Source organism: Cololabis saira, chromosome 23, assembly GCF_033807715.1.
Source record: "Cololabis saira isolate AMF1-May2022 chromosome 23, fColSai1.1, whole genome shotgun sequence".
NCBI classification, from domain to species: Eukaryota; Metazoa; Chordata; class Actinopteri; order Beloniformes; family Belonidae; genus Cololabis; species Cololabis saira.
The window spans coordinates 31,079,504-31,223,682 of NC_084609.1; the positions used below are offsets into that span (position 1 = coordinate 31,079,504).

General features: G+C 43.8%; 4 protein-coding genes across 7 annotated transcripts; 2 read left to right on the top strand and 2 right to left on the bottom strand.

Moving 5' to 3' along the window:
- Positions 1 to 8,153: 8,153 nt before the first annotated feature.
- LOC133424392 (GTPase IMAP family member 8-like) lies at positions 8,154 to 60,082 on the bottom strand. Of its 4 annotated transcripts, none has more exons than XM_061714958.1 (3): positions 59,872 to 60,082; positions 14,438 to 14,510; positions 8,154 to 11,288 (listed from the first exon to the last, which is right to left on the bottom strand). In XM_061714958.1, exons 2-3 carry the CDS (start codon positions 14,463 to 14,465, stop codon positions 8,449 to 8,451), a joined length of 2,868 nt encoding a protein of 955 aa, XP_061570942.1. In that variant the 5' UTR covers positions 14,466 to 14,510; positions 59,872 to 60,082; the 3' UTR covers positions 8,154 to 8,448. The 4 variants fall into 4 exon arrangements, with proteins under 4 accessions (XP_061570942.1, XP_061570941.1, XP_061570943.1 ...); XM_061714957.1 differs by having other exon boundaries at positions 8,154 to 11,291; XM_061714959.1 differs by lacking the exon at positions 59,872 to 60,082 and adding an exon at positions 18,597 to 18,729.
- Positions 34,772 to 50,213, bottom strand: LOC133424275 (NLR family CARD domain-containing protein 3-like). Its single transcript, XM_061714776.1, has 5 exons — positions 48,427 to 50,213; positions 47,957 to 48,130; positions 43,367 to 43,537; positions 42,466 to 42,515; positions 34,772 to 35,364 (listed from the first exon to the last, which is right to left on the bottom strand). Exons 1-5 carry the CDS (start codon positions 50,154 to 50,156, stop codon positions 34,832 to 34,834), a joined length of 2,658 nt encoding a protein of 885 aa, XP_061570760.1. The 5' UTR covers positions 50,157 to 50,213; the 3' UTR covers positions 34,772 to 34,831.
- A 13,667-nt stretch (positions 60,083 to 73,749) lies between the features above and the next one.
- On the top strand, positions 73,750 to 83,886 carry LOC133424210 (uncharacterized). The gene is made up of 5 exons (XM_061714668.1): positions 73,750 to 73,883; positions 73,982 to 74,168; positions 82,674 to 82,897; positions 83,327 to 83,439; positions 83,662 to 83,886. Exons 1-5 carry the CDS (start codon positions 73,844 to 73,846, stop codon positions 83,815 to 83,817), a joined length of 720 nt encoding a protein of 239 aa, XP_061570652.1. The 5' UTR covers positions 73,750 to 73,843; the 3' UTR covers positions 83,818 to 83,886.
- A 14,940-nt stretch (positions 83,887 to 98,826) lies between these two features.
- On the top strand, positions 98,827 to 114,575 carry strap (serine/threonine kinase receptor associated protein). The gene is made up of 9 exons (XM_061714207.1): positions 98,827 to 99,196; positions 102,842 to 102,977; positions 107,415 to 107,496; positions 108,724 to 108,796; positions 110,425 to 110,524; positions 110,626 to 110,763; positions 110,907 to 111,043; positions 111,921 to 112,070; positions 113,899 to 114,575. The coding sequence occupies exons 1-9, from the start codon at positions 99,085 to 99,087 to the stop codon at positions 113,961 to 113,963; spliced, it is 993 nt and encodes a 330-aa protein (XP_061570191.1). The 5' UTR covers positions 98,827 to 99,084; the 3' UTR covers positions 113,964 to 114,575.
- The last annotated feature ends 29,604 nt before the right edge of the window (positions 114,576 to 144,179 follow it).

The window sequence follows — 144,179 nt, forward strand, 5'->3', positions numbered from 1 at the left end:
AAAGGTAGTGGGGGGAACGCGTACAGGAGCCCGTCGGGCCACTCGTGCCCTAGGGCATCCTGACCCAGAGGACTGGTCTCCTCTGTCCAGGAGAACCAGAGGGGGCAGTGAGCCGAGACGCCCGAGGCGAAGAGGTCCACCACCGCTCTGCCGAAGAGGACCCAAATCATCCCCACTACCTCCGGATGAAGCCGCCACTCTCCTGGGGAGGCTTGTGTCGGGACAGGAAGTCTGCCACCTGATTCCTGACCCCTGGCAGGTATATCGCCCGCAGGCTGAGGAGGCGAGGAGCGGCCCACGTCAGAAGGCCCCGGGACACCTGCAGCAGCTGTGCAGACCCGGTGCCCCCCTGGTGGTTGATCTGGGAGACAGTGGACACATTGTCCGACCGAACCAGTACGTGCCTCCCCCATAGGTGAGGTAAAAAGTGCTCGAGTGCTCGGTGTACAGCACGGAGCTCCAGCACATTGATGTGGCGTGTGCGGTCCCGCGCAGACCACTGCCCTTGGGCAGGCCTGCCGCGCCAAACAGCACCCCACCCCGAGAGGGAGGCATCTGCGGTGACAGTCTCCCGGAAGGAGGTGATAGTGCCCAAGGGCACACCCCCCAGCAGGAATGCCCCGTCTTTCCAGGGTGCCAGGGCATGGACACACACCCGCGACACCCTGACTAGCCTGTGCCTGTGCCTTTCGGCATCCAGGCGAAGGCTGTTCAGCCACATCTGCAGGGGGCGTAGCCTCAGCAGGCCCAAAGGCACAACAGCCGAGGCGGCTGTTAATCTGCCCAAAAGCTGCAGGAACTGGAGGTAAGGCAGCCGTCTGCCCCTCCTGAATCGGGGGAGGAGCCGCAGGATGTCGCTCACACGCCGCGGTGAGAGACAGGCCCTCATGGTCACCGAGTCGAGTACCAATCCTAAGTAGGCGACTCGCTGGGAGGGAGCCAGACAGCTCTTCCCTCTGTTCACTGTGAGTCCTAGTTTGGCCACATGCGACAAAAGGAGGGCCGTGTCTGCCACCACTTGTCCTCGGGACGGCGCGCATATCAGCCAGTCGTCCAGGTACGGCAGAACCTTCATACCCTGTGCCTGCAGGGGAGCGAGGGCTGCCGCCACGCACCTGGTGAAAACTCTTGGGGACAGGGAGAGCCCGAACGGGAGCACCCTGAACTGGTAATGGCGGTCCTGATAGGCGAACCTCAGGAACCGCTGGTGCTGTGCCGCAATCGGCACGTGAAAGTAAGCGTCCTGTAGATCTACCGTCGTAAACCACTCCCCCTGACCGACCGCACGCAGAACATCTGCTGTGGTCAGCATCCGGAAGGGCAGGGCCTTCATGTACCCGTTGAGGCCTCTCAGGTCCAAGATGGGACGAAGGCCGCCGTCTTTCTTGCTGACGAGAAAGTAGGTTGAGTAGAACCCCTGGGGCTGCAGCAGGGGGTCTACCGGCACAATGGCGCCCTTGGCCAGCAGGACGGACAACTCCTGAGTCAGAGCCAGAATGTTCGCCGGGTCTCTGATGACGGTCATCTTGACCCGGCCGGAGGTAGGGGGCCGGTGTCGGAACTGCAGTACGTACCCGTGGGTTAAGGTGGAAATTACCCAGGGGTCCGACGAGCAGGCAGCCCAGTGACTGAGCTGCTGCCGGGAAAAGCAGCCGACGACCGGCCCCGTGGCCCTAGCGCCGTCTCCCCCGGCCTCTGGACGTGCCGGGGGGGCGATGGTCGAGGCCAACACCCCGACGCTGCTGGGGCGGTCCGCGCACAGGGGGGCGAAACCCCCCGGCAGGCTGTCCAACGGGCCGTTGGGAGCTGCGCTGGCTCCTGCGGGCAGGAGGCTGGGGGCGACGTCCAGGGGCGGACGAAGGGCCCCTCGGTGTACTGGAAGCGGGCGCCCTCCTGTGAAGGTGCACCAGTCGCTGCCTGGTCTCATCGGCCAGGGCGGTGCGGTTCAGAGCTTCCAGGGCAGTTGCCCCAAACAGCTCCCCCGGTTCTGCCGGTGCCTGACGAAGAACCCTACGAGCAGTCTCTGTCAGGGGTGACTGCGCCAGCCAGACATGACGGCGCGTGTGCACCAGGGTGGACATCAGCCGCCCCAGTTCCCTCGTCTGGGAGGCAAAAGCCTGTAGGGACACATCACACAAGTCCCGTGTGGAATCATCCACCTGTGCATCCTGCAGGGAGGTGGAGAGGGCCAGTAGCAGATGAGAAAGGGTGTTCCCCAGCCGGCCGATGCGCGCCGCTGTTTCATAAGCCCTACAAATATGCCCATCAGTAACCCTACACTGGGTAGAGGGGCACTTGGGATCTGGCTTCAGAGCCTCATCAGGAGCCACTATCAGTGCTGCAATGGAGGGCTCGATGGGGGGCATGTGGTGGAGACCAGCCACTGCAGCGTCCTCCATCGCCGTCAGAGCACGGTCATCAGCTGTTAGCCTGGAGAGGGCTGTGACATCTCTCCAGCATGAGTGCAGCTCCCTCAAAAAATCCGACGAAGGCGGAATGGTGAATTCCACCGGAGAAGGATTGCGCCTGTGGAAGGCGCTAGAGGCCACCTCCGCACGCGGTGCATCCAGCTGCAAGTGTGCCAGGGCAGTGCGGATAATGCTCTGCACGGAGGAACAAACTGTCCCCTCCCGAGAGCTCTGGGCAGATGAGTGCGAGGAGAACCCCGAGCGCTGTGAGGCCGGGTCCCCTGATGACACGTTGAAGTGGCTCGCCGAGGCTGCAATGGAGATTGCGTCCTCTGGCAGCGGCGGTGGCGACCCCAGAGCAAACTCTGGCACGGCAGGTTCCACCTGGCCAGTACCAGGTTGCAGATTGAGGAGGAGCGCCTTCATCTGCTCCATGTCGGCAGCCAAGCGATCTACCTTCGAGGAGAGCTGGCTCGTCATCCGCCGTCGTTTGGGGGCCCCCACCACTCTCTTCGCCGATCGCTTCAGCGAAGACCCCGGCTGGGATGAGGGGAGGCTGGCCGACGGCCCCGGCTGCTCAGGGCCCAGGCATGACACGCAGAGGTCCTGGTCAACCGCAGGATCCAGGGAGGCCATGCACCCTGGGCATGAACGCTCCATCACAGGGACCGGTGGGAGAGGGAGCGGACACGCTGCCGTCACCACGGATGTGCTGGCAGGAGAGAGGAGCGGTCACGCTGCCGTCACCACGGATGTGCCGGTGGGAGAGGGGAGCGGACGCGCTGCAGTCACCACGTAGGTGTCGGTGGGAGAGGGGAGCGGAAACGCTGCCGTCACCACAGCGAGCACGCTGCCGTCACCACCAATATGAAGGCGGGAGAGGGGAGGGCCACGCTACCGTCAGCACGGATGTGTCAGTGGGAGAGGGGAGCGGAAACGCTGCCGTCACCACAGCGAGCACGCTGCCGTCACCACCGATATGCAGGTGGGAGAGGGGAGCAGCCACGCTACCGTCAATACGGGTGTGTCAGTGGGAGAGGGGAGCGGAAACGCTGCCGTCACCACAGCGAGCACGCTGCCGTCACCGCCAATATGCCGGCGGGAGAGGGGAGGGCCACGCTGCCGTCACCACGGCTATGAGAAAAGGCAAAAAAGGCGTCTTCACTCAAAAAGAAGAGAACAATCCTCTCTTGTTTCTTTTCCTTTTTTTTTTTTTTTCAAGAAAAAAATAAAAAATAACTGCAAGGAAAAATAACAATATCACATCAGTAAGTGGGAGAGGGAGCAAATGCTGCCGTCACCCTGAACGAGCCGGTGGGAGAGGGAGCGGAAACGCTGCCGTCACCACGGCCGCAAAACAGGCAAAAAGGCGCTGTTCTTTTCCTTTCTTATATTATTATTTTTTTTTTTTAAAGAAAAAATAATCTGCAAGGAAAAAAATAATGTTGTCACTTCAATAAAGTGGGAGAGGGAGCGAAACGCTGCCGTCACCACAAGTGTGCCGGTGGGAGAGGGGCGTGGCCTTCACCACGGCTGTAAGAAGGACAAAAAAAGGTGTTTTTTTTTTTTTTTTAGAGAAAAAAAAAAAATAATCCCTTTCTGCCTCTTTTTTTTTTTTTTTTTTAATGCAGAAAAAATAACTGCACAGAATATTCAGGTGTCGGGCGCAGCCAACAGCTTACCTTCTGCCAGCTGGCCCAGGGGGGCGGGGCGGGGAGACGCCGCCGCTGCCGCAACGAACACCAATAAATACCGCGTGGCCACAGCCTCTCGGAGGACGACAGAGATCGTTACTCCTACCTTACGGCACGAAGCTGCACAGAGGCCGGCGGTTTTAGGGAGGAAAGGAAGAAGCTTTTAACCAGCCTTCTATTTCCGTCCTGTACTTCAGCGCGATGCGAGAAGAATGAGGAGCCGATCCCATGCTTGACCCCGGAAGATATACCCCTTCCGGGGGTCATGCAGGGGTCACGGGTGACGTGACATTGTTGGTATTGTACTCGACATGCGCATGCGCGAGGGGAGATATCCAGTGCTTACAGCACCGCCTGGCGGTCAGTAGGGACGAAATAGAACTGACTTCCTTGCTAAGTACTGCTTTTCTTAATTTATTTTTGAATCTAGCTTTATTGTTTATCATGGTTAATGTGGTGGAAGCTTATTCCAATATGTTAATGCTCTATACATACTTCTTTGACTGTTAACAACAGAAGTTTTACTGGCTTAAGGGTCATGAAGTGATGAAAACTTCCCTTTGATTCAGTTCTTTGATTCATACACGTTTATTTCCACCTGTAGTTGACCTGCAGTTCCTCTACCGACCACTAGGGTCTGGATCCATTGACCTCCATGTACAAATGTTCCCCTTTACAGCAGAAATAAACGGATCAACAGTCTGGTACAGAACCAGTTTTGGTCTCCAGAGCCGGATCTCACATCCATGACACCTGCACAGGGGTTCTTATGAACCTTGTCAGTTGTATTCAATCAGACTTTTGTGTTTTATAGTTTATATAGTTTATAGTTTTATTTGGATCCCCATTAGCTACAGCAAAACTGCAGCTATTCTTCCTGGGGTCCGACACATAATACACAGTACATTACAACAACAAATTAAAAGCAAACCTAAAGAGGTAGCATATAAAAAAGAAAGGAAAAACAGAAGATAAAGAAAAAATAAAAAGTCATTCCGTTTAACATTTAGATATAAATAAAAACAATACATATTCATACATTTTATAACATCAACAAATTCAAACAATTTATAGTTATCATAGTTTGCACCAATAACCATTTTTAATACAGTAAATATTCATTTATATATATATACATACCCATATGCTGTCTACATTACTTATTTATTTATTTAATAATAATTAAATACGTTTTATATGTATCTATTCAATAGATGTTTCTTTACTAACAATTTGAATTATTTTATGTTAATAGTGTTTGGGAAGTGGGTTCCATGCAGACGTAGCTCTGTACGTCACCGTTCTTTTACCATAGTTTGTCTTTATTTTTGGCAGTGAAAAGTTCCCTCTGAGAGCACGTCTTGTGCTGTAGCTATGATTTTCTGAACTGTAACATAATGTTTTATATAGAACTTGCAAGGTTTTGATATGGATACATTTTATTGTTCAGTGGCTTGATCTTCATGTCAGCTCATGTCTGCACACGTGGACCTCTGAAGTTGCCTGGCCCAGTTCCGTCAGAGGCCTCTCAGGCAAAGGTCTTGGTGTTTATCGAATCCGTCGCTGCAAAATTCCGTCCACAAGAAAAACGGTTGAATATACGGAAGAGTATTAGAGCCATGCAGGAGAAAAAATATTTGAGAGCGGAAGATTTTTTTTTATTGTGCACTTCGAGAAAAAAGTCGAAATGTCGAGAAAAAAGTCGAAATAACGAGATTAATGTTGAAATACAATTTCGAGAATAAAGTCAAAATTTCGTGAATAAAGTTGAAATTTCGAGAATAAAGTTGAAATATTATTTCTTGAAAAAAGTCGAAATGTCGTGAATAAAGTCAAAAATCCTCCATCAAATCCAGTTAGCAGAGCGACTGACAGCTATGCAGCAGCAGCCGTAACTAACTAACTAACTAACTAACTAACATCCTTGGAGTGGAACGTTAAGGGTACGTTTCTGAAGTTATGCAACTGCATTTGTGTGATATGTGTTTCAAATCAATATCGTAAGCAGAGGTGTCAAGTAACGAAGTACAAATACTTTGTTACCTTACTTAAGTAGAAATTTTGGTTATTTATACTTCACTGGAGTAATTATTTTTCAGACGACTTTTTACTTTTACTCCTTACATTTCACGCAATTATCTGTACTTTTTACTCCTTACATTTTAAAAACAGCCTCGTTACTCTATTTCATTTGGGCCTTTAAAAAAAAACTATCCAGTTAAATTGCTCCATCCGGATAGAGTGAATTTGGTTGTGGTTGTTTCAGATGTTCTTGTCCAGTTTTGTTCTTACATCCGTTCCCTCAGATTTCTGCAACTAAACTTGGATGTTCATTCCAATAAAGGTTAGGATAAATGATAACATGCTCTGAAGTTTGACTTTTTGCACCATTACAATACTTATAGGTAACTAGTCATCATATCTCCTGCTCTCTGAAACACATGTTACTGCTCAATAGTGCACATATATGCTTCTTTAATATATTTACATTATACTAAGATGCATTCATTTTCAATGGCTTTTGTCCTTAATGGCTTTTTTCCCCCCTTACATTACTTTTACTTTTATACTTTAAGTAGTTTTGAAACCAGTTCTTTTATACTTTTACTTAAGTAAAAAACTTCAGTTGATACTTCTACCTGAGTAATGAATGTGAATACTTTTGACACCTCTGATTGTAAGGCCAATTCTTGTATTCTGAACCTTGTTGTTCAACTATATTCACGAAATTTTGACTTTTTCTCAACATTTCTACTTTTTTCTCGAAATTGTACTTCAACATTATTCTCGACATTTCGACTTTTTTCTTGACATTTCGACTTTTTCTCGAAATTGTACTTCAAAACTAATCTCGACATTTCGACTTTTTTCTCAAAGTGCTTCATAAAAAAAATCTTCCTCTAAAATATTATTTTTATTTTCTCTCCTGCCTGGCCCTAATACTCTTCCGTACGAATGTGAACCGCTGTTTGAAACTAGAAAATGCTGCAACTGCTGCCAGCCGGTCATTTCTCCAACTGAGCACAACAGTTCTTTTTGATTCGCTTCAGGTTTTTAAAGCCCGGTAGGTTATTGTTGTTTAGCCACAGTTGGTGTGGAACGAATGAGCCTTTCAGCAGAGCGCTGCTTCATATTCACACACTGAGGCCGAACATCTGATGCCACCAGGGGCAAAAAACAAGTTAGTGTCCCAGCCATCAGGCCTCCAATACTTTCAGTTATTATAACGACTAAACCAGCACGCCTTTGTGGCACAACATAAATGGTGCCCTGTGTGAGGCTTTTAATATACCAGCGTTGTGTCAAATCTGTGTAAAATAATCCTTTATTCATTTTGAATAAAAAAAGCACTCAGTCTTCGTGAGAAGTCATTGGACCTCTGTGAGCAGTATGGAATTACAGCTACTTTGAGACTGATTATTCTGTTTAGTTATTATTTCCTGATATGGTCAGGTGGTGCCCCATTTGGATTTATTAATTTTGATCATTCATTTTGATAAGTCATCTTCTTTATTAATTATTAATAACTATCTACCATTTACCATCTTAAGACAATTATTAATAACTCTCAAATAACTGAACCAGCACCTTGTTTGTGGCACAACACCTATAATGTCCTGTAGCTGTTTTTAGTGTCCTTCCTGAATTCTTCTACCTCTAAACTCTTACATTATTATATATTTGTTCACCTTGGCGTTTGGCTGAGTACCCACCCCTACTGGACCTTTCATCCTTCTGATGTTACTGGGGTTCATTTTGTTTTTTTTATTTCGTTTATTTTATTGTTTTGTCTTTATTGTTTCTAATTGTTGATGATGTTTTACTGTAAAGCCCTTTGGTTGGCCAGATGCTTTTTATATATGCTATAAAGCTGACATTGACCCAACTGCTAAGAAAATCAACCGATTGTCTTCATGCATTTACAATCAACATTTCTGTTTATTGATTTTTTTTTTAAAAAAAAGGTACAAATAGAAACAAGATATTGATTCACACTTAACTCAGGTAAATATGACATTTTGAATTTATACTTATACATTTCTGTATGGCTTCATAAATGCCTATTTTCAAAATCAAATCAAAATATGTATATCTCATCTTATTACATATCATTTTTGTATTAATTTACTTTAAAGAAAAACAGTGATTGACTGAATTACCGCAGAATGATTTGGAAGGTCATTAAAAGATATATAAACAGAGTAAAAGTCCCGAAAAGCCTCAGGAAACCACAATCTGAGCCTTGAACCCAGAGCAATATATTTGTCTTAAGTCTTTGAAACCACTTTTTTAAGATGACTGAACCAAAGCCTTGCTGCTGTCGCGTTCAGGTCAACGAGGTTGTCTTATAAGATGGAGCATGAGCCATCGCCTGTATCTCCCAGTGCCTTTTCCTCTATCCAGTCGCTGACCTCTTCGTCATGTTTGATCTGTAGTTGTTTTATTTCTTCCTCTACAGAAACATTGTGTATGAGATCCTCCAGTTCTTCTTGTTGTCTTATCCTCACTTTCTCAAAGTCTTTCCTGTGTGCTTTTTTCTTCAGCATGTGTTCCAGCATGATGTCCTTCTTCCTTTGTTGTTTTACCTTCATGTCTTCCATTTCTTTGTTATGTTTACTCGTCAGAGTTGCAAATTCGCGTGTATATTTCTCTCTAAAGTCATTGAATTGTTCAGCTTGTTTTCTGACCTCTACTTGAGTTCTATTTTGCGTTTCTTCCAGTATTGTCTCATAGATTTCCTGTGTCTCTCTCCGTTCCTTTTCGTCTCGTTCTCTTTTGAGTCGACTTTCTTCTTTTATTTCCTGCTCATATTCTTCTCTCATCTTTTGAAGCCATTTATGTTCATCTTGTCTCAGTTGTTCCTCTGTTTGTCGATTTCCCCACCATTCCTTACGCTCCTCTTCCCAAACCCCTCGTTTTTGTTTCATCTCTTCTCTGTTCATCATGAGATCTCTAGATGCATTTCTTTCACATTCAGATTGTATTTTGTTCTCCAGAACTTTAAGTTTTTCTTCCCACTCGTGCCGCTGATATTCTTCACGTCTTTTTCGATCAATCTCCTCCTTTGCTCTCATATCCTCTTCTCTCTTTCTTTTCCGTTCCTCTTGACGAATGTACTCCTCCTTCTCCTTGAGTGCTTTTTCTCTTTTTGAGCTTTCTTCTTCGATCCTCTTCATCTTTGCTCTGATTTCTTGTTGATGTTTATGAAGTAGTTCTTGCTTCTGCCTCTCCATTTCCTCTTCTTTCTCCTTCAGGATCCTCTTCACTTCTTGTTGAATGGCGGTCTCAGCTTCTTGGAACACGTCTGTAGTGTAGTAGCTGCTGCCGTTGTTCTTTACCATTTGGTCTACTTTCTTCAATAGCTGGGTGACCTGTGTATGATTCCCAAGATCTCTGTTATTCATGACGTGGTATCGACCTCCACAGTCCTCAACCAGCTTTCTGATGAAGTCATCACTGTAGTCGTTCATGTAACTCTCCATGGTCTGATCTTGAAGATCGTCTCCTCTGGTGAAAACAATGATGATGTAGTTTTGTGATCTTTTGCCAAAAAACTGTTTGATGAGCTCCACAGTGTCTTTTTCCTCCTGCGTGAAGCGACCGATCTGAAGCACCAGTAAGAAAACGTGTGGTCCAGGAGCCAAGAGACTGATGCATTTCACAAGCTCCTGCTTGACTTCATCATTGGACAGATTTGTGTCGAACAAGCCAGGCGTGTCCACCACAGCTACTGGCCGTCCAGCAATGTTTCCTGTTTCTTTGTGGCATTTTGTGGTCACTGACTTCATGGAAGCTCTCGAATGAAAGCTACTCTTTCTCAAAATGGTGTTTCCCGTGGCGCTCTTCCCACAGCCAGTCTTCCCAATCATCACCATCCTCAGAGGTTCTCTGGTCTGCTGTTTAGGATCTGCTGACTTCTGGGAAAAGTTCAGTTTCAAGTCCTTTGTCCATCGTGGTTTTTCAGTCATTTGCATTGTTAAGCATCGAGATCCCATATCTGTCATCTTTTCCACGGTATGCAGCAAGTCAGAGACCTGATGTCTGTTGTTGATGTTGAAGATAGTATAACGGCCTCCACACCCCCGACAGAGGTCTTGAACGTTTTTATTTCCTTTCACAAACCTAACATTGTCTGGATCTGTAGGATCAGACTCCACAGGTAACAGAATCATGGTGAAGTCATTGGCTCGGGGGCTGAATGTGTGCTGGATGGCTTGTAACTCCATCTTATCTTTCTCACCTATTGGACCCACTGGTAAAACCAGGATGAAAGCATGGATGCCTTCAGGCTTCCAGCGGGACACACAGTTGTGTATCTCCTTTACTGCTTCTTGGGGTCTTCCAGACAAGACAGGTAGGTCCATCAGGGACACCACACGTCCAAACACTTCTGCCTCAGTCATAAGACACCCTGAGTCTGCAGAAGCATCCAACCTTTGTCTACCCAGAATGGCAGTGGCTGCAGAAGTCTTTGATACTGCATGTCTCCCATACAGCACTAAGTTGAGAGGAGGTTTACAAGTTGCAGGGATGGCATTGGCTGCAGAAGTATTTGATACTCCATGTTTCCCATGCAGCCCTAAGTTGAGAGGAGGTTTAAAAGTTACAGGAGCTGTGGTGGGGTCACCCATTTCTGTAAAGTTTAGATGGCCTCGTTTGTTGTCACTCAGGATTTTGTCCATCTTCTTAATCAGTTCTTGAAGAACACATTGATCTTTCCGCTCAAAGTTGATGGTTTGCTGCCTGTGTCCACAGTCTTGGATGAGTTTGTTGACGGGGGAAGTAATCTCCTCCTCACCATGCGTCAAGATAACAATTGCGTGTTTAAATGATTCTTGACCAAAGAAACTCAGGATGAACCCAAGTCTTTGTCTGTCTTGTTCAGTGAAATCAGAAGGACTCACTAAGAGCAGCAGAACATTCGGTCCAGGGTGGCAGAGAGCCACACACTTCTTCATTTCAAGTTTCACTTTATCATCAGACAGTCTTGAAACAAGTAAGTCTGGTGTGTTTACTACAGTTAATTTCGTTTTATACCATGTTCCATGTTCAACTGTAGATTGTCTTGAGATTTTCCGGAGAAGTAGACCTGCTGTCTCTGTGAGTACGTTTTTCCCCGCTATGAAGTTAGTCAGTAAACATCTTTTGTTCTGGCTCTTTCCAAGCACCACAATGCGGAGTTCTTCTGCTGTTAAAAAAAAGAAAAGAAAACCAAGAGATCTTTTAGTGACTTTTCACACATTCATATACTCTTTCCATTGATATAGAATTCACTATAGATGTCAAATTAGTGAGACCCAGATCTCGCATTGATCATTATCTCTTGAGAGAACGGTCAAGTCAGGCGAATGAAGCCCGGCGGCAGGATTTACCCCACAGTCCACAGAGCATCAGTACCCCAGTGGCTGAAAGTGATTCAAGCACAAATTTGGGGAACCTGGAACCAAGTCACTTGCAACCTACGTTGGAGAAGAACATTCGAGGCTACAGACCTCAGGTGAAATGGCCAAAGTCCAGCAGCAAGGAAGAGTGGGCAACAATCGATGGAGACCTGATCAAGATCCTAGACTGAATCAAAGGAAGTGGAGAAAAAAACTGAAGAAGATGGGAGATCTGATCTACTTCTACAGAGGGGAAAGGTTCGGAACAAAAGAGACAGGAAGGAATGAAATGACACCAACAACTCCATGTCCAGAAGGCAGAAAGAAATCCAGCATATTGTGAAAGAGAGAAGGGTCTTGAGGAGGCAATGGAAGAGAGCCTCAGTGGAGGAAAGAGCGGACATTGACCTCTTCGAAACAGACCTCAGGAGCTGAAAACCTCAGGACTCGACGCAAGAGGAAGGAAAGGGCAAGAACATCCTTCTACAAGGATCCCTTCAAGTTTGGGAAATGACTCAAAGGAAAAGAGCAGCTCACTTAAGGTGCCAAAGAGGGATTTGGAGGATCACCTGAAAGTAACCCACACAGACAGCCAGAGACTGGAAAAAAGGGAGATACTGCCAGACATTCCACCGCTTCCTCAACCAGAACACCAGATGGACGACAGTCACCCAAGATGGAGCGAGGTAGAGGAAGCAGTGGAGGTAGTGGAAGCAGTAGAGGAAGCTCACGTGGAAGGATCTGTGGGAAATGTAAGGAAGCCAAATCAGCTTCATCATCAGAGCTGCCTAAGGCCCAATCCCAATACACCCCCTACTTTCTTTCACTAGCCCTACTTTCTACCACTAGCCCTCCCTAACTATCACTACCCCTAAAAAAGAAGGGACAGATTTTAGGGCACTTGAAATGTTCCCAGGGGCCTGTCCCAATACACCAACCCTAAAATCATGAAGCTGAGAGCCAAAAGCTGTTTTAATTTCAGCTGTAGCGCTGTTTCAGGCGTAAAAGTTAAGATCCCCAACCTGGGCTCAGTTTATCCAAATAACGCCGGTTAAGAAATTTGACCCGATGTTTTCGGAGATGATAAGAGCCGCCGGCTCAGAGCAGCAGCAGCCGGAGTACAGACGTGATCGCCCTGCGCCGTCGTCCCGGGGGAGAAAACTGCAGCTCTGTTGAGAATTACCGCTGGCTGAAATAAATAATTTAGGAAGATAAATGTTGGTTTAATAGATGAAATCTAACAGTTGTAGCTACGCCTGTTAAGAAATTTGCTCCGAAAATTTCGAGATTCCTGCCTACCGGCTCCGGAGCTGATTCATGGGTCCGCGTTAAATTGACGCAGAGCCTACGGCGTAGGGTACGGCGTAGGGTACGGCGTAGGGTACGGCGTAGGGTACGGCGTAGGGTACTGCGTAGGGTACGGCTTAGGGTACGGCTTAGGGTACGGCTTAGGGTACGGCGTAGGGTACGGCGTAGGGTACGGCGTAGGGTACGGCGTAGGGTACGGCGTAGGGTACGGCGTAGGGTACGGCTTAGGGTACGGCTTAGGGTACGGCTTAGGGTACGGCTTAGGGTACGGCTTAGGGTACGGCTTAGGGTACGGCGTAGGGTACGGCGTAGGGTACGGCGTAGGGTACGGCGTAGGGTACGGCGTAGGGTACGGCGTAGGGTACGGCGTAGGGTACGGCGTAGGGTACGGCGCGCGTATCCCTCTTGTGCACTCTGTCAAACCCCTGCGACACATACTTACCGGCTGCAAAACCAGTTTGTCCCAAGGCACCTGGAGACAAAACCAGGTCCTAAGACAACTGGCGATCATTCTGGAAGGAAGGAGAACTACCACCAATGCCCTCCCTCCACCAATGCCCAGACACGACCCGTTTTGTAAGAGCAGGACAGCATGCAACAAAGTCATCTGCAAGAGTCGAAACAACCACCCTAGACTCAGACCGAGACTGGAGGATGCAGGTTGATCTAGACAAGAAACTGGTCTTCCCGCCTGAGATCATCACAACGACCCTCAGGCCAGACCTGGTCTTGTGGTCAACCTCCCAGAAGGCTGTGTGCATTGTTGAACAAACTGTACCATGGGAAGCTGAAGTTGGTGAAGCATGTGAACACAAACAACTGAAGTACTCTGACATAGCAGCTGAGGCAGAACAACGCAGCTGGCGTGCCGAGGTGCTTCCGGTTGAGATCGGGTGTAGAGGTTTTGTAGCTACAGTACGTCCACAACCAAGATTCTGAAGGGGATGGGAGTGCAAGGACAGGCATTCCGCAAAGCCGTCAAGACGCTGTCAGAGGCTGCCGAACGAAGCAGCAGATGGCTATGGATCAGGGGGAAGGATCCCAACTGGGCTCCTAGATGAACATTGAGGGGTGAAAGCCGAGAGGGGCACACCTGGGACGCCAGGTGTTGCTGTTGAGCCCTTTGGAGGTGTCATGGGCCTATCAACGGAACATCTAGGAAGGAGGGTGCCCACCTGATGACCTCAGTGAAGCTTTTAACCCTACCCACTCGGTGACAAATTCCAATTATCTTAGGGATTGTACTATCTAGTCCTATAAGCTCAACTCTGGAATCAAAGGGGACAACTGGGATAAAATATCAGTCAAATGTGTTACTTTAGGCAGCTGGAAGTGCACATTTTTGTTTTCAAATACCAACATTCTAATTTCCATATTGATATGAACCAAGAAGTATTAAAAGTTGGAGTTCCTCTACTGACAACTAGGGACAGGCTCCAATAGAGAATCAATCTGCATTTATCTTCTTGTTAAAATATCCAATTTTATCGCAATTACAGTACGTATTCACTACTTTAGTTCTGAACCGCTCAGCTGCCTCCATGTCAACACCCTCAGCTTGTATAGTAGTTTGTATTAATCCACTGAATTTGTAAAAAAATTAATTCAGTGGAAAAAGCACTCTTTTTCTTGATGCCAGACTCACCAAGTCGGAAAGGTGCCCCTGCTGCCATCACGTTACCGTGGGAAGAACTTCTCACGAATAAATGTGTCAGTTTCTGGGGGATTATTGGAAACAGAAAAAACGTTTAGTATCAAACAGTTGTATCAAGTTTAGAAATAAAAAGCGTAGTCACAATAACAATTAGAATAATAAATCTGTACCCTATCACTGCACTGATAAAGTAGGTAGTGTCATGTTTGGTAAATAAATTATTTAGATATTTGGATAATTTGGTGGCACATTGAAACTAAACGGCAATATTTTATAAAATGTAAATTGTACAAAAGGCCATCTCAGTTAAGATAATATATATATATATATATATGTGTGTGTGTGTACAAATATATATATACAAACAAACATAACAATGTAAATATGCCAGATATAGCCAATGGCTAATTTCCATCAAGAAAAGAAATTAGAAACACAATAGTAACAGACTAATACAAAGATCATCCACGCAACATGGAAGTCAAAACAGAAAAACAAAATTGAAAATAAGTTACCAAACACTGTCAACAGACAAAAACATCAAAAATTGTAAGCACAAGTTGGTACTTGAAACATAAGAAAGGAAGAATTGTCAGGGTCACATGACTGGTTCCTCTTTAGCAAACATTTAGGTTTTGGTTTAAAAGCCATGAAAGTGTCAGAGAATGTAAATATATTCAGATTTATTATTGTCATTGAGTCAGCGGCACAACAGTGAAATTTGTTCCAGTACAGCCTGTCCAAGACAACAAAAAAAAGACTGATCGAGGCCGACCGAAAGTCTCCATGGCCTCACCGAACTCCTTCGAGACCCGAGTTTTTGCCTCCAGGGCTCCCCAAGCCACGGTTTGCCTGGCCTGCCAGTACCTATCTACTGCGTCAGGAGTCCCACAGGCCAACATAGCCCGGTAGGACTCTTCTTCAGTCTGACAGCATCCCTTACTTCCGGTGTCCACCACCGGGTTCTGGGATTGCCGCCATGACAGGCACCAGAAACTTTGGGTACACTTCGAGCCGCCGTGTCGACAATGGAGGCAGAGAACATGGTCCACTCGGACTCAATGGCCCCCGCCTCCCCCGGGATCTGAGAGAAGTTCTCTCGGAGATGAAAGTTGAAGATGTCCCTGACCGAGGGCTCAGCAAGACTTTCCCAACAGACCCTCAAAATAAGTTTGGGTCTGCCCGGTCTGTCCTCTGCCAGCATATCCAACTCACCACCAGGTGGTGACCAGCTGACAGCTCTGCTACTCTCTTTACCCTAGTGTCCAAGACATACGGCCGAAGATCAGATGAAACGACAACAAAGTCGATCATTGACCTCCGGCCTAGGGTGTGCTGGTGCCACGTGCACCGATGGACACCCTTATGTTTGAACATGGTGTTCGTTATGGACAAACTGGGACGGGCACAGAAGTCTAATAACAGAGCACCGCTCTGCTTCAGATCGGGGAGGCCGTTCCTCCCAATCATGCCCCTCAAGGTATCACTGTCATTGCCCACATGAGCGTTGAAGTCCCCCAGTAGAACAATATAGTCCCCAGTTGGAGCACTATCCAGTACTCCTCACAGGGGCTCAAAGAAGGCCGAGTACTCCGCACTGCTGTTCGGCCCGTAGGCGCAAACAGTGAGAGACCTTTTACCGACCCAAAGGCGCAGGGAAGCGACCCTCTCGTTCACCAGGGTGAACTCCAACACATTGCAGCTGAGCTGGGGGGCTATAAACAAGCCCACACCAGCCCGCCGCCTCTCACCCTGGGCAACTCCAGAGTAGTGGAGGGTCCAGCCCCTTTCAAGGAGCTGGGTTCCAGAGCCCAAGCTATATGTGGAGGTGAGTCCGACTATCTCTAGCCGGTATCAACTTGAAGGCGGGCCCACATCGCCGGTTCGAGCTAAGCCCAACCAGGACCAATGGGCAAAGACCCCAACCCCAGGCCTGGCTCCAGGAATGGGCCCCGGTGACACCAATCAGGGCAACCTAACGGTCCTGGATTTTTTCTTAACTATGATTGGCTTGTGAACCGCTCTTAGTATGGCCCGTCACCTATGATCTGGTTGCCATGGGAGACCCTACCAGGGGCGTAATGCCCCCAACAACGTAGCTCCTAGGATCATTCGGGCAACACAGACGCCTCCAAGGTGGCGGTTCAAGGAGGGGTCTGCCAGTGCCAAACAACTTCTTTTGCTCTTGCTGTTCATTCTTGTTTTGAGCTTCTGGTTCCCCAAATTCCTTGTGTGTTCAGCGATTAGTCGCATTTGAGATAATATCGCAATATCATAAATTGGGATTTTGAAATCGCGACGTGAGCAATTTTAGGGTTGTCACATGACACGAGAGTGAACTCTTTATGCTGCGCTTTAATATGTTTTTTTTTTTTTCTTCACACCAGTCAGAGATGCCGTCACTTGTCAGTTTAAGTTCACAGATTAGTATTAAGATGTTGGTAATTAGGGCCCGAGCACTTACAGTGCGAAGGCCCTATTGTATCTGTAGGAATTCTTTCTTTATTAGGGCCCGAGCACTTACAGTTCAAAGGCCTTATTGTATCTGTAGGAATTTTTATTATTAGGGCCCGAGATCCCAAAAAGCGCGCCCCAACTTCATCTATTCAATTCAATTCAATTTTATTTATATAGCGTCTAATACAACAGAGTTGTCTCTAGACGCTTTCCAGAGACCCATACCCAGAACATGACCCCCGAGCAGTTATTACATAAACAATGGCAGGTAAAAACTCCCCTAGTCGGAGAAAAACCTTAAGCCAAACAGTGGCAAGGAAAAACTCCCCTTTAGGAGGGAAGAAACCTTGAGCAGGACCAGGCTCATAAGGGAGGACCCTCCTGCCGAGGGCCAGACTGGTGGGTCAGGGACGGCAACAGCACAGCAGGCAGGTGGAAGCAGCAACGGGATGACCAGGGGTGGGGACCGCAGGCCAGCACGCAGCTCCCGAAGCTCCGGCCCAATCAGCAAGTCCCAGGTTGGGGTGCAGGGTCGGGGAAGGGTTGAAGGGAAGGGGTCAGGGAAAGACTTCTGGTTGGTCCATATTTGATAGTTCCTACTTTCTGCAATAACTTTTGAATGGTGTGATATAAAGAGTCATCGGTGGTGTCATCTGACTCGGTATTGAGTACTTGACCTTCATTGGCATGAATTAGCCCCGCCCCTTCTTCTGATTGGTCAATATTTGGTCAATATTTGATAGTCCCTATTTTCTACTATTTTCTACTATAACTTTTGAATGGTTTGACATACAGAGTCGTGGGTGGTGTCATCGTACTCGGTTTTGAGTCCTTGAACATAATTGCTGCAAATTAGCCCTGCCCCTTCATCTGATTGGTTGATATCTGATAGTTCCTACTTTCTGCCATAACTTTTGAATGGTTTGATATAGAGAACCGTGGGTGGTGTCATCCGCTAAATGTCCAGGCCTGAAGAATCTACATACAAGTCATACAAGCGCTTCCACTGCAGCACGCCTGAACGTGCACAAGGGTGCGAGGGCCCGTTCATCGCTGCTTGCAGCTTTAATTTATGTTTATATTTATATCCTTGAAAAGAGGTCCTTAAACGAGTAACACCAGCTGATCTGTTTCTGAGCCTTTTAGTGAGTTTAACTGTCCCACTTTGAAGAAGAGCAGGAGCATCTCTGCTAACGCGGAAGTTGGTTTCTGAATCACTGCATAACCAAAGACCTGTCCCACCCCATTTTAGAGGAACAAGACCCTAGACCAGTTCAGTAACCAAATTAAACTGCTCAAACTAGTATTAAATCACCTCTGGGACACTTTACTTTACTATTCAGTTTGATCTTAAATTCCAAACATTCATTTAGTATTTACTAAAGGTGGACACCATATTGACAATATTGTGTCAAATTTACAGAAATGATACCAAATTTCTTCAATACTCAAGAACTTATACAATTGATTTAAAGTGGGATATAATCAAGCGACAGTAACATGATCGCTGCATCTTATTATAGTTTCTTTTCTTTCTTCTTGGCATCTTTGAAACCAACTTAAACAGATAATACTCATAATTATAAATACATTTAGGGTTAATATGCATAGCAACAATAATTAACCTATGTTTGGACACATATGACTAGATCCTTTATACTTTTTATATTTATTTCTTGTTGCCTACACTTACCGTCTGGGGCTTTTTCTCGGCTCCTCCTCTTCTAAAATCCTAAATAATATTTAATAGTTGCAGAATGAGTCGCATCGCTTCAGCGCCTGTTTTTATCAGGAGAGCTCAGAGGTGGAGCTCTGTACAGGTATGATGACAATGACTCACTGAGTGGCTCATAATTTGCTCTCTGTACTCTTCATGCTCAGTTGCAGATCGCAAGCCATTCCTCAGACTCACCGAACCAGATTTACTTCATGCTGAAGTCAATTACTGTAAAACTGCAGGATCACCTGGAACTTCTGAGAATAGCTTGGATGTGGCCTACAGTATATGAGTTACCAGTTACTGGAAACGTGGTGAAAGGCGGAAGGCTCGTTGTACGGGATTGTAAACAGATTACGTTGATTTTCTCTTCAAGGAAATGCATGGGAAAAAAATCACTTTTAGTGACTCGTGTACAGATGTAGCCACTTCTTTTAATACCAGATAGTCTTTGTTCAGTATTATTTAAGTACATTTTCAAAGGTCATGGTAGTGTTGTTTTACTGTAATTTTGGAATAGAAGTGTAATTTTAACTGCAAGCAGTCGTGGGCAAGCAGCGCTAAAAACCGAAGACTATGCAGATTTTTTTCTTTTGCACATTGTTGATCCCTTTTCATTTTCTGGGCTTTATTGTTTTCTTTAAGAAAAGAAAACAAAGAAAAAAGAACTCACAATTAGACAAATAAATGTCAAAACTGTTATTCCGAGATGTCTTGTTTGGCTAAATAACTTTCTGTTTTAGAGTTTGTTTTCAAGAAACTAGATTTAAAAAGGAGATAGTCACATTCAGACTCTGTTGATAGATGCACTGTTGAAACGAGTTTTGAAAGGCACTGAAACAAAGGTCAGTGGCAGGGCAAATACGTGCTAGTACTAGATGTACCAGATGCTGATCAAACTGATAGCATCTTTTGGAAGAGACATTCCAACACACCGTAACTGTAACTGTTACCGTAACCTTGATTAGATGAGTAGCTGATGGCAGTTCCTTGAACCGCCACCTTACTTTGGTGGAGGGGTTTGTGTGCCCGAGTGATCCTAGGAGCTATGTTGTCGGGGGCACTTACGCCCCTGGTAGGGTCTCCCATGGCAAACAGGTCCTAGGTGACGGGCCAGACTAAGAGCGGTTCACAACGCCTATCATGGAGGAGAAAAACCAAAGGACCATTACGTAGCCCGGATCGGCGTCACCGGGGCCCCTCCCTGGAGCCAGGCCTGGGGTTGGGGCTCGTTGGCGAGCGCCTGGTGGCCGAGTCTTTGCCCGTGGGACCCGGCCGGGCTCAGCCCCAAACGGCAACGTGGGCCCGCCTTCCTGTAGGGAACAGTTTATGTTTATGAGCCAAGGTTGTCCATGCAACAAGTTATGGCCACCGTGAGCAAGCTTAAGTTTTTGTTAATTCTATGTGTGAGTGTCAGGGAAGAACAGAGCGCAGCCTCATTCATTTATTATTGACGTATCCTTTTCTTTTTAAAAACGAGGCTTGTGCAGAGAGAGCAGTGTGGAGGAGGTTTAAAACGCCCTGCAGGTTAGGTGGCAGGGACAGCCCCCATTTTTATTTTTTTTTTTGTTTTGTTTTGTTTTGTTTTGTTTTGTTCTGGGTTTTTTTGTACAATAGTTCCTGTTCAGATTTGTTTTTCTCCCAGCTCAGTGACTGTTTTTATTGTAATATGCTGTTTCAGATTTTTGCTTTTGGTGAGTCATACATCTATATAGAGGGTTTGCTTAAACTGTATGACAGGTAACAGACTACGCTTGTGTACATGGAATGTGAGAGGAGTTCATAGTCCCGTTAAAAGAAGGAAAATTCTCACATTTCTGAAAAAAGAACACATTGATATTGCACTCCTACAAGAAACACATTTGGATGATGTAGAACATCTGAAATTGCAGCAAGGTGGGATTGAGCAGGTATTTTTCTCCTCAGATATTTCCATAGTGGGTGGTGATTTTAATTGCATACTGAATCCTCTTATTGACAGACTCCCCCACAGAGCTTCGCCTCTTTCTTCACAAGCTAAATCACTCAATTATATATGTGAATATTTAGGTTTTTGTTGATGTATGGAGGACAATTCATCCTGTGGATAAAGAGTATACTTTTTTCTTTGCGCCCCATCGGTGTCATACTAGGATCGACTACTTTTTTTTACCCGGGCTCTCCTTACACTCTGTTTTATCTTGTGTAATAGGCAGCATTGTCATTTCAGACCATTCCAATGTGGTGCTGGATCTCTCTCTTAAGGGTATAGGAAACCGAGTAAGATACTGGAGACGGAATACAACTATTTTAAAGGACCATACCTTTGTGTCTTATTTTAATGCTGAGTTTAGATATTTTCTGTCTGTTAACTCTCAGCCAAAGGATAACCCTGCCCTCCTATGGGAAACCATTAAGGTGTATACTAGAGGGGTTATTATTTAATTTTCAGCCAGCAAGCAGCGAGAAAAAATGAGGAAGCAAAATTTGTTAATGACTGAACTTAAAACAAAAGAAAGATCCTATGTTGATTCTCCGACTCCTGCTTTACTGCGAGAAATATCTGCAGTCAGGTCAACCTTAGATAACTTCCTTACACAAGATGAGGAGACCAAACTTAAATTTACTAAACAAAGATTTTATGAACATGGGAATAAATCTGGTAAATATTTAGCATACCTTACAAAAAAAAGATCTGAATCACAGTCTATTGCAGCCATCTGTGATGCTCAGAATAATCGCATATATGACAATAAGTCCATAAATGACCCCTTCAAGGAATTTTATTGCAGACTGTATGCATCGTAACAACCATGTGACGGATTTGACTTAATGGAAAATGTCTTTTCTCAGCTTATCTTGCCTACTATATCAATGGAATAACAAACCAGTCTTAACGCTCCCATTTCCAGAGAGGAAGTATTGAATGCTATAAAAACCTTACAAAACGGAAAAGCCCCTGAACCTGACGGCTTTGGTAGCGAATTCTATAAAGAATTTTGTGATTTGTTCGCAGGCCCATTACTTGACATGTTTAATTATTCGTTTTTGCATAATAGGTTACCTCAGACTTTAAAGGTATTGTGACATCATTTTTAACATGCTTTTAACACTATTAAAAGTCTTGGCCAACATCCCTCAAATGTGTCTAAAAGAGTGTAACAAGAAAAACTTCACTCTAGTACTCTATTCCTGGCTTTTTATTACAGTGTTTTTTTGCCCCGTGAAAAATGCTTCCTTTCCCCCCTTTCCTGTCAATCATTGCCCCGCTCCTCCTCCAAACCTCCTCCAACCCAACCATACGCTCACAGCGGCGTCGGAGAGTTAAGCGACAGGCGAAGCACGAAAAAGCAGCAGGGAGAACCACAGCAAACAATCATAAAAATAAAGGCATGCAAGCAGCACTGTCCCCTTATCTTAAGTCCAGTCAGTGGCCGCGGGTCTTCTTAGCAGTTTTCCTCCGGTGATTAGAACAAAAGAGGCTCTAAACAGCCGAGCGCGTCGCCGCGTAACCCTACGCCGTAGGCTCTGCGTCGGTGTAACGCGGAACCATAAATCAGCCTTTATGGTGCGCTGGAGAGGAGAGGAGGCAGGGAGCTGGGTGGAGGGGGCGGTGATTTAGCGGGCCGTTACGTAACGGCCCGCCACCAAACCAGGTGCGCCGTTTTTGCATAGTTATGCGGAAAATCCCAGAAAGCACACAATACACTGAATGTTAAAAGTTCGTTGTTTTTTGGGTGTAATTGATGTCAAGACACCCAACAAAACACAAAAAATCAAGAAAAATGTGTTTTTCATGTCACAATACCTTTAAGAGATGCAAATATTTCTCTCATACTGAAAAAGGGGAAATGCGCAGAGTCTTGTTCCTCATATAGACCGATAGCTCTTCTCAATGTGGACCGGAAATACTCTCAAAAATCCTAGCTACCTCCTAACTACTACTACCTATCCCATTTAAGTGGTCTCCTGCAGGTTTTGTGTACTTAGGCATATTCATAACTCCTATATTTAAACAAATCTATAAAGCCAACTTTGTTCCTTTGTTCGAGAAAGTGAGGCAAGATTTGGAGCGATGGAACTCTTTGCCTGTCTCCTGGCTAGGGCGTATATCCTTAGTTAAAATGAATATACTACCTCAATTGCTATATCCCGTCCAAATGATTCCGGTCATATTTTCAAATAGGGTGGTAAAAGACCTTAATGAATGGCTAAGTGCTTTCATATGGAGTAAGCACAGACCAAGACTTAACATGGCTACATTGCAGTTGCCAGGTTCTGTAGGGGGTCTAGACTTACCAAATATCAGAACATATCAGCTATGTACTCATATGAGATATATTTATGACTGGGTCGTAAATAACTCAAACTCTATTTGGTTAGGTGTTGAAGCTTCCCTCTCAAAGTATCCACTAAGGGGTTCACTGTTTTTTAAGAACATTAAAAACATCAGACTGAGTTGCAATAACCCGGTTACACTTAATACACTTAAGGCCTGGCAATTAGTGTGTCGACTTGAAGGAAAGTCAAAGCTAACATCTGTTTTCACCCCTATTGTGAATAATCCTGATTTCCAGCCTGGGGTAGTGGATGTTGGTTTTAAACAGTGGGGTGATAATGGTGTTCATAGACTGAGGGACTTACTCTCTGATAATATGCTTATGACATTTGAACAAATGATAGAGAGATATTCTATCCCCAGACATGACCTCTTTCATTATTTACAGATAAGGCACTATATCTATATATATATATATATATATATATATATATATATATATATATATATATATATATATATATATATATATATATCACTATATCACAGTACTACCTTGATTGAAAATCATGAAAGCTCTCCTATTGAGAAATTATTATTTTTAACAGGAAGAGAGGTATCTGTAAGCTTATTTTATAAAGCTCTGTGTTTCACACCCCCGTTGGGCTGGACAAGCTTAAAGGTACATGGGAGAAGGAGCTAAACATCATAATTGATGATGAAGAATGGAATGATGTATGGAGACATGCTAAATCAATTTCAGTTTGCAATCGCGCCCAAGCAATACAGTTCAAAATTATACACAGAATGCACATATCCCCCAACCGTAGACATCACCTCAATCCTACTCTCTCACCCATGTGCCTTAAATGCAAGATAGAAATTGGTACCTAACTCATTGTTTTTGGTCATGTCGTAAACTGCAGGTGTATTGGTCTGATGTGCTATCTGAAATAGAAAGGATATTGGGTTTAACACTGTAGATGGACCAACACTTAGTATCCAAATATAATCGGAGGCTGTATTGTATTCTGACTTACGCAGCGAGGAAGAATATTTTATTGCAGTGGATCAATGAAAAAGTACCATCTGTTAAAGGCTGGCAAAGACTGGTGTTGGATCTGGTGCCATTAGAGCACCTTACATGTATATTACATTCTAAAACAGACCATTTCTATGAAGTTTGGGAGCCCTACTTGAACTCTGTGGAGCCGGGTGTAACTAATATCATGTTGCAGGGATTTTCTTGATTGGTCATACTGTACAATTTTATTGTAACCCAGGGTATTATTTATATGGATCTGAGCTGGTGTTTTTTTTTTTTTTGTTCTGTTTATTTGTTTGCCTGTTTTGGTTGTTATTTCTGTGGATCATACTACGTATACATTCTTTACTTGTAAAAGTGAAAAATTAATAAAAATATTGTTAAAAAAAAATTCCTCCTAGGTCATTTACTTGTGTTTAAACAGGGATGAATGATGTGATCTGACACTGAAGTAACTTGTCATTGGAGTTTACTGTGAGTCTCTGGAAGTTCTTTGGTGTAAACTCTGTCATCAAGTTCATAGCGACCTTGAATGGCTTGAAACAAGGCCAGTGGACTTCCTGTTCTTTTGTTCTTTAAGGCATTTCACCTTTTATCCTAAAGGTTTCCTCAGTTCAAATTGATGAAACCTTTAAAAGTACATACCAAACACATACCTCTGAAAACCTCTGAATCTGTAATGCCAAGAATCGTTAGTAAAAGGTCGGAGTTTACCAGCCTTTACAGTTGTCAGGGTTTGAAAAATATTGTCCCCATATTTTAAAATTTTAAGTTTGTGAGGCAATGAGGTCAAGACCAGATCATCACCATAATAGCTACTGACATACCCAATAATAAAGTAAAAAAATAAGTAGCCCCATCCCTCCTTCTGATTTGTTTCTCTGAAGAAGTGGATATGACAATCTTGAAAGAAGTCCATAGCGCCACCTTTTGGTCAGGTATACATTTTTCATCACATTATGTGCTCTATTTCCTGTTTTCATTCATCCAATCACAATGAAATCTGCACGTATTATTGTCATACGGATCTTTATTGACTGTGTCATGTAACATGGTCATAAGTTGAACGTAGCTGCAATCATTCACCATTGAATGGGAACTCGTTGTTTGTCCTAGGACAGTGAAATTGCAGGATCAGATGCCTTTCAACAACAGAAAAATTCCACACATTCTAACAAATAGTGTATGAAGAAGTCTGTCACTGTTTATTTTTCAAAATATGAAATCATAACCAAATCAATGACAACGTTGTCAAGTCTAATTCACTTCAATCTTTGCACAGATGTTGTCGACTGCAATTAACGTGCTAATTTGACAACCCTAGCCAATGTGTTATATATTGGCTAAAATTTGTAGTTACAGAATAGCAGTGAAGGAAGGAGACCGAGCACAGACTTTTGCAAACAGAAGCTGGGACAAATATGTATAAAATAAACACAAACAACTTCTCTCATTCAAATGAATCGGAATTTATTTACACAAGTGTTAAAAGATGATGAAACAACACTTGGGAAAAATTCTGATGCTAAACTACACATCACATGAACAACAACTAAATAAACATTAAACACAAACCTCAGATCATCTAGGTGTGTGTGTGTGTGTGTGTGTGTGTGTGTGTGTGTGTGTGTGTGTGTGTGTGTGTGTGTGTGTGTGTGTGTGTGTGTGTGTGTGTGTGTGTGTGTGTGTGTGCGTGCGTGCGTGCGTGCGTGCGTGCGTGTGTGTGTGTGTGTGTGTGTGAGATCAGTCCGCTGATCCTCCTATTTGTGATTTTAATGTTATGGTGTCATTTTGAGCTGTATCTCCCAGGAATATTACAATATAATCTAAAGGATTTACATCATGAGACGTGTGGCATTTACTGTACTACAGGTAAAATGTTGTTTTAACTCATAAAACCTCCAATTTTAAAAATGATGAATGTCCTTTTACAGAATCAACATTAAAGAATGAAGTGAAACAGAATTATTTGTCCTGAGAAAGCTCACTCTTTCTGTGTCCGACACATCAGCAGATAACGTTGTAAAATAAATGTAATTATCAAGCTGCAAATCAAGAGCATTCTGATCTGAAACACTGACGAGGAAAAGCTCACATTACTACCTCTAAAAGCTTCTCATCTTTTCAGAGGGACACTAAATAAATCCAATCCAACAAGCACAGTGAACTGATGTTTTTGTACATGAATGTTTATTTTGGCAGACGGGCTTCAAGCAGGAAAATGTTCTTTTAAAATTTTGTTGTTGGCTCCCTCTGATGGTTTTCTATGAACACTGCAAACATAGAGATCTGACACATGATCCTCAATCCTGGAATCAGAATAAAGACGTTTCCAGAGGAGTCAGGGCTCCGTGGTCCAAAGAGATTAAAGTCAGGAGGTGTTGGCTTTCTTTTGTGGACACTTCGTTCAGGTTTTATTGTAAAAAATGGTGGAAACAGTTGAGAACAGCTGTTATTTTGTTCTGGTCCCCTGCTCAGCAAGATTATATTTCACCACAATCCTGCCCTTGTAATTATTTTCTGAAACATTCGTTATGTTGTAGAAAGGCTGGTTCAGGAAGGTGCAGAAATCAAGAGTCCGGCTCTCAAATTTAGTGTTTGGCCTGATTTCAATTAGGGACCACAAAATTATCTTCCATAAGAGAAGATGTACGTTTGTGTGACGCTGAGCTGTGGAATCACTATAGTTTACTGTATGTTGTGCCACAAAGGGGATGCTGGTTCAGTTATCAAAGAGTTATTAATGATTGTCCTTCTGCAATTATTAATAATTAATAAAGTAGATTATTTATCATATTGAATTATAAAAATGAATTAATCAAAACGGCGCACCACCTGATATAATCAGGAAAATGATAACTAAACAGCCAAATCAGTCTCAAGGTAAGTTATTCCTCAGAATAATAATGAAGGAGGAGTCTGAGCACAGACCTTTGCAACCAGCAGTTGTGACAAATATGTGTAAAATAAGCACAAACAACTTCGCTCATTCAAATTAATCAGAATTTATTTACAAAAGTGTTAAAAGATGAAAAAACAACACTTAGGATCAATTCTGATGGCTAAACTACACAAAAACTACTAACTAACAGTAAGCACAAACTTCAGATTATATGTGTGTGTGTGTGTGTGTGTGTGTGTGTGTGTGTGTGTGTGTGTGTGTGTGTGTGTGTGTGTGTGTGTGTGTGTGTGTGTGTGTGTGTGTGTGTGTGTGTGTGTGTGTGTGTGTGTGTGTCTCCAGCCATCCATCCATTTTCCGGCGCTTATCCGGAACCGGGTCGCGTGGGCAGCAGTCTCAGCAGAGATGCCCAGACTTCCTTCACCCCAGACACTTCCTCCAGCTCTTCCTCCAGCTCTTCCGAGGGGAGTCCGAGACGTTCCCAGGCCAGCCGAGAGACATAGGGCCAATCCCAATACACCCCCTACTTTCTACCACTAACCCCTAAAAATGAAGTCACAAACCTTAGGGCCCTTGTAATCTTCCCTAGGGATTGGGACACCACTTGCTACGTCACTGCGTGGTTTACGTTCGGGTATGTAAGCGACTGCGTAGTTACGTTTGCACATACGTCACACCATATCAGGGCCAAAAGCTGTTTTAATTTCCACTGTAGTGCTGTTAATATGCCACTTTATTAAGTTTTAATATTTTTTCAGGCGTAAAAGTAACCGTTAAGATCCCCAACCTGGGCTCAGTTTATCCAAATAACCCTGTTAAGAAATTTGCTCCGACGTTTTCGGGAGGATATCTAGAGCCGTCGGCTCGGGAACTGATTTATGGTTCCGTGTTAAATCGACGTTGGTGTAACGCGGAACCATAAATCAGCCTTTATTCTGGCGTGATCTTCGCAACAACGGGCAAACGAGTGATTATGTACATTCACTGAATGAATATTATGAAAGTAAAATATATATTTCTCGCTACAAATGTAATCAAAACACATTTTTAACTAACTCAAAATATTGATTTTATTCACTAAAAAATAAGAAATGTCCGCCATGTTGTTTTTTTTTGATTGTCTGCAAATGATGACGTAAAGCATTCTGGGAAATTTTTCTGGCCCTCGGTCAGCGAGTCAGCATCTGAAATCCCTCGCTGTGAAGGGCTAGATTCATACATCCTAGCCCTCATTATGCCCACTAGCCCTACATGCAAAGAGGAATTGGGACACCACTACCCTCACGGGAACGTGCAAAATTTAGGGGTAGTGCTGAAAAGTAGGACTAGGGGGGGATTGGGACTGGGCCATAGTCTCTCCCAGCGTGTCCTGGGTCTTCCCCGGGGTCTCCTCCCGGTGGGACATTCCTGGAACTCCTCCCTAGGGAGGTGTCCAAGAGGATCCGATACAGATTTTGTCTCATCCAGTGAAAACAAACTCGGAGGCTTTATGGCCAAGATAAGAGTGTGTGTGTGTGAGGGGGGTTAGTAGGAGTGAATGAGAGGGGAAAAGTAAAACCCAAGACACTAGAATACCTTTTCACTACCAGAAAACTAAGTTCTTCTGATGTTTCCCACACAGAGACGCACCCATGTGAAACTGACTTCACATGTGCGCACTGGTCATTTAACTGAGAAATGAGGAAGTTACAGTGGCGTAGCCACGGGTGTGCCAGGGTGTGCCACTGCCACCCACAGAGACAGCTGGCACACCCAAAAATTTGATGCATTTTTTTTGTTTTTTTGTTATAGTCTTCTAGGCTCTAGTATGTAATCATGATGTTCAAAATAATTCAAAATAAAAAATCTTATTTTCGCATGTAAAAATCCCCCGTCAGGCGATGTGTCGCGGCACCTGGACTGTTAGACAACTCATCAAAGGGAGGGTGGATGGCGGACATGAGTTCCCGTCCATTATTGAAGTCTTAGACCCCTGCGACAAAGATCTTTTATCCAAGATTAACTGTTTGCATCGTATTCTGATAGCATTGCCTGTTACAAGTTGCTCCGTGGAGCCTTTTTTTTCAGTCGTCAACAGGATCAGAGCCATCAGAGCGACGACACTCACAGAGAGACTGAGGAGCCTCTCGTTGCTCATGTTTGAAAAAGACTGATGAAATAATAAATGCATTCAAGGCCAAGCCACGCAGTCTTGCCCTTTTAATTGAGAGCTGTGCAGTTGGCACAGGTAAGCAGCAATATGGTTGTCTTTTACTCTGCTGCTTTGCAATATAAAACCAGTGGCGCAAAAAGTGGGTATGCACTATATGCAGCGCATCGGGGCGCCACGCTAGGAGGGGGCCAAAGCGACGGGGGGAAAAATGATTTGGAGCGAGGCCGGCTCTACGCAGGGGCAAGAAGGGGCAGAGCCCCCTTAAATAAATGTGTTGCCCCCTAAAATCTAAATTTTAGAAGTTGAGAAAGCACATTTCAATATACTCAAAAAATTAATATACATTACAAGTTGACAAAATGATCTGCAGTAGTGGAAAAATCAGCCGAAAAAGGGTCACACACGACACAGTGTCGGCTTCCCTCTCATCTCTCTGTCCCTCCGCTGTGCCCTGTGTCTCCGCAGCACAAACACACACATGCACACACCCCTCAGCAGCCTGCTCAGCTACCCAGTGACTTAAATGGCAATGCACCATCTCAGCCAATACTGGGTAGCTACCCAAAGCGTGCATTTGGTACAACATTGAATCTCGAATGAAGTCCATACCGCCACCTTTTGGTCAGGTATACATTTTTCATCACATTATGTGCTCTATTTCCTGTTTTCATTCATCCAATCACAATGAAATCTGCACGTATTATTGTCATACGGATCTTTATTGACTGTGTCATGTATCGTAGTCATAAGTTGAACATAGCTGCAATCATTCACCATTTAAGGGGAACTCTGGATTTCTGGTACCTATACAAGAAATTGTAAAAAATCAGCCGTTTGTCCTAGGACAGTGAAATTGCAGGATCAGATGCCTTTCAACAACAGAAAAATTCTTTGTCAAGTCTAATTCACTTCAATCTTTGCACAGATGTTGTCAACTGCAATTAACGTGCTAATTTGACACCCCTAGCCAATATGTTATATATTGGCTAAAATTTGTAGTTACAGAATAGCAGTGAAGGAAGGAGACCGAGCAAAGACTTTTGCAACCAGCAGCTGCGACAAATATGTATAAAATAAACACAAACAACTTCTCTCATTCAAATGAAACAGAATTTATTTACACAAGTGATAATAATTCAATTCAATTCAATTTTATTTATATAGCGTCTAATACAACAGAGTTGTCTCTAGACGCTTTCCAGAGACCCATACCCAGAACATGACCCCCGAGCAATTATTATATAAACAATGGCAGGTAAAAACTCCCCTAGTGGGAGAAAAACCTTAAGCCAAACAGTGGCAAGGAAAAACTCCCCTTTAGGAGGGAAGAAACCTTGAGCAGGACCAGGCTCATAAGGGGGGACCCTCCTGCCGAGGGCCAGACTGGTGGGTCAGGGACGGCAACAGCACAGCAGGCAGGTGGAAGCAGCAACGGGATGACCAGGGGTGGGGACCGCAGGCCAGCACGCAGCTCCCGAAGCTCCGGCCCAATCAGCAAGTCCCAGGTTGGGGTGCAGGGTCAGGGAAAGACTTGTGCTCCGTAATGCAAGCTACAAGCCACCCACGACCACCTGCAGGTTCCGGTGTCCGGCAAAGGATGCTGCAACATGGACAAAAGAGAGAAAAGGGAGGAGAAGAGGGGGCCAGCACAAGAAACTACAGGAGCAACTCTGACACACTAAAGTTTACACTACCTAGAGATTTACCAACACCAGCTAGAGGTTTACTAAACACTAACTATAGGCTTTTACTAAACAGAAATGTTTTAAGTTTAGTTTTAAAGGTGGAGGTGGTGTCAGCCTCCTTAACCCAGATTGGAAGTTGGTTCCAAAGTAATGGTGCCTGATAGCAGAACGCCCGCCCTCCAAATCTACATTTGGATACTCTAGGAACTACGAGTAAACCTGCACTCTGAGAACGGAGAGCTCTGACAGGAACATAAGGCACTATACTTAATATAACACTTGGGATAAATTCTGATGCTAAAGTACACATAAACAACAACTAACTAAACATTAACACAGACTTCAGATCATCTATGTGTGTGTGTGTGTGTGTGTGTGTGTGTGTGTGTGTGTGTGTGTGTGTGTGTGTGTGTGTGTGTGTGTGTGTGTGTGTGTGTGTGTTTGTGTGTGTGTGTGTGTGCGTGTGTGTGTGTGTGCGTGTGTGTGTGTGTGTGTAAGGGAGAGAGGGGGTGAAGGCTGATTATGATATGAGCACCTGTCTTTGTCATATGTGAGTGCGACCAAGATATGATACTTAACGGTGGGAGATTGAAAGACTGGGGGTGTGGTCTTCTAGACCTTGGAGAATAAAAGGGGACAAACACGAGAGCTTGTTGGAAGCAGAAATGACTTTTGTTGCAGTTCCTCAACTGACCAAAAGCTAGTTAATCTGCATTCACCCCCACTTTAAAATGTCCAATTTTACAGCAAAAAAGAGACACATAAACTGACTGGTAAGAAAAAAAAATGTATAATTTGGCACATAGGCGCCGGAACCGTGGGTGCTTCGGGGCCCGAGCACCCACGGAGATGGCCGAGCAAGCGAGCCCCCATGTCAACACTCACTGATTGGCTAAAGCGGTTTTCACACAGAACGCGCACAGCGGCAGCCGCCGCCGGCTTTCCCATTCATTGTGTATGTGCTGCCATCGCGCAAGGGCGCGCGCAACAGGGCGCACGCCGCTGAATTTGCGCGGCGGCAAAGGGTGCAAGACGGCACAAAGCGGCTTCACCTAGAACGCGGTGTGCGCCGCGCACACCGCCGGGGTGGGCGCAGAGACGGCGCAAGGTGGGTGCAGAGCAAGAAGCACAGCAGGGCGAGCCTGCGCGCATCGCGTACATATTTGTTGCAAGTTGCTTGGCGACCGAAAAAAAGTTTTTCCGGTCTGGCGCCGTTTTCCCACTCGTTTGGACGTACAGTAGCTACAGCTCGGTTTGCAAAATGCATCTGTCCCTGCTTCAAAGAAAAGCCCTGGCTTTAGTTCTTCTTCTTCTGAGGAGGAGGAGACGAGCAGCAGCAGCAAGGAGGGGATGGGTCCATGAAATCCTCATGAGAAGACAGGATTTGGGGAAACACAGGCTCGTTCGGAAGCTACAGCTCCATGATGACCAGGTCTACTTCAGGCTGAATCATATTTTATTAAAAAACCTTTCTGAACTATGTTGAGGATTTTTAGCTCATGTCAGTCATCTAGATTTTTATATTGAGTGGACATGTAGTAAAGTATGTACTTCAGTTTGCAAAAGTATTGACACGTGGTCTTTTCATAACCATATATTGATAAATGATTCAATTGATCCTGATATGAGTCATGGAAATGCTATATTTTATTTTAAATGAACATTTTATTGTTAAAAGAGCAAAAGAATATCACATTTCTACCACTTTTAAACACACCAGGTATGTCCAAATTTTGGGAGATTTCTCTCCACTTTTGTCCCTTTTTATTGATGCCCCTATAGGCCTGCAGTCTCATCCCACAGTTCCTCACACAGACTCACAGCCAAGATCATTCTTTCTTCCATCTTGATCGTCTCTGATCTACAAGCTGAAAGTTTTTTTTTCTCCCTCCAGCACCTTCTCTCCTATTGGACACCGCCGAGATGCCTTCACAGGGCGCACAATGAAATAAAACATTTTCCATTCGCAGCGGCAGCTTGCACCGTCTTGCGCCCTTTGCCGCCGCTCAAACCCGGCGGTGTGCGCCCTGTTGCGCGTCGCCGACCTCGGCGCAAAGCCCTGCACCCTTGCTGCACATACACAATGGATGGGAAAGCCGGCGACAGCTGCTGTTGGTGCCGTTGGTGACACTGGAGCAGGGAAACATCAAAAACATGCAGGACAGCGGCTCTCGAGGACCAGGAATGAGGACCACTGTTGTAGAACAGAGACGATCAAGATGGAAGAAAGAATGATCTTGGTTATGAACTATAGAACTATAGCCTCCTTTTTCTCAGATGAACATCCGAATTTGTTTAGATATTGATTATTATTTGTGTGTGCGTGTGTGTGTGTGTGTGTGTGTGTGTGTGTGTGTGTGTGTGTGTGTGTGTGTGTGTGTGCGTGCGGCGTTCATGTCCGTTACCGCTGTTGAATCTATGTTGCTGAATTGCTGAATCTCGTGCGAAACGACACTACATGACATCCAGCACCCACCAGCAAAAACATAATTCGGCGCCTATGATTTGGCATATCCTGCTGAAAAAGTTGACCAAAGAATTAATCGACAGTTAAGTGTTTCGTATTTTTAACAAAATATAATGTTAAACTCTCCAAAGCTGCTCATAATCTCAGTGTGAAACTCTAAATTTGTACACTGTTAGATGTGGAGAGAAACGCTTCTCACTATGTTTATTTTGTAAGAAACTTAAACATAAAAGGGGGGGTGTTTTCAGCGCATGACCAATCGCAAGCATGGAGAAGTCCGCTGTCAGAGCCGCTTATTTCAGTAGCGAAGAGCAAACAATAATTTTACGGAAATATGATGAGTATAGGCATATAATACAGGCAAAAAGCAACACAGTTGCAGCTGCAAAATGCAGGAAAGACAGCTGGCAAAAGATCGCTGACTGTATAAATGCGTAAGTTCATAGGGATATAAACATCACTGCCCCATCATTAGGGCATAAGTAGATCTGACTATAATTACAGTTGTCTATTCTGTTAAATGCATGGTTTGCTTAGATGTATTCGTATGGCGTGTATGACAATTGTAGCCTCATTCGTTCAGCTGCAACCCCAGCGGAGTGAAATGCACATGGGAGCAAATAAAAAATAAATATAAAAACATAATTCAAAGCGGTAAGTAGGCTCACTTTCATATCTTAGAAGTACAACAAGTACAAGGCTTTAGTGTTTCTATCACTCTCTGTTTTAGGATGATATCAGTATACAAAAGCACAATGAAATAGCATTGACTTGCAGCAAACAGAAAAAAAAATGACAAGAAGAAGATCGGAGGGATCCTCTCACGATCCGCGCACCGAGCTCCACTGGATTCTCTTCGAAAGGGCATGCCATTTTCCAAGAGAGCTGATTGGTCAGTGGGCGGTGCTTTTATACCCGGCGATCTGTATCTCGAACATAACCTGCTCCGGAGCAGGTTAGCTGTTCAGCATAAGTTACCATGGCGATGTACCCCGGTAAGAAGTGAACCACCGTCGTAGTCCTGAAAACCCAGGGTTAAACCTGAAGTTACCTCGCTAACCCCAAATCCCGCTTCGTAGTACAGGCCCCAGGAGTCCATCATGTATCCAGCAAAAAATGTCCCATCGGGGCAGGAAGGCTCCCTTGTCCCCTGACTTCTCGTCGCAAAAATTTGGTCAATTGTGCTGAGAAACCAGTTAACCAATTCCATGATTGTAGAGAGTTTCGGAGGATGTGAAAAGAGAGGCTCTAGAGTGACAGGACAAAAAGCAGCAGCTCTGCAGCTCAGCTGAACTGAGCTGCAGAGAAACAACATGCTGCTGTTCACCGTGAAGCTCTGACTGGAAACAGACAGAAGAACAACATGTGGATCCTGGAATAACAGCAGCTTCCACCTTTAATTCAATTCAATTCAATTCAATTTTATTTATATAGCGTCTAATACAACAGATGTTGTCTCTAGACGCTTTCCAGAGATCCAGAACATGAACATAAACATAAACATAAACATAAACATAAACATAAACATAAACCCCCTTTAAAGGACTGGAAGAGGAAGAAATTCCAAGGAATCATTCAGAACAGTTTCACCAACATGTGATTCAGGTGTTCTGATGGAAACAGAGACAGACATGTACAGTACAGACTCAACTATCTGTCCAACAGAGACAGTTTCTCTGACAGGAGGAGACTCTGGAGACTGAACTCAACACAGAGACGCTGAAGAACCAGAACCGGGCCAGAACCAGAACCCAGGATAGAGAGGTTCAGTGAATGTGGTGTTGAAGGTGTAGAGGTGGTTCAGTCTGTCAGAGGAGATGCTGTAGAAGGACAGAGTTCCAGCAGCAACGTCCACATACACTGCTACTCTGTCAGAGACTGAGGAAGAGGAGGAGGAAGATGTTACTCTGTTATTGTGCCAGACATGGTACCGGCCATCACCAGAACAGAACAGACTCCAGGAATGATCGTTCCTTCCAAACCTACAGTCATCAGAGTCTCCTTTCCTTCTGATTCTTCCGTAACTCACTGATACAGAAACTTCTCCTCTCCTCTGGAACTCCCAGTAACAGCGACCCGTCAGAACTTCTCTACACAGCAGCTGAGGACAGGGATCAAACCTGTCTGGATGATCAGGATATGACTGATCCTCCTCCACAAACATCATCTTCCTGTTGTTGTCAGACAGTTTGATGCGTTTGTTGACTGTGTTTGTGTCGGTGGTGAGTTGACAGGAATCTGATGGAGAGAACAAACAAACCAGCTGCAGTTATTATTGATCTGTCATTGATCATTGATGGACTCATGAATGAGTGATGTGTCACTGACACAGTGTCAGTGTGAAGATGGTTGAACGTGTGAATGAAATAAAAACACTGTTATAAATTCCCTTATAAGTAAGCTGATACCAGAATATAAGCTGTTAATTTGTTAAATATAAAGCTGTTAATTTGCTAAATATAATTTATATTAATGTTTGATTTAAACAGGTTAATTTTATATTCAGGTATGTTTAGTTCAGTCTGTTTTGAGTCAGGCTATTATCGGGCAGCTAAGTTTAGGTTTGGGGTCCTCGGAACCTCGCGTGTGTGTGCTCAGAGTAAAATGTGTGTAACTCCCGACCGGCTGCAGAAAACTTTACATAAACAAAAGTCAAACGGAAAAACGGTGTCTTTATTCCCTAACCGGAGTACGTCCACGGGTGAAGAGTCCCAGCACATCAGTTTCATCTTATAGTTCTTCAATATTGGTCCTTCGAGCCGGATTTCTTCACTCGCGGCGGAGAAATGGACACACCGATTACAACCACGGCGGGCAGCGGCGCGCTGAGAGCCTGAAGCCGACAGTTTCCAGCTCGCCTCGAAAGCTACCAGGTTAGCCTGCCACGGTCCCTCATTCCTCATGGTGCCCGCGCCGAAGATGAAAGAGAACGCGTCGGCGCTCAGCAGCTGCAGTCACTCAGCCTCCAGACCGAGTCTGTGAGGACCGCGGACCAGCCGCACGGAGCGCACGCGGCCCCTGAACGTCTCTTAAGCCCGCGAACAGCCCACGAGGGGAGCGAGTGGAACATGGCGATGCATATCAGAGACTTGTCCAGCCAGCTAACAGGCCATATGAGCCGGCCATCGGTGACGCCCGCGGAGCGGAGCTATCAGAGCAGCCATGGTTCTCCTGTCCTACAGCCACCAGCTCATCTCGACCAGAGCATCCCGTCATATCAGTCACCCTGGTTAAGTGATGTAGTGGTTCACAGCACCCCTCAGCCTCAGCCATCCAGCCTGCAGCTTGGACCAGCTAGACTGCTTCAACACGAGCCACACCTGTCTACGCTGCCACATACCACCTCTGCAGCATTAAAGCTTCAAGCAGCAACGACTCCTATGCTGGGTAGTAGACAGGATAACTACATACTGACGCAGTCTCTGCCATCAGCTGTGTCATCTGCATGGGCACCACGCCCCTCCACGATGCTGAACGTATCCATGCTGCAGCCTACTACTCAAGCATCACAAGCAGTGAGTTATTCAAGTGCACAGATAGCAGCTACATCTGGCTACCAGCTTAATCAGCCCCCTACACAGACTGTTAATAATGTACAGGACAGAGTGCCACCAGCTCTACAGCTGCAATACCTGCCCCTGCAGACAACACCAGTAAATCCAGCATCAGTGCAGCAACACACCCCATTCATGTCTGCAGCCCCGGTGCAGCAACACACTCCACTTATGGTTGCACAGCCAGCGTATCAATCCCCCCAGATGGCAACCGCTGCATATTCTGCACCACAACCAGTATACCAGCTACCATTGCCAGCGCAGAACCAACAGCTGCAACTCTACCAGCCGCTGCCTCCACCTTCAACCCAGCCAGCCTATCAACTGGTGTCTCCCCCTGCTGGTTCCCCGCTGCAACAGCACGTGTCGGTTCTACAGGCTCAGTACAGCCCCCAGTCTCAGTATACACCACTGCAGGTACCGTACACCGTCCAGTCCCCCAGACAGCCTGTTCCAGTACCTGAACTGCCTAAGTTGGTGCATGACAGTGAGAGAGAGTTTGCTGACTTAAAAATGGCGCTGGATCACCTGCTCAATCCGCACACTGAACTTTCTGAACATTACAAATACCGTGTGCTTATGGAACGCTTGGTCCTGGACGAAGCCAAGCTAATAGCTCAGTCATGCAGACACTATTTACAACCCTACAGCGCCGCCATGCAGGCTTTGCAGAGACAGTATGGGCAGCCGCATCAGCTGGCACAAAGTGAGATTGCAGCCATCTTGAACTCTCCTGATCTCAAATCTGGGGATCCAAAGGCCTTCCAGAGCTTCGCCCTCAACGTTGATCTGCTGGTGGGAATGCTAACTTCATTGGAAGGGCAAAATGGGATGGAAGTGATGTCTACTGGTCATGTCGACCGACTACTAAGCAAACTCCCCAGACACATGAGAGACAATTTTGTGGAGCATCTGCAGATCCAAGGGCGCCTCAGCACCAGCAGCCTGAACCCATACAACCTCAGAGACCTCGCAGAGTGGCTAAAGGTGAAGGCAGAAGCTCAGAGACTGTCCGCAAAGATGGCACAGCGCCACCGAGCTGAAGGAGCGCAGCCTGCCAAGAGAGACAGATCTGTCCCTACTCCCCGGGCTCGGACTCAGCCTGTCTCTGTGTATCACGGTTCAGACCAGCCCAGATCAGCTGATATGTCTCGGCCAGCAGCAAAACAACAGACATTTAAAAGGATGTGTCTCTTCTGCAAGAGTACAGAGCACTACCTGTCACAGTGTCCAGATATTATTAAACGCTCAAAACAGGAAATCGAGAAGTGGATAGCAGAGGGCAAGCGCTGTCGCAGCTGTGGACGTACTAACCACGACCAAGAGAGCTGCACTTTAAAGAAACCATGCGGTGAGTGTCAGGAGATCCACCTGAGAGTGCTGCATGATGTCACCAGGCCGGGCCCCCATGTCTACCTCATCACACCAAAAGACTGCACCTCAGCTCCCCACTCGATGCAAGGAGGAAAAGTATACCTCAAGGTGGTGCCAATCATCATCAGTCATGGGACCAAATCACTGCAGACTTATGCAATCCTCGACGACGGGGCTGAACGCACCATAATACTTCCGGCTGCAGTTCGAGACCTGGGGCTCAGAGGCAGAGCGGAGTCCCTCACCCTGCGGACTGTTCGTCAGGATGTTGTTCACCTCACTGGAGCATCAGTTGACTTTCAGGTGGCCTCCCCAGCATCACCATCAGAACAGCATTTGGTCGAGAGGGCCTACACCGCAGGTCGGCTCAGCCTGACAGAACAATCCTATCCAGTAGCAGCGCTCCAGAGACGGTACCGCCACCTGCAAGGGTTACAACTGCAGAGCTTCAACAAGGTACAACCACTGCTGCTCATCGGTGCAGATTACACTCACCTGATTACTGCCACAGAACCCGTGAGGTTCGGCCCAAGGGGAGGACCCGTAGCCATCCGCACAGCACTCGGTTGGACGCTGCAGGGTCCAGATGGTTCACAGCCCCCCGCTGCATCATGCTACTACACCGCCTTCAAGCCAGCACCAGATGACATCTACCAACACGTCGAACGGCTCTGGCAGCTTGATGTGCTCCCATTCCGCAGTGAGCGGTTAGCAGTGCGGTCCCGCCTGGACCAGGAAGCGGTTGGTGTCCTGGAAGCACGCACTACGAGAGTGAAGGTTGGTGACACGCTTCGCTACGCTACACCTCTGCTCCGGGTAAAGGGTGCACCACCACTAAAGGCAGATGTTGAAGCAGTGATGCCAAAGCTACGCAGTACAGAGAGACGACTACTTAAAGACCCTGTCAAAGCTAAGATGTATGAAGCAGAGATCCAGAAGCTCATAGATGGTGGGTGTGTCACAAAGCTCCAAGAGGGAGAAGGAAACAGCTGCGGCGAGTCCTGGTTCATCCCTCATCACCTGGTCCATCACAATGGTAAACATCGCCTGGTCTTTGACTGTTCCTTTAACCATGGTGGTCTCTCCCTTAATGAGCAGCTCCTCCCAGGTCCAACCCTCGGACCATCTCTCATCGGGGTCCTCCTGCGGTTCCGCCAGCACGCTGTCGCCATCAGTGGAGACATCCGAGCCATGTTCCACCAGGTTCGGCTTCTACCGGAGGACCAGCCGCTGCTGAGGTTTGTTTGGAGAAACCTGCAGAGGGAGAAGGAGCCTGATGTCTACCAATGGCAAGTCCTGCCATTTGGTACCACGAGCAGCCCGTGTTGCGCAACATTTGCTCTGCAAAAGCACGTCAAAGAAAGTGCTGCAGGAAATGAAGACATCCTGCAGTCTGTCGAACAGGCTTTCTACGTGGACAATTGTCTTCAGAGCCTGTCAACGACTGGGTCAGCCAAGCTTCTGGTGGACAAGATGCGACGGTGTCTGGCTTCGGGAGGATTCGAGATTCGACAGTGGGCAAGTAACTTTTCATGTGTCATCTCCCATTTGCCTTCCAGTGCCAGATCTGAGAGCACGGAGCTGTGGCTGGCTGAGAAGAGTAACGATCTACAGGAGCCAGCTCTTGGTCTGCGGTGGTCCTGTCCATCTGATCGCCTCGGTTACAAGCCGAAACCTCCAGAGGGTGAGACCCCCACTATGCGTTACATATATAAAGTGCTCGCCCGCCAGTATGATCCGCTCGGGATCATTATCCCGTACACGACACGGGCCAAGATCCTCGTCCAGAGACTGTGGGCGAAGAAGAGGAGCTGGGATGACCCGAACCTCCCACCTGAGATCCTCCAGGCCTGGTCCAGCTGGGAGAGAGAACTCCCCGAGCTGGCCAACATCTCCATCCCTCGAACATATGCACCACTGGAGCTCGCTACTGACACCACTGAGTATACTCTCCATGTTTTCTGTGACTCATCTGAGCAGGCATACGGTTCAGTGGCGTACCTCACCACAAGAAGTGATGGCACCGTTCACGTCTCATTCGTTATGGCGAGGTCGAGGGTGGCCCCAAAGCGCCAGCAGTCGATGCCACGATTGGAGCTCTGTGCAGCGCTGACAGGAGCCCAGCTGTCCTCCCTCATCCACAAAGAACTCACCCTGTGTGTTGCCTAGACCTTCTTATGGACTGATTCCACAACAGTTCTCACCTGGCTAACATCTCAGTCGTGCAGGTTCAAGGTCTTCGTTGGGACCCGGGTTTCAGAGATCCAGGAATTGACGGCCTCACACACCTGGAGGTATGTGGATACAGCTAATAATCCAGCTGATGATCTCACACGTGGCAAGACGTTAGCTGAGCTGGCAGCACCAAATCGTTGGATCCAGGGACCAGCATTCCTTCGCCATCCACCAGATGAGTGGCCATCATATCCTAACACCACAGAGCCAGAGGACAGCAGTGAGGTAAAACAAAGTGTTTTTTGTGCTCTCACACAGACAAACTCACCACTCAATATCCCAGACATCTTCCAATTCAGCAGCTGGAGAGAGCTGGTTAAGGCTACTCAGCAGTCTCTTCACGGGGCGGCGGCTGACCCTGCATCGCCTCTGTGTGACCTTCGAGATGCAGAAGTCCACCTGCTGAAGACCAGCCAAGCGGACTGCTTCCCCGACGACATCAAATGCCTCAGAGCCGGCAGGCCCGTGCCCCGCAGCAGCAGGCTGAGTACGCTCGCTCCAGAGTTAGACCCCACAACAGGTCTTATACGGGTTGGGGGACGCCTGCGTCGTTTAGGCAGCTGCAGCCCCACCGACATTCACCCAATACTGCTGGATCCACATCAGGCAGTTACCATCCTCCTCATAAAAGAGATGGATGCTCAACTGCACCACCCGGGGCCTGACAGGGTGTTTGCGGAGATGAGGCGCTACTACTGGATTCTGCGGGGAAGGCAGGCTATTAAAAAGTATCAGAGAGCCTGCGCTGGTTGCATGAAGTGGAGAGGGAAGCCAGTGGTGCCAAGAATGGCAGACCTGCCCTCTGCGCGTCTGCGGCTGCTCAAGCCTCCGTTATTCTCAACAGGCGTGGACTGCTTCGGGCCGTACATGGTTAAGGCTGGGAGGCGAAGTGAAAAGCGCTGGGGAATTATTTTCAAATGCCTCACGACGAGATGTATACATCTGGATCTGCTCACCAGCCTCGACTCAGATGCTTTCCTCCTAGCACTGAGACGGTTCATCGCACGGAGAGGCACCCCCTTTGAGATCCTCTCTGACCAGGGGACTAACTTCTGAGGCGCGGATAAGGAGCTGAAAGAGGCCTTCGCAGCGATGGAGTCACAGCTGCAGGAGAGGCTTGCAGAAAAGCAGATTAAGTTCTGTTTTAACCCACCAGCATCTCCCCACTTCGGTGGTGCCTGGGAGCGTGAGATTCAATCAGTTAAGAAATCCCTGCAGGTGGTCATAAGCGCACAAGTGCTCCAAGAAGAAATTCTGCTCACGCTCCTCATCGAGGTGGAAGGCATCCTCAATGCCAAGCCGTTAGGATACGTATCCTCAGATGTGGCCGATCCAGACCCGGTGACGCCAAGCATGTTGTTGATGGGGCGGCAGGATGCCTCTCTCCCACAAGTCACCTATGCTCCTGACACCCTCACCAGGAGACGCTGGCGTCATTGCCAGATGATGGCGGACCACTTCTGGACACAGTTCATCAGGAACTACTTACCTACTCTCCAAACACGCCAGAGGTGGCGCCAACACGCAGATCATCTCCTCCTGGACACCTTTGTGATGATTGTCGATCCTCAGCTTCCACGTGCTCACTGGCCGATGGGGAAGGTGGTCAAGCTGAATGCAAGTGATGATGGATGCATCAGGACGGCTGAAGTCAGAGTGGGCGAGAAGACTTACCTGAGACCGGTGGCTCGGCTGGTCCAGCTGTCAGCTCTTCCTGAAGATAATCCTACTTAAAGGACTTTTGGGGAGGGAATTTATGTTTGTTTCAAAATAGCCATGCTATTTAGGGGGCGGCTGTTATAAATTCCCTTATAAGTAAGCTGATACCAGAATATAAGCTGTTAATTTGTTAAATATAAAGCTGTTAATTTGCTAAATATAATTTATATTAATGTTTGATTTAAACAGGTTAATTTTATATTCAGGTATGTTTAGTTCAGTCTGTTTTGAGTCAGGCTATTATCGGGCAGCTAAGTTTAGGTTTGGGGTCCTCGGAACCTCGCGTGTGTGTGCTCAGAGTAAAATGTGTGTAACTCCCGACCGGCTGCAGAAAACTTTACATAAACAAAAGTCAAACGGAAAAACGGTGTCTTTATTCCCTAACCGGAGTACGTCCACGGGTGAAGAGTCCCAGCACATCAGTTTCATCTTATAGTTCTTCAATAAACACACTTACACTTCCTCAGACCTCCTGGTGTCATCCATCGTTGTCCAACAGGCTCCAACCTGAAAGGAGGAGGGGGGTCAGACCAGCACAGTCTCTTTCAGCAAACATGGACATTACATGGCTCTCACACACTGATGAAGGAACAGTCCAACACTTGGACAGATGCACTTGAATGCAGCATCTCTGAAGTCCTGTCCTGTGGTCGTCACCTTCCAGCACAGTTTCAACACATTCTTTTCATCTGATTTAATCTCTGCTGAATCAGCAGCAGGAGGAGACCGTGTCATGGATGAGTGAAGGTGCAGCTGTTATTGTTCTGTGACGGGCCTGAAAACCACACTGCTGTGGTTCTGGGATGTTTACTGGGTCAAGAACGGCTCAGAGTTGTGAACTGCATCTATCAGCTCTGCTGCAGCACCAGATGAGCTGCAGCAGCTCCATCTGCTCAAAGATCTCTGCTCAAAGTTTCATGGAAAACATTCAGACATTATATGGTTTGTAACAAAATGCCAACAGCTGTAAAGAACAGGATGGAAGAGCGATGTATAAAACATGTAAATGCAGATGAAAGGGTCGCATCTCTTTTGTAATGTATACCTTCCTCTACGAGGACTAGCATCCACCTGTCAGGTGCAGGTACCTGTATCAGTCCCGACTAATTCACCAATAAAAGAAGCATAACAGCATATTTCCTCAGACTCAACTGTCCAACTCTCCTGATTGCACATCAGCTAAAATGAACTTTGGTACTTTGGTACTTTAGTACATGTGTTGTATTTTGTTAAGGATCTGTATTTTACTCTGTGCAATTAATAAACATTTCCACAACAAAATCCAGAGAGCCATAAAGATGATGTCCACAACAACACCATGAAGAGTCCAGCACACTGATGTCCTTCTGTCTTCCTACCTGAGAGTTTCCAGTCTCCAGCGGGGATCCTCCAGTCTAGACAGAAGCTTCCCTGCTGACTCTCCTGGATGGTTGTAGCTCAGGTCCAGCTCTCTCAGGTGGGAGGGGTTGGAGCTCAGAGCTGAGACCAGAGAAGCACAGCCTTCTTCTGAGATCAGACAGTCTGAGAGCCTGCAGACACACAACACAACACACATGCAGAGACTCTGAGAGAACTTCTCTGAGACTAAAGCTGACTCTGTCCTCCTGTTCACCTGATGATGGAGCTGAAGGAAAAGTCAGAAGATCAGCAGAAACAGATCAACAATCCTTCAGTATCAACCACAGTTGTAACGGTCACCAATTGAACACTTGGTGGATTCTGACCTGAGAGACTCCAGGTGACAGTGTGGACTCTCCAGTCCAGGACACAGCTTCTTCAGTCCTGAATCTTGCAGGTCGTTGTGACTCAGGTCCAGTTCTGTCAGACTGGAGGACTGAGAGCTGAGAACTGAGGACAGAAGTGGACAGATGTTCCCTGAGAGCTTACAGTCACTCAACCTGCAGAGGAGAATAAAGAGAGATCATGAGGTTATTTAGGAACGTTTGTGTATTTCATGTAAGACAACTCAAAGTGCTTAAAGTAAAAACATTTTAAAAAAACAACTTAATAATGTAAGAATTTAAATGAAGTAATTAAAGATAGACATAAGTCAATAAAAAGGTTTTCAACTTGACTTAAGCCTATAGAGTTTCAGCATCCCTGTACCAGACAAAACACCAGAAATTCATTCATTTGTCGAGGCGGACATCATCAACATCCTGTTGCCTCCATTAGAAGTAACTTAAAACAGAAGACAATGAATCACAGAGCGATGGTGGTGTGGAGTGAATTACCAGACCTTTGGACTTTATATAATATGATAAGCTTTAAGAAGAAGCTCAAGTTATTTTTGTTTATACAAGGACAATAAAATTGACTTTTAAGAATTGAGCTATTAATCTGTTTATTGTGTTGACACTGTTTCCTTTTCCTCTATTTCTTTTGTGTTTGTGTGTGTAGTTTTGCTGAAGGTGGTGTTAAAATGTGAACAACACATGATTATTTGTTCTATCTCACACTGTCCAGAAAGTTGTTGTGTTGTTGAAAAATGGAAAATATTTTTTACTCTTTTTAAATTGAGCTATTCATTTGATTTTTCTTAACATATTGTTTGAGAGTGTGATGAGAAAATGTAAATCCTGACTTTCAAAAGAGGAAATGTAGAGTCATAATGCCATTGTGCTGATTATAATGTTGTCTTTTACTTTTAGGACGTGTCCCAGTGTTTGTTGTCTCTGAGTTTTGAGCATGTATGTTAATGTATTTTAATTAATGATAATGTTGTAGTTCAGCTGATGATTCTGATGAGACCCCAGAGAAACTGCTGTGAAAGGTCAGCAGCCAACGGGGATCTAATAAAACAACCAAACAAACAGTTGTAACGGTCACCAGTTGAACACTTGGTGGATTCTGACCTGAGAGACTCCAGGTGACAGTGTGGACTCTCCAGTCCAGGATGCAGCTTCTTCAGTCCTGAATTCTGCAGGTGGTTGGTACTCAGGTCCAGTTCTGTCAGACTGGAGGACTGAGAGCTGAGAACTGAGGACAGAAGTGGACAGATGTTCTTTGAGAGGTTACAACCACTCAACCTGCAGAGGAGATTAAAGAGAGATCATGAGGTCATTTAGGAAAGTTTGTCTATTACATTTCATGTACAAGACAACTCAAAGTGCTTAGAATAAAAACATTTTAAAAATTGAATAAAAAATTTAAGAATTTAAAAGCAGAAATTAAAGACAGACACAGATTAGTAAATAAAAATGTTTTCAACTTGACTTAAGGCTATAGAGAGTTTCAGCAGCCCCTTTTCAACCTTTCCCCGACCCTGCACCCCAACCTGGGACTTGATGATTGGGCCGGAGCTTCGGGAGCTGCGTGCTGGCCTGCGGTCCCCACCCCTGGTCATCCCGTTGCTGCTTCCACCTGCCTGCTGTGCTGTTGCCGTCCCTGACCCACCAGTCTGGCCCTCGGCAGGAGGGTCCCCCCTTACGAGCCTGGTCCTGCTCAAGGTTTCTTCCCTCCTAAAGGGTAGTTTTTCCTTGCCACTGTTTGGCTTAAGGTTTTTCTCCCACTAGGGGAGTTTTTACCTGCCATTGTTTATGTAATAACTGCTCGGGGGTCATGTTCTGGGTATGGGTCTCTGGAAAGCGTCTAGAGACAACTCTGTTGTATTAGACGCTATATAAATAAAATTGAATTGAAAATTGAATTGAATTGATGCATTCTGGGAGTTTGTTCCACAGGTGAGGAGCAGAAGCTGAACGCTGACTCATCATGTTTGTTTCTAACTCTGGTGACAGAAAGCGGGCGTGTCCCTGACGACATGAGGGTTTTGGTTGGTTCATCATGGACCAGGAGATCAGAGATGTATTTTGATCCAAAATCAGGTGAAGAGAAAATGTACTGTTTTGGTGTAAAACATTTATTAAGAAATGACCCTGTGCTATGCTTAACTACAGGTGATGTAGTGATAGAGCAAGTAACAGAAGTGAAGGTATTAGATTTGATTAAACAGGTGATACACGCATCCGTCTTGTGAAATGTAGATTATTTCTCTGTGATTTGGTCCAGTACAACCAAACGTAACCTGGCCAGGCTGCAGGTAAATCAGAACAAAGCAGCTGGCTGAGTCATTCATCGCCTTTATCAGACCAGTGGAAGTAATGAATCCCCATCCATCCTGGTTAAGTGGAGAATGTAGGAGGCAATATTCATTGATGAGTTTAATCAATAAAGTAGTTATGACTAAAACACCAGAGACACTCTACAGAAGATTATCATTTTTGTGACACACACAATAATTGGTCGAGGCGGACATCAGCAGGTCATTTTCTGTTGCCTCCATGTAGAAGTAACTTAAAACAGAAGAATCACAGAGTGATGGTAGTGTGGAGTGAATTACCAGATCTTTGGACTTTAGATAATATGATTCGCTTTAAGAAGAAGCTCAAGTTATTTTTGTTTACTCATGAGAATAAAATGGACTGTTAAGAATTGAGCTATTAATCTGTTTATTGTGTTGACACTGTTTCCTTTTCCTCTATTTATTTTGTGTTTGTGTGTGTAGTTTTGCTGAAGGGGGTGTTAAAATGTGAACAGCACATGATGTTTGTTCTATCTCACACTGTCCAGAAAGTTGTTGTGTTGTCGATAAATGGAAAATATTTTTTATTCTTTTTTAATTGAGCTAAGGATTTGATTTTATCTTGTTTGTGATGAGAAAATATAAATCCTGGCTTTCAAAAGAGGAAATATCGAATATCGAAATATCTAGACGCTTTCCAGAGACCCAGAACATGAACATAAACATAAACCCCCGAGCAATTATTACATAAACAATGGCAGGTAAAAACTCCCCTAGTGGGAGAAAAGCCTTAAGTCAAATTGTGGCAAGAAAAACTCCCCTTTAGGAGGGAAGAAACCTTGAGCAGGACCTGGATCATAAGGGGGGACCCTCCTGCCGGAGGCCAGACTGGGGGTCGGGGACGTCAACAGCACACAGCAGGCAGGTGGAAGCAGCAGCGGGATGACCGGGGGTGGGGGGTGGGGGGGTGAGGGGGTGGCGCAGGCAGGCGGAAGCAGCAGTGGGGTGACCATAGGGGGAGGGGGTGGGGGGTGTGCGCAGGCATGTCATGTGGAAGCAGCAGCGGGATGACCAGAGAGGGTGGGGGGGTGGGGGGGGGGGGGGGGCAGGCAGGTGGAAGCAGCAACGGGATGACCGGGGGGGGGGGGGGGTGTGTGCCCGGGACCGGCCAGCACGCAGCTCCCGAAGCTCCCGAAGCCTGCAAACATGCACAAAACAGAAAAAAAAAGGGGGGCAGCACAAGAAACTACAGGAGCGATGGACAAAAATGATGGCTATGAGATACTTATGATAAATAAAAATGGAAATGGAGAAGAGAGGAAGGGAAGAGGAGAGGAGAAGGGTGAGAGGCACCGCCCAGTGGATCATATCGGTGTCTCCCTGCAGCATAGGCCTATAGCAGCATATCTACCGCAAAGCTATATTTGAGACTAACTATTATAGTCTTGTTCTATAGCTGCAACTATGACTACTGACTCTAACACACTAGAGTTTACACTACCTAGAGATTTACCAACACCAGCTAGAGGTTTACTAAACACTAACTATAGGCTTTACTAAACAGAAAGGTTTTAAATTTAGTTTTAAAGATGGAGGTGGTGTCAGCCTCCTTAACCCAGATTGGAAGTTGGTTCAATAGTAACGGTGCCTGATAGCAGAACGCCCGCCCTCCAAATCTACATTTAGATACTCTAGGAGTATCCAAATGTTTTTACTTATAGGAGGTGTCCTAGTGTTTGTTGTCTCTGAGTTGTGAGCATTTTGTTTATGTATTTTAATTAATGATAATGTTGTAGTTCAGCTGATGATTCTGATGAGACCCCAGAGAAACTGCTGTGAAAGGTCAGCAGCCAACGGGGATCTAATAAAACAACCAAACAAACAGTTGTAACGGTCCACAGTTGAACACTTGGTGGATTCTGACCTGAGAGACTCCAGGTGACAGTGTGGACTCTCCAGTCCAGGACACAGCTTCTTCAGTCCTGAATCCTGCAGGTCGTTGTTACTCAGGTCCAGTTCTGTCAGACTGGAGGACTGAGAGCGGAGAACTGAGGACAGAAGTGGACAGATGTTCTTTGAGAGGTTACAACCACTCAACCTGCAGAGGAGATTAAACAGAGATCATGAGTTCATTTAAAAGTTGATTATGTCATTTAACAAAGAAATAAATTATATATCAATAAATACTGATTATTTCAACTAATAATCAATAAGTATTCATCATAGTGATCACTGCATTTCTCTTCTCTACATGTAAAGTTTCCTGAGATGAATCATTGAGGAGAACTGGTCCCACATGAACCTGAACTTAGTTGAACAGTGAATTTAATGGTGTCCTCCAAGAACACAACATGTGATTGTAACTAAAACAGATGTGTCCGTGTTCGTCCTTACACAGCTTTCTTGGAGGCTTTGACCACCGGCAGCAGCCTCCGTAGAACCTCCTCTGAAGCTGAGTATTTCTTCAGGTCAAACACCTCCAGATCTTCTGATGACAGTAAGATGAAGCCCAGAGCCGACCACTGAGCAAGAGACAGTTTATGTGTGGAGAGACGTCCTAACCTCAGGGGCCATTGGACATCCTTCACCAGAGAACCAGCGTTCAGTTCATTCAGACAGTGGAACAGGTTGATGCTTTTCTCTGCAGACAGATCCCCACTGATCTTCTTCTGGATGTATTCAACTGTTTCCTGATTGTTCTGTGCTATTCTTTGTTTTGGCTCCAACAGACCTCGTAGGAGAGTCTGATTGGTCTCCAGTGAAAGACCCAGGAGGAAGCGGAGGAACAAGTCCAGGTGTCCGTTTGGACTCTGTAAGGCCTTGCGCACAGCACTCCGATAGAGGTCAGTTTCTGTGTTTCTTTGTTCCTCCAGCAGGTTGACTCCAGAGCTGGTGAAGGTCCGATGGACATGAAGAGCAGCCAGAAACTCCTGGACACTCAGATGGATGAAGCAGAAGACCTGATCCTGGTACAGGCTGCTCTCCTCTCTAAAGATCTGGGTGAACACTCCTGAGTACACTGAAGCCTGTCTGACATCGATGCCACACTCTCTCAGGTCTGATTCATAGAAGATCAGGTTTCCTTTCTGCAGCTGCTCAAAAGCCAGTTTTCCCAGAGACTCCACCATCTTCCTGCTCTCTGGACTCCAGTGTGGATCCGTCCCAGCTCCTCCGTCATACTTGACCTTCTTCTGTTTGACCTGGACCACCAGGAAGTGGATGTACATCTCAGTCATGGTCTTGGGCAGCTCCCCTCCCTCTCTGGTTTCCAGGACTTTCTCCAGGACCGTAGCAGTGATCCAGCAGAAGACTGGGATGTGGCACATGATGTGGAGGCTCCGTGATGTCTTGATGTGGGAGATGATCCTGCTAGTCTGCTCCTCTTCTCTGAACCTCTTCCTGAAGTATTCCTCCTTCTGGGGGTCAGTGAACCCTCTGACTTCTGTCACCATGGAGACACACTCAGGAGGGATCTGATTGGCTGCTGCGGGTCGTGTGGTGATCCAGAGACGAGCAGAAGGAAGCAGGTTCCCCCTGATGAGGTTTGTCAGCAGCACATCCACTGAGGTGGACTCTGTAACATCAGTCACAACCTCATTGTTTTGGAAGTCCAGAGGAAGCCGACTCTCATCCAGACCGTCAAAGATGAACACGACCTGGAACTCTTCAAAGCTGCACATTTCTCTGGTGTCAGTGAAGAAGTGATGAACAAGTTCCATCAAACTGAACTTTCTCTCTTTCAGCACATTCAGCTCTCTGAAGGTGAATGGAAGCAGGAACTGGATGTCATGGTTGGTTCTGCCTTCAGCCCAGTCCAGAGTGAACTTCTGTGTTAGGACTGTTTTCCCGATGCCGGCCACTCCCTTCGTCATCACTGTTCTGATTGGTTCATCTCTTCCAGGTGGGAGTTTAAAGATGTCTTCCTGTCTGATGGTTGTTTCTGCTCTGTCTGGTTTTCTGGAAGCTGCTTCAATCTGTCTGACTTCATGTTCATCGTTGACCTCTCCAGTCCCTCCCTCTGTGATGTAGAGCTCTGTGTAGATCTGCTTCAGAAGGGTTGGGTTTCCTGCTTTAACAATCCCCTCAAACACACACTCGGACTTCTTCTTCAGCTTAGACTTCATCCGCTTTTTACAAACTTTAGCAAAAGTACCTTAATAAAAGTGGAAAAAAGAAAGCAATTAGTGTTTCATGAAGTTCAACTTAATTCTCCTCAAGAATCAGGATGTGAACCGACACTGATCGACTCTAATGTTACGATGAGCTGTCCAATATTGAGTAGAATCACTTTTACCAAAAACCAAAACACCTCTGAACATTCAGGACGTGGAAGTGACAAGAACATCTGGGGGTCCTGGAGTAAAAAGTACCAGGATTTTAGCAGTACAGCCCTGATGGGTTGTGGGTTTGTGGGTTGTTGTGTTCTTGTTATTGTTGTGGTGTCTCTGAAGTGGATTTTCCAGGTTTAGGATTTGAAAACACCAGAAGATGATCTGATCAAATAATCTGTAGAACCATCAAGACAATCTGGAGTTCAGCAGGATTCCTGGAAGAGGAAAACCAGGACTACAATCTTCCAGTTATCTTGTGGTGCGGGTCAGTTGAACATACACATCAGGCACCATACCTATGTAACCAACTTCCAATCTGGGTTAAGGAGGCTGACACCACCTCCACCTTTAAAACTAAACTGAAAACATTTCTGTTTAGTAAAGCCTATAGTTAGTGTTTAGTAAACCTCTAGCTGGTGTTGGGGTCGCCCATATGCCCATGTGAACTCTGAACTTATAAATGTATACGAACATTTTGTGAATGTGTATATTCAACTTTGAAACTGCTCAGCTGAAAATCGGCTGTAATGTGCCTCCAAAAATGGCCGCCTTGCCATTAACTACAACCCCCAGCATGCCTTGCGTGGGGGGGGTGGCGCCTACAAGCGGCGCGCATCCAATCGCAATGAGGCACCGATGACGTCACCGCAGCGCGCGTAGGATCAAAACGCTGCGCTGCTCGTTCATCTTTCTCTTTTTTCCTTCATCAACCGGTGGGCCAGCACATACTTTTGGCTCCGGGCCAAGGTCCCATCTTCCTTTCTCCCCCCGGCTGGGGGGAGGTGTAAGGCCCCTCCATCGGATCGGGCCGCTCCGTTGGACCTGCAGCCCGTTGAAGCCGCGGAGCCGCTCCCATTAACTCGGTCTCAACTTTTCATCCGGAGCTCCGACTCCTGCTTCACGTGTCCCCGGTCCCTGGGAGCTGGAAAGGGGGGGGGGGGGGGGGGGGGGGGGGGGGGGGGCGCTTTGAAGCTCGGCCCCGGCCCAGGGTGAGACCCGTTCCTCTGTTCTAACCTCTCTCTCTGCTCTCAAACTTCACCTGAAAGGACCTGTGGACAGCCTGCTCCGCGCAGAACCGAGACGCATCCCGCCACCCCGTCCCGGGGCCACGCACTCACCAGCCGACGGGCACCCGCACTCTGAAGAAGTGGACCGGCCCCGCGCGCACCCGAGACGACGTGATAGCCTCCGGACCGGGGGGGGTGGCGCCGGGTGCTTCAGCTGTACCCCCGTCCTATCGTGATTCCAGAGTCAGGAGGAGGAGCGGGAGAGGCGGGAGAACTCTTGGAATGGACTCCGACCAAAGACCCGGCAGGAACCCCTGATCGGCACCCGGAGACCCGAGGAGGCGTGAGGTTTTGAGACCTGGGTGTATGAGTTTAACTGGGAGTGTTACAGAGCTAAATCTGTGTTCAGAGCTGAGATTACATCAGCATTATTATCATGACTGTTGTCATCAATTTGTAGTCACCACTTTCTGCTAGTCATTCATGTTTTAAAGCGCCGTTTCGCCAGTTGATCACGGTTTAAACACCGGGATCACCACCCGTTCTAATTGCACGTGGCGTGGTTACAGTCCCGCCATCTTTAAAATACCAAAGGAGCCCGGCTTCTTTGAACACCGCAGCCATGTTTTAAACCGTACATGTTCGTGATATCATTTTTATTATTGCTTTGATTTCTTTTTCCATTCCATGCATTTAACTGTCATTTCATTTTTATTGATTGTTGTTTTTCTAGTTAGTTAATGGTTTTATAATACTTAAGTTCTGCCATCGGGATTTATTGGGTATTTGTTTATCATCTTTGATACCCGTATGTAAATAAATTCTGCTTGATTTTTAATGAGTGGTTGTTGTTATTTCATGCAAGATTCATTCATTCATTATCTTACCCGCTTTATCCCTTGCAGGGTCACGGGGGTCTGCTGGAGCCTATCCCAGCTTATTTTAGGTGAGAGGCAGGGGTTACACCCTGGACAGGTCACCAGTCCATCACAGGGCCACATATAGACACACAAACCATGCTCACAATCACACTCACGCTCACACCTACGGACAATTTATAATCACCAATTAACCTAATATGCATGTTTTTGGACTGTGGGAGGAAGCCGGAGTACCCGGAGAAAACCCACGCAAGCACGGGGAGAACATGCAAACTCCACACAGAAAGGCCCCCTACCGGGCCTGGGAGTCGAACCGGGGACCTTCTTGCTGTGAGGCAACAGTGCTAACCACTAAGCCACCGTGCTGCTCATGCAAGATTTGGTCACAAATTGATTTGTTTAAGCAGAACCTAGTGTTCGGATCTCACCCTTCAATTACTGTATTAGGCATAAACCTTAATCATATGAGACTGATTTTCTGCTGTTTAGTTATCATTTTCCCCCGGAGTAAGGCCCCGGGGGTGGTGCCCCTACGAGAATTATTATCATTTTGATAATACAATTTGATAAATAGTCAACTTTATTAATTATTAATAATTATTAATAATATTCATTAATAGCCTTCGATAACTGATCAGCTTAGCTACCTGAGTTGCACAACACTGGTGTTGGTAAATCTCTAGGTAGTGTAAACTCTAGTGTGTTAGAGTCAGTAGTCATAGTTGCAGCTATAGAACAAGACTATAATAGTTAGTCTCAAATATAGCTTTGTGGTAGATATGCTGCTATAGGCCTATGCTGCAGGGGGGGACTGACATGATCCACTGGGCGGTGCCTCTCACCCTTCTTCTCCTCTCCTCTTCCCTTCCTCTCTTCTCCATTTACATTTTTATTTATTTAAGTATCTCATAGTTATCATTTTTGTCCATCGCTCCTGTAGTTTCTTGTGCTGGCCCCTTTTTTCTTCTTTTTTTTCTCTTTTGTACATGGTGCAGCATCTTGGCGAAAAGCATCTCTAAATGCACAACACCTGAACCTGCAGCGTGGGAGTGAGAGGGGCAGGGTAACGGCCCGGTCAGGCGGGGGAGAGGTTTGTCCGTCAAGACTCCTCTCCCTGGCCCTGCCCCTTCTCAAGCTTTCCCCAACCCTGCACCGAACCTGGGGCTTGCTGATTGGGCCGGAGCTTCGGGAGCTGCGTGCTGGCCGGCGGTCCCCACCCCGGGTCATCCCGCTGCTGCTTCCACCTGCCTGCGGTCCCCACCCCCGGTTATCCCGTTGCTGCTTCCACCTGCCTGCTGTTTGCTGTTGATGTCCCCGATCCCCAGTTTGGCCCTCGGCAGGAGGGTCCCCCCTTATGAGCCTGGTCCTGCTCAAGGTTTCTTCCCTCCTAAAGGGGAGTTTTTCCTTGCCACTGTTGGCTTAAGGCTTTTCTCCCACTAGGGGAGTTTTTACCTGCCATTGTTTATGTAATAACTGCTCGGGGGTTTATGTTCTGGGTCTCTGGAAAGCGTCTGGAGACAACATATGTTGTATTAGACGCTATATAAATAAAATTGAATTGAATTGAATTGAACATATTAATGGTGTCCTGCACAGGGAGGGTGCTACTCTAGGGGAAAGTACCATGTGGGGGCGAATGTTGTGGCTGATCTGTGAAGGCATTCTGGGTCATTTATCCAGCAGCTTAAATGTTCAGAGAAATCCTCTTACTGCTCTGCAGACAATCAGCCAGCTCCTCGTGCTTAATTCTCCTCAGGAAGTTCACTGTGATCTTCACAAACGCCTCTCTGCTCCTCCTCTGCTCTTCATCCTCACCCTGCAACACATGCTCTAGGGATTCTGGGTAATCTGGACTCAGACCCCTCTGGATCTTCTGCAGCTCGTTCTTCACAAACATGACAATGTTGTCCTCCAGCAGCTGGAACAGAAGATCACACGAAGGACACAATCAGACTGAAACCACAGAGACAAACATCAGGTCCATGATGGACAGACTGACAGTCCACTGGTCTCCAGAGACCAGCATGGAGACAAACATCAGACCAATGTTGGACAGACTGACAGTCCACTGGTCTCCAGAGACCAGCATGGAGACAAACATCAGGTCCATGTTGGACAGACTGACAGTCCACTGGTCTCCAGAGACCAGCATGGAGACAAACATCAGACTCATGTTGGACAGACTGACAGTCCACTGGGCTCCAGAGACCAGCATGGAGACAAACATCAGACCCATGTTGGACAGACTGACAGTCCACTGGTCTCCAGAGACCAGCATGGAGACAAACATCAGACCCATGTTGGACAGACTGACAGTCCACTGGTCTCCAGAGACCAGCATGGAGACAAACATCAGACCCATGTTGGACAGACTGACAGTCCACTGGTCTCCAGAAACCAGCATGGAGACAAACATCAGACCCATGTTGGACAGACTGACAGCCCACTGGTCTCCAGAGACCAGCATGGAGACAAACATCAACAGAACAGAAGGAGAAGCAGTTGTTGTTCATAGACAGACCTGAAAGATGGAGTCCAGCTGGGTCTGATGCTGCTGGACAGACGGACCGCTGGGGGACTCTGAGATCTGCTGGTCCACTCTGTGGAGGAACCAGGAAGAATTAGCTCACATCATGTCTGTCCTCACAGAGACAAACACCAGCTGAAGGTCCATGAAGTCCTGTTTGGATTAGGACAGTCCATCAGAGGACTGGTGGTGCTGAAGGTTTACTAGTCCTGCTGATCCACGAGAACATGTGACCTCAGTGAGAGCTCTGCTCATTCACACAAGATCCAGTTCTGCTCCAAGAAAAGTTACAAGATCAAGAAGACGGACAACCGATGGAGACATGAAGCAGCTGATGAACTCTGGATTATCACCAGGATCAGTAAGAGGAACTCTGGACCATCATCAGGATCAGTAAGAGGAACTCTGGACCATCATCAGGATCAGTAAGAGGAACTCTGGACCATCATCAGGATCATTAAGAGGAACTCTGGACCATCACCAGGATCAGTAAGAGGAACTCTGGACCATCATCAGGATCAGTAAGAGGAACTCTGGATCATCATCAGGATCAGTAAGAGGAACTCTGGATCATCACCAGGATCAGTCCTCTGGAAGGTGAGACCTCCAGATGTGTCAACCAGAGGAAAAAGCTCCTGACAGGAGATGAAGATCTATGAGGAGGAAGCTCAGATCACCATCAAGTGATGGAGGACCACAGGGGTCCAGGACTACATGGATCTACTCAGGAAGAAATATGTGGACATTTCCTAACATGAGGACTGATGTAAATACATGTAATGTGTTTGAATACATCTCACCTCTCTGAAGAAGAATGTTGGTCTTCTTTAAAGTTAAGAATATATTCCTTTGAGTGGTCGCTCTTCAAGGACAAACAGCTGGGTTCATGTTCAAGAGAGTCTCCTTTCTGATGGATTCTGATAGAAGACAAAAGTTCAAAATGTATATATTCTATCTATATGAAAAAGAAGTTATACAGATACAAATATTTAGTCTATTTAAAAAGTATTAAACATAAATCATTGGCAGCGTTTGGATACACTCACCTCTTTACAGCAGAACGTTGGTCTCCTGTAAAGGTAATAAACCTGCCAATTGACCGGTCGCTCTTCAAGGACACACAGCTGGGTCCAGGTCCAGGTCCAGGTCCAGGTCCAGGTCCAGGTCCAGGTCCAGGTCCAGGACCGGGTCCGGGTCTGGGTCCGGGTCCGGGTCCAGGTCCAGGTCCAGGTCCAGGTCCAGGTCGATTCCTGTAATAATCATGTTTGGTGATGTGAGTCTTGAGCTCTGACATGCAGAAGAGTCAGGGACAGTTAGAGATGCTCATCTCACCTCTGAGCTTTGCTTTGACTCTCATGTTCCCCACACAGAGAGGTTTTAAAGGGAGGGACTCCCTCCTCTCTGTCCTCACATTGGTCCATTCTGCTGAATTCACGTCCACATCAGCTCACACACACGCCTTCATCTGCAGAGGAAACACACATCACTGGTGTTGGACAGAGATCAGCTGATCCTGCTCTGGTTTGTTCCTCTCTTTTGTTTTTTTGCTTCTACTGAGCAGTAGAGGTCACTTGGCTCTTTTTTAATTTTTGTTTCTTTCGTATCCTTCAAATGTTGGAAAGGGTTCATAACATAACATGACGTCATCACGTCAGACATTGGCTACGCCCACTGATACTTTTCAACAGGGTGGGGGGGGGGGGGGGAGGGGTAAATCACTTCAAATACAGCAATGTTACTGTATGTCATTCTGACCCAGGATGTATTTGTTAGGTAAAATAGGGTATATTCTAGCCCAAAACACAATGGTATGACTGTAATTAGGAAAAACATCAATACATTGAAAGATTAGTCCCACCAAAGAATAAAAAAAAAACAACTTTTTTTTACATTTTTATCCAGGCTGGAGCTATGAGGGGCAGAATCTATACCTGACAGATCATGTGACCCAACAGGGGTAAAAATTAAACTTAATCCTATGACAAAACCAAATACATTTTTGGAAGGTATTTGGTAGATTAACATAAGTCAGAATGAAGCTCATACATGCCTCCTGCTTTGAAATAATGACCATTGAACCTTGACCTTGATGCATTTTTAAAGGTCTTATAATTACGCAATAAAAGGGACTATAGACATGAAACCAACTGTTATGGAAAGCTCTTGATCTAATGTATCATGCCAGAGTAGTCATCACTAGGTGGCGCTATAATATAAGGGTAAAACATGGTTAAATTAAATGTTCACACATTTAACAATTATATATTTAAAATATATTTACACAGATGTGTGTATCATGCCCTTAAACTACTATGTACACTCTTATTTTAGTATTAACAACCTCCATTTCTGTGAAAAAAAAACAATATTAGCTAAGAACTACATTTCCCTAGAGTCATGCTATACAGCTTTATGCTAATCAGCGCCATATTTGTAGTCACATTGGTTTGGGTTAAACCTAGAGTAACCCTAACCCTAACGTGTAAAAACGTTTTAAAAAACATACATCAATTGAATATATCTATTATGTAGTGCATCTGAAATAGTAACTACATTTTATAGAGATGATGTATGTTAAGGAATTGTAATTATGTTTGTTTATTTAGGATACTTAATTTAACGTCATGTAACTGACTGATGTATTCACAGTGATTCAATATAAGTTGTAAATGTACCTGTGTACGGTTTATTTTAATATTTACCGTTCAAAAGCACAATATATTTAACGGTTTACTTCCACGTAACAGTAATCAATCACCACACATCCACGATCCATAAATTGAAATGTTAAATAAAGTTCATAAATAAAAAAAACAAAACAAAACACGTCCATGTCAGTGCCTCGTCACGTGATCAGGATCTCCGCTCATCACTTTCCCAGGGAATTCCCTGTGTTTGACGGAATGGGAGAATGGTTAAAACAATGAATTTAAATATCGCCTGTCTCCACTTCCTGGTTCAAAAGCAATTAAAAATGATATTTTGTGGCTGGACGATACTCTGGTTAAGGTCTGGTTAGGTTAAAGCATCACTTATGATTGGTTAGAAGTAGGAAACGCTTGTGGTTTTGCTAAAAATAATAATTTCACATCACTTACGCCACCTCCGTCGTCATGGCAACAGCAAACAACATGGTTAAATACTCGAATTTACGTTAAATACTAGAAAACACGGTTAAATACTCGCCATCAAAATACTGTTAAAAATCATCAAAACCCCATTAAAACACTGTTAAAACAGCGTTAAAAACATGCTTTTACAAACTGACAGTAACTTGCACATCAAAAACTCATAACTTAGCCACTATAATAAGAATAATATATTCAATTCAATTCAATTCAATTTTATTTATATAGCGTCTAATACAACAGAGTTGTCTCTAGACGCTTTACAGAGACCCATACCCAGAACATGACCCCCGAGCAGTTATTACATAAACAATGGCAGGTAAAAACTCCCCTAGTGGGAGAAAAACCTTAAGCCAAACAGTGGCAAGGAAAAACTCCCCTTTAGGAGGGAAGAAACCTTGAGCAGGACCAGGCTCATCAGGGGGGACCCTCCTGCCGAGGGCCAGACTGGTGGGTCAGGGACGGCAACAGCACAGCAGGCAGGTGGAAGCAGCAACGGGATGACCGGGGGTGGGGACCGCAGGCCAGCACGCAGCTCCCGAAGCTCCGGCCCAATCAGCAAGTCCCAGGTTGGGGTGCAGGGTCAGGAAAAGACTTGTGCTCCGTAATGCAAGCTACAAGCCACCCACGACCACCTGCAGGACAAAAGAGAGAAAAGGGAGGAGAAGGGGGGGCCAGCAACGGGATGACCAGGGGTGGGGACCGCAGGCCAGCACGCAGCTCCCGAAGCTCCGGCCCAATCAGCAAGTCCCAGGTTGGGGTGCAGGGTCGGGGAAATTATTATATTATTATATATACATAATAATAATGTAATAATCCGTGTATATATCACGACAACGGATCCCATTGACTTCTCATAGGTAAAATATCCGTGGTGCTCACATGGAATTATACCATTTCCGTGTTGGTGCCACGGAAAATAGTGATGAGAGGTCGTGGGCATTTCACAGATTTTTGTGAGATCAGGTTGGTTTTCTCGTTAGCTACGCCAGAACTTTTTCTGAGGGGAGCACTATTGCTCGGAATCCGTGACTCACTGTAATCGTTGTCTCTCAGAGCACTTAAATCTCAAAAGCATGCATTAACTTCAGGTGATTAGTTGCTTCTCCCGGAAAATAGATTTCCACAGACAACAATGCACGTTAAATTGGAGGCTGCGATTCAAAAAGGTTTTGAACCACTTGCCTATAGCAGCATCTAGTGTCCACACAGAAAATAAGACATAAGATACGACACACTACACACCGGCCCCTAATCAGCTAAAGGACAAACAAACATGACAATCCTCAAATGGATATTACAAAGGAGACAAAGACGTCGATGTGGCTCACAGTCATCTGGACCCCTGATACCATGTACAGCTTAGAGATGGGTCTCTCAATAATAGTGGACTCAGTTTTCAACCTCACAGATCTTCCAAGATAGATAATCTTGGAATACTTCCAAAACCTTTCCAAATATATCTGTAACAGATGCAGCGTAGAAGAAGTGGAACACTCCTGTTGAGCTGGGATGTCACATTTAGATTTAAGTCATGGACGACTTCTAGCTCCCACTGCTTCAGCGTTTTATTATCTCCAGATGACTTTTAGTGTGGCAAACGCCGACCAAAACAATGTCATGACTGTTCATTTAAATGTGATATCTTTTGTCTTGATTAGAAGTAAGAGCCAACAAAGTTCTACTCTCGCTGTCTTAGCTTTGTTCATCTGATTAGTTACTGTATATACTGTTCATATCCTGTTTATACATATTTTATACGTATCTTTTGTATTTTTTATATATTTTTTATTTCTGACTTTTCAGTCTTTTTACCCCTCCCCTATATGTGTGTACTGCTGACAACATAGAAGTTTCCCCATTGAGGGAGAAAATAAAGGATATCTTATCTTATCTTATCTTAACTAAGTTAATGTTCATCACGATGTTTTAATCAGTAAGTATAAGAAAAACATAGAGCCTTACCTGGACAGGTGATTCCTGACATCAGGTCTCGGTGGTACAGGTTCCCAGAAAAGTATGTTTTAACATTCAGAACACTGTCGTCCCGGGAGAAGTCTTATCAGTCTGTGTGTCTTGTGTTAAAATACCTGCAGTGTTGTTAACGCAGGTGGAACAAGGAAGTGTCTTAGGACAAGACTTGGCTTGCCTGAACCGGTTCCAGTGCTGGTTTGTTTTTTCATGCCCACTAAAAGACAGGTTGTTTCCTCCTCAGACCCATGATGCTTTGCGGCATCCAGATTCATTCTTATTTGAAAATGTCTCCGCCTCCCAGTCTTGCTGTTGCCGTTGGTCTTAATAACTGCCCCCCCTCCGCTTACGTAATTGGTTCTTTCCTCTAGACCAGCAAAGAGTTGTTCTTACCTTGGAAACGGTTTTTCTGGCCCAGAGCCAGATCTTTGTCAGTGGAAACAGAAACTCGTCACTGACCCAGAACCAGTCCTGGAATCGGTTTGGTGGAAAAGGGGTATCAGTCAACTACAGAACACACTTCATCCTTCTGAGTGTGTGATGCAAAAAGTTAAACATAGAATCTCCTCACCCATTCATATATCATTCATATCAGTGTAGTAGATAAAGTAATTTAAAATATCCTAGTTAGTTGTGAATTTATGGTCGTCATTCAAAATAAAACCTCACACTTCACAGGGAAGTCCACAGCGGCCCGGGAAGGAAAAACCTCCAACCACGGCAGACAACATCTGTTCTGTTAAAGAGTTTCAAAGGGTTTCTGTAGGAGAATAAATAATCGTTCTTGAGATTCTTTCTGTTTATTTTTTAAATAATTAATAGTTTGGAGTTTCGTGAGATTACAAACCTATTATATTTGTTTTATTCTTTACTGTCTTTGGTTTGGATTCAGCCTCGAGTGGTCAGCAAGTGAACTGCAAGTCTTTCCTGATTGTATCTAGGTTGTGTGGAGGTTTTGCTAAAAACTATATTTACTTCACTGCATTTATCAGCCTAATTGTCTTCAGAAAATGTGCTCAAATTAATTTTATGTTTCAAAAATGAACTCAAAAGTTTGTCTTTCTCTGTGTCAGCTATGATCCACGTATTGATTGTCCGATAACGATGATAACATGTGCACGTTCCACCGTGTAGCAACAGCACCCTCTGCTGTTTACATCGATTTGGGTGGCAGCCGTGGGCGGGGGCCCCGGCGACCCAATCCCCGTACGACGATTCTGGCTTTAGGGACATGGAATGTCCCCTCGCTGGGGGGGAAAGAGCCTGAGCTTGTGCGGGAGGCTGAGAGGTACCGACTAGAGATAGTCGGGCTCACCTCCACGCACAGCCTGGGCTCTGGAACCCAACTCCTTGAGAGAGGTTGGACTCTCTTCCACTCTGGAGTTGCCCATGGTGAGAGGCGGCGAGCTGGTGTGGGCTTGCTAATAGCTCCCCAGCTCAGCCGCCATGTGTTGGAGTTCTCCCCACTTAGCGAGAGGGTCGCTTCCCTGCGCCTTCGGGTCGGGGATAGGTCTCTCACTGTCGTTTCGGCCTACGGGCCGAACGGCAGTGCAGAGTACCCGGCCTTCCTGGAGGCCCTGGGAGGGGTGCTGGAAAGTGCCCCAACTGGGGACTCCATCGTTCTGTTGGGGGACTTCAACGCTCACGTGGGCAGCGACAGTGTTACCTGGAGAGGTGTGATTGGGAGGAACGGCCTCCCCGATCTGAACCCGAGTGGTGTTTTGTTGTTGGACTTCTGTGCTAGCCACAGTCTGTCCATCACGAACACCATGTTCGAGCATAAGGGTGTCCATCAGTGCACGTGGCACCAGGACACCCTAGGCCGGAGGTCAATGATCGACTTTGTTGTCGTTTCATCTGACCTTCGGCCGTATGTCTTGGACACTCGGGTGAAGAGAGGGGCTGAGCTGTCAACTGATCACCACCTGGTGGTGAGTTGGATCCGCTGGCAGGGGAGGAAGCTGGTCAGACCTGGAAGACCCAAGCGTATCATGAGGGTCTGCTGGGAACGTCTGGCAGATTCCCCTGTCAGGGAGGTCTTCAACTCCCACCTCCGGGAGAGCTTTGACCGGATTCCGAGGGAGGCCGGAGACATTGAGTCCGAATGGACCATGTTCTCCACTTCCATTGTTGACGCGGCCGTCCAGAGCTGCGGCCGTAAGGTCTCCGGCGCCTGTCGCGGCGGCAATCCCCGAACCCGGTGGTGGACACCGGAAGTAAGGGATGCCGTCAAGCTGAAGAAGGAGTCCTACCGAGCCTGGCTAGCTCGGCGGACTCCCGAGGCAGCTGACGGGTACCGGCAGGCCAAGCGGACTGCGGCCCGGGCGGTCGCGGAAGCAAAAACTCGGGTCTGGGAAAAGTTCGGGGAGGCCATGGAGGAGGACTACCGGTCGGCCTCGAGGAAATTCTGACAAACCATCCGGCGCCTCAGGAGGGGTAAGCAGTGCTCCACCAACACTGTTTACAGTGGAGGAGGGGAGCTGTTGACCTCGACTGGGGACATCGTCGGGCGGTGGAAGGAATACTTCGAGGATCTCCTCAATCCCGCTGACACGCCTTCCGTCGAGGAAGCAGAGGCTGAGGATTCAGAGGTTGATTCATTCATCACCCAAGCTGAAGTCACTGAGGTAGTTCGGAAGCTCCTCAGTGGCAAGGCACCGGGGGTGGATGAAATCCGCCCTGAGTACCTCAAGTCTCTGGATGTTGCGGGGCTGTCGTGGCTGACACGCCTCTGCAGCATCGCGTGGCAGTCGGGGACAGTGCCTCTGGACTGGCAGACCGGGGTGGTGGTCCCTCTCTTCAAAAAGGGGGACCGGAGGGTGTGTTCCAACTACCGGGGAATCACACTCCTCAGCCTCCCGGGGAAAGTCTATTCCAGGGTGCTGGAGAGGAGAATTCGGCCGATAGTCGAACCTCGGATTCAAGAGGAACAATGCGGTTTTCGGGGGTGCTCCGAGAGTATGGGGTCGGAGGCCCTCTGCTGAGGGCTGTACGGTCCCTGTATGACCGGAGCAGGAGCTTGGTTCGCATTGCCGGCAGTAAGTCAGACTTGTTCCCGGTGCGTGTTGGACTCCGGCAGGGCTGCCCTTTGTCACCGGTTCTGTTCATTATTTTTATGGACAGAATTTCTAGGCGCAGCCAGGGGCCGGAGGGGGTACGGTTCGGGAGCCACTTGATTTCATCTCTGCTTTTTGCAGATGATGTGGTCTTGTTGGCTCCCTCGAGCCAGGACCTTCAGCATGCACTGGGGCGGTTTGCAGCCGAGTGTGAAGCAGCTGGGATGAGAATCAGCACCTCTAAGTCTGAGGCCATGGTTCTCGACCGGAAAAAGGTGGCTTGCACTCTCCAGGTCGGGGGAGAGTTCCTGCCTCAGGTGGAGGAGTTCAAGTATCTTGGGGTCTTGTTCACGAGTGAGGGGAGAACGGAGCGCGAGATCGACAGGCGGATCGGTGCGGCGGCCGCAGTAATGCGGTCATTGTATCGGTCCGTCGTGGTGAAGAGGGAGCTGAGCTGAAAGGCAAAGCTCTCAGTTTACCGGTCGATCTACGTTCCCACCCTCACCTATGGTCATGAACTCTGGGTCATGACCGAAAGAACGGGATCCCGGATACAAGCGGCCGAAATGAGTTTCCTCCGCAGGGTGGCGGGGCGCTCCCTTAGAGATAGGGTGAGGAGCTCTGTCACCCGGGAGGAGCTCGGAGTAGAGCCGCTGCTCCTCCACATCGAGAGGAGCCAGCTGAGGTTTGTTTATGTAATAATTGCTCAGGGGTTTATATTCATGTTCTGGGTCTCTGGAAAGCGTCTAGAGACAACATCTGTTGTATTAGAAGCTATAATAAAATTGAATGTGCAAAAAGCAACATAATCTCAGGAATCTGAGTCTCTTTGTATCCATGGAAACCATCCCAATCTCACACAGTCTCACAGAGCAGTAACATCAGAAATGTTTCACCTCTATACTCCAAGACTGACCTGCTGATGTCATCATGTTTTCATGTTCCTGGCAAAATCATTTCCCCATTTCTGGTAATAACATGAATAAATAGATCTCCACTTGAACCAGTTCTGTGTACACCCTCCATTAGCACTAGTCTTTGTGACGTCATCAATGAGGTCACATGTCTTTGACGACGTCCCAATGGCTGCATGACAGAGTTGCTGTTTACAACTTTGTGTCTGATGCAACACTTATCACATCTACTGTCACCTTCCTGTTTTCTTCGTCTTTACCAAACAACACTAACACCTGTATGCTGTCATTTTAGGACTGAAGTACTTCTTCAAATAAATTAATTGCACTCATATATTTATTATACCCGCTTATATGCTCTGCAAAGCGATTGAACCTATTTCCTTTTTTCCCTTCACACTCTTCCATTACACTCGGCAGCTGCTCAGCGCCGTATCTGGGCTGACGATGCCATTGATGGCTTTGGCAGAGTTTCGGTGATGTAGAACAGACATTGGTGAAGGCGCTCAATGCCAGCGGCCCCAGAGCGCAGCCCAGGCCAGACGCGCTGGAGGAGATAGGCGCATGTGCGTAACCTGCACAAAAGATGAAATCCAAGTTAAAGCTGTGACATTGGCTAAATGGGGAAAATAAAAATACGTAATTAATGTCAGCATACATTTTTACAATGAAGCTACAGTGGCTGGGGATGATCTGATTCATTCATCTAGAGTAAACTGCAGTAGATCGCGTCGTTTTTGTCTTGATTATTATTGAATTAAATTACAAAAATTAAATGGTTGCCCTCACAGCTCATGAGCAATGATTTAGAATCAGAGTGATGCTGTAGTCCTGCAGCTCTAGGCTGTTTCCCCCACGGCCCGTGGTTGTTGTTATTCTCCGCTTCATCCTCCTCCTCCTCCATCTCCGTGGCATCATGTTTGTGATGTAGGTTCCAGTTCAGCTCTTAACTCGTCCAGAAGCTCCAACATTGCAACGCTAGATAAGGCCATGTGTGTCAATGATCTCTGCTCTCTCTCCGTTACCTTTCGTGATGTCTATGCCTCCTCCTCGCAACAACTGCAGCCGTTTGTGCATAAAGTTGCGCCAGTTAGCGCATGCCTTTCAGACGTGCTAAATATGGACACAAAAACAACCGCTAAGGTTGGTTGAATCTCACTCCTTGTGCTACTTGATCTAGTTGCATCTACTCCTCCCAGTATTTAGCGCGCTCTGACACGAGCGACCACATCGTATATTCGTGCAGATAAACGTGCTAAATGGATTGTGCGCATTATTTAGTCCGATTAACAGACGCCATCCTTGATGTGTCCGTTAGTAAATCAACTGCAACATGTCTTTGTGTGTGTTGTCACGTTTGCATACGTTTTTAAACACGCAACCCTTTAGTAAATCAGAGCCTTGTCATATAAAATGTTGTGCAACGTCACACAAACACACTGATTAACATGTTAGGGTGAAGTGGGGCCTCTTATCCAGTGTCCATTCTCAACATTCTCTTTTATTTCTATATCTCAACAATCCCGGGGCCTCTTACATGACATCATCAACCTGATGTCATTGATGACGTCACAAAGAAGAACGTTCTAAATAGCACTCATCATTATTAGGGCCCGAGCACTGACAGTGCGAAGGCCCTATTGTATCTGTTGGAAATGTTGTTTTTATTTTTACGACAAAATGAGGGCCTTTTTGCCCCCCTAAACGTGCCACAAAAGTCACCAAATTTTGCACGCAAGCCAGGCCTGGCCCATCCATCCATCCATTGTCTATACCCTTTATCCCTTGCGGGGTCACGGGGGTCTTCTGGAGCCTATCCCAGCTCATTTCAGGTGAGAGGCAGGGGTTACACCCTGGACAGGTCACTAGTCCATCGCAGGGCCACATATAAACAAACAAACCATGCACACTCACGCTCACACCTACGGGCAATTTAGAATCATCAATTAACCTACTATGCATGTTTTTGGACTGTGGGAGGAAGCCGGAGTACCCGGAGAGAACCCACGCAAGCACGGGGAGAACATGCAAACTCCATACAGAAAGGCCCCTGCCGGGCCTGGGAGTCGAACCAGGACTCTGATTGGCTAGCATGACTTTATCTTCTCGTTACACTGCCCCCTGCAATGGCTCAACAGCGCCCCCTAGAAAACTTTGTGCCTCAAGCCCCACAATACAGTTTGACGTACATGCACGGAAATCGATACACACCTGTATCATGTCGCAACTAAAAGAAAAGTCTCTTGGCGCCATGGCCAAAACCGAACAGCAAGTCGGCCATTTTCAACGGCCCAAACCGTAACGTGCACCCAGGTGTGTTATACATCAAAATGTGCGTCTCGGCCCTGCGACGATGCGCATTACTTTTCTCAGTCAAAAGCGTTACCGTGGCGACGATAGACGCCAAAAAGCGCGTCCCCCCTTGATCTGATTGGTCCATATTTGATAGTTCCTACTTTCTGCCATAACTTTTGAATGGTTTGACATAAAGAGTCGTGGGTGGTGTCATCGGACTTGGTTTTGAGTCCTTGAACATAATTGGTGCAAATTAGCCCTGCCCCTTCTTCTGATTGGTCGATATTTGATAGTCCCTTTTCTCTGCCATAACTTTTGAATGGTTGTGATAAAGACATGTGGGTGGTGTCATCGGACTCGGTATTGAGTACTTGACCTTCATTGGCCTGAATTAGCCCCAATTTATTACACAAATCTGACTTATTTCAGCTAACTCTGGTAATCCAGCTACTGATCCATAGGCAACTATCATGCCATTACTGTAGGCTATGCCATTGGCGTCGCCAGACAGATTTTACTGGGGCACGTGCCCCAGTATTGATCTGCAGTGCCCCAGTAAAAATTTCACCAGTAAAAAATGAATTTCGGAGTTTTAACTCCACATAGAATACACCAGTGTTGATGAACGCATTCAAATGAACGAATAATCCTTCTCATTTCACCAGCGGGCGGCGCGCATATTTAAAATGCTCGACGAGCCCGGTGCAGTCTTTACGAATGAAGGCTGATTTATGGTTCCGCGTTAGACCAACGCGGAGCCTACGGCGTAGGATACGCGGCGTGCGGACCGTATGGATCGCGTCGCCGCGTACCTTACGCTGTAGTCCGCGCCGTCGATTTAACGCGGTACCATAAATCAGCCTTGACCAGTGAAGAGAGAGACGTTGCAGACGCAGTGTCAGCGAGCCGTCAGATGATGATCCGCTTGTCATTATCTGCAGTACTCGAGTTGAAGGGGGATGAGGGGGGATGGCATCCCCCCTGAAATAAAAACAGTAAAAATCATCCCCCCTGTAAAACTGCCATCCCTCCTTTCCATCCCTTATGTCATTTCATCAATGAATGTGGTTTTACTGCTATTTCAACATTAAGAGTCATCACCAGAAAAATAACACCATAAAAATAACTTATTTGACAATTTTCACCTGTTTCAAGTAAATTTTCACTTGAAATAAGTAGAAAAATCTGGGACAAGATTTATCTTCTTATTACAAACAAAAAAAATATTGTTCCCCTGGCAGATTTTTCTACTTATTTCAAGTGAAAATCTACTTGAAACAGGTGAAAATTGTTGTTTTTTTCCAGTGATGAGTCCTGTTTTAAGTGTAATAAGATTTTTTACTGAAATGAGAAATTTTAACTAGAAATAGAACAAATCATATTCTTATTTTGAGTTTTTGCAGTGCTCCATTATTACTTATCCTGTGAAGGACAGAGTCATATTGATAAGTTCAGAAAAGTGTTTTTTATTGTTGTGTTTTGATGTATTTGATGTAAGCCCAGTGGATATTTAAAGCTTACAGAAGGCTGCATTTAACTGCTGCTATGTCATTCCTGCAGGTGTTTTGGTCAGTGCTATTATTTGTAATATATTATATTATTTGTAATGAGCAAAAATTATCTGTCCCCATATGATAAAATCCACCATCCCCCCTGATTTTTTTTTTACAACTCGAGTACTGATTATCTGCGGGAATTTTACACATCGTCTCCCAAAGAGTCTGACGGTAGGAAACTAACCTTTCTGTGAAGATTATGTCTGAGAAAACAAGTCTGAACGTCTGCCTCGTCAACTTCACATTTGAAATGTCATGTGGAATTAAAGCATCAGTCCAGTGGGAGAAAATATCTGCTAGTCCTTGACAATCAAAAAAGTTCCCAGAAAGACCAAGAGGTCTGATTTCCCAGTGACAGGTAGACAAATTGATAATGCACTACAATGTTGGAGATTTACAGCCTCTGAATAAAGTTGAAACGCCACTAGGACAATACATGATTGTATTCAGCAGGGGTCTCCAACCCTGTCCTGCATGTTCTACATGTTTCCTGCATCATCACAACCTTTACTTAAAAAACCTTCTCTTGACCCAGACACCTTAGCTAATTATAGACCAATTTCCAACCTTCCATTTGTGTCTAAAATTCTGGAAAAGGCAGTTTCAAGCCAGTTATGTGACTATTTGTATAGAAATGATCTGTTTGAAGTCTTTCAGTCAGGGTTCAGAATGCATCATAGCACAGAGACAGCACTTGTTCGAGTCACGAATGACCTCCTTATGGCCTCAGATAAGGGATTAGTGTCCATACTGGTTCTACTGGACCTCAGTGCTGCTTTTGACACTATAGATCATGGCATTTTACTGCACAGGTTAGAGCATGTTGTTGGGATTAAAGGGACAGCTCTATGTTGGTTTAAATCATATCTATCTGACAGGTTCCAGTTTGTTCATGTACATGAGGTTTCTTCAGAACAGTCAAGGGTCTGTTATGGTGTTCCGCAGGGTTCAGTGCTAGGGCCAATCTTGTTCAGTTTATACATGCAGCCGTTGGGAAGTATAATCCAGAATCACGGCATACACTTTCATTGTTATGCTGATGATACGCAGCTCTATTTGTCTATGAAGCCGGATGAAACAGAACCGTTAGTTAAACTTCAGGCATGTCTTAGGGACATCAAGGACTGGATGTCCAGAAATTTCCTGCTTCTAAATTCAGATAAAACAGAGGTTATCATTCTTGGTCCAGAGCATCTTAGGAAGGGATTAGATGGTGTTGCGATGGCTTCCAGTGCAACTGTGAGAAATCTTGGTGTTATTTTCGATCAGGATTTGTCGTTTAAACCATATGTCAATCAGGTTTGTAAAATAGCCTTTTTCCATCTCCGTAATATTGCAAAGATTAGGAAAATCCTCTCACAGAGTGATGCAGAAAAACTAGTTCATGCGTTTGTATCTTCTAGACTAGATTACTGTAATGTGTTGTTAGCAGGATGTCCAAGTAATTTGCTGAATAGGCTCCAGCTGATCCAAAATGCAGCAGCACGAGTACTGACAGGAATTAGCAGGAGAGACCACGTCTCTCCAGTGTTAGCGTCGCTCCATTGGTTACCCGTAAAATTCAGAATCCAATTTAAAATTTTATTACTTGCGTATAAAGCCCAAAACGGCTTAGCTCCGCATTATTTGCAAGACCTGATAGTGCCTTATGTTCCTGTCAGAGCTCTCCGTTCTCAGAGTGCAGGTTTACTCGTAGTTCCTAGAGTATCTAAATGTAGATTTGGAGGGCGGGCGTTCTGCTATCAGGCACCATTACTTTGGAACCAACTTCCAATCTGGGTTAAGGAGGCTGACTCCACCTCCACCTTTAAAACTAAACTTAAAACCTTTCTGTTTAGTAAAGCCTATAGTTAGTGTTTAGTAAACCTCTAGCTGGTGTTGGTAAATCTCTAGGTAGTGTAAACTTTAGTGTGTCAGAGTCGCTCCTGTAGTTTCTTGTGCTGGCCCCCCCTTCTCCTCCCTTTTCTCTCTTTTGTCCATGTTGCAGCATCCTTTGCCGGACACCGGAACCTACAGGTGGTCGTGGGTGGCTTGTAGCTTGCATTACGGAGCACAAGTCTTTCCCTGACCCTGCACCCCAACCTGGGACTTGCTGATTGGGCCGGAGCTTCGGGAGCTGTGTGCTGGCCTGCGGTCCCCACCCCTGGTCATCCCGTTGCTGCCCCCCCCTTCTCCTCCCTTTTCTCTCTTTTGTCCTGCAGGTGGCCGTGGGTGGCTTGTAGCTTGCATTACGGAGCACAAGTCTTTTCCTGACCCTGCACCCCAACCTGGGACTTGCTGATTGGGCCGGAGCTTCGGGAGCTGTGTGCTGGCCTGCGGTCCCCACCCCCGGTCATCCCGTTGCTGCTTCCACCTGCCTGCTGTGCTGTTGCCGTCCCTGACCCACCAGTCTGGCCCTCGGCAGGAGGGTCCCCCCTGATGAGCCTGGTCCTGCTCAAGGTTTCTTCCCTCCTAAAGGGGAGTTTTTCCTTGCCACTGTTTGGCTTAAGGTTTTTCTCCCACTAGGGGAGTTTTTTACCTGCCATTGTTTATGTAATATCTGCTCGGGGGTCATGTTCTGGGTATGGGTCTCTGTAAAGCGTCTAGAGACAACTCTGTTGTATTAGACGCTATATAAATAAAATTGAATTGAATTGAATTGAATCACACCTGATTCTAATTAATGGTCCTAATTAGCTCGTCATCAAGGTCTTGACACTTCTGTTGATGACACAGTTACTTGTATCACGGTGTGCTGAAGCAGGGAAACATCTAAAACATGCAGGACAGGGTTGCCTCGAGGACCAGGGTTGGGAAACACTGATTTAAAGCACCATTTCAGCTTTTTTATTATAAATAAGTGCTAAAAAATTTTTTGCTTGTGCGCTCCGCGCACGAGCATGAATTCTCTGTGCCCCAGCTGTGCCCCAGTACAGTCTTAAGTCTAGTGACGCCCCTGGGCTATGCCGTTGCTTGATGCTTAGCCAGATGCACTTCAGATGTGCTCGGACATTTTAGCTTTATAGCCTCAGCTACTTCTTCCTTCAGTACATCAACTGGAACTGTGGAGACAGTAGATACATCTAGTAAAGATTTACCATATGATGGTGAGTTTATGTGAAAGGCAATCATCATTTGATGCTTTGAAGCCAAAGTCAGTGGTACATTCCTAAAGCAACTTGTGTGTTTAATAATGTTCTTGAAAAAACTATGTTTGGATTCAAATCGCAAACTGTGAATAGAGGGCCAAAACACCTTCTCATCTGTGGGTAGTGTTCGAGATAGTGGTTTTTGGGTGCAAGTCTGACACCAGGGAACAGGTCTTGGTACCTCTGTCTGTGCTCAACAATTTTGCTTTCAAGGTATGAAATGGATTCATCTGTATGAACAGGAGCAACAACTAACTGCACAATATCTTTTAAATCCATCAACACAAGCCATGCTGGCTCATTTTCTGGGACAAGGGGACCTACTGTATCACAAATGGGAGCAACCTCAGTAAGCGCCAATTCTCGTGAGCGTTGCCACCAATAGTTTTCTGACCTAAGAAACTCTGTGGTACAACATGTGGCTTGTTTGTTTTGTCCGACCATTGTCAGTATAGTCAGTATAGCTTTATTCAGTTCATCTAATCTAAATAACGTCCTTGATATCAGTTATTCCGAGAAGTGGGCCGTCTCAACAGGCACAGTAGGAGAGAATGAGAGGGGAAAAGTAAAACTCAAGACACTAGAATAACTTCTAACTACTAGAAAACCCAGTTCTTCTGATGTTTCCAACACATAGACACACCCATGTGAAACTGACTTCACATGTGCACTCTGGTCATTTAACTGAGAAATGAAGAAGGGCTTTGTTTTCTGTTGTGAAAGAGCATGTCACCAAGATCCAACAGTAGACAAACGATAAAATAATCAGCTGTCCGTCTCACAACGCAAAACTATGATAGTTAAATGTGTTAACTGCCCAGACAGAAAACAGCCTCTTACGTGGATCTTTGTAGTTGAAGCAAAAGGTGGTTTGGTCTGGCTGTTCAGTATTCCTTGGTGGGTGGTTACGCTCAGCAGGGGATCCTGATAAAGAGCGGCTCTCTCTCTCTCCCACTCTCCTGCTCTCCTCGTCTCCATGTGGATGAGTGGTGCATCATGGACACAGCAACTGGGCCTCCTTCAGCTCCAGGTCGGTCCAAAGGTGTTCATGTCGGGGCATGCAAGGATCCCTTGTTCGGCTCATCTGGGGCTCGGAACATTCATGGGGCACTTGTTGCAGCGCTCCAGACAGACGCTTCTTCGGTCTTCTTCGGAGGCCGGCCCATAGCTAGTAGCTATTCATGCTAAAATAGGAGTTGTGGTCTTCTTCATAGCTCACAGAGAAATCCATGGACAGGTCTGAGGTAGAAGAGAGCCTGGGAGCAAGAGAGGAGGAAAAAGAAAAAAGAGAAAAGAGAAAAAGAGGGGGGATCCAGCTCTTTATAGCTGGGCCCAGACTGCGACTGCGGCCCCCCTGCAGTTTGGGGTCCATGCCCAATGAGGGGGCTATTCATTATCACTGAAGGGCCGTAAATGCAAATCTTGCCTGGACTTTGAGTCATTATGAAGGTTCCTTTGTTCCAAACCATGCGGTCAGCTTTAAGAAAATCAATGCTGGTCTCAGAGTTAGGCCTCAGAGCTGGGCCTTAAAGTTCAAATTAAGGTTTCCCATGTTCGCATAGAACTGTGGCCCAACAGGAGGGTAGAGCAGACCTCATCAGACAGCTGTTTAGGGCTGAGAGATCGTAACTTTCTGTGTTAGGAAACCATCTTTGCATAGCTCTAGTATTTTAATATGTTGTTCTTTATAATCTGTGCCAGTGGGAACATGTAGAAGTTAAACAGAAAAGGTCCCAGATGGAACCTTGGGGAACTCCACATGTGATTCTTGTGTGCTCAGATGTAAAGTTACCTGTTGACACAGAAATCTTCTCATTGATCGTATTCAAACTCAAATTCAAATCTTCCTAGACATTAGTGAGTGTTTCTTCTCTTCGTTGATTTCGACCAACTGCTGATTAAAAATGAGTCAAATGTACCAGAGGTGACTCACACTTAAGTATTGATCCCATTGATCCGTGTCTGTTAACGATTAGATAACATTTTAGAAACATGTTTGTTCGTGGAAACACATTAATGTTTGGAAACAAAGATAAAATCTCCAAAGATCTAAAAGACTCCAGTTTGTTAAAGGTCTCTTTTCCACCAGCTCACACTGACATGTTCTTCTCTGACTGGACACTAAAAGTCACTTACAGCAAAGAAGATCTTTATATTGGAGCTACTTTGGTCTGGTTCTCACAGTCCAGGACATCTCCGGGAGTCTCTTCTGTCTGTTACTGATGGAAAGTTGGATTTGTTATTTACAGGAAGATCTGGAACCTGATCCTCTCACATCAGTCCTGGATGGAACAAGCTCCTGACCTTCTGGAAAGACGTAGGACAGAATTCCAGGTGTGTTTGGAACGAAAATAAGGAAGAAATTCATCTGAACTATGGAAAATAGATGCTGAATCTACGTATGAACTTTGGTTGAGGTGACTGTACAACACCCTACATGTGAGACTGAACTGGACTCTTCTGCTCACTTTAAAAGTTGATTTCATGCAAACTGTTGGTGTCAGAGACTGTCGGAGACACAGAGTCCTTCTCTCTTCATTCGGTCATTTATCTAAACTCCATCCAACTGTGGAGTCCAGCAACATCCATGGTATCATCCACCGTGTGGAGCCGTGAGAAAAGTGTGTTGCAAAATATTGTTTTCGTAAAGTGCTAAGATTCAGCTGGTGTTAATCTTCTTCTTAATCTTATCTTTGTATGCAGGATTCAAAAGGAGAAGTGGTATTGTGCAAAAATGTCCCAACTGCAATCTTCTTGTTTCTTTATCTTATCTGGATCAATAAGCAGGAGTGACTTGTGTTTCACTTGCTACAGACTTCCTGTTTCCATCTTGACTTGCAGAGGTGTAACTGAATATCTGCCAGCAACAGCATGAGATGATGCAACCAAACCCTGTATAAAAAATGTCTGTCTTCTCTGCTGTGAGGAGTTCCTCATTACAAGGCTTGTGCGCTTTGTTCCGAGTGAATCCATTCTAGCAAGAATAAAACTTCTGTGAAGACCATCTCGGCAGCGTGATGAAGACTTGTGTGGTCCTTGCTCTCTTTCTGATGGCAGGTGAGTTCATGTCTCATCATCACCTGCTGCAGTCCTTTGAGACGTTCTCAGCTGGAAACATAAATGTTCCTGACCTTTGTGTGTGTGTTAATCCACAGGTGTGTCTCTTGGAGACATCCAGAAGAGAATCACTGGTGGCAGGCCGTGCACCAAGGCTGAGTCCAAACATTTTGTTTTCTTGGAGATAAAAAACCCAGTAACTGGCAAAACTTTCATTTGTTCTGGTTCCGTCGTTGGGAATGGACACTGGATTCTCACTGCAAAACACTGCGATGCATTTGGAACGTAAGTTTCCCAAACTGTAGTTTGAAATGAACATTTTTCGACATTTATGTACTTTTTTGTTTTCTTTCCTAACAACTGCCTGCGTTTATATTAATGGCTAGCAGCTTGATGTGGTGAAACCACATCAAGTGTGTGTGTGAGTCTCCATGTCCTTGACCAATCCTCTGTGGCAGTGTGATCTCACATATTTTATTAACATTTGAACCTGTCATGGTGTTCCGCAGGGTTCAGTGCTAGGGCCAGTCTTGTTCAGTTTATACATGCAGCCATTGGGAAGTATAATCCGGAATCACGGCGTACACTTTCATTGTTATGCTGATGATACGCAGCTCTATTTGTCTATGAAGCCGGATGAAACAGAACCCTTAGTTAAACTTCAGGCATGTCTTAGAGACATCAAGGACTGGATGAAATTTCTTGCTTCTAAATTCAGATAAAACAGAGGTTATCATTCTTGGTCCAGAGCATCTTGGGAAGGGATTAGATGGTGTTGCGATGGCTTCCAGTGCAATTGTGAGAAACCTTGGTGTTATTTTTGATCAGGATTTGTCGTTTAAACCATATGTTAATCAAGTTTGTAAAATAGTATTTTTCCATCTCCGTAATATTGCAAAGATTAGGAAAATCCACTCGCAGAGTGATGCAGAAAAACTAGTTAATGCGTTTGTATCTTCTAGACTAGATTACTGTCATGTAATGTAATGTACTGTGTTATTAGCAGGATGTCCAAGTAATTTGCTGAATAGGCTCCAGCTGATCCAAAATGCAGCAGCGAGTGCTGACAGGAATCAGCAGGAGAGACAACGTCTCTCCAGTGTTAGCGTTGCTCCATTGGCTACAAGTAAAATTCAGAATCCAATTTAAAATTTTATTACTTGCGTATAAAGCCCAAAACGGCTTAGCTCCGCATTATTTGCAAGACCTGATAGTGCCTTATGTTCCTGGCAGAGCTCTCCGCTCTCAGAGTGCAGGTTTACTCATAGTTCTTAGAGTATCCAAATGTAGATTTGGAGGGCGGGCATTCTGCTATCAGGCACCATTACTATGGAACCAACTTCCAATCTGGGTTAAGGAGGCTGACACCACCTCCACCTTTAAAACTAAACTTAAAACCTTTCTGTTTAGTAAAGCCTATAGTTAGTGTTTAGTAAAACTCTAGCAGGTGTTGGTAAATCTCTAGGTAGTGTAAATTGTAGTGTGTTAGAGTCAGTAGTCATAGTTGCAGCTATAGAACAAGACTCTAATAGTTAGTCTCAAATATAGCTTTGCGGTAGATATGCTGCTATAGGCTTATGCTGCAGGGGGGCACCGACATGATCCACTGGGCGGTGCCTCTCACCTTTCTTCTCCTCTCCTATTCCCTTCCTCTCTTCTCCATTTCCATTTTTATTTATTATAAGTATCTCATAGCCATAATTTTTGTCCATCGCTCCTCTTTTAACCATTCCCCGAACCGCGACCAAAACCCACGGTGAGGCTGCATTCAGCCATTATGGCCCCTCTTTATGGAACAGCCTGCCAGAGAACCTCAGGGCCGCAGAGAATGTTGATATTTTTAAAAGGAGGCTCAAGACACACCTTTTTAGTTTGGCTTTTATCTGATCTTATTTACCTAGTGTTTTTAGCTATGTATTGTGTCTACTTCTTTAGCTCTTTTATCATCTCTAAAACTTTAATCCATTTTAGTGACTTTTTACTTTATGTTATTTATTATTCATCTTAAGTTTTATATAGATTTCTCTCAAATTTTACACTTTTAGGCATTTCTTACTTTCTTTTAATCTTTTAGTTTTTAGCTCCAGTGTTTCCTGGGGGGTCGTTCACACTGGGAGGTGTGCCTGCTCCGCCCATGGGGGTGTCGTCATGGGGATCCCTCAGGCCTGGGTAGCTGGGGGGGGGCTCCACCTTCTGTGTGGGGTCTGCCCCGGTCTGTCCGGGTTGGGGGGGTCTCTGTGGCGATGCTTCTGGTGGTCGTGGTCGGTGGAGCTTCTCAGTGTGGACGGCCACCCATAGGTAGTGTTTTCCTCACCTGGATCGTTAGTGCTAAGCCATGTCACCAGTCCACTTATTGTGTGTGTGTGTGTGGGTGTGGGCGTGTGAGTGTGTGCACATGTATATGAGTGTGAGTGAGTGTGTGTGTGTGTACGCGTGGGGGGTGGGGTCGTATGGAATGTTTTAAATTGTGTTTTTTATTGTTATTTTATTCTGCATGTAAAGCACCATGTGTTGCATTTTATATTGTATGATTTGGCGCTATACAAATAAATAAAGTTTAAGTTTAAGTTTAGTTTCTTGTGCTGGCCCCCCTTTTCTTTTTTCTCTTTTGTACATGTTGCAGCATCCTCTGCTGGTGGCAAAGAGCATCTCTGAATGCACAACACTGGAACCTGCAGTGTGGGAGTGAGAGGGGCAGGGTAATCAGGTTATCTTGTCAGCCACCAGGTTTATGAACATCTGCACCTCAGAGTTGGATCACCAAACAGATGTTTGAGCTGCCATTGCCTGGTGAATAAAACGAGGAAGTCGCAAGCCGCTCTTGCGCTGATTCCCGCTTCCTGATTCAAACGTCTGACTCCAACCCCCCGACCAATCGGTGGCGTGTAGTGTGATGATGTCAGATGCAGCCGACTCAGCCGCTTAGAACTTCGGCAACCAGGAAGTGTGCAGTGGACACCTGCACACTTCCGGGGCACTCTGTCAAGTGCGACTCGGGGCAGCTTGTAAATCTGTTCCAAGATTATTGGACTCAAGCAGAGAGAGACCTAGGGAACAACAGGTTTTGAGGAAGACTCATAGTATTCTGGGCATGTCTTAGAAAAATAATTTTCACTGCTGCCTTCAGGACGTCGTTATGCCCAACCTGTTTGTAAGGATAATCGCTTTTCCGAAGTCTTTTATCCCTTCTGCTGTCCGGCTCTTAAATTTATCCTTATGAATTTGTTTGGTATGTACCTTCTAGGAATGATATCATCCAGTGTTTGTATAGACTTTTTTTTTTTTATCCCCGATTTTTTCATCACCCAGTGCTCCTACCTAAGTAACAGTCCTGGGCATTGCTCCCCTCTATCAACCCCGGGAGTTCCTGCACTGAGCTCAGGTCTCCTTCTTATCCTGGGGAGTGAGCCGCATCTTTTCACCAGACAGGGTGGGGTTTCTCTGGCCAGATGTAGTGCGTGGAAGGATCACGTTTTTCCGGCCAGATCCTCCCCACCCCATCTGGCGCCCCGGTTGGCCAGAAGGGGCAGTAGAGCCCAGGACTGCTGCATGTTTTTGTGAGAGTAGCTCACATTGCTACCCAAGGGAACACAGGGAGAACATGCCTGTGTTCCCTGTGGGCGCTGAAGTCATGGGGGAACTAACACGCATTTCAGCGCCCACAGCGTCCCCGGCGGGAATCGAACCCAGGACCTTCTTGCTGTGAGATAGCTGCACTACCTGCTGCGCCACCGTGCCCCCGTATAGACTGTTTTTTAATTAATTAATTTATTTTTATATGTATCAGTACTTTCTTTAATGCAACAAATTGCAGATTTTTGCACACAGCTGCCAACTTTCTTTCTGTGTTTCTATTTAATGTGTTATGTGTTTGTTATGTGTGTGTTTGGGCGCGAGCTGCCGAATCAAATTGCCCTTCACGGGATAAATAAAGTTGTCTTGAATCTTGAATGAATACAGAAAAAGTATCTACTCGGCACGCCTCCACCCGCCTCAACCCGTAGTAGTCTAGACGGGATGTCCCAAAAAGTGAATGTAAGGAGCATTTATGGGTACAAGTCGGGAACCGGCCTACTTTACATATTTCAAGGGTGCTGAATCCAAAAAAACCGGTACCCGAGCAAAATTTTGAGTTTTTGACCTTCTAATTTGCATATCAAAATGGCCGCCAAACTGCCTGTCTTGTTCAGTCGTTGGACCATTTTCCCCAAGTTTTTTTGTAAGTAGGCATTCAAAGATGATGAATTAAGTGTCTAGATCTATAGTCTAGGGTCAGAGCAAGGATATAGTGGAGGCTCAGAGCCTTTTTTATGTATATATATGCAAAATACCAACTTTTAAGGTGAAATTAAGCACTATTTTTATAATTTTTTAAGGCCGACATAAATATTCAGTCAATATCAATCTTAAATGTTCCCAGTGTATATATGATATGTGATGTATTCCATATTACATAATAACTAAGAAAAACACCATTGCAAGTTGTCTGAGAATTCATTTTTTTATGCAAACAAAGCATAATGCTCTTAATTCAAACATCGAAAAACCCAAGTGAATAGGGAAAAAAAAAACATGAAACTTCCCTTGAACAGTTCTACAGATCACATCTTGTTTCTGTATATTTCTTTCATGTTTCTAGCTGAATTGCTTTGCTTTCATCTGTCTTCTTCTGTAAGTTCCATAGGTCACTTCCATCCATCCATCCATTGTCCACCGCATTATCCGAATCCGGGTCGCGGGGGCAGCAGTCGGAGCAGGGATCCCCAGACTTCCCTCTCCCCGGACACCTCCTCCAGCTCTTCCGGGGGGACTCCAAGGCGTTCCCAGGCCAGCCGAGTGACGTAGTCACTCCAGCGTGTCCTGGGTCTTCCTCGGGGCCTCCTCCCGGTGGGACATGCCCGGAACACCTCACGAGGGAGGCGTCCAGGGGGCATCCTATACAGGTGCCCGAGCCACCTCAGCTGGCTCTTCTCGATGTGGAGGAGCAGCGGCTCTACTCCGAGCTCCTCCCGGGTGACCGAACTCCTCACCCTATCTCTAAGGGAGCGCCCCGCCACCCTGCGGAGGAAACTCATTTCGGCCGCTTGTATCCGGGATCCCGTTCTTTCGGTCATGACCCAGAGTTCATGACCATAGGTGAGGGTGGGAATGTAGATCGACCGGTAAACCGAGAGCTTTGCCTTTCGGCTCAGCTCCCTCTTCACCACGACGGACCGATACAATGACCGCATTACTGCGGCCGCCGCACCGATCCGCCTGTCGATCTCGCGCTCCGTTCTCCCCTCACTCGTGAACAAGACCCCAAGATACTTAAACTCCTCCACCTGAGGCAGGAACTCTCCCCCGACCTGGAGGGTGCAAGCCACCTTTTTCCGGTCGAGAACCATGGCCTCAGACTTAGAGGTGCTGATTCTCATCCCAGCTGGTTCACACTCGGCTGCAAACCGCCCCAGTGCATGCTGAAGGTCCTGGCTCGAGGGAGCCAACAAGACCACATCATCTGCAAAAAGCAGAGATGAAATCAAGTGGCTCCCGAACCGTACCCCCTCCGGCCCCTGGCTGCGTCTAGAAATTCTGTCCATAAAAATAATGAACACAACCGGTGACAAAGGGCAGCCCTGCCGGAGTCCAACACGCACCGGGAACAGGTCTGACTTACTGCCGGCAATGCGAACCAAACTCCTGCTCCGGTCATACAGGGACCGTACAGCCCTCAGCAGAGGGCCTCCGACCCCATACTCTCGGAGCACCCCCCACAGGATGCCACGTGGGACACGGTCGAAAGCCTTCTCCAAGTCCACAAAACACATGTGGACTGGTTGGGCAAACTCCCATGCGCCCTCGAGCACCCTGCGGAGGGTGTAGAGCTGGTCCAGCGTTCCACGGCCAGGGCGAAAACCGCATTGTTCCTCTTGAATCCGAGGTTCGACTATTGGCCGAATTCTCCTCTCCAGCACCCTGGAATAGACTTTCCCCGGGAGGCTGAGGAGTGTGATTCCCCGGTAGTTGGAACACACCCTCCGGTCCCCCTTTTTGAAGAGAGGGACCACCACCCCGGTCTGCCAGTCCAGAGGCACTGTCCCCGACTGCCACGCGATGCTGCAGAGGCGTGTCAGCCACGACAGCCCCGCAACATCCAGAGACTTGAGGTACTCAGGGCGGATCTCATCCATCCCCGGTGCCTTGCCACTGAGGAGCTTCCGAACTACCTCAGTGACTTCAGCTTGGGTAATGAATGAATCAACCTCTGAATCCTCAGCCTCTGCTTCCTCGACGGAAGGCGTGTCAGCGGGATTGAGGAGATCCTCGAAGTATTCCTTCCACCGCCCGACGATGTCCCCAGTCGAGGTCAACAGCTCCCCTCCTCCACTGTAAACAGTGTTGGCGGAGCACTGCTTCCCCCTCCTGAGGCGCCGGATGGTTTGCCAGAATTTCCTCGAGGCCGACCGGTGGTAGTCCTCCATGGCCTCCCCGAACTTTTCCCAGACCCGAGTTTTTGCTTCCGCGACCGCCCGGGCTGCAGTCCGCTTGGCCTGCCGGTACCCGTCAGCTGCCTCGGGAGTCCGCCGAGCTAGCCTGGCTCGGTAGGACTCCTTCTTCAGCTTCTTCAGCTATCTCTAGTCGATACCTCTCAGCCTCCCGCACAAGCTCAGGCTCCTTCCCCCCCAGCGAGGTGACATTCCATGTCCCTAAAGCCAGAGTCGTTGTCCGGGGATTGGGTCGCCGGGGCCCCCGCCCACGGCTGCCACCCAAATCACACGGCACCTTCCCCTTATGAACCCTCCCGCGGGTGGTGGGCCTACGGGAGGAGGGGCCCACGTCGCTCGTTCGGGCTGCGCCCGGCCGGGTCCCGTGGGCCAAGACCCGGCCACCAGACGCTCGCCTGCGAGCCCCGACCCCAGGCCTGGCTCCAGGGTGGGGCCCCGGTAACGCCAGTCCGGGCGACGTAAACTTCCTTGCTCTCTTCTTCTTCATAAGGGGCTTTGAACCGCTCTTTGTCTGACCCGTCACCTAGGACCTGTTTGCCTTGGGAGACCCTACCAGGGGCATTAAGCCCCGGACAACATAGCTCCTAGGATCATTCGGGTGCTCAAACCCCTCCACCACGGTAAGGTGGCGGTTCAAGGAGGAGCCATAGGTCACTTGTTTTGGTAAATTGTTTTTATACCTTTCTAGTTTGCTTGTGTGCCATTTGTCCTTGGAATTTAATTTTGATTAGTATTTCTTTCTGCAGACCTTTTCCAAGTTCTTTGCTTACCCATTGCCTTGGTATGCTTGAGGACTACAACTCCACATTTAAACAAGGACATTGGTCATCACTCTGACATGTACACATTGCAGTGCATAACAGCCCCGATTTTTGGCATTTGCACTGGCGTGTTGTGCATTGTTTTTTACAGGCACACCTGATCATTTCCAGGCAACTTTCAGGTATTGGGTTCTGTGACATAAGAATGGGCTGTAGTCCTGAATCACCATCTTTCCATCCCATGTCCAAGGGTGAATGAAGCTCAGGTGTGGCATAGTGAGCATTTCTCCAAACCATTGCCTGGTAGTGTACTCTCAGCAGATGGAAGTGGAGCGCATCGCTTGTAGGCAGCATTGCTTCTGGTTTACCTGTCCTGGAGAAAAGTATATGCCTTGCTGCATCAACAGAGTCTGTTTTATGCACATCATATATTGTGCAGACGAAAGCCTCTGAAGATCTTTGACATTTTTTGTCTAAAAAAATCAGAAAACAGGAAACTTACCAAAGCGTGTGAAACTGTTACGATCCTCTTTGCTGTCACCTCAGGCAAAAGGTCCTCAGCGATGGGACTGACCATGCTATGTACTGATCTAAATAGTCAACTTGGTACGTTTCATGGTGGTCTCTTTTTGAATATTTTTCCCAATTCACCTGGGTTTTTCCCGTCTTAGAATTTAGAGAACAAATGCTTAATTTGCAAAAAAAAAAAAAAAAAAACATGAAATCCCAGACAACTTGCAATGGATTTTTTTTCTTTGTTATCATATAATATGGTGTACATCATATGTCATATCAACAGGGAAAATTTCAGAGTAACTTTTATTTAATATTTATGTCGGCCTTAAAAAATGACACAAATAATGCTTAATTTCACCTTAAAAGTTGGTATTTTGCATATATATATACATAAAAAAGCACTGAGCCTCCACTATATCCTTGTTTGACCCTTGACTATAGATCTAGAAACTTAATTTCCTCATCTTGATTGCCTACTTACAAAAAAAAATAGGAGGAAATGGTCCAATAACTGTGCAAGATGGGCAATTTGGCGGCCATTTTAATATGCAAATTAGAAGGTCAAAAACTCAAAATTTCACTCGGGTACCGTTTTTTTTGGACTCAGCACCCTTGAAATATGTAAGGTAGGCCGGTTCCCGACTTGTACCCATAAATGCTCCTTACTTCTTATAAAAGGCCTTTTTTCTGAAATCCGTCTAGACTATAGTGTAAAAGCACAAAACGGGAGCGTGGCGAGTAGAGTTGCGCTGAGTAGGTACTAGTGTAAAAGCGCCATTAGTGGCAGACTTTAGGCATCAATAACGTCAGCCTGACAGCAGCAGGGAGAAGAGTTTCCAGGATGACTATGCGGCTTCAGCATCCTCACCTTGACCTACATCGCTGGGTGTAAATGTCCTGCAGTTTGGGTGGGCGTATTGTTGTGGTGGGCGGGGCGATGGTTAGTGTTTAGATGATGACCAGTCTGGTAAGTTGAAGGTGAAAATGAATTCTGTTCCTGCTGAGTGTTTGTGTTTGTTCTTTAGGATTGGCAGAATCTTCAGAAGGTTCGTCATTAAGGACATCACCTTAGGGACAGAAACCACGAACAACATCCATAAACACCCGACTGCTGATGTCATGCTGATCAAAGTGAACACCAAATTGACTCCCATCCCCTTCAGCTCTGACGCTGACTGCCTCTTCATCTCAAACCAATTAGTGGCCAAGAAATCTGTGACGATGCTGTTTGTTGCTCGGGACACCAAAGGTGAGGACTGTTTATTTATTTAGTTTTTGGTCTTGGTGATGTATTACAGACTTACAGGTCGTCTCTTATTGGATTACTTTCTGGTAGGAATGTTGATCTTGTTGGGTTGCTGTTGGATATAAAGTAAATGATAAGAATAAGACACTAAAGTCTAGAAATGAAAACCTGCAGAAACACAGTTATAGTTAAAAAAAATCTTCGTGGTTGAAAGTCTCGAGTAAAAAAGAAAAGAAAAAATTTTGGTAATCCTCATTTGAAGTAAGTTTAGTGCAGTAACACTGGTTGTGGAAGACTTTTGTGTTACTTTTTCCAAATGTATTATTATTATTATTATTATTATTGTTTTGAACATTTCAGTAGTGAGTGTAAAAGTCTGACTAGTGGTAAACATGTAAACTTTGAGATGAATAATGGTTTTTATCCACACAGCGGGTCCAGATACAGTCATGTGTGCAGACATCGAGGTGAACGGATGTGTTTCTGCGAGTCAGTCACCTGAATGGTGTTTCTACGGGGATCCTGTCGGCTGTCAGTTCTGTGGGGTAAGTAGAAGACGGATGTCATTTCAATGAGTAATGATACATTTAACTGTTAATAAATGATGGTGATTTAACCTGGAAGTGATATTTAGTGATCAATTGTTGTTTAGTCATTTTAAATAAGTGTTGTTGATCTGACAGAATGTTTTCTCCCTCCGTCTCTCTTTCCTCCACCTCTCCCTCCATCTCTCTTTCCTCCTTCCCTCCCTCCTTCTCTCTTTCTAGGGGGATTCTGGTGCAGGATATATTTATAATAACGCTCTGTCTATAGTTGAAAAAGGATCTGGAACCACTAGTGGAGGCAAAAAAGTCGAATTTGGACACACGGTCTGTGATCCAAAAATGCGTAAATGGATTGATGATACCATGAAAAAGCCCTAGCCCTAAAAGAGTCCCAGTTTGTTTGTGAGCAACAATAAAGAGACGTCAGGTCTCCTTAAGAGCATAAAAGTGTCTCTGTGATGTTTGTAACCAATAAACTGAATCATCAAACACTGGTGACATAGATGTGGACTTGGTAGTGTAGAAGCTGCAGACACACACACACACACACACACACACACACACACACACACACACACACACACACACACACACACAGGCTTGATCACATGACCTTGTGGCCTGAGGGAGAACGTGAGAACTTCAGGGGGAGATCGTTCCATGCTGGAGTGTTCAGGATCACATCCAGCAGTAAGCTGGTCCTCAGCCGCAGGTCAACCCATGAACAACTGCAACTACATCAACCCTCCCCCTTCTTTGTAAAATCATACAACCTCTTGACACTAAAGGAGTGTTTTGATTTCTTTCAGTCAGGTTAAGGCAACACCACTGACTGCACCAAACCCCCCAGAATCCAGCAGTCTCATCTCCTCAGATATGCCTCATGCATGCAATATCCATGGTGGATGCTCTTCGATCAGGATAGACTGGAAATATGCAGAGTATCTATTCATTAACCAAACATGCAACACTCACAAGGGGCGCTAGCTCTATATGGCCATTATTAAATATTTTCTGCATACATTTTTTGAAATATTTTCTCAATTTGGGTCCTTTCTTCAACACACAGCTGACTGAAGCGAGATGCCGCATGGCTTGTTGTCTATTGTTGGGGAGCCATGGCCTGGGGGAATGGAAAGATAATGGAGCAACCCAACTGTTGGAGTTGTCTTGGTAGACTTTCTTGTCCATTGTTTGAAGGAAAGTTTGTTCTCCTATTGAGTAATCATGTTTTTGGTTTGAGCTTGTGCACTGGTAGACTGAGACATCAATGGTTTCAGCTTTGTGTGACTTGAGCTGTGGTCTGTCAATGAGAGAGCATGACCTGTCGACTGAATTCACCTCTGACCTATATCCTGTTGTTACATGGAATCAAGTGGCTAGGCAGGTCATTGTCCAGGATGTTAGTTTTGAGGACATCCACATTTTCAGGCTTATGCACTCCACCTAGGCAAACATTGCTAATGAAGACCCATCCCAGTGCCAACCTTTGTGCAAAGGGAGCGTTTCGTGGCACGTTACGTCTTTTTAGAACTTTGTAGGCTTGTATAACGTGGGGCAAACGTTCCCTCTGAGAGACGGCAAAACCCCAGGGAAGACATCTTCACTAGTGGTGCTATTACCCCGTATCTTGTCTTCAAAACAGCTCTTCAGAAACCTCAGGGTCATGTGACTGTCAAACTCAACAAAAGCTGAAAGTTACATTGTGCTGCTTTAAAGTGTTTTTCTCTAAAGTCTTTAGATGGAGGCAGGAATATGTAGCGCTGCCACGTAATAATAATAATAATAATTAAAGCTGCAAGCAGCGAAGAACGGGCCCTCGCACCCTTGTGCACGTTCAGGCTGCAGTGGAAGCGCTTGTATGACTTGCATGTAGATTCTTCAGGCCTGGACATTTAGCAGATGACACCACCCACGACTCTCTATATCAAACCATTCAAAAGTTATGGCAGAAAATAGGGACTATCAACTATCGACCAATCAAAAGAAGGGGCGGGGCTAATTTGCACAAATTTTGTTCAAGGACTCAAAACCGAGTCTGATGACACCACCCACGAGTCTTTATGTCAAACCATTCAAAAGTTATGGCAGAAAGTAGGAACTATCAAATATGGACCAATCAGATGAAGGGGGGGGCGCGCTTTTTGGCGTCTATCGTCGCCACGGTAACGCTTTTGACTGAGAAAAGTAATAAGCATCGTCGCAGGATCGAGACGCACATTTTGATGTATAACACACCTGGGTGCACGTTACGGTTCGGGCGAAGAAACGGCCGAAGAAATGGCATAAATTGCGGCAAAATTACATAATTAATTCAAAATGGCCGACTTCCTGTTCGGTTTCGGCCATGGCGCCAAGAGACTTTTCTTTAAAGCAGCACAATGTAACTTTCATCTTTTGTTGAGTTTGGCGGCTCCTTTGGACAAAAGCGGTAGTGCTTTACCAGTAGTGTGGAAGGGTTCCTACCATCCACCTCAAAGTTACATAGTGCCAGTGAAGGCGATACAGACCCCTCAGACCATGACAGAGGTGTCATTAAACCTGTTGGAAGTTGATGTACCATCACAATGAAATATTATATTAAGGTGGAAAAGTTACATTGTGCTGCTTTAAGTTGTGACATGATACAGGTGTGTAATGATTTTCGTGCATGTACGTCAAACCATATTGTGGGGCTGAGGTTAGCGCAGCGCAAATCCTGCGGCAGGCGGCCTCTCGCCGAGTTCGGAGGCAAAACGGTCCGCTCTTGCGCAGGTAGCACATAAATGAATGTGATCGCCGGCAGCGGTCTGCGCTTTGCCCTCTGTGAAAGGGGCTTGTTGTTTTTCCCGGGTACGGAAGAGGAAACTCCTTCCGCGTTCATTTCTGACCAATGAGAGAACAGTTGGTTCGCGCATGACATTTGTTAACAGCTTTGAACTGCTACAGACGCTTACCTTGTGAACACAAACGCCACAAACGAGAAACGAAACAACTGTATTGATTTAGCCCCTGAATCGGAACAAAACAAACGGACCACAGGTCTGAAAGCCACCCTAACTTTGAACACAGCTTCAGCCGGAAATTTGTTTTGTAATTAGATGTCTGCAGATGAGTGAATCTGTGACTTATTAGCTGGAAAACACATTGAGACTACAGCCTGAAGCCTTATCTAGTGCAATTTCAAATTTGATAACAATACTACAAAAAATGAGTATTTTACACATGTTTTTGTAAGATTATGTCTTACAAAGACTTTTATTATTATTATTAGACATTAGATTATGTCCCATGGGCATAACTCTTGAATCTTTAAACATACAATCATAATTTCGGTCTCTAATGAAAGCTGACACTTAGAGGTATCATATAATATACCCAGATTCACTATAAATATTGCTGAAATATATATAAATACATATAAAGTGTCAAAACAAGGACGCGCGTCTCTTCTGAGCGGTGATTCTCACATTCTGTTGAATTTCCCGCTGTAGGATTTATCCCGACCGCCTGAAGCGTCATATCATTGTTTTCAGCATTTCATTGGCTATACAATGTGCCAGTCACCAGGGAGATTGCTGCAATTGGCTAAGTTTTTTTCATGACAAAAGCCGGACGTGCGCGTCATTTCCATACAGGCGCTCATTCGCTATGAAGTCGGTGGAGGGGACAGGGAAGCTCCTGTATGGTCGGATGAGGTGTCAATCAAAAGTAAAGGTGCATGCTCCATTTTGACACTGCAGTCTCCCATCTGAGACGTGCAGAACGTAGTTACAGACGTAAACATGTAAACATGTGGTTATCCGATGACGATCACAATGAAGCAGCGGCTGTTTGTGGATATTTACTGGTATAATAATGTATTTTGGACTAAATACTTTACTGGATTGGATCTACTGGACCTTTCTGATATTTTTGCCTGGAGGTGATTTATGAGGCCTCATCGGTAAGTTTGTAGTGTCGATATGTACCAGCTGCTATGATTATATCCTGAAATCGTTTATATTGCTAGAATCACAAGAATCTTAGCTTTCTACGCAAGATTTGTAAGGTTTGTACAAGATTTGTAAGATTTGTAAATTACCTAGTTTTGTACATTTTGGACTGAGTGTGCACTGAATATGGACAGTCCATAACGGGTTGAGGGAAATGTTTGTTTCATGTGAATAATTGTGAATAAAAGATATATATAGAGGAACAGTGAAAATACGCACGACTCTGCTGTCTCCTTCAGTAATAACTTTATTTGCCTGTTTTCCAGGTAATATATATATATTTATATAGATAGATAGATAGATAGATAGATAGATAGATAGATAGATAGATAGATAGATAGATAGATAGATAGATAGATAGATAGATAGATAGATAGATAGATAGATAGATAGATAGATAGATACTGTATATATCTGTTGTTTGGTGCCATTTCCTGGTACCTGCAACACTCACAGTCCTTGACATGTGTAAAAACCAATACGCATATCTGCCTAAGCACAGTACCACAACGGCCTTAGTTAGAGCAATGCACACCTGGCTCACTGAAACCGACTCCAAACCAACAATGTTGAGAATACTGCTAGCAGATATGTCAAAGGCGTTCGTTGCAAAATATATTGGACTTGGAATTGTGTTCATCACTGACAGTCTGGATACACAGTTACATCACAGGGAGAAGACTAACAGTGGTGGCAAATGGGGCTCATAGCCCCTGGATTGAGGTTACATCTGCAGTGCCACAAATACTATATGTCTTCCTCCTCTATATGGCCACCACTCTATATGGCTGTGTTTGAGGACACCCTCAATGTGGGATATGCAGATGACATCGGGCTGTCCAGAGCAATCCCCATATCCAACATCACACCGACCCATCAATGCACCTGGTGGCACAAAGGCTGGATGAATGAGCGGTAAACAACAAAATGTTGCTCAATGGGAAAAAGTAGGTTGAGCTACGAATATGTTTTGCGCGCGACCCACTACAACCTCCCCCACTGATGCTGGGAGGACAGGAGGCACCTGTTGTGGAGACAATAAAGTATCTGGGATACCACCTTGATCAGAATCTGACTGGAGACACACACATTAAGAAGGCAATAAAAACTGCGTCCAAGCGGCTGCACTACCTCACTGTCATGGCGAGGCACGGTTTACCTGCAGATGACCTCATCATGCTCTACACCACTCTCATCAGGCCGTGTCTGGAATACAGCTCAGCACTCTTGGTGAGCTGCTCTTAAAAAACAACAGACAGAGCTAGAGCGAGTACAAACACGTGCCTGCAAGATCATCAGAAGAAGAGCTGGTAACATCTCACAACCCTTCCCATCAGTCCAGACCAGGAGGGAGGAAGCTGCAGTGAAGCTGGTCAGGGACATGCACGATGAGCAACACCCTTTGCACGACCTGCTACCTCGGACACGAGGCAGCTGTACTACCGAGACCACGAGGAAGCAGCACAAGCTGAACCCAAGGCTAAGACCAGCAGGCTGAAAAACTCAGTCCTGCATACTGCAGTGAGACTGTTTAATGACACTATTGAGATAGCAAAGACACAGCACGACTGCTAATGAACATTGCATGGTCGCTCTTAACTGAAATATTTTCAACTTTGAAATTGTATGTTTTAAAATTGTATGTAATTGTATGTTTTTTTATTGATTGCTGTAAAATTCTGCTCTTTTTTCAGTGGAGGCTGGCTTTCACTGCTAGCTGTATTGAATCAAATCAAATCAAGTAAAGCAACAGCTTAAGCAGAGACGCTGACATTTTTAAGATTTAAGAAACATCTCATAGGAAGTGCACAGAAGCAATTTAAAATGCCTCACAAAGCCTGTGTCAGATAAAGGGCAAGTGTCAATTTGTGTAATAAAACTGTAATAAAACTGAATATTTTTTATTTTAGTCCCATTGCGTCACATTTGCACACGTGGTTTTATTTTCATCAAGGACAAAGACTGTCCAGAAGAGAGCAGGTAGGTCTGAGGAAAATCATCTGTAGGAGGCCGTGCTGTTTCATGAATCACCCAGCTGAACCAGAACTCTGGCAAGTTGATTTACGTTCCACAAGCTTGTGTAAGTCAGTGCATGTGTGGTCATGAGGTGTATTAGAAAATGGATGAAAAGCAGAGATGACATTTGACGACATTTTCAGATGAATTGCATGACCAGTTGATGGCAATCAAATGTGGCACATGGAATACATCTGTGGATGGAAAAGCACTGACTCAGAGTTATTTATATAGTCCTCCTTCACTGCTTTACCAATCATTACACTTTTCCTTTAAAAAAAAGCATTTCTGAGAAATGCTTTTATTTTCTCTTTATGCATCTTACTGACTTACTTACTTTCTGAGCTTTATATTACATTACATGTTTAAGTGTAGGATTTTTTTTAGATTTATAGCTAAATGAAACGGCAAAACTGAAGCAGATACTCAACTGGTATTGATTATCTGTAAAAATGGTGGAAAAGGAAAGACTCTTCGATCACAAATTTGTGTGTCCCCCCTTATGATCCAGGTCCTGGTCCAGGTTTCTTCCCCCCTTATGATCAAGGTCCTGGTCCAGGTTTCTTCCTCCTAAAGGGGAGTTTTCCTTGCCACTGTTTGGCTTAAGGTTTTTCTCCCACTAGGGGAGTTTTTACCTGCCATTGTTTATGTAATAATTGTTCATATTCTGGGTCTCTGGAAAGATCCTAGAGACAACTTCTGATGTAATAGACGCTATATAAATAAAATTGAATTGAAAATTGAATTGAATTTCTTTTTTTAACTAAAACTGACTTAAACTGGACTAAAACCTTTTTGAGATTGTGACTCTCCGCACCTACGCAGAAAAAAACCCAATGGACATTAGAAAGCTTCGCAATCAGTTCCAACATTGGTTTACGCCTGTCTAACAAATAAGAAATAAAATAGAGTATAGAAAAGGAAATGTCTTAATCTGAGCCACCAACTTGTAGGTTACATTACTAAATTCACATGAAATACCACATTTGTTTATTGTTTATTTGTTTATTGTTTATTTTTAATACCAAAGAGCGAAATTACCAGAGTCAAATTCCTTGTTGGACAATGTTCGAACCTGGCCAATAAAGCTGATTCTGATTCTGATTCTGATTCTGATTCACATGAAGTTTTTCTAGAGCCGACATGGTTTATTATTTTGCCTTGTTGTTGTTCAGTCCTTCAGTGGTGGTGCTGTATAGATGGAGTTCCTTGCTGAGGTGGATTATGTTTGGATGTTTGGATGGAGTTTGAGCAGAAGTTGGGTGAAGAAGATCGAGTCTCTACCCACGTCTTCATCAGTATAGTATAGAACAGGGGTTCTTAACCTTTCTGACCTTGGGGCCCAATTTTTTCAGTACAGAGTGGCCCGGGGCCCATTAAATATAAACAGTGTTTATATATATAGTGTATATATATATATATATATATATATATATATATATATATATGTGTGTGTGTGTGTGTGTGTGTGTGTGTGTATATTCAAGTAGCCTCATAGTTGTATCAACATCTGCATCTGACTGTTATATTAAAAAAAGTACATATTTGCCAATTAACATGTTTAACTTGAATTAAACATATTTTTTTCTCTTAAAAATAAAGTAGATTTTATTTTATTTTTCAAATGCTATCTTATTTTATTTCTCTACCAGCAGTTTGAATTTCCCCTTTTCTTTGTTAATTGTCTCAACACATTTTTATACTAAATTAATATAAACACATCTTAACAATTTAACAGTTTTGCAGTTTTTCTTTCTTCCCCTCTTATAATCTTATGCCCCCACTTTCTGTCGTTCAGTGAGAGAACTGAGCTCTAATTTCTTCTGTTAGGACTTTAAATCTGGGCTGGATGGTGTCAGGTTCTCATATGCATGTGGAGGTGCTCATTGATGAGCCTGAAACGATATTTAGTTTTAATTATGTTCACTGTGGAGAAAGCTGCTTCACAGCTGTATCTGGACCCAAACATGGGCAGGATGTTTTAAGATGGTCAGTTTATTTTTCTGTGACTTCAGTTCAGACTTGAGTGGATATGTTTGATGAAAAACTTTGTGTTTTGTTTCAGTGGCGTTTCACTTTCGCACTTTGAACGCCACGGTCTCTGAATGTATGAGACAGTGGTTTTGTCCCAGTGGGAAGACTGAACAGGATGAATTTGTCCATTCCAGGTTGCATATTTAAAAATACAGCGAGGACAAAACTTAGTTTGATTTTACTTTAAGTTATTTACATTAATAAGTTGTCAGGACTCAGTGTGTCGGGTTCATCCGAGCCTGATCAGCTGCGACGGGCACAGCCCGCACCGCAGCTCTCTGGTCGCGCTGCAGCAGTTACTTTCCGATGCTTTTTCGAAAGCCCGAACAGTCCAGTCCAGCAGACACGACAGCCCACGCATCTACATCTACCATCCTTCAGCAGTAACGACGGAGCCCACCGCCCGAGCGGCACCGACCTCCCCGGCCGCGGGGACGCGCCGGGATAAATGATCACGCCGCGCTCGCTTGCTCTGGGCGCAGACCCAATTAATCGATCCCTGATCCTGGCGGATCTAAACCTACTCTGTGCAAAATGAAGGATTTTCTCTGTAAAGACACACCATTTCTCTTACTATTACACGTACAGCTAGCTGAGTGTCTTCTTCTCCTCATTTGGCTGGGAGTTGCTATGCAGTCCCGCGGCCCTCGCGGCCCACACGTACAAAACTGAATTTTTTTTGGCGGCCCACTAGATGGCGCTCGCGGCCCAAGTGTGGGCCGCGGCCCTATGGTTAAGAATCACTGGTATAGAACACTGTCCTTTCTCTGTGAGTCAAATTGTTCATCCAGTTTTCAGCCTTATAAGTTGTTGTACATCTGACCACAATGTTATTGTTTGACTACATTGATAGAATAAATGAGAAATTGTCTTCATGTGCAGTTTATAGGATTTACAAGGATAGTCTGTCTAGCAGGATATATGTTAGGAATAATTGTATATGTACATTACTGTTTACTGGAGCGTACTCTTAAAATACCTGCTGGACTCTACTGCCCTTATTTTTTAACAACTTGTGCTTTTTATTATTTTACCTCTCTTCTTATCATTTTATTTCATTTCATTTGTTATTTACTGTTTAATTGTGTCCTGCCGCTTTTAATGTTGATGTAAAGCACTTTGAATTTCCTTGTGTTGAATTGTGCTATACAAATAAACTTGCCTTGCCTTGCCATGTACCTTCTTTGATTTTATTTGTTATGCAAAAGTTCTCTCCTGTTAACTAAACTCGTTTCCAGTTAACTTCTCCAAATATAGAAGACCAACCAAATCTACCACAATGTAGACGTGTTCTTGTAGGTTGGTTGGAACATGTGTTTTTTAGTTTACCTCCACTTCGCCGAGCATTATGGGACTTCTAGTTTGGGCTCCAATTGAAATATCATGTTTTGTTCCTTTAAAGGTATTGTGACATGAAAAACACATTTTTCTTGATGTTTTGTGTTTAGTTGGGTGTCTTGACATCAATTACACCGCAAAAAAAACAAACTTTTAACATTCAGTGTATTGTGTGCTTTCTGGGAATTTCCGCATAACTATGCAAAAACGGCGCATCTGGTTGGGTGGCGGACCGTTACGTATAGACCCGCTAAATCACCGCCCCCTCCACCCAGCTCCCTGCCCATCAGCGCTGAGCCGCGGGCTGGAGGGAGAGAGACGGCCACCGCCTCTCTCCTCTCCACCCGCGCTCTCCCTTTTTTTTTCGCCTACGACCTCAGATCAGACGAGACAACCCGCTGAATTTAAGCATATTACTAAGCGGAGGAAAAGAAACTAACAAGGATTCCCTCAGTAGCGGCGAGCGAAGAGGGAAGAGCTCAGCGCCGAATCCCCGTCCGAGCGGCGGGCGTGGGAAATGTGGCGTACGGAAGAGCGCTTGCCCGGTGTCGGTCGGGGGCCTGAGTCCTTCTGATCGAGGCTCAGCCCGTGGACGGTGTGCAAGACAAAATCACATACCATTGATCAACTGTCTGCTGTGTGCGGGGAGTTTGGGGGAGAGGAGGAGTGGAGGATGGGGGGGGGGGGAGGAGGAGCGGGGCAATGATTGACAGGAAAGGGGGAAAAGGACGCGTTTTTCACAGGCAAAAAACACTGTCATAAAAAAAGCCAGGCATGGAGTACTGGAGTGAAGTTTTTCTTGTTACACCCTTTTAGACACATTTGAGGGATATTGGCCAATACTTTTAATAGTGTTAAAAGCATGTTAAAAATTATGTCACAATGCCTTTAAAGAGCCTCATAGTGTTTGGTAAAGCATCAGAAACTATAGTAAACTCTTCAGGCGTTGCAGGTATGTTAAATCTATTCAGAAATTCTGTATGTGACATGAGAGAACCATTATTATTCAAGAGTTGTTTGACAAGCACATTATCCATCTGTTCTTATAGTAAAGGGATTTGTACAGAATTATACAGAATATTCCCATTGGTCCAAATGTAATACGTAGTCGGAGGGAAGTTGTGCTTGTAAGCGAGTTTCCAAGCCCGGAGAGCTTGTTGGTGAAATCTGGATAACTTACTATAGTCTGTAATTTTTCTATTTTATAATAACATTTTTATAAGATTTGGAGTCCACCACGTGATTAAAAATATGGTTGGAAAATTTTCATTTTCATAAGTTGATTAACCATTTAATTTTGAAGGAGTTATTTATCGTTTCAAAACTTATGACATCTAATTCACCAAATGTTTTGTTATTAAAGAGAATATCTATTTTTAAGTAATGACATTAATGTTTCCATATCAAGTCAAATAGAATTCTGTCTAATTTTTTGCACCCGTCCTTTAGCATTTCTAATTATAAGGAAGTATGTACAGCCCTGGAAAGTCCCCCAGCCTTTGACAGTAATAGACTCGTCAATAGAGCTAAATCATCCAGACTCCACAACTCAGAAGTGTTTTTTTTCTCTTACTGGCATGAAAATACTGGACCAGCTCAACTTATCCCTAAACTTAGGATATGTACCACAGGTTTTCAAAGTCGCAGCAATTAAAACTTTACTTAAAAAACCCTCTCTTGACCCAGACATTTTAGCTAATTATAGGCCAATTTCCAACCTTCCATTTGTATCTAAAATCCTGGAAAAAGTAGTTGCAAGTCAGTTATGTGACTATTTGTATAGAAATGATCTGTTTGAAGTTTTTCAGTCAGGGTTCAGAATGCATCATAGCACGGAGACAACACTGGTTCTACTGGACCTCATACTGGTTCTACTGGACCTCATACTGGTTCTACTGGACCTCAGATAAGGGATTATGGCCCTTTTGCACTAGTACTTACTGAGCCCGACTCGGCTCGTCACGCCTCTACCCGTTTTGTCCCCGTTTGTTTTTCCACAGCCAGGGGAGAAGTGGGGGGGGTTGGGGTGAAGCTGCTGTGACGTACTCGATTGCGCAACCGCTTTGTTCATGTCGCCGCTGATCAGAAATCAGCTGGAGCCGCGAGCGGCTGAGAGTAAAACAGCCCGTCTACATCCCTTTTTTAATTCTCTCCTCAGCCACCAGGTTTATGAACATCTGCACCTCAGAGTTGGATCATCAAACAGATGTTTTGCGCTTTATAATAATAATAATAATAATAATTCATTTTATTTAACGGCGCCTTTCATGTCACCCAAGGTCACCTTACAGAATAAAAACAAAACAATACAATAAAGGAAATACAATAATAAAATTACAATTATAATAAAATCGCAGCGAGCCGCGGGTCGCTCTTGCGCTGACTCCCGCTTCCTGATTCAAACGTCTGACCGCCCCGCCCCCGACCAATCAGTGGCGCGGAGGGTGATGACGGCCCCGACCCCCGACCAATCGGTGGCGAGGAGGGTGGTGACGTCAGAAATAGTCCCTGCTCAGCCCGGTTAGAACCTCGCCAGAATGGTTACCGAAAAAGTATCGGCTTGGAGCGGCTCTACCCGTCTCAGCCCCTAGTGCAAAAGTGCAAGACGGGGCCGTGGCGGGTAGAACCGAGCTGAGGTGGGACTAGTGCAAAAGGGCCATTAGTGTCCATACTGGTTCTACTGGACCTCAGATAAGGGATTAGTGTCCATACTGGTTCTACTGGACCTCAGATAAGGGATTAGTGTCCATACTGGTTCTACTGGACCTCAGATAAGGGATTAGTGTCCATACTGGTTCTACTGGACCTCAGTGCTGCTTTTGACACTGTATCTATCTCTATCATATATACTTGTACCTATTTCAGTCAGATTGGATTTATTTAACAAAAGCAGTACAGAAACTTTAAAAAAAACTTTAAACAGTAAAAAATAAATAAATAATTACTCTGGACTCATGGACGATTTTCTTTCTTTATTAAATCAGGACCTGAAACTATCCATAGTAAATAATCCAGTAAAAGAATGCTCGATAATGTATTTTTCTACAATTAATGCACATTCTAAGTGGAAAATCAATGAAAGAATGACTTCAAATAGCTGATTAATTTAGTATAATCGGTAAAGAATGAAAGAGCATTTAAACTGTTTAGACTTGTGAATGTTCTGTTAAAATCCAGATAAGCCTGCTGTTGATTTTGTTTTTTACATTATTTTTAATTTGATCATTAATATAATTTCTATTTGCATGTATGTACAGGACTGTCTCAGAAAATTAGAATATTGTGATAAAGTTCTTTATTTTCTGTAATGCAATTAAAAAAACAAAAATGTCATACATTCTAGATTCATTAAAAATCAACTGAAATATTGCAAGCCTTTTATTATTTTAATATTGCTGATTATGGTTTACAGTTTAAGATTAAGATTCCCAGAATATTCTCATTTTTTGAGATAGGATATTTGAGTTTTCTTAAGCTGTAAGCCATGATCAGCAATATTAAAATAATAAAAGGCTTGCAATATTTCAGTTGATTTGTAATGAATCCAGAATGTATGACATTTTTGCATTACAGAAAATAAAGGACTTTATCACAATATTCTAATTTTCTGAGACAGTCCTGTACATTATGTACTTACGTGTTTATATTTGTGACAGTTATTGCTCATCAATGAAAATTAATTATTTATCTTTCCGAAAGGCGACTTAATTGGTGATTCTAGATTGCCCGTAGGTGTGAGTGTGAGTGTGTCCGGTTGTTTGTCTGTATATGTTAGACCCTCCAGGAATCCGCGATTCCGTGATCGCGGAATTTTTCGCGGATTTCACGGCTGTCCGTGGATTTACAGACCTTCCGTGGATTTCAATGTCTGGTGCAGAAAAATCACTTTTACTGGGGTTAATATTGCATATGTCCGCGCTGAATATGCGAATTATGCGGGGCTCGCTTGATTTCACCGCATCATCGCCGCACATTTTCGCATAAAGTTTGGAAAAAAGGGGGAAGTGTTGTCAGTGACATGTCGGGACGCCCGGTCGCGACGTGCGGGACCCGCCCGGGGACCTCCGCACCCCTCGCAGAAACCGCCACCCCCCAAACAGCAGCTCTCACCCGCGGGGGTGAGAGGAAAAAGAGGAAAAACGTCTCCGTCCAGCCCCCCGCTTGCGCGGTGGACGCGGCTGCCGGTGGACTCTGGTCTCCGCGCTGACCGCGTACCACGACGCACGCTCCCATCCACTGGGGGATCTTGGCGGCGGACGCGTGGGGTGACGGAGCTCTGTCTTGTCCTCGTCGCGCCGGTGCGCCCGGCAATCACCCGAGCACTGAGCCGCGGGCTGGAGGGAGAGAGGCGGCCGGCCCCTGGGCCGCCACCGCCCCTCTCCTCTCCACCTGCGCTCTCCTTTTTTTTTTCTCCTACGACCTCAGATCAGACGAGACAACCTGCTGAATTTAAGAGGGAAGAGCTCAGCGCCGAATCCGCAACTTCCTGCATATTTCGCATATTTTGCAACTTTCCGCATATTCCACGACTTCCCGCATATTCCGCAATTTCACCGCATAAAAGCACATAAAAAACCCGCACATTTAATCGCATAATCAATGATTTTAGCCCGCAGAATCAATGATTTTAGCCCGCAGAATCAAGGATTTTAGCCCGCAGAATCAAGGATTTTAGCCCGCAGAATCAAGGATTTTAGCCCGCAGAATCAAGGATTTTAGCCCGCAGAATCAAGGATTTTAGCCCGCAGAATCAAGGATTTTAGCCCGCGTTTTTCTGGAGGGTCTATATCTGCGATGAACCGGGACCTGTCCAGGGTGTAACACCTGCCTCTCGCCTGAAAATAGCTGGGATAGACTCCAGCAGACCCCCGTGACCCTGCAAAGGATAAAGCGGGTATAGACTATGGCTGGATGGATGGATTATTATACTTAATATTATACTTATGACATATACGTATCACTTAGCAACCAAACACCGCTGCATTGCATTGTGGGAAGTTTCTGCTTAGCTAGTGTCCATCAATCCATACTAATACATTTCTCCGGGATGAGTATGGATAGTACTATTGAGTACGTTCTAATGTTTCGGACGCACTAAAAACTCTCACATACTGTTAGATTTGCAGCTTCTCCATCCATAGCAGGCACGGCGCCGCCTGCCTCGTCAGCCATAAGAACCACAGGAAGGAAATTGTCTCAAAACGTTGTTTTATTTAAACCTCTTCATAGCACCGGTAAAACACTTCAGTAGCCATGGCATGTCGTGAAAAAGTGAAAGATAAAAGATCTCGCCGCTCCTTTACATCATTCCCGTAAAGCAAAGTGAATTAACGTAAAGTGTTGCAACATATAAAAAGAGTCACGGCAGTAATAACATCCCCAGGAGGCTGGACGTATTAATTACAATATAATCTCATACAAAAACAAACAGGTCGTAAACCATGTAATATGGGAGCAAATCAGAAATGCATGAGATCATACAACTTAAAATAACTATAAATAATATGATTGCTGAGAGCACAACTTAACACATACTCATTTTGCATACTCATTAGGGTGGAAGTAGGGAATTTCGGATGCAGCCATGTGGACACTAGCTAAGCAGAAACTTCCCACAATGCAATGCAGCGGTGTTTGGTTGCTAAGTGCTGCGCAGATACGTATATGTCATAAGTATAATATTGGTATAATAATATTATTATATAATATTAATATTATAATATTCGTATATAATAATATTATATAATGTCATCTTGTTTGGGCCAGGATAAACGGGAAATAGCGGAGCGGTGCTGCTACTGCTGCTGTGACAGGAGTTGTTACCATGGTAACAACTCCCCCTCCTGGCTCTGAGTAGTACGTCCCAATTAATCCATACTACTGATATTTACTCTAAAAGAGTGCCGAACTAATGTGTACTTTTTGAGTATATACTGTTTAGTATGGCATTTCGGACGCACTGCGTGTTTACTTTGGTTCATAAGATGAAATGAAGGTTGCGCTTTATTTTGAAGGGCCGGCCCCGGAAGTGCAGCCTGTCGTCCCGGCGTGAGCACGTTGCTAGTTAGTTGCAATGTTGTAGCTATTAGCACGGACTGCGGTTCTTCTCGACTTCTCACTTCAATCGTTTTTAATTTCTCACTCATTCCTCATTCGACCGGCTGACAACTGGTGGGGGAAACGAACATTAAAGGAAGAAGCCGCCGGCTAAGCCCGTTAGCCCGTTAGCCGCCAGCGTCTCTCCCTCTCCCTCCTCCGTCCGTCCCTCAGTCCGGCTGGGAGCATGGCGATGAGACAGACTCCCCTCACCTGCTCCGGGCACACCCGGCCGGTGGTGGACCTGGCCTTCAGCGGGATCACCCCCTACGGCTACTTTCTCATCAGCGCCTGTAAAGGTAAAGGCTGATTTATGGTTCCGCGTCACGCCGACGCAGAGTCTACGCCGTAGGGTACGCGGCTGATTTATGGTTCCACGTCACACCGACGCAGAGCCTACGAGTTTGGAATGAGTTTGCATTGACTACGTTTACATGCAGTCAAAATTCGGGTCAGAGGTGTATATTCCAGGTGTATAATCCAGGTGTATAATCCAGGTGCCATAAAGTAAAAATCCTGTCCAGCAGTTGTTCCAACCAATCACTAAACCAGCTCCTCTGCAGGTAGATGGCAGGTTGTTAGCAGTACTCGAGTTGTTAAAGAAAATCAGGGGGGATGGTGGATTTTATCATATGGGGACAGATAATTTGTGCTGATTACAAATAATATAATATATTACAAATAATAGCAGTGACCAAAACACCTGCAGAAATACTGCAGGAATGACATAGCAGCAGTTAAATGCAGCCTTCTGTAAGCTTTAAATATCCACTGGGCTTACATCAAATACATCAAAACACAAAAATAAAAAACACTTTTCTGAACTTATCAATATGACTCTGTCCTTCACAGGATAAGTACAATGGATCACTGCAAAAACTCAAAATCTTAACAAGAATATTTGTCTTATTTCTAGTTAAAATGTCTAATTTTAGTAAAAAAAATCTCATTACACTTAAAACAAGACTCATCACTGGAAAAAACAACATTTTTCACCTGTTTCAAGTAGATTTTCACTTGAAATAAGTAGAAAAATCTGCCAGTGGAACAAGATTTTTTTGCTTGTAATGAGAAGATAAATCTTGTCCCCCTGGCAGATTTTTCTACTTATTTCAAGTGAAAATATACTTGAAACGGGTGAAAATAGTCAAAGAAGTTATTTTTCAACTCGAGTACTGGTTGTTAGTGAAAACACCTGTTTTAAATGTACAGGCTGATCCAGAAACATAGCAGCGTTTTTTCTTTATGGCACCTGGACTATGTGCTTTAATGTTGTTTTTTTACAAAATCAAAAATAGTTTTGAATCAATCTTAAATTAAGACCAATTTTGAAATGGGGTCAGTCTCAAAGCACCATTAGTCAAATAATTTTCTTTACCTTAAGCTGATATTTGCTCATTAAAACATATACCTGTGGATCACATGTTTAGAACAGGTGTTTTCACTAACAAACATCTACCTGCTCTAAACCAGCTCTAGTGACCGGTTGGAGCAACTGCTGGACAGGATTTTTACTTTATGGCACCTGGATTATACACCTCTGATTCGGGTTATGGTCAATATTCCAGTTACTGAAACATTGGGAATAATCTGTTTCCATGCCTGAGCAAACAGGGTTATCCCTGTATACATGGTCATTAATCATTTGGGATATCTGGATCAAACCAGTGACGCACAGAGAACGTCATGACGCAATTGCCGTCATTTCTGCTGCTTCTTTCTGTATCCAAATTCAAAACAACTGTGGCGGACACATTTACGGACCTCGCACCCATCAGGATTGTAGGGAAGAGGGCCTGGTCACGGGGAGATTTATGGTTGCTTAGTTACGCACGTTCTCTGACAGTTGTCAGTAGGGATGGGCGGTATGGACTAAAAAAATGTATCACGATAATTTATGGCATTTATCCCGATAACGATAAAAATGACAATTAAAAAAAAATACCAATTCAACTCCATCTGTTTAACTATAAATCTATCACGCTCTCGGATCCGCCATGTTTTCTTACACAAAAACGTCATCAACGGGAATTTTTCTTTCTTTCTTTCTTTCTTTCTTTCTTTCTTTCTTTCTTTCTTTCTTTCTTGCTCATTTCTTTCTTTCCTCCTGCCCTCTCCTTCCTTCTTCCCTTCCTCTTTTCTTTCTTTCTTTCTTTCTGGCTCATTTCTTTCTTTCTTTCTTTCTTTCTTTCTGGCTCATTTCTTTCTTTCCTCCTGCTCTCTCCTTCCTTCTTCCCTTCCTCTTCTTTCTTTCTTTCTTCTTTCCTCCTGCTCTTTCTTTCTCTTTCTTTCTTTCTGGCTCATTTCTTTCTTTCTTTCTTTCTGGCTCATTTCTTTCTTTCTGGCTCATTTCTTTCCTTCAGGCTCATTTACTTCCTTCCTTCCTTCCTTCCTTCCTTCCTGAACCATAAATCAGCTTTACACAAAAACGTCATCAACGGGAATTTATCGTTTTTACCGCGAGATACAAATTCTTATCGTGGGGAATTTTTTGGACGGTATATGAACGGTAAAATATCGCCCATTCCTAGTTGTCAGTTGCTAGTAGTTATTCCGTTGTCTGGAATAAAGGCTTGTTGACATTGGAGTCATGCTTTATCCTGCCACACAACAACAATAACAGCAGCACGGCGGATAATCAACAGCCCAGTAGAAGTCGCCTTCTTTTGCGCTTTGGTGCTGGTACTGACCCACCACCAGGACTCGACACTATTCCTCGTCGTCATTAATGGAAGGCGAGAACGTGAAGAAATGGCAAATGCAGCCGGAGATGAGATTCCATATCCTGCTACCCGTTTCCACCAGAGCAGCCCGGACACTTTGGATGAAGGTGCAGTCAGGACTGGTGGGAACGGGTCGTAGTGATGGAGTTCACTGACGCCGACTCGTTTCTCCATGTTTATAAGAACTTCCTGGACTCAAAAGATTCCTTGCGAAAAGAACACGCCCAGAAAACAAATTCCTGTTCCTTTTGACGAGGATATCCTGTTTGACGTTTACATTGACCCAATATTCAGGTTAGAAAAGGAGTAACCCAGGGGTCATATTGGGGTTTTTAAAAACCGGAATATGAGCAAATTCCGGTTATTCAAAGGGGTTATTGGTGTTTACATGGCCGTGCAAAACCGTGTTATTGCTAATATTCCAGTTTTAAAAGGGTTATTGACTGCATGTAAACTTAGTCAATGACTACATTTACATGCAGTCAAAATTCAGGTTATTGCTAATATTCCGGTTACTGAAACATTGGGAATATTCCGTTTACATGGTAATTAATCATTCGGGATATCTGGATCAAACCAGCGACGCACGGAGAACATCATGACACAATTCCCGTCATTTCCGCTTCTTCTTCCTGTATCCAAATTCAAAACAAATGCTGCTTCGCACAACTTTTCGTTCACCTTTTTTTAAATCTCGCTATCCCGGTACTTTCTACCGTCTACAAATGCAGAAATGTTCATATCCTTCATTACATTTATGAAGTGATTAGTCTCCTCCTGGTCTTGGTTTCTCCGTGTTTATAAGAACTTCCTGGACTCAAAAGACCAGGATTCCTTGTGAACAGAGCATGTGCAGAAAACAAATTCATGTTCCGTTTGATGGGGATATTCTGTTTGGTGTTTACATGACCCAATATTCGGGTTTTAAAAGGAGTAACCCAGGGCTCATATTCGGTTTTTAAAAACCGAATATGAGCAAATTCGCATTATTCAAAGGTGTATTGGTGTTTACTTGGCCGTGCAAATTCAGGTTATTGCCAATATTCAGGTTTTAAAAGTGTTATTCACTGCATGTAAACACAGTCACTGAGTCTTGTTTCTGAAAGCTACCGTTCCAGATGTTTACCTTCAAGCTGAAGTGACGTCACGTGTTCCAGCTTCCCAGGTGAGATGCTGCTGCTGCTGCTGTTCTGTGAACCGTGTCATGTGTTTCCTCTGAAGATGGCAAGCCCATGTTGCGCCAGGGCGACACAGGGGACTGGATAGGAACGTTCCTGGGTCACAAAGGTGCTGTCTGGGGAGCCACTCTCAACACGGACGCCACCAAAGCCGCCACGGCGGCGGCCGACTTCACAGCGTGAGTCCACAGTCCCTTCCTGTCTCCTAACAAACGGAACCCTGGTCCGTCTGAACACGCCCCCCCTCAGTCAGAGCAATCACTAACATCTGTGTCTCTTTGTCTTCTGTATGTCACTTCAATTCAAATTTAGGCCACGTTTACACATAGCCGGGTATTGGCAAAAACCGATATTTCCCCCTCTACATTTTGATAAAATACCATCATTTACACAAACATAGCTGTTAAGGTGCTATGAGCAGCCAAACCTACAGGGGGCAGTGTAACGAGAAGATAAAGTCATGCTAGCCAATCAGAATCCTGGAAAAAAACATCAACAAATGACACGAGTAACTTCCAGTTACTTCCAAGATGAACCAGAGTCTTTCGTTTGGAGTGACAGAGAAGTGGAGTTACTTTTAAGTGTGACGTTAGAATATAAAACAGGTAAAATACAAGAAAATATTGACGGCGGTCAAACAAATTGTAAACACAGGTCGGACACATGACGCTGGTGACGTTTCTGTCTCATAATGTGACGCTCTGAAGCCTAAATGTTAATTTCTCTCTGTTTACATGCAAACGTGAAGATGGAGGTTTTAAAAATGTCCTCTTTGGCTGGAGTTTTCAGAAATGATGGTTTTTGGTGACTTTGAGCTTCGTTTTCGTGTAAACGCACGGCCAAAACGCATGAAAACACCACCGTTTTTGCTTAAATGGGCCTTAAATGATTATCCTCTTAGATATTTATTCCCCGCTCAGAAAGAGAAAGTACCATCGGGAACACAGCCCAGGGGTCTCTCCAGTCGCAAAGCCAACTCAACCATGCCACACAATCGTGATGTTATCGCCAGGTTTCCAACCACCGATGTACGATGTTGTTTTCAGGCCGTGGATGGATGAGAGCAGCTGAAACTAATGGCGCTTTTCCACTAGCACCTACTCAGCTCGACTCAACTCGGCCTGGTTTCTTTTCCATAACAATTCAGCACCTGGAGCAGAAGTAGGAGGTTGGAGTGAAGCTGCTGTGACGTATTTGATTGTGTATCTAAAGGAAGAAGACAACAACACTAAAGATGTAGAACCTGGAGGAGATGATAGATGTGCTGCTGGATCTGTGGCTTGTGTTTGATACCAAGTTAAAAATGAGAGTGAGAGAAGCTTGAACACTTTTCTTTTTTTGTTAGTTTGTCTCTGTGCTGCTGAAAAGTCAGCTGGAGCCGTGAGCAGCTATGAAGAGACAGAGCTCCTGGTAGATCTGGTCGTTCCTTATCTCCGTCTAGATCCCTTTTTAATTCTCTCCTCAGCACCAGGTTTATGAACATCTGACCCTCAGAGTTGGATCATGAAACAGACTTTTACTGCCGTTGCTGGTCGAATAAAATGAACAAGAATCCGTCAGAGTCTCTTTCTCTGATTTCCTCCTCCTGACTCAGACGTCTGACTCCAACCCCCCGACCAATCAGTGTCCTGTAGTGTGATGATGTCAGATACAGCCGACTCAGCAGCTTAGAACCTCGGCAGAATAGTTACAGAAAAGTATCTACTCGGCACGTTAGACCCCTAGTGGGAAAGAACCAAACCGAGGCGAGTCGGGCTGAGTAGGTACTAGTGGAAAAGTGTCATATACGGAGATTTATCAGAACCAGAGTTCAAGGACCCACCATACCTGCACTCAGGTTTGATGCTGCATTCGTCTCAAACGCCTGCCCCCAGGTCTCTAACCCAGTGTGTCCCAACTCCAGCGCTCGTGTACCTGTGTGTTACATGTCTCCTGGCACCAACACACCAGATTCTATTTAATGGTCATCGTTGGCGTCACTGGTGTGTCATCAAGGTGCGCACAAGTCTGTCAACATGTAAAACCTGCAGGACCAGAGTTGGGAAACACTGCTCTAAATTTCAGGAGCACCATCAGGAGAGACCCCTGGGCTGTGTTCCCAATGGTACTTACTCTTCAAGGTTCAGGGCTCTTTTTTCATGGAGTACAAGCCACGTTCTGGGCAGGTTCACCGAAACGAGTCTAGGCCACTGGACGCTTTACACACTGTTCTGACTTGAATTGATTCGACCCAAACAAAAACCTACAAGTCACTGAGGTGCTGACTGACCTTAAACAGATGACGGGCCTGTACTACGAAGCGGGATTTGGGGTTAGCGAGGTAACTTCAGGTTTAACCCTGGGTTTTCAGGACTACGACGGTGGTTCACTTCTTAGCGGGGCACATCGCCATGGTAACTTATGCTGAACAGCTAACCTGCTCCGGAGCAGGTTATGTTCGAGATACAGATCGCCGGGTATAAAAGCACCGCCCACTGACCAATCAGCTCTCTTGGAAAATGACATGCCCTTTCGAAGAGAATCCAGTGGAGCTTGGTGCGCGGATCGTGAGAGGATCCCTCCGAAGAGAACGCGTATTCAGGGACCACCAAAACCCCTTTGCTTTCCCTGATGAGTACCTGTATGAACGATCCAAAAAAAAAGGAAAAAAAGAAAAAAAGAGGTGGAGGAGAAAATAAAAAATAAATCAATCAATGAATAAATAAAACAAATCATCACCCAAAATCCGATGTACAGTCAATCCAAAACTAATACCAATTAAATAAATAAATCAAGAAGAAATGAAAAAGAAGATGCATTTGTAAGGGGATAGCAAAAAAGGGATTTTCAATTTCGTCCCTCGAACATTCTGAGAAGTCACTTTAAAATACTAAACACCCCCCTCCTGAAAAAATAAAAAATAAAATAAAATAAATAAAAAAACCCAATTCTTTGGTACAGCATCAGCACAAGTTATCGGTCAACAACAATAGTTATAGAACCAATATATACAGACTGTCTCAGAAAATTAGAATATTGTGATTTTCTGTAATGCAAACACAAAAACAAAAAAAATGTCATACATTCTGGATTCATTACAAATCAACTGAAATATTGCAAGCCTTTTATTATTTTAATATTGCTGATCATGGTTTACAGTTTAAGATTAAGATTCCCAGAATATTCAAATATATGTTTATATCCCTATGAATTTACGCATTTATACAGTCAGCGATCTTTTGCCAGCTGTCTTTCCTGCATTTTGCAGCTGCAACTGTGTTGCTTTTTGCCTGTATTATATGCCTATACTCATCATATTTCCGTAAAATTATTGTTTGCTCTTCGCTACTGAAATAAGCGGCTCTGACAGCGGACTTCTCCATGCTTGCGATTGGTCATGCGCTGAAAACACCGCCCCTTTTATGTGCACGCGCTCATATCCAGATTGGAGAAACCTGGGTTGATATACCGAGTTGATAACCGCCGTCGTGTGACCGCTTAGCGTGATTGCAATTGTCCCGCTTAGTGAATCTGGATAAGGAAAATATATCCTGGATATGTTGAACTTGCTTCGTAGTACAGGCCCGACGTCTCCTTGGGCAGCGTGTCAGCTGTGTGAATGCGTGTCCATAAACGTCCTTTGTGATTCTCAAAAAGGGGTATTTATTGGTATAGACAAGCTCCTTTCTCACCAACGAACTACATGCACTTATATTGCATAACTTGCATGAGATCAGTAAAACTGCAAGACCAACAAAAACTCAAGCTCACTGGCAACCAGCACACCTGCCGGTGATCATTTTATCGTTTAGCTCTTATACAGTGTAGTTCTCTTTGAGGTAGCTTGAACAATCAAGTAATAATAGTGCAACTATTATCTAGTAAAATAGTGCAATTTAAAACATAAATTTGAATTAAATAAAAACAGCAGCTCAACTTAAAATACCCAGCAGGCATGTTAACAAATAAGCAAATAAAAAAGAGCAACAGTGTCATAAAGTAAGACAGTAATGTGTTTCTTAGACCGTACTCTTACTGTCCTTTTTTGGCTTAAAGAATAAAATGTTGGTGTTTGAAGGAGCTACGATGTTCCTGGCGGTAGACTGGTGTCCATCACGCTGCCCCCGTGCAGCAGTGTCGGCTAAAACGTGAGACGCAGCCTGTGGTGTTTTTCTGAACGCTCAGCTGAGGAAGACGACAGTTGCTTTGTTCGGGTTTCAGTCACCGTTGTAACTTAACTTTTATTTATTTACCTCCGCTGTAACAGCTCTGTGCAGATCACCGCAAACAACTTTATTGAACTCAGTTTACGTGACACAGCCCACCCCCGCCAAAGCGTTCTTCATATTAGCAGCATTGGTGCACAACACTACGGTGCTTGTTGATACACCAGTTGTTTAGCATTTTTTCCATCATCTGTTTGATGCGCTGATCAAAATAATGAGAATAAAATATATATCTGATCCTTGTTCGGGAGCAAACGCCCGATATCGATCAATTCTGATACGTGATCGGATCAGGACATCCCTAATTATTACACAAACTGAAACCCTGGTCCTCGAGGGCCCTCCGTCCCCAACCCTGGTCCCTGATGCTCTGAAGTGTGTCTGCAGCTGAAGCTTGTCTCTGCTCTCCAGGAAGGTGTGGGACGCCGTCAGCGGAGACGAGGTCCTGTCCCTGGCTCACAAGCACATCGTCAAGTCCGTCAACTTCACCAAGGTCAGTCCAGGTCAGGGGGGAGGGGTTGTTTTCACCTGAACCGGGTAGGCCTGGGCGATATGGACCAAAAGACATATCTCGATATTTTCTAGCTGAATGGCGATACTCAATATATATCGATATTTTTTCTGTGACATAATTGGGGTTTCCCCCAAAGCATTATAGCATAGCATCTCTGTTAGCTTCATTTTTTTCTGAGGCAAACCCTTAAAAAAAACAGTCAGTTTTAATACAAAGCCTCGTGCCAAATGTCACACAGGTTCCTTTATTAACAGAGGTCTGCACAATATCAAAATGTATAAAACAAATCTGCCTGCATATATAGAATAAAAATGCTTCTTGAATAAAATAAAACAAATATCCCTTTCCTGCATAACAATTAAATTAAAATACACTGTGCAATTAAGACAATGTAGACAGTAACAGGCAGACTTTTCCACTGAGGTTGACAGTTGTGCAAATAACAAAACATTTGTGCAAATCTCAAATAAAACATGTAAACAGATATTGCATCTCTTTGAGCAAATCTCAAATAATTACAACAAGTCAACTACTGTACATTTTACAGATTTTGTGCCAGGAAAACTAACCTGTCAACACTGTCAGGTTTCAGCACACAAAGGTACTTTTTTTCCAGCGCGAGGGGTCAGCGTTGATGTACAGTCAATTTGTCACAAAATAATCTATATCGATATAAACGATATTGTCTCGTACCATATCACGTTTGAAAATATATCGATATATATTAAAATCTGGATATATCGCCCAGCCCTGGAACCGGGTCGGAAGAAGTAGAACCTTCAAATACTTTTATTGACTTTATTATTATCCTGGTACCTGATCAGGAAAATATCTCTGCTGGGATCCTGATACTGACACCGGGTCTGGTTCTGGGTCCAGTATGACAAAAACCAGCAGGATTCACATCAGTGGTCCTGGTTCTGGATCTAGTCTGAGGAGGACCCTGAGGGTATAGTGGTTCTGGTTCTGGGGCCATGTCGGGACTGGACCTAGAGAAATTTCCTGTGATTAAAAGTTCATACAACTAAAATTAATGAATCTGCTCAAAGTGATAAACGGTTGGCTTTTTATGAGTTTTACTGTAAAATACCCAGCAGCCAAGGTCACATGCAGCTGCTCGACCAATCACAGCTCCCATTTCTACAAGTCCAACTCATGAAGTGTTCGAGACGTGGACCATTAACGCAAGTGTGTTTGTGTTTGCAGGACAACAACTGCCTCCTGACCGCAGGAAACGACAAGCTGCTGCGCATCTACGACCTCAGCAACCCTGAAGAAGGTCAGAGCCGTCCAGGGCCCCCCCCCCCCCCGAATGCATCTGAAAGTGTTTGGGCACTGTGCTTCCTGTAAGCTGGTCTGCTCCGGCGGGTCGGCTGTGTTTCCTGTTAGAGATGCATCGATCAGGATTTTAAAGGCCGATCGCCGATCCCCAAAATCAGCCGATCCCGATATTTCCGATCTCCGTCCAGTCACAGTGTGAAATCCATAAATTCTTCAATATTGTTGTCTCGTTATTAGATATCAAAATGAGGAGATGAGAAAGTATCATGAATCGACTGTTTTATTGCAGGCTGAGGAAATGTGCAATATTTCACCCTCTAGAGATGATTTACTGATGACTCACGTAGCTTATTAACTTAAGCTTTCCTGTGGTGATATATGTGTACAACACATGTGCACCAACACAGACAACAGTAGACATGTCACTCTCTTACAGCTTGTCCTAACTGCATGCGAGCGTCCGACTATCGCGTTGCACTGCGTGGCATCGGACACTCTCTGTCCACACTGAACGCGTTAATACGGGCCCCCACGTTATTTTGATTGACAGCGGAAACTCGCTTTTTAAAAAGCTGATTTATGGTTCCGCGTTACACCAATGCAGAGCCTACGGTGTACACGGCGCACGCACCATACGTTGCGCGTTGCCGCGTACCGTACACCGTAGGCTACGCCGTCGATTTTACGCAGAACCATAAATCAGCCTTTATTCACTGCACTACCCGCCTGTGCGCTCCTGAAAGAAACTCCTAAAATAACTCCTAAAAGAGTAAAGACACAAGTAAAAGATGGGTGAATACTTGTAATCTTCCTAAGTTTGTACTTTCTAAACAGAAAACAAGCTTGATATTGTGATATTTAAATGTTCTTCTATTTTCTTCCTCTCGCTCGCATTGAAAGCCGGTTGAAAGCGCTGTAGGAAAAGGTCACGGATGAGGAACGGCTGATCCAGTTAGTTGAACTGAGAAGTTATCTCTATGATTCCTCCTCATTTCACTACAAAAACCTCAATAAAGTGGCAGAAAGAAATATTATCTTATTATCTTATCAGAATCTTCCAGCTCCCTGGCGATCTCCCTCCAGCAGCTGCCACTTTATTGAGGTTTTTGTTCTGAAATGACTGTTTCCTACAGCGCTTTCAACCGGCTTTCAACGCGAGCGACAGGAAGAAAATAGAAGCAGGGCGTCCGACAAAAGTCCAGCTCAAAACGGCTCGCAGCGCTGCGTCGCTCGCAGCCAGTTAGGACAGTCCAATAGGAAATAAAGCAATGGAATGGTTTTTGTCGCTGACTCTCGCTTGTGTCGCATGCAGTTAGGACACGGTGTTAGAGTTGATACGACCTGGGTCTGAGGTGTAGGAACGCAGGGCAGCAGGTTGTTGTTGTAAACGTCATCGGATCGTCCGGCTTTGAACTATTTTGAAAACGCAGATCAAAACCGATAGGGGCATTATCGGCCGACACCGATCGGTTGCCGATCGATCGGTGCATCTCTACTTCCTGTAAGCGGGTGTGCCAGGGCTGAGGCCGGCTCCTTGCAACCGTCCGTGTGAGGAGCAGCTTACAGAGCAGACCAGTCCAGTGTGTGGATGTTAATGGCACCGCCTGGGTTTCTTCTGTGTTTCAGCTCCAATAGAGATTGCAGGTCACGGCTCAGCCATAAAGAAAGCTTTGTGGTGCAACGACGACAAGCAGATCCTCTCCGCTGCTGACGACAAAACCGTCCGGTAGGTGACACGGTGTCTGTCAAAACTGGGCGGTGTGGGCGCGGTGGCGGCCCGGACCCCCAGGAGATGATGGTGATGCCTGAACGTGTGTGTGTCCTCAGGCTCTGGGACAGGACGTCCATGGAGGTGGTGAAGACGCTGACCTTTGACACGTCTGTGAGCAGCATGGAGTACATGGCTGACGGGGAGATTCTGCTGATCACGTACGGAAAGAACATCGCCTTCTACAACGCCCTGAGGTACGCTATGGAGACGAGGTCTCCCGTGGCTGCAAAGCTTCTCTCCTGTTGTTTGTTTGAGGGAATATTTATTTCACCCGTATTCTTACCACCATCTCAGCCACGATGCCACTGATCATAACGGTTGTTGTTTCCTCATCCAGCTTGGAGCCGATCAAGACCGTGGAGGCCCCCGCCCCCATCAACTCCGCCTCCCTCCACCCAGAGAAGGACTTCTTTGTTGCCGCCGGCGACGACTTCAAGCTCTACAAGTTTGACTACAGCACCAAAGAAGAGCTGGGTGAGGAGACGGAGCGTTTCTGTAAACCCCGCCGAGCGCTGCTCAGGAGACGGGTCCCAGTTCCTGCCCCGGGTCCTGAAGCCGTGGCTGAGCAGGGTCTGCAGACCCCCACGTCTCCCCCAGACGTGGGGGTCTGCAGCTGCACCTGCTGATCTGAGCAGCTGAATGTCATCACTGTGGGTGGAGGAGGGGGGTGTGGTCAACAGATGTACCGTATTGGCCCAAATATAAGACAGTGGTTTTTTTGCATTGAAATAAGACTGAAAAAGTGGGGGTCGTCTTACATTCGGGGTCTAGACGTTATACCCATTTACACCGCTAGATGGCGCCAGATATCTTTAAAGCCAATGCTGAACTAAACTCCCCAGCCCAAAGCGAACCCCTGTCACGAAGAAGACAAATAAAAATAGCCGTAGCACGAAGAAAAATTATAAAATAGCAGTAAGAAAGAAAATAGAAGAAAATAAGAGAAGATAACAGATAATGGAGAAAAGTAGGGACAATCTGGAGAAAAGTGGGTGGAAGATCGGCAGGGGAACCGGCAGCTGAGGAGAAGTTATGATGCAAACTTCAACATGATTTGAATGAGGCAAAATAACATGCTTTTTCTCTCCAATATATTGTTATAATCATTTGTTTCAGATGTACTGTAATTATTTTCTGTATAAAAATTGAATTTGGTGTTCAAAAAGTATTTTTTCAAACTTGAGTCTTGAAAAAGAGGGGGTCGTCTTATAATCAGGGTCGTTTTATAATCGGGCCAGTATGGTAGATCTGCATCAGTCTCATGAGTGCAGGGGGGCGTGTACATGTGAGGGGGGCGTGGTTACGTGACCGGTGTGTGACCCGTGTGTGACGTGTGTGTGTCCGTCTGCAGAGTCGTACAAGGGCCACTTCGGCCCGGTGCACTGCGTCCGCTTCAGCCCCGACGGCGAGCTGTACGCCAGCGGCTCCGAGGACGGGACGCTGCGGCTGTGGCAGACGGCGGTGGGGAAGACCTACGGACTCTGGAAATGTGTTCTCCCGGGTAAACTCACACTACACTCACCCGAGTCGTGAGGCTGCTTTACCCCCAACACCACAACATCCTCCACATAGTTCCTGCTCAAGTTCCCCGGACCTCCTCAGGAAGCAGGGACCTAAATGTCCTGTTTCAGCCAGGTTCACATCTGACATCTGTCTTTTGTGGAAAACTGTGAGGCTGTCTATAAAAAGGCAAACCAATACAAACGACACCAACACACTGCTTAAGGAAACTGACATCTTTCCACATTGATAAGAAGCTGCTCACCATGTTCTATAGACGTTTTATTGAATCTATCATCTCTTTTAGCTTAGAGTCCTGGTTTGGCAACTTACCCCTAAAAAATAAAAACGGGCTTAATCAGATTGTGAGGTGGGACAGTGAGCTAATTGGAGCCACAACTCAACTTCTCTCCTCTTTACTGGGCAGCTACAGAGACTAGCTGATCCATCTCAGATGATCCATCTCATCCACTATACGGCCAATTCCAGTATCTCCTTCTGGCTGGTTTAAAATGCCTTTGTGCAAAACTAAAAGGTATAAATGTAGTTTTGTCCCCTCAGCTATTAATGCCCTAAATAGGACATGATTTCCCATCCTCCATCTAGGTCTATTTATTTATCTAGTGCAGGGATTGTCAACCGGTGGTCCGTGGCCCTCTGGTGGTCCGTGGCGGTATTGCAGGTGGTCCGTGAAATTGTGAATGGAAAACAATAATAATTTAAAAAATATATATTTATCCTTTAGACTCAATTTGTTTTCCATTTACTATTCATTTTTGTGAATAATTTACCAATCCAAATTATGTCAAATGAGTAAGAGTGAACTTTGTAATATTATAAGCCCTCTTGGCTTCCTATTGTTCACTTTTCATTGACTGTTTTTTGTTTTGCTTTTTTTTTTATAGCAAAAGGTGCAAATACAAATAGACACTGATGCAAATAAATAGCCTATATAGGCCCATACTCTTATTTAAAAGCAAGGTGCAAAAAACCTTACACAACAACCAATCCCAGGCCAGGAGCCTGGGTGTCCCCTCCCAGGTCTCACCTGTCACTTGTGGAAAGTACTGGAGTTGAGGGGGGATGGCATCCCCCCCTGAAATAAAAACGGTCCAAATCATCCCCCTGTAAAACTGCCATCCCCCCTTTCCATCCCTTATGTCATTTCATCAATGAATGTGGTTTTACTGCTATTTCAACATTTAGAGTCATCACCAGAAAAATAACACCAGAAAAATAACTTATTTGACAATTTTCACCTGTTTCAAGAAAAATTTCACTTTAAATAAGTAGAAAAATCTGCCAGTGGGACAAGATTTATCTTCTCATTACAAGCAAAAATATCTTGTTCCACTGGCAGATTTTTCTACTTATTTCAAGTGAAAATCTACTTGAAACAGGTGAAAATTGTTGTTTTTTCCAGTGATGAGTCTTGTTTTAAGTGTAATGAGATTTATTTTACTAAAATGAGACATTTTAACTAGAAATAAGACAAATATTCTTGTTAAGATTGTGAGTTTTTGCAGTGATCCATTTTACTTATCCTGTGAAGGACAGAGTCATATTGATAAGTTCAGAAAAGTGTTTTTTATTGTTGTGTTTTGATGTATTTGATGTAAGCCCAGTGGATATTTAAAGCTTACAGAAGGCTGCATTTAACTGCTGCTATGTCATTCCTGCAGTATTTCTGCAGGTGTTTTGGTCACTGCTATTATTTGTAATATATTATTTGTAATCAGCACAAATTATCTGTCCCCATATGATAAAATCCACCATCGCCCCTGATTTTTTTTTTTTACAACTCGAGTACTGCTTGTGTCCCCCCTCAGAGGACCTGGGGACGGAGAACTCTGAGCAGCTGTTCCCCTCGGCCCCCCCGGAGGTCAAAGCCTGACCGCAGCACCGCCTTCTGGAAACCAGAGAAGAAGAAACGAAGAGACGAGCTTGAAGGTGCTCCGGGGTGTTCTACCAGGCCAGAGACGGGACCCGAGTGCAGAGCATCTGATGACACGACCGCCCCCCCCCCCCCCCCCCCCCCCACACACACACACACACACACACCCCCACCAGAGTTTGTTCAGCGGGCGGCTGCAGGGCGAGGCAGTAGAGCTGTGGGCGGGAGCTCACCGCTGCCTGCTTCCTCCCTGCTCAGCCCCCTCCGATGACTCCACCTTGTTTTAACTCCTCCAGCGACGCCAGGCCCAGTTTGTTTCCGTGTTTTGAAGAGCTGGACCGACGCAGCTGTTTTCAGTTCATAGTTACAGATCCTGGAAGTAGTTTGTGCTGCGGCGAAGGCGCTTTGTTTTCTTCAGATGGCTTTGAGTATGTGCTGGTGTCGTTCTGGTTAAGAATAAAGTGTCCAATAAAAATACCATATTGTTTTGTGACAAAGTGGAAAGGGAAGAAATCTCGCTGGTTTTTCCATTTTTGGTTTGTCTTCAAATGTGTCCAGTGGTGAAATAAACGAGAGCATTGCGCTTTTATTTCTAAGTAATACACAAAGCCGTCTGGGGTTTTATTTCTCCTTCACATTATGTGCGTTTACATAGGAAGTTTATTTCCTCTTTAATTCAACATTAAAATCTGATTTAAAATGAGTAAAAATGACCATGTAAACACCTAATTCCCAATGAAAATGGCCATTCCGAATTAAACTTAATTCCGAAGTGGCTGGTTTATTCTGATTTTAAATCTGAATAGAATAATTCCAGATCATGTAAACACTCATTCCTCTTTAAATTAATTCCGGTCTTTCTTTCTGCTCGTTCCCTCGCCCGTCTGTCTCCATGATCTTATATTCCACTGGGCTGGTTTTCCAAACAAAGTTTCAAGATGCAGCAGCAGTAAACGCTGGTCAAGAGCAGAGACCATTTATTTAATAAATAGAAATCATTAAAAGAACAGATGGCAGGAAACATTAGAATTGTGAGCTTTTCAAAGTTGTAGCGGCTAAGTTAGTTTTTCTTCCGGTAGTTTAACTTCCGTTCCGCCCCCCTATCCAATCAGAACCTTCCCAACCCCCAGACCTGGAGAGGAATTGGAGAAAGACCATCAAACGTGTTTTCCATGTAAACCTCAATTCGGAGGAAAATAGTTTAATTCTGAATTATTTAATTCAGAATAATTAATTCCCAATTAAAAAACCTCATGTAACCGTGGCCATTGTGGATGAGACTTTTTAAAGTGTGATTGGATGGTAGAAGAGTGTTGCAGCGTGAACGTGAGCACTAGTGTTGTAGCGGTTCCCTTTGGCCTTGAAAATAACCCCAAACATAAATAAATTATATTTCTGAATTCATTTTTAGTCATATTATTAGTTTATTTTGTTGGGCAGTTATCTTGGAGTTTTAGTTGATGCCATCTAATTTTAAAGTAACTATTTTGAATTTCTATATTTCTTTTTAAAGCTGCAGCTAATTTTTTTTATTTATATTAAAGTGGGGCCATTTTTATTTTACTTTTATACAAATATAGACTGAAATAGACCAGTTTAATTTATTTCAAAGTACGCCTACAAATGCACACTGCATGTAACAGCTAGAATAATACATTTTAAAATAACTTAAAATCTCAGTTATTTCTTGCGGCTCCCGACAATTTTTTTTTTGTAGAAGTGGGGGCAAAATGGCTCTTTTGATAATAAAGATTGAGCAGAAACTTCCCACAATGCAATGCAGCGGCGGTGGTTGCTAAGTGATACGTATAATAATCTCACGAGGAAAAAAAAATATTGCTCACGCCTCGGAGCCTCTTCAAAGCAGTCCAAAAAAAAGAAAAGAAAAGTAATAGTAATACAAAACATGTACTGTATGTTGTACTATTATACTAATTTATTGAAACACATGGCGAGTCAAACATTTACCAAAGCAGCTGCCAAACACTCCTAAACAAGGTAGCCTAAGACGTGGGTTGTGCAGAACTGCGGCAGTAAATCCTTTCTAAAGAGTGCAGCTCCGACGAGGAGCTCCATTCTTTAGTAGGGATTTCATATGGATCCAGACCGTTAATAATCATTATTTTCTCCATATACCGCTCCCTGGCTTCCTTGTTTAAGGTATCCCGGTAAATTCCAGTTCCTTTCCAGCAGTTTAACATCTTTTTTTTTTGCATTCCGTCTGTTCACTTGGTGAAACAGAAAAGCGTCCCGTCTTCTCTCATCAAAACAAATGCACGCGAGGGGACAGGAGTTTTCCGGCAGTACGCACTGGTGCTCATGGGAAACGTAGTGTTCTTTCTGGTAAAGCACTACCGCTTTTGTCCAAAAGATGCCGCGTAACTCAGAAAAGCTGAAAGTTACATTGTGCTGCTTTAAGTATAATATTATACAATATTAATATGATAATATTCGTATATAATATTATATAATGTAATCTTTTTTCGGCCAGAATAAACGGGAAAAAGCTGAGCACTGCTACCATAGACATAAAGAGTAGACGCCGCATCGAGCGCTGCTGCCTATTGGCGCTGACGAGCCGTGGGGCCGCCATCTTGGGGCGGTCACTCGCTCCACTCAGTGTAATCTGTTTGGCAGGCACAATGAACTGTCAGCGCATTTAATTCATCATAACTCGCTGAGTACTAAACTGATTGTCACGCAGTTTTTTTTGCTGCACTTACTTTATACAAGTAGCTATGATACAGGACACATGGTTCGGCGTATTTTAATATTCATAAAGGGCTTAAGAGTAATAGAATATTCCAATAGAGAGAGAGAGGGATGCATATTCACATCAAAACAGCGGAAATGTACCTATTCCAGCATTAACAGCACATATAGCAAAGCAAACCAACACAACAGAATAAAGAACAATGACAACCATGAGTGACTAGAACAAAGCCTGGATAACAAATGGGGGAGAGGAGGAAGTGGAAATGCCTCTACACGCTCTCATCTTGCTTTTCAGAATTGCATAACAAAGCAGAGATAGAATAAAAATGTAAATTCTAAAGTTAAACACAAGGTCGGGACAGATCCCCGCCCCAAACCATATTTACACATGTACACATTGCTTATGAAACTATAGCATGAACTATGAACTAAAACCCTTGAAAGAGGACTGTTTTGCAGAGCTTCTTTCTCGTGCTCCCTTTCTGCAGGTTAAGAGTGTTGAGTTTGGCAATGTGGTGCAGCCTTATTTTAAGAAACACCGACACAACCAATGACAACAGGTTGGAATGATGGTTGTCGATGCCAAACTGTGTCTCCTCAATGTGTTCCCCAAGCACAAAAACATCCTCCGTTCCAATCTCCTTCCGAACGATGTGCGTGACTGTCGTCACCGTTGGAGCTTGCTTTGTTGAAGCTTGGCCAATCACCCTCTCTGCAGCTCTCAGCACCTTGAAATGATAATAATAATACATTATATTTATATCGCGCTTTACACAGTGCTCAAAGACAAAGATTTAAAGATTTAAAAAACAAGATAATAAAACCAAACCTTCACTGTGCCTTGTGATGGAATCACTAGCCGTTGTTTTTCAGGGCTAGAAGGTGGTAGTTCTCATCAAATGATGACGGCATAGCATCTCTGACCAAGCTCGCACGGCACACATCACAAGACAGTTTTTGCAGAATCTGCCGGACTACAAATCCTGCTATGTAGACCAGAGCATTTTCCACAAGACCACCAAACCGAGTGGGAAGATAACTGTGGTAACACACAACTGCCAAAATGTTGGCAAATGGAGATGGGTACTCTTCAGCAGTTTCCTCAGAGGACATCTCTACGGCAGACAGGGACACTGTCATCTTGGGCTGCCACATTGCCTGTCTCACCAGGTGAGACACCACACCGAACCATCAGACGATGGAAGATGGCCTGGAACTGGTGTGCAGATAGATTATTATTCCAGCCACCTTGTATGGAAAACAGGCACACAATACATATGTACATTACTCACAAGACATAACATATAAAGATATTCATTAAGTATATTTTCAGAATGTATTGTAATTAAAAGATCATCAACCTTACCTGACGCTCTGATTGAATTAAACAGGAGCTCCAAGTGATCCTGGCTGAACCTGTAGGTGAGCACATACGGCTGAACTTGGATCAGTTCTGGAATCATCAGCATCAACGTGTCAATGTTGATTACAAATCCAATGACAGACAAATACCTGCAAAAGAAAAAAGTTTTATTACTCTGATCACGGTGAAAAAAGACACCCCAAGAAAGCACCGTGTAATTTTGTTCATTCAAAGCAGTAAAGTGAATTTTCCATCTCATTCATCTATAGTGTCTTATCACCAATTCTTGGGTGCCTATTAAAGGGGTGCAAACTCACAGAGAATGAAAATGCTAAACAGCTACCAGGGTGGATAAATCATTAGTTTGCATCCATGTTTTTAGGAATGTGATCTGTTCCTTTTATACCTTTTAGGACACTTAACTAACTAGGAACAATGTAATTGCAGAACTGGGAGAATTTGAGAACAAGAACACATGTAATACCTACCATTACCATATACATACCATTTAGAAACATCTAGGTCTGAAACACATTGAATACAAGATAATTCCAACAGAAACAGAACTGCATATTGAAAAACTTTTAAACAAGAGATCATATCAATATACATACCATCATTCTGGCACCTGCATAAACTTGATGTTGTGTAATACATACCATTTAGAAGCATCTAGGACCTGAAACACACTGAATACAAGGCAATTCTGACATGAACAAAACTGAACACTGAAAATACATACTGTTATGACACTTGTGTCCGACTGAATACAAAACAATTTTAACAAAGACAAAACTAAAGAAAGACCATTGTAACAGTAGCATGATATGAACCTAATGTCGAGAACGGAGCATCTTAGGAACTCGATGCATAAGGGAACAGAGAATCGAACTCATCTCATGAACTTTTCATGGATGAATAACAAGCACTATTTTAATAAACCTCTTAGATCGGTGAAGGGGTGTTCCAATCTTTTGTCACCAAAGTGATCAAGTACTCCCTGGCTCTTGACAAGAATGCTTTCCTCTCCATCCAATTCAAAGCACCCAAGGGAGCTTTGAATTCTTTGGCACGAGGATTGCGTCCATTCATAATGTCAAACAGCCTGTCAATCATCTATAAAGAAATGTCGGCATCTAAATCACTATCATTACAGGGTTTCATTAGGTAACAAATAGTTGAAATCAATATTCATTTATTCAAAATATACAGAGAACAGAGTACTTATTTTTAAACTGTATGTTCAACGTGTAAACATGCAAGTATTAATATTTGCCTAACTTCCTTCTTTCCATAGGTCTGCTTTGTAACACAGCAAATTTCACAGAGCTTTACCACTCTAAAATGTGTGAAAGTATGTATAAGGTTATGTATGAACTTTTGTATTTATGAAAAATATGCAATATTACAGTTTGACAATATTTGCATGTTGAATTTAGAGACAGTCAGAATTATCAACGAATTGTTTCTGATACTCAAATCAAATTTTGATTGATTTTTATTTTTTTTAAACCATGTAATTGGATAAATAATCACTAATTGTATTACCTCAATGAATTCTGCTGTTGCCTCACAATTTTTAAACTGAGAGTAACCAAGATCTCTGATTGTGCGGAGAGCCACTGACACGGAGCGACTCAGTGTCTGTGCAGCCAGGGACACCCTCATCTTGTGCTTCTCAAAGTAGACATGTTTGTCTGTAATTTTATTGGTAGCATGCAGTCCATCTTTTTTTTGCACATCATTGAGATGATTGATGTACCTCCAACTGATCTGTCCGGTGGTTGTTGCAATTGGACTGTACGCCTGTAGAGTAATAATCAGTCACTGCTCAAACAAGTACAAACAGCAAAATGTTGATCATCACGTCCAACCATAACTGTGCAAATGAACAGACAACAATATTTAGATATAACTTTTAGCAGCAGAGACATAACTTGTACAAATACGGTAGGTGTACAATGATCATCATTTACCTGCAACATATTACGTGCCAACTTGAGCATGTGGCAAGCGTCCATCATTACAAATACTTTTTCACCAGTCACCGGATGTGGGAAACTGGTTTTAAGCGGCTCTCGTGGGTTTCCCTTCAGCTCACACCCAAGCCGGTTGCACATGCTGACGTTGGAGGCATGCCCATCCATGGTTACACATGCCACCCGAATGCCCCGTGCATGCAGCTCCTCCAAAGCATGACTGAGAAGGACCCTTTGTGTGTCTGGAGAAAGAGACTTTGCTAGGTAGTATGCAATGGGAGCCTTCCAATGTCCTTGTAGACCAACCACCATGAACACAAGAGCCTCAGTAGCAACATCAATCTCATTGTTTCCATCACCCATATCTACAAAACCAGACATTGACTGGGTATGTGGATTATATTGCACATGTTGTCTGATGGCCATGGCATCCAACATCATAGCAACACATCCATTTTTAGCCTGGTCTTTCTGGCATCTTTTCTCCAGCATATCCAGCATCATGTTTTTCAGGCTAGGCTTGTCATCTACTGAACGCAGCCACCTGTAAAAAATAATTGAGAAGTAGTTATTTAACGGGCCATGTGCAAAAGGGCCATTTGCAATTTCTTTAGCACTTGAATATGCAGTATGCACTTTATATTTATAACTAGTAGCACTTTATAGTGATATGCAGCAGGGAAACGTGCAATCGTCATTAGTACTTTGTAAAAGTTATTGATACATAGCAGCAGTTTATCTAATATTTTTTTATATTTTACAAGAGCATTGTGCAATTTAGATTAGCATTCTTTAAATTTGTGCAATAAATATTTTATCAATGCATCAGAACAGTAAGCACTTTCCCTCTTACCACCTACCACTGAATGATCTGTGTATTTGTATTGTGAATGTCTTGTTTTTTTCTTATTCTATTTTTAATGTGTTTATAATTCAAATGTAACATCAATCTGCCAAGGGACTACAGATCTAAACTAGCCTATGGCTATAATCTGGCATATTAACATGTAATTTTTTTTTTAGATAAATTGAAATTGAAACTGAAATTAACCTATTTCCATCAGTAATTTCCGGAAATTAAATCGGACAACATTAGAACTACCTTTGTAATGTATGTGGATGTGGGAGGGGAAAATGTTGAACCTTCTGAGGTATTCGTATGCTTTTGGACCATGTAGATGAAGTGTGAGGGCAAACTCTCAGTAGTCCATTGTGTACTCATGGCCCTGCTTTGCCATGAAGTCAATCTGAAGATTTGAAATTTTATGAGATCCCCTTAAGATAATAACTAAGGAGTTTAATAAAGAGTTTAAGAATAACATGTACATGAATTTCAAAGTGCTAATTTTCTCTTACCTGAGTAGAATTCAAGCCTCTCTTTGAGCTCTTCATTAAAGGGGACCTATTATGGCATTTAATGTATATTTTAAACAGTGCAAACATGCAAAATTATATATGTTAAAACAAGAAAAAACTTGTTTTTCATAATAGGTCCCCTTTAATGAGGTTCTTTTCCATCAAATCCCCCAAAAGACTCTTCACTGTGGTCTTTGTCCTCTTTTCTCTGGCCATATCATTCTTCTTCTCTCGCTCAAGACTTTCTACTCTTGCCAAGGCTTCAATGAGTCTGGTCTTAAGAGAGGTTGGAGAAGCAGGCAAGGCATAGCCATGATCCTAATAGAAAGAGGTGAACATGGTTTGAATGATATTTCACTTCACACACATCACTTTGACACCACAATTGTATGGCCAATATTCTTTCTTATAGTCATCACCCGTCAAAGCCACTGCATACACCGTGTGTGTGTACGCGTGTGCATGCGTGCCAGGAATGCATGTTCAACATGTCTTCAATTGTGTGTGTATAGGTTTATTTGTGAGTGTGGCTAATATGAGTGGCAGCAAACAAACAAGTGAGATTTTAATATGTCCAGGGCCATTATGATATGATGTTTAAAGTTTAAAATACTCACATCATGAGGGTGAGGATGTGGCTGTGAGGTTGCAGTTTCTGGGGCTTCCTGGGAGGCCACAGACAGGCTCTCTTCAGCTCTTCTGGAGGTAGATGTAGTCCTGCCATTTTCTGGCTAAAATGAATAGAATATTTACATTTATGTATGCTAATAGCCTTATTATGATACACTTACTCTTTGTAGGTGAACCGGGAAGCTGAAGATAGATGGAATAACACCATCTCTCAGTCGGACAATCTGACCTGTCCTATCAAAATCACCCTGCTTAAAATGCTCAGAGCAAAGCACAGATTTATCTCTTGCAGTGAATCCTTCCCTCCTCAAAGCCACTTCCCACTTCTTCCTCACATCTTTTTCTTTGCGAAACCTTCAAAATGAAAACGTGAGATTTGGGAGAGTCTACACAAAAACATTTTACAAAGGAGGTCAAACTTATTTTCTTCCTTCAAATTTCTTAGAACCTGTGAGTAAAACCAGGCCAGCTTGTTAAATGCAGAGGCCTCAAATAAAACTGATATAAAAGTAGAATTAACACAATATTCACGAAATAGGCCCGCAGATAAAGTAACTGTAAAGACAAACTGAAGCGATTCCTCTTTATTCCTGAGGTAGGTACAGCACCAGCTAACTAATAAGGACTGGCTAACTGTAGCAGCTGTCTGACTTTCAACAGGGAACCATAACGCGGAACCATAAATGAAGAACTGAAGAAGACCCAGAGGGGTCGAAACATTGCATTTATTGGCACTCTTCTTTAGTTGTTTATTGAAAAATTGGAGAAAAAAAATATAAACATTAAAAATTCATTAAAATTGTTTGGTTGGCTTTGATTTTGATTTTGATTGATTATGGATGGAGATTGGACAGTAGTCCGTTATGGTTGTTACGGCCTGGCTCTTAGGCAACAACAAATAGGGGAAACACCAAAGAACTGGCGGACTTTCACATCTCCCTTTCCTTTCTTGATAGTGAGGGAAATTAAGTCAGGTTTTTAGGAGAATCGTTCACTTTGTGAGACAAGCACCAAATTTAGCATGAACATTGCTGAGTACCTACTTATGCAGAAAAGCCCGTTAGCCACCTGAAATCCAAGATGGTGGCCGTTTTTCAAAATGGCTGTCTTATGAAAGCTAAAACAAGGTTGTCCGTGTAGAACTTGAATTGCAGAACATATTTTATCCATCCATCCATCCATCCATCCATCCATCCATCCATCCATCTATCCATCCATCCATCCATCCATCCATCCATCTTCTTCCGCTTATCCGTTCCCGGGTCGCGGGGGCAGCAGTCTCAACAGAGATGCCCAGACTTCCTTCACCCCAGACACTTCCTCCAGCTCTTCCGAGGGGAGTCCGAGGCGTTCCGAGGCCAGCCGAGAGACATAGTCTCTCCAGCGTGTCCTGGGTCTTCCCCGGGGTCTCCTCCCGGTGGGACATGCCTGGAACACCTCCCTAGGGAGGAGGGACATGCCTGGAACACCTCCCTAGGGAGGAGGGACATGCCTTGAACACCTCCCTAGAGAAGCGTCCAGGAGGATCCGATACAGATGTCCAAGCCACCTCAGCTGATTCCTCTCAATGTGAAGGAGCAGCGGCTCGACTCCGAGCTCCTCCCGGGTGACCGAACTCCTCACCCTATCTCTAAGGGAGCGTTCAGCCACCCTGCGGAGGAAATTCATCTCGCCCGCTTGTATCCGCGATCTTATCCTTTCAGTCACTACTTATTACCATAGGTGAGGGTAGGTGCGTAGATTGACCGGTAAATCGAGAGGTTCGCGTTTCGACTCAGCTCCTTCTTCACCACGACGGTCCGGTACACCGACCGCATAACTGCGGACGCTGCACCGATCCGTCTGTCAGGGTTAGGGTTAGATTAAGGGGGTGAAATGAGGTAATGTTCCTGGGACCTTTCGCGAATAACCTTTGATAGGAAGGTCCTAGAGCTTCGGAACCTGGTCCCGTCAGACATAATTCGGGGTCTAGCTTTCCACCGAGCCCACCCTCGACCTTCTACGACTTTGGGAAGTGGGAGAGAATCTCAAAAAAACATAGACATTTTGAATTTTTCTCTCCACATTTTGACATTTTTATCCACATTTTGACTTTTTCTCTCCACATTTTGAATTTTTCTTTTCACATTTTGACATTTTTATCCACATTTTGACTTTTTCTCTCCATATTTTGACTTTTTTATCCACATTTTGACTTTTTTCTCAACATTTTGAATTTTTCTCTTCAAATTTTGACTTTTTTATCCACATTTTTCTCAACTAGGACGCCCCGTTCCCGAGATATAGGGCAAAACGTCCCCCCATAGAAAATGAATGCATCCGGTTAATACTGAAAGATTCGTGTTCTTTTGTCTGGAGAACCAAGAAAGACTAGTGGAATAAAGTTACAGGTTAATACAACTTTTAATCATGTCAAGCACAAGGTTTTTCCGGCCGGAGGTACAGTTGTCTCCGGCCGGGGTACACTTCTTTCAGACCGCGTGGGTACGGAGAGAAATGCACACCGTTTTCATGAGTCCAGTTGATTTTATACTGAAAAGGAGGATGTTCTTTGCAAATGATTTTCATTGGTTGAGGGGACGGGAAAAGACCCCCAAAAGGTGTCACTTCTATCTCCTTTGTTATTTCTCTCACCTGGGGTGCCACCCCAGGTGGCAGATAAACCCCCCCAATGCTAAACATCTGTTTCTCCCCCAATGTCTCCTCTCAACAATGGTATGTATATTGTACTCAACTTCCAGTCTACCAGTAACACCAGGAGGTGGCTCTGTGTCTTACTGCATACAACGTTACTTTGAATATAAAGAGAAAGCCCACCAGTGTTGGAAAATGCTTTGAGCTTTTAACAATTTTCATGAAATCCTAACAATACGGTGAAAATTGTCTAACAGCTTCTATGCCCCAAAATAATTTAATAATCCCTGTAATTATTGCTTTTTATCCTTTGATTAAATCTTTTCTTTCTTTTCTTTCTAACATTTTGACTTTTTTCATGACATTTTGACTTTTTTTTTCGACATTTTGAATTTTTCTCTTCACATTTTGACATTTTTATTCACATTTTGACTTTTTCTCTCCACATTTTGAATTTTTCTCTTCACATTTTGACATTTTTATCCACATTTTGACTTTTTCTCTCCATATTTTGACTTTTTTATCCACATTTTGACTTTTTTCTCAACATTTTGAATTTTTCTCTTAAAATTTTGACTTTTTTATCCACATTTTTCTCAACTAGGACGCCCCGTTCCCGAGATATAGGGCAAAACGTCCCCCCATAGAAAATGAATGCATCCGGTTAATACGGTGAAAATTGTCTAACAGCTTCTATGCCCCAAAATAATTTAATAATCCCTGTAATTATTGCTTTTTATCCTTTGATTAAATCTTTTCTTTCTTTTCTTTCTAACATTTTGACTTTTTTCATGACATTTTGACTTTTTTTCGACATTTTGAATTTTTCTCTTCACATTTTGAAATTTTTATTCACATTTTGACTTTTTCTCTCCACATTTTGAATTTTTCTCTTCACATTTTGACATTTTTATCCACATTTTGACTTTTTCTCTCCATATTTTGACTTTTTTATCCACATTTTGACTTTTTTCTCAACATTTTGAATTTTTCTCTTAAAATTTTGACTTTTTTATCCACATTTTTCTCAACTAGGACGCCCCGTTCCCGATATATAGGGAACGGGCTTTTCATTTTTATATTAAATTTCAGGGAGGTTGTGGAGAAGGTTGTAATTAAGGGAATAATTTCCTTTCCTTCTAAGTTGTCCTTCACCCTTCTCTGGTCTTCCCAATGTCCCTGCACTTCATTTTTTATTTGGCGGAGGAAAGAACGGCTGTAGCCCCTGGTCCTGAGCACTTTAAAGAGAGTTCTTGTTGCCTTATCTGCATCCTCAACTTTAGTACAGATTCTGCTGAATCTAATGATTTGGGATTTAACTATGCCTCGAAATGTATGTTTCGGGTGATAGCTCAGTTTGTGCAGTAAAGCATGTGTATCTGTTGGCTTGAAATATACTCTTGTGCCCAGTGTCCAGTCCTCTGTCTGATTTTTAATAAAAAAAACTTGAGTATCTAAAAAGTTTAATTGTTCTTTTTGTAGGTCAAATTTTACTGTGATGCGTTCATGATGATGATGATTTAAAATATCAATGAAATTAACAAACTCTACATCGGAATGTGGCCAAATGCCAAAAATGTCGTCCAAGTATCTCATGTAAATTAAAGGTAGTTTTGGGCATTTGGAGAAGAGAGTTCGCTCCCAATCCGCCATATTGGCATAGGCGGGAGCGAACTTCTTCCCCAATGCCGTTCCATGTATCTGGAGGTATAAACGTTCATTGAACTCAAAATCATTCCTGGTCAGACTCAACTCCAACAACTCCAGTAAGATCTCATCTGGTCGATGTCTATCCGGGTAGTCAGACAGAACTTGTCTAACTGCCCTTAGTCCCAATTGGGTGTCTATATTAGTGTAGAGAGAGTCGATGTCCACAGAGAAGAGCACTGAATTTGCTGGGATCCGCAGATTTTTAATCTTGTCAATAAATTCATAGGTATCCTTGACATAGCTGTGATGTTTTTGTGATAAAGGGTTCAAGAAATGATCTAAGTATTCTGAGATGGCATAAGACTCACTCCCGCAGTCCGATACAATCGGCCGACCCACGGGAATCTGGTGGGGAACTGTCCACGTCTCCGAATTCTTATGAATTTTGGGGAGTAAGTAAAATTTTCGTGGTCGAGGTACATCCGGGCCAAACAGATAATTTTTCTGCTTGGTGGATATGTATTTTCCCTCGTGTAGTTTCTTTACCAGTTCCCTCACCATTCCACGGGTCTCCGACTGCATCGGCTGCGAGAGCGGTTGATAGTGTATGTTATTGTTGAGCTGTCTTTCAGCTTCCAATATGTATTGTGCTTTATCCAGAATTACTATCTTTGAACCCTTGTCTGCGGGTTTTATTACAATGTCTTGGTTCCTCTTTAGCTTATTCAGTGCTCTTCTCTGCTCCCCCGACAAGTTGTCCTTTCTCTCTGACATCACTCTCAGTTTCTCCAAATCCCGGTCATCTCTGTGGATCAGGTCCAAAATGGGACCTGAAATGGCCTCCACAGGCGGTACCCATCCAGAGGATGCTGTGAATGGTTCCGGACAGGAGTTTGAGTCATAATTATAGTAGTCCAGTAGTTTCAGTTTCCTATGATAATGATATAAGTCTCGTCTGAACGCCTCCCTATCTATTTTAGTGGGAGTTGGGATAAAAAGCAGTCCCTTCTCCAACAAGTCTACCTCAGCCTCGCTCAGTGTAAAAATCCGTGACAAGTTTAAAATATTTGAATGTATTTTTTTATGTGTTTCTGAGGCCTCGGGGGTGAGTTTGATCGGTCCCCCCTTGGCTATTTTAGTTGTTCCATCCAATGTACCAAGATCCGTCTTGCCGTTTCTCCTGTCCAGTGCACTGGATCATTTGGGGCTACCTTAAAGGAGTTTTCCTCAATGGGTTCAAGTGTCCTGTAGGTTTTCCTAATGTGTATGTTCATCTTTTGGATAGATAGCTGTGCTGCCTGGTCAAGTCTTTTGGAATAATGGATTTGTGGAATGACAATTGCAGCTCTGGGAAAAATATTTTTTGTCATGGCTACCAGCTGTTGGAATTGCTTTTGAACTGTCTCCAACAAATTCCCTCTTAAACCATTGTTCAAGCCCACAGACAACACAACTAGCTTTGTCCGAAGCTGGGGGTTAAGTTTTCCCAGGACTGCTTTGAGGTGGTGTATTTGAGCTCCAGGGAAGGCATCAACCTGGACAGATGGGTAGTTGTATTTGGGGATCCTGGCGAGGTTTGAGTCCCCCAGTATTAAAACTGGCTTTTCCACCCTCAATGCCCAATTTTTGATCTTTTGGGAGGTATTAGCATGACGAGTTGGAACACAAATTGTGGGTTCCACTACTCCACCTTCAACCAAGTTCTCTCCAGTAGTGGAAGAAAGGGGGCTACTGGGGGACCCCAAATTCTCACCAGGGTCAACACTCGGCCCATCATTCCCATCCTGATTAGGCTCTTCCTCGGAGGAGTCCAGGATTCTCCTCGGATTCTCCTCGACATCACTACAGCTACATTGCTAGTATGTGTCCCTTCCTCCTCGTCCTCTAACTCCAGATCACCCCCCTCCACGGATCTTTCCACCGCCCTCTGCTCCCTTAGTCCATGTACCTCGGCCTCTATCCTCATTGTTGTTCCTCTTGTTCGCTGTTCCCCCTGGGGGTTAGGGTTAGGGCCCAGGTCCGAGTGATGGTTAGGGTAAGGGTCCTGGACAGGGGGGAGGTTAAGGTTAGGGCTAGGGTGAGGGTCAACCCGTCTCTGGACAGTCCCACTCTCCCTCACTCCAAGGACTGGGGAAGTGGTCCCTGTTATTCTTCTTTGCCGTTCCCCCTGAGGGTTAAGGTCAGGGCCCATGTCCGAGTGAGGGTTAGGGTAAGGGTCCCGGATGGGGAGAGGGTTAAGGTTAGGGTTGGGGTTAGGATCACCTAGTCTCAAGACAATACCACTCTCTCTTACCCCGAGGACTGGGGAGGTAGTCCCAGAGATCCCCCAGGGCAGGTCCGAGTTCCGTCCCAGGGATATGAGACGGGGCACTTGATTGGGGCTAAGTGTGTGGTTCCGTGGTTTACCAATGGAGGTGGTTGGAGTAGGTGGTGGTTCAGGCTGGGGAGTTAGGGTTGTCCAGTTGCCGGGGGAGGGGGAAGCGGCCGCGGTCCCACAAACTCGCTGTTTAAGGGCAGCCCATGGTCGGGGGCAGGTCTCCCATTGGGGTTGAGACCCCATGTCTGCTAAGAGACCGGGCCCATTCGGCTGAGGTTCAAGGGGCGGCCAATCCTCCGTTCCGGCAATAGGGGCCAAGCCAATCCCAGTGTCTTCCTCCTCATTCAGTGATGTGTCCGAATTGTTTTTAATTAATTTTGTGAAATCAGTGAGTACTGTATTTGTAAGCCTGTTTCTGTATCTGGCTTTCCCATAAGCAATAGCTTTTTCCATTGCCACCTGGTTGAAAGCAGGCAGCGTTTCAATATTTGATGCTATGACACCGTCATAGTGATCTTTTAGGATTAACATATTTGTTTGCATCCAATTCACAGTATTCAGTCTCACTTTTTCACGTGTATCATCACTGGGGGAGGAAGGTTTAATGAAGGCTGTTAGTTTGTTGGCCTGTCTGCTCATGCCCACTGGGAGCTCTCCAGTTTTTTGGTATTTCTCCATCACTTCAGCATGGTGGATTGCTTGTAGTATTTTAAAATAATGTTTTTCAAGACGGATACATGGTTCAGTGTTGGTGTTAGAGGGATCAAAGTTTTCTTGTATTGGCATACGCCTTTCAATGTTCCGATTGGAACTTTTCTTTTTTCCTTTTCTCATGTTGATGGAACAACGCTCAGAAAAAAATGTAAAAATCAGAAAGGACCAAAAAAGAAAAAAAGGGGGGGGCTGCTAAAACTGGTTCCTTAGATCCAGTTTACATTTTTTACAATAGGTGTGTGTCTACAAATCAATTTCATCAATATTAATCCCAAAATTTTCAGAAAAGGAGAGATAAAATTTTCTTTATATTCTAAGCCAAAGCACAAAAAAAAAACAAACAAAAAAAAAAAAAACCTCAGAACACTCAAAACGTAACAGAAAATTCCATAGGCAAGAAATTTTCAGAATCTCTATTTTACTTCACCCCAACAGCACGGCAAATCAAAATTAAGGCCAAAAATTATGCTAGCCTGATAAAAAAATCAGGGTCTGGTTCGCATGTATTATGGCAAAATTCACTGCAAATGGTTTTTAAAAAAAACTTATTTTTATATATATATATATATCACTGCAAATAATTGTTTTTAGAGATTCCCAATCTTTCTGCTTTTATTAGGCTTATCTGTAAATGTCCTCTTTAAATTTATGTCTGTAAAGTGCTCGTGCCTGGTTTAGAAAATAAAAAACATCTCACCCAGAAGGGGATTTAAAAGGGAAGGAGGGTAGGACCTCAGTCCTTAAAATCTTATTTTATAGAAAAATATTTTTTTGTAAAAAACGGATCTTTATTTAAAAGAGAGAGATTTTTTAATTTCCACTTCAGAACCAAAGCACTAAGTGATAAAAATGACAGAATCCTTAAAATCTTATTTTATAGAACAATATTATTTTGTAAAAAACGGATCTTATTTAAAAGAGAGAGATTTTTTAATTTCCACTTCAGAACCAAAGCACTAAGTGACAAAAGTCACAGAATACTAAGAAGGTCACAGAAGGTTTTATAAGCAAAGAAAGATTCAAGATTTCTATTTCACTTCACCCCAAAAACACAGCAAAAAATATATATATATAAGGCCAATAAATATATGCTAGCCTGATAAAAATCAGGGTCTGGTTCGCATATATTATGGCAGAATTCACTGCAAATGGTTTGTAAAGAAAACTGTTTATGTCACTGCAAACATTTTTTAGAGAGTCTCAATCTTTCTGTTGTCATTTGAAGCTTATATCTAAAAATTCTTCTTGAAATCTCTGTCAGAAAGTGCTTGTGCCTGGTTTAAAAAAGAGATAAGATCTCCCCCACAAAGGGATTAAAAAAGAAGTAGGATCTCAGTCCTTAAAATCATTTAAAACAAATTGATCACACACAGAATAAAGACAATGTTTCCCAACGTTTCGCCTCAGTCAGGCTTCATCAGGGGACAAGGGTTAGGGTTAGGGTTAGGGTTAGGGTTCGGGTTCGGGTTAGGGGTTAGGGTTAGGGTTAGATTAAGGGGGTGAAATGAGGTATGGGTAAATCGCCCATCCGCTAATAACTTTTGATAGGAAGGTCCTAGAGCTTCGAAACCTGGTCGCGTCAGACCTATTTCGGGGTCTAGCTTTCCAACGAGCTTCGACCTTCTACGACTTTGGAAAGTGGGAGAAAATCTCAAATAAAAGTTTAAATCTTAAATATCTCAGCTTCTGAAGGTCATAGACTCGGGGTTGGTCTTGTTGGAGAGCTAGACCCCGAAATGTGTCCGACGGATTCGGGTTTCGAAGCTCTACGACGCTCCGTTCAAGAGATATAGGGCAAAACGTCCCCCCATAGGAAATGAATGGGAGCGAAAAGATGTAAAAATTACACTAAGTGTTTTGTCCAAAAACGACCCTTTAGAAAGTGTTTAGGAGCACGATTCATGTCATTTTGAGTGGTTTGGTTCACTGAATGACTGATTTTGTATTTCTTTTACCTCTGGTTAGGGTAAGTATAACAGACATGGTAAATGTTGGACTCTTTAGTCTGGCCCCAGTGGTCCTTGAGATTCTCCAGAATGGGTGTACCCAGCACAGCTTACTCGCAGTAAGCTGAGCAGCTGAGCAGAGCAGCTGAGCAGAGCAGCTGAGCAGAGCAGCTGAGCAGAGCAGCTGAGCAGAGCAGCTGAGCAGAGCAGCTGAGCAGAGCAGCTGAGCAGAGCAGCTGAGCAGAGCAGCTGAGCAGAGCAGCTGAGCAGAGCAGCGCTGTGGCTACCACCACCGGGCCAGCAGCAGCAGCAGCGGCGGCGGCTACCACCACCTCCAAACAATTGAGCAGGCCGAGCCCAGGCTCCCTCAGCCATCCACCACCAGGCTGAGCCCAGGCTCCTTCAGCCATCCACCACCAGGCCCAAGCACCAGCAGCAGCCAACTCCACCAGGCTCCAGGCCCTGGCATCAGGAGCTCCATCCCTCCCTCCCTCTTTGTCACTCCATTGTAGCCAGCAACCATCTGACCTGGCCTGGCCCCACTGAAGCCAGCTTCCATCTGACTAGGCCCCACTGCTGTTTGCTACCTGTTATTATGTCAAGATCTAAAGGTGCTTTGAAGAATAATACTATCATGGATGAGGTCAAAGATGATGTGGATGAAGTGAAGAAATCTCTAAACTTCATGACTGAGGAAATAGCCACTATTGCCAAACAGCAGAAGTGCTTAATGGAGCTGCTGGGTGAGGTGCGAGAGTTGAAAAAGCAGGTTGGTGAGAGAGATGCTAAAATTGTTTTCCTTGAATCCCGTGTTGCTGACCTTGAACAATATTCCCGTATGAATGATCTGATTGTGAGCGGGCTGGAAACAACTCACAGATCATATGCCAGTGTTACTGCTACAAATAATATTAATGATGACCAGCATGAGGCTGAACTAATATCACTCGAGGACCAGGTGATATCTTTCCTTGAGAGCAGAGACATTACTATCAACAGCAGAGACATTGAGAGTTGCCATCTCCTTCCACGCAAAGACAGGAAAATGAAACCTGCCATAATCATTCGCTTTGCAAACAGGAAAAATAAGACTGCATTGCTCAAACAGGGTAAAAAACTGAAAGGAACCAATGTTTACATGAACGATCACCTGACTAAGAAGAATGCTGATATTGCTGCACGGGCACGCTTTCTCAGAAAACAGAGTAAAATCCAATCAACATGGACTTTTAATTGCAAGGTTTACATAAAACTAAATGGCAGATCACCTGAAGAGGCTAAAGTTTTGGTCATCAAGAATCTTACTGACCTGGACAGGTTCCAATGAAAAATTGAACTACTGTATAACAATCTAAATAACTGAAATGATTATTACATCTATGCATTTCATGTTGCTTCTTTACCATTTACCATGTCCTTAAACATTCAGAGAAAAGGACTTATCATCGCTCATTTAAATGTATGTAGTTTGAAAAACAAAATTGATGATCTATCTATATTACTTCACAATAACAATATACACATAATAGCCATTTCTGAAACGCATCTTGATTCATCTGTCAACAACTCTGAAATCGATATTACTGGCTACAATATTTTTAGGTATGATAGAGATAGAAAAGGAGGAGGTGTTGCTATTTATATACAAAATCATATACCAGTTAAAACCAGATACGATTTAATGAACACATCTTTAGAGTCTTTATGGTTACAAGTACACCTGCCTAATGTTAAACCTTTGTTTGTGGGATGCTGCTATAGACCTCCCAGTTCTTCAGTGCACTATGTCGATGACATATGTGATATGCTTCAAAAGGTCATAGATGAAGATAAAGAGACATATTTTCTAGGTGATTTAAATATTGATTGGCTTTCCAATACATGTGCTTTAAAAAAAAGATTACTTGTGATGATGAATGTATGTAATGTACGTCAGATTGTAAATGTGCCTACCAGGGTATCCTGCAACATCTTGGGTATTATAACATCAACTTGTATAGATCATATATACACGAACGCTAGCGAGCTTTGCTCCAATACTATTTCTATCCCAGTGGGACTAAGTGACCATAATATTGTTGCCACAGTTAGGAAAGCTAAAGTACCTAAAACTGGACCCAAAATATTATTTCAGAGATTGTATAAAGATTTTAACCAAGAGGCTTTTATAAATGACTTAAAAGAGATTAATTGGGAGCCTATATGCATCGTTAATGATACAGATGTTGCACTTGATTTGTTCACAGACATGCTGCTGAAGGTAATTAATATACACGCTCCCTTAAGAAAGTTCACTGTGAGAGCCAACTCTGCTCCTTGGATTGATGATGAAATAAGATCTATGTTAACTCAGAGAGACCATTTTAAACTTTTAGCATCAAAATCTAATAATCCTTTAGACTGGATGAATTACAGAAAACTTAGAAATAAGGTTACAAAATTAAACAGATCAAAAAAGAAGGCTTATTATCAAAACAAAATGTTTGAGTATAGGAATGATGGGAAAAAGCTATGGGGTGTTTTTAACAATATTCTAGGTAGGTCTAAACTTAACCCCCCCTCATTTATTGAGGCTGATGGAGTTTTTATGACCAAGCCCCTTGAAATTGCCAACTATTTTAATAATTATTTTATTCAAAAGGTGTCTACTCTAAGGACAGGGATGGATAACACTAGTGGTGAACTTTCTTCTAACTTAATTAGAGACAACATTATGAAAGATAAGAATTGTGGGTTTGTTCTAAAATCTGTTTCATTAGACAAAGTCAGTAAACTTCTTATGTCTGTGAAAAATAATACACAATTTGGGCTTGATAACCTAGATGGGAAACTGGTAAGAATTATGGCTGAATACATTGTAGTACCTGTTTGGCATATCTTTAACTGTAGTCTAAGGGAGGGAATATTCCCACAAGCCTGGAAGGTAGCCAAAATCATTCCAATTATAAAAAACCGTATGAGTGTTTTTAATGGAACTAATTGTAGACCTATTAGCATTCTCCCTGTTCTGAGTAAAATATTGGAAAGAATTGTTTTTGATCAAATATTAGAGTACTTCTATGTAAATGGACTTGATTCCATCCATCAACACGCTTATAAAGAAGGCCACTCAACAGGTACTGCACTATCACACATGACTCAGGAATGGCTTAGTCACATTGATGAGAGAAAAGTAGTTGGAGCTGTGTTACTTGATTTTAGTGCCGCATTTGATGTAATTGATCATGAACTCTTATCCAATAAATTATATGCATATGGCTTTAGTGAAAATGCGGTTAGCTGGCTGAAAAGTTATTTGTCTCAAAGAAAGCAGAGTGTCTATTTTAATGGTAGTCTTTCTACTGCTCTAAATGTACAATGTGGGTTGCCACAAGGGAGCTGCCTAGGTCCTCTCTTATTTTCTGTTTTTATCAATGACATGCCTTTGGTTCTGGACAGGGCAGCCATGACCATATATGCTGATGACTCCACTCTATACACAGCCAATGATAATATTGCTGAACTTAACAGTGCTTTGCAGTGTAATCTTGATTTGGTGTCTGAATGGGTAGATAAAAACAAGTTAGTTTTAAATGTACTTAAAACTAAATGCATAGTCTTTGGTTCTAGTCACTCTTTGAGCAAAAAGTTACAATTATCTCTCTCATTGAGAGGTATTGCACTAGAACAAGTCAACAACGTAAAACTTTTGGGCCTAACACTAGATCAAAAACTGGCTTGGACCACACATATTGATAACTTAGTGGTTAAAATGGGCAGAGCCGTGTCTGTGATCAAGCGCTGTTCCCACTTTTTGAATGTTCATTCTATGAGGCAGATTACTAACTCTTTGGTACTATCTCACCTGGACTATTGCTCTATGGTCTGGTCATGCGCTGCTAAAAAAGATATTCATAAACTTCAGCTTGTGCAAAACAGATCTGCACGTATGGTCCTTGGCTGTCCGTTCAGAACCAATGTTAATAAAATGCACAACAAGCTCAACTGGTTGAAAGTAGAAGACAGGCTGTCATCCAATCAGCTAATTTTCTTTCGTAAAATGTGTATTACATCTAAGCCCCGATGTTTATATTCTAAGATGTGCCACGCTGATGAAGTTCATGATCATTACACAAGGCAGGTAACCATGGGTATTTTTGTACTACCAGCTGCAAGATCATGCTCTATGCAAAAAACTGTTCTATATCATTCTATTTCTTTATGGAATAAGCTGCCGGATTGCTTAAGACACACTACTTCTGTAATGGTTTTTAAAAAACATCTTAAAAAAAGTATGTTGGCTGAATACCATTAAAGTAAACAATTAGCAGTCAGTTAGGTTTTTACTAGGGTTTTTGATTTCATAACATGTAGAATTATCGTTTTGTTTTGATCTCATGGATACCATGTTTAATTTCAATCTGTCTTGACTTCTAAACATGTTCTAATAGTCTAAACCAAGCTTTGATTGTGTGTTATCTCTAATTGTACCTAGTGATGATTTTTAGAACAGTGTTCTTGTAACACCTGACATTGTCTTATTTTGATTTTATTTTCAATGTTTTGTGCATGTACATTATTTTCATTGTTTTGTGCATGTACGGAGTAGGATGGGGTTGTGTGGTGGGAGGTGGATGGGTGGGTCGGGATTTTGGAGTGCTTAGTATAGTCCAAGCTCATTCAGTTTTATTCACGTAGTAATGTACAAATTTTATATATGTTACATTTATATGTATTTTATGTGTAGACCCCAGGAAGACTAGCTGTTACCATGGGTGACAGCTAATGGGGATCTTAATAAACAATAAACAATACTCCTGTGCTGTAAGTCAGGAGTATGCTGTGCTGGTTACACCCATTTTGAAGAATCCCTAGGACCACTGAGGCACGCAAGCCCCCACGCCACGTCAAGGCAGAGTCCATGTGGAGGTTTTTTTTTTGTTTTCTTTTGTATTTTAAGTATTTTTTTTGTGTTTTTTGTGTTTTTTTAAAAGAACAATATACATACAACTATATACAAGAACAATCAACAACAATAAAAAGATGAAACAAAATAAATGTGAAAAATGTGAAACTAAGATGTCAAAATTAATACAGGATGCCATCAATGTGGTCTCACACTGCCTGTTTCAAACATAAAACTCCATAATAAAATAACAACAAAAAACACAGGTGGGGGAGGTAGGGTTGGGTGGATCAGACGATTACATCGTCTGCCTCTTGCACCGGAATGCATTCAAGGTTCTACCAGGGATCTTTGCCTCAAGGCACTTGTCAAGATACCTTGCATAGCCGTCTTTCAATTTGAGCCTTTTGTCCACAAAGGACAGCTCCTGCTTTGACCAGGCGACCTTACAGTTGGGGGGCAAATATCGCTGTACCTGCTTTACTATGACAGCAGGAGTGTTGTCCTCCTCAATCAATTGGACATCGTCCTCCTGCTCCATCACCTCCTCCTTCTCTTCCTCCACCAACTTTCTCTTGGTCCCTGGCCTCTGCAGAGTTTGAGCCACCTTGTATGGTATATCATCATGCAGCCGCATGACGATATATTTTCCCACTTTGGGGAGGGAGTGGTTTCCCTGAATGTGGAGCGTTTGTAGCTGTTTTTGGCTGAGGGGCCGCTTCTCCATCAGGTCTTGCAAGCAAGTGTATTGTACAAAGTCCCCATTCTCAATGAACGCCACACAGGAGAGGAAGACAAGCAGGGTTTTCTTGTCCTCTGAGTCCATTTTTGATGGAAGGTGGTCCAAGCATTTTTCGATCCACGGCATCCCTTGCTCTCAGTACCGGTCGAGTCTTGATGCGTAGCAGAGCCCTCTTTTTTCCACCTCAGCCAGTACCTCGAATCTAACTGCTGCCAGGCAGGAGACTTTCAGTGGTAGCGTGGACTTCTCGTACACTTGTACGAAGGACTTCTTGTCCCAACTCCATCGTAGTCTCTTTCCCTGCCAGACCCGGATATAAGGGAACCAACGAAGGCCCATCTCCTTCAAGCCCTTCTTCACACAATTAAGGGGTCGAGGCCAGCCCTGGTGACAATGTCCTTGGCCTTGTCAAAGGTCCCCGGAAAGGGAAAAGCCCTTTTGTCAATTATGTTGGCCAAGAATATGTCAACGGTGAGGCAGCCTGCCACCACAAATGGGCAGTTTTCCTCTTTTAAGACATGCATCGGAGGAATGGCACGGTCATCATAGACGTCCCCAAGGAGGACCATCAGCATCTCTCTGCCCACCACAGAGGGTGCTGCCCCCAGGGAGTCAGACAGCTTGAAGATGCGAGCAATCCTTCTTTGCTGTCTAACATCCCTGGTCCAGTTGGAAAGAGGCGGGCAGCACACCTCTGAGGTGGCAGCTGTGTGCGGTGCCAAGCCCAGGAATCCCCGCCTTTTCGTCAAGCTTTTTTCAGCTGACGCGGAGGTTCCCAGGCTTGCACAGAGATGCCTGTCCTCATTGGCGAGGTTGTGGCCATGAATAATCCCCTCCACTGCCAATTCCGCCTGGTAGGCCTTCCAGGCTGCCTCAAACGTTCCACCATGGGTGCTGGGGACCAAAGACTGTCTCAGGGTATTATGGTTAGGGTTAGGGTTAGGTTTTAGGAAATTTAGAATTATAAGATGGCCCAGCAAAATTGCCGTGGCCAGGCACGGGCACGCAAGCTCAGAGTTTAATCCCACTCCTTTTTTGATTTTAGAGGGTTAATCAAATACACGAAAATGTGTATTTTGGGAGTCCAGGTTACCATAGTTGGTATCCTGGGTTCCCCCCTCCCTCAAGGGGTTTTAAATTAAATACACTGAAAGTGTATATTTTGGGGACCTGAATTACCAATAATGGTATTTCAGGTCTTTCCTTCCCTTTTTATGTTTTTACTTTTCTGCTTCCTCCTCTATTTTAAATATTATGTACATCCAACTGGGGGTTATAAATCACCAAAGATAATCAGAAGTGGATCCACTGAAATAAATATAAGTGTTCAAATCAAAAGTGCTATACAAGAAACAAAAAGTGATCCACTCTGATTCCTTTTACCACTCCCACCAATTGCCCAGAGCTGTGAACAACTCACGAAGTGCAAGTGCAAAAAGTGCCACCGTTTTGGCCTCCAGTGCACACAGCTGTGTGCCTGCAATTGTGATGATTAGAAAAAAATGTGATACAGAAATGGGAGGAGGGGGGGACTATAATTTGATGCGAAAACAATCAAAATCTAATTATATAATCACAATCCAGGTCAAAAACCATATAAACTGTCTTTTGCCTGCGGCCATTTTTGTAAATGGCAGCCATATTGTTGTTTTATTTGCATGGCTAATGGGGGAGGGGGTGGGGGGTCCCAAGATTATAGTCTGATGTCAGAATAATCAAAATTGGATTTTCCAATCACATTCCAGGTCAAAAAACATATAAAAACGGCTTTTGTGGCAGCCATTTTGGAAAGCGGCAGCCATATTGTTTTTTTTTGTGTGGCTAACTGGCTTTTTTGAAAAAGTAGACCTAGAACATACTTTGTGCAAAATTTGGCGCTTGTCTGACAAAGTGAACGATCGTTTCACTAATGTGCCTGGCTATGACCCTGGCCGTAAACTATGGTTTGGAGCCTAATCTGTTTGAATCTAATTTAAGTTATATTTTATAATAATAATAATAATAATAATAATAATAATAATAATCATCAATTTTATTTATAGAGCGCTTTTAAAAAATCTCTAAGACGCTTCACATACACAAAGATAAAACCTCTAGATCAAGAACATTTAAATTAAAAACTACATGATAAAAAGATAAGATAAAGGATAAGAAACAAATCACACATTATTCACAGATATTTTATTTTCCTCTCCTCCTCTACCTCTTTTTCATTTCAATTATTTAATTTATTCTATTGTCTTGTTTTTCTACTCTATTCATTTCATCTTAATATATAATATATATATATAATTTGTTATTTTATTATTTATTTTATTTTATCTGCTTTATTTATATTTATCTGTTTTATATTTATCTTATTCATTTGTGTATGTTTCTCTTGTATTTTAATGATTTTTCCTTTTATTTGTATAGTATTTTCTGTCAGCCGGACTAACCGTAGGCTCCCCAACTCCCCAACTATTGCTACACAGGTCTCAGTTTTACTGTGTAAAGCAAACCAGTTTCAGTTTTACTGTGTAAAGCAAACCAGTTTCAGTTTTACTGTGTAAAGCAAACCAGTTTCAGTTTTATTGTGTGCCAGGACTGAAGAAGACCCAGAGGGGTCAAAACGTCGCATTTATTGGCACTCTTCTTTAGTTGTTTATTGAAAAATTGGAGAGAAAAAAAATGAAAACATTAAAAATTCATTTACATTTTTTTTTGGTTGGTTTTGATTTTGATTGTGATTGATTATGGATGGAGATTGGACAGTAGTCCGTTATGGTTAAGAACTGGCAGACTTTCATCTCTCCCTTTCCTTTCTTGACCCTGGCCGTAAACTCTGGTTTGGAGCCTAATCTGTTTGAATCTAATTTAAGTTATATTTTATAATAATAATAATGATGATGATGATAATAATAATAATAATAATAATAATAATAATAATCAATTTTATTTATAGAGTGCTTTTAAAAAATCTCAAAGACGCTTCACATACACAAAGATAAAACATCTAGATCAAGAAAATTTAAATTAAAAACTACAGGATAAAAAGATAAGAGATAAAGGATAAGAAACAAAACAAACATTATTCACAGATATTTTATTTTCCTCTCCTCTACCTCTTTTTCCTTCATTTCAATGATTTCATTTATTCTATTGTTTTGTTTTTCTACTCTATTCATTTCATCTTAATATATAATATATATTTATATAATTTGTTATTTTATTATTTATTTTATTTTATCTGCTTTATTTATATTTATCTGTTTTATATTTATCTTATTCATTTGTGTATGTTTCTCTTGTATTTTAATGATTTTTCCTTTTATTTGTATAGTTTTTTCTGTCAGCCGGACTAACCGGAGGCCTCCTCCCTTCCGGAGCAGGATATAATATATATTATATATTATATTATATTATATTATATCATATCATATAATCAAATCAGCAGCTCCTCACATTATTCACTTTGAGAATAACTGAGCAGAATCTCTGAGCTACTTTCATACTCTCAAAACTTTACCAGCCACCCTGAACAAGGTTCTTTTCAGGACCGAAACGCGTCGCGCAGAGCTTGTAATAAACAAAATCTTTAATATAACTTTTCTTTTTCAAAAAACTTTATTTATTTTTCCATCTTTTTTTTTTTCTTTCTAAAACACAGCACAAAAAAGCTTGTTTTAAGCTGAATAACCTGCTACACTATGAGGGGCTTTGAGGAAGAGTCAAAATAATAAATATATAAAAATAAATAAATAAATACATTAAAATATATTTCATTTAGAAAGGGGTTAAAATGGTTAAGACAAAATTATTGGGAATGTTTGAAAAGTTAAAAAAATGTTAAAAACAGAATGTATAAAAGGTAAAGGAGGCGGAGCCAGCAGGAGAGTATAAAAGGCGGAGCCAGCAGGAGAGCTCATTCTGCTGCTGGCAGTTGGTGAGGAAGCATCTCTCTCCCCAACTATTGCTTTACGCAGGTTTCAGTTTTACTGTGTAAAGCAAACCAGTTTCAGTTTTACTGTGTAAAGCAAACCAGTTTCAGTTTTATTGTGTGCCAGGACTGAAGAAGACCCAGAGGGGTCAAAACGTCGCATTTATTGGCACTCTTCTTTAGTTGTTTATTGAAAAATTGGAGAGAAAAAAAATGAAAACATTAAAAATTCATTTACATTTTTTTTTGGTTGGTTTTGATTTTGATTGTGATTGATTATGGATGGAGATTGGACAGTAGTCCGTTATGGTTAAGAACTGGCAGACTTTCATCTCTCCCTTTCCTTTCTTGACCCTGGCCGTAAACTCTGGTTTGGAGCCTAATCTGTTTGAATCTAATTTAAGTTATATTTTATAATAATAATAATAATAATGATGATGATGATGATGATGATGATGATGATGATGATGATGATGATGATAATAATAATAATAATAATCAATTTTATTTATAGAGTGCTTTTAAAAAATCTCAAAGACGCTTCACATACACAAAGATAAAACATCTAGATCAAGAAAATTTAAATTAAAAACTACAGGATTAAAAGATAAGAGATAAAGGATAAGAAACAAAACAAACATTATTCACAGATATTTTATTTTCCTCTCCTCTACCTCTTTTTCCTTCATTTCAATGATTTCATTTATTCTATTGTTTTGTTTTTCTACTCTATTCATTTCATCTTAATATATAATATATATTTATATAATTTGTTATTTTATTATTTATTTTATTTTATCTGCTTTATTTATATGTATCTGTTTTATATTTATCTTATTCATTTGTGTATGTTTCTCTTGTATTTTAATGATTTTTCCTTTTATTTGTATAGTTTTTTCTGTCAGCCGGACTAACCGGAGGCCTCCTCCCTTCCGGAGCAGGATATAATATATATTATATATTATATTATATTATATTATATCATATCATATAATCAAATCAGCAGCTCCTCACATTATTCACTTTGAGAATAACTGAGCAGAATCTCTGAGCTACTTTCATACTCTCAAAACTTTACCAGCCACCCTGAACAAGGTTCTTTTCAGGACCGAAACGCGTCGCGCAGAGCTTGTAATAAACAAAATCTTTAATATAACTTTTCTTTTTCAAAAAATTTTATTTATTTTTCCATCTTTTTTTTTTTCTTTCTAAAACACAGCACAAAAAAAGCTTGTTTTAAGCTGAATAACCTGCTACACTATGAGGGGCTTTGAGGAAGAGTCAAAATAATAAATATATAAAAATAAATAAATAAATACATTAAAATATATTTCATTTAGAAAGGGGTTAAAATGGTTAAGACAAAATTATTGGGAATGTTTGAAAAGTTAAAAAAATGTTAAAAACAGAATGTATAAAAGGTAAAGGAGGCGGAGCCAGCAGGAGAGTATAAAAGGCGGAGCCAGCAGGAGAGCTCATTCTGCTGCTGGCAGTTGGTGAGGAAGCATCTCTCTCCCCAACTATTGCTTTACGCAGGTTTCAGTTTTACTGTGTAAAGCAAACCAGTTTCAGTTTTACTGTGTGCCAGGACTGAAGAAGACCCAGAGGGGTCGAAAGGTCGCATTTATTGGCATTCTTCTTTAGTTGTTTATTGAAAAATTGGAGAAAAAAAATATAAACATTAAAAATTCATTAAAATTTTTTTTTGGTTGGCTTTGATTTTGATTGTGATTGATTATGGATGGAGATTGGACAGTAGTCCGTTATGGTTGTTACGGCCTGGCTCTTAGCCAACAACAAATAGGGGAAACACCAAAAAACTGGCAGACTTTCATCTCTCCCTTTCCTTTCTTGACCCTGGCCGTAAACTCTGGTTTGGAGCCTAATCTGTTTGAATCTAATTTAAGTTATATTTTATAATAATAATAATAATTATCAATTTTATTTATAGAGCGCTTTTAAAAAATCTCAAAGACGCTTCACATACACAAAGATAAAACATCGAGATCAAGAAAATTTTAATTAAAAACTACAGGATAAAAAGATAAGAGATAAAAGATAAGATAAAGGATAAGAAACAAATCACACATTATTCACGGATATTTTATTTTCCTCTCCTCCTCTACCTCTTTTTCCTTCATTTCAATTATTTCATTTATTCTATTGTCTTGTTTTTCTACTCTATTCATTTCATCTTAATATATAATATATATTTATATAATTTGTTATTTTATTATTTATTTTATTTTATCTGCTTTATTTATATTTATCTGTTTTATATTTATCTTATTCATTTGTGTATGTTTCTCTTGTATTTTAATGATTTTTCCTTTTATTTGTATAGTTTTTTCTGTCAGCCGGACTAACTGGAGGCCTCCTCCCCTCCGGAGCAGGATATTATATATATTATATTATTATATTATATTATATAATCAGCAGTTCCTCACATCACTCCCTTTGAGAACAACAGAGCAGAATCTCTGAGCTACTTTCATATTCTCAAAACTTTACCAGCCAGCCTGAACAAGGTTCTTTTCAGGACCGAAACGCGTCGTGCAGAGCTTGTAATAAACAAAATCTTTAAAGGAGCATGAGGCTCCTTTTAAGAAATGAGACTATAGCGCCACCCTTCACCACGACGGCCGTTGGGGGTACTGCAGCCAACAGCGAAGCCGGTGTGAGTACCAGATTGTATCGGGCTGAAATATTTTCCCCGGAAGTGTGCATTTTTCCCCCGCGATGGTATTTTTTTGCCATGTTAAGCTAGGAAGGTAGTTTTTCACCATGTCTTCACATTCAAAACGTCTTTTTTGGCAATTGCGGATTAATCAGTGAGCGCTTACTTGACGTTACATTTTTTTAATTATATTTATATAATGTATTATGACTATTTTGCTTAGACATTTACAGATTCAACAATGAGAACATATAGAGACATACACTTCTGTAAAGTCAGAAGCAGCAGATCATCGTGGAGGTAAAAGGGAGAAGAAACATATACAAGGAATTATCAGAATTATCAGTGATCTTACTGACATAGGCTAAAAAAAATATTAGAGTTAAAATATTTATTAGGGACTATTTTCATTAGACAATTGGAGATTCATCAGTGAGCTGAGAACAATAATAGCCTACTATATACAGTATAGGGTAAACAATCTTTTGCTTGCTGCATAGCAGTAAGCAGTTAAATATTTTGATCTTAATAGACATTTTAAATTATCGATTTGCTTTATTACATTTATTAATCATCAGTTTTCAATCAGTTTTCATAAGACAATTGTGGATTTTTAAAAAATATTTAAAAATATTTTTTATATGCCTAATTGCCCTAATATATGAAATTCAGCTTTATACGCATGTATG

Coding starts and splice junctions, on each gene's coding strand:
- LOC133424392 (XM_061714957.1), bottom strand. CDS start 14,465: ATGGCAGCAGGGGCACCTTTCCGACTTG. Junction 11,292..14,437: donor AGGGGCACCTTTCCGACTTG/GTGAGTCTGGCA, acceptor TTTTTTTAACAG/CAGAAGAACTCCGCATTGTG.
- LOC133424275 (XM_061714776.1), bottom strand. CDS start 50,156: ATGAAGTCTAAGCTGAAGAAGAAGTCCGAGTGTGTGTTTGAGGGGATT. Junction 43,538..47,956: donor TGTCACCTGGAGTCTCTCAG/GTCAGAATCCAC, acceptor GTGTGTCTGCAG/GCTCTCAGACTGTCTGATCT. Junction 42,516..43,366: donor TGGAGACTGGAAACTCTCAG/GTAGGAAGACAG, acceptor TCCTCCTTTCAG/GTTGGAGCCTGTTGGACAAC.
- LOC133424210 (XM_061714668.1), top strand. CDS start 73,844: ATGAAGACTTGTGTGGTCCTTGCTCTCTTTCTGATGGCAG. Junction 73,884..73,981: donor TGCTCTCTTTCTGATGGCAG/GTGAGTTCATGT, acceptor GTTAATCCACAG/GTGTGTCTCTTGGAGACATC. Junction 83,440..83,661: donor TCGGCTGTCAGTTCTGTGGG/GTAAGTAGAAGA, acceptor CTCTCTTTCTAG/GGGGATTCTGGTGCAGGATA.
- strap (XM_061714207.1), top strand. CDS start 99,085: ATGGCGATGAGACAGACTCCCCTCACCTGCTCCGGGCACACCCGGCCG. Junction 107,497..108,723: donor AGTCCGTCAACTTCACCAAG/GTCAGTCCAGGT, acceptor TTGTGTTTGCAG/GACAACAACTGCCTCCTGAC. Junction 112,071..113,898: donor CTGGAAATGTGTTCTCCCGG/GTAAACTCACAC, acceptor GTCCCCCCTCAG/AGGACCTGGGGACGGAGAAC.